This window comes from Hyperolius riggenbachi, chromosome 12 (assembly GCF_040937935.1).
Source record: "Hyperolius riggenbachi isolate aHypRig1 chromosome 12, aHypRig1.pri, whole genome shotgun sequence".
Taxonomy (NCBI): Eukaryota; Metazoa; Chordata; class Amphibia; order Anura; family Hyperoliidae; genus Hyperolius; species Hyperolius riggenbachi.
In genome coordinates, this window is record NC_090657.1 from 67316229 (window position 1) to 67460407 (window position 144179).

Here is a 144179-nt window from a genome sequence, read left to right on the forward strand (position 1 = left end):
GGGAGCACTCGGGCTTTCGAAGACAGGCCGCTCCATACTACGCACGCACGAGTGCGTCATAGAGGGCGCTCGCGCATGCGTAGTATGGAGCGGCCCGTCTTCGGGAGCCCGAGTGCTCCCGAAGGCTTCCGAAAGCTCCCTTCGGCTGCGGAAGTGGCAGTATTTGACCGAACTGGTCGAATACTGCTACGGGGGATCCTGCGTGGGACCGGGCACCGGGAGAGGAGAGGTAAGGCTCATTAGGACCGATCCTTCCCTCTCCTTAGGTGAGTATCTGACTTTTTGATCTTAAACTGGTAAACATTCACTTTAAGGGTTTATCTTAAAGAAAATATGAAAATTATCTCCTAGGAGAAAACCCAGGAGAAAAAAAGTGAATTGCTTGAAATTTACCTAGTTTGTAGTACTTTTGCTTATTGCTGACAAGTTATTTTTCCGAGAAGATTAAAAATTATCAAATGGGAGAAAAGTTATTTGCATAAGGCCCCTTGTGTCTCTTATGCCTGGTACACACCATTCAATTTTCTTGTCAAATTGACGGGACATTTCCCATCATTCAATAATTTCCAGCATGTCCGATCTGCTTCTGATCGAGAAAAGGATTGATTTTGAGATGAGATTTGTACTGCACAAAATCAATCCCTTTCTTGATCAGAAGCAGGTTAAGTTAGACATGCTGGAAATTATTGAATGATGGGAAATTTACCGTCGATCTGACGAGAAAATTGCATGGTGCATACCCAGCCTTACATGAGGTCCTAAAGAATAATTTCATCCTGTTTGCCTTTTTATGCTTATAATGAACAACTTTACAAAGTTTTCCTAGCAGAATCAAAGGTTTCTACATGTCATGGTCCTGCTATCTAAAACTATTTTTTTCACAAGGTGAAAGTCATAAGGCAGTCAGCATTTCATACAAGCAGTCTCTTTTCACCCAGGAGGAACCCTTGAAATAATTGTTGGATCTCAGGGAACACCTGAAAAACCGCCCCATTCCATGCTCCTCCTCTATTACAGTAACCTGTGGTAATATTTCTTATTATAGTTCCCACAATTCTATTGCGCCCCTACAATAGGGCTATTTATTATACTGCCGCACTATCATACTGTTTTTACTTCTGCCCTCATTAAACTGATCCCCATTTATACCTTCTACAAACAGAGGAGCCAAGGAGGTATTTTTTCACACCGCCAACTGAGGCCAATCTCACCAGAGGGAGAACCGCTAGGAAACCCCTGCATTGTCCTCAAGGAACCCTGGGGTTCCAGGGAACCCTGGTTGAGAAACTCTGTCATAAAGAGTACAGGATCAAGTCAATTTGAGCTTATGGTCAGTTTTGTACATTCACAGTTGGCCATCAGCCCAGCAGGGGTGGCTTATGGAGGATCCTGGGAGCACCCTTTAAAGACCCAAGGTGGTCTTTACTAAAGATAATAGGACATAGAAGCATGTTCTCTGCATAATGACAAGTCTCTGTGTCCTCCTGGTGCCGTTGCCAGTCCCCCCTGGGCTCTGCTGTCCCCCTTGAAAAATAGCCTACTGTTTACCTGGCTTGTGTCAATCTGTGTGCTCCTCCACCTACCCCCGCATTGCTTCCCTCGCCTCCTCCATTGCATAGCTCCCTGCCTCTGTCAGCGTCCTCAAATCAGAAGCTAAGCTGCGACCCGGAATTACTTCCGGGTCCTATTATCTTTAGTGAAAACCACCTCAGGTTCTCTTTAAGACCAAGGGGGTTTCCACATGCCCTCTCCTCCCCAGGTGAAATTGGTATAGGGTTACCTTTTCTGCTTATCCCATCAGATGGTCAATGAGGCGCTAATATTTGAGGTTTATAGAGAGGAGACTAATGCATGCTTATTACAGTCTGATAAACTGACATCAATTGAGGGACATGCTACAAGAGAACATTTATTTAAAGGGAGTGTTAAGTAAAAATATAATATGGCTAGTTACCTGCATGGGGCTTCTTCCAGCCCCCATGATGTTCCCCTGATTCCTTGACAGTATTCGCCATTATTATTATTATTATTATTATTATTATTATTATTATTAGTAGCCATTGCTACTTTCCCCCAGTGTCCCCTACTGTATTGCTGGTTGACTCACCTAGTTGCTGGCAGCTGCACCAGCACACAGGAGCACGATGGGGGAGGCATGTGGCATGGAGCCATGCATGCAGCGTTCAGAGCTGGACAGTGGTGGAAAGGATTGGCGTAGAATAAAGGCGAGGGGCCAGGAGGACTTCAGGGGGCTGGAAGAAGCCCCAGGTCAGCAACTGTCCACTTTTTTATCATTTAAAGTTTCTTTTTTGTTTCTCATGGTCTGTGAGTCCTTCAGATTCCTTTTTGCACACTCCAGGAGGGTTTCCATGTGATTTTTACTAAGGAGTGGCTTCCGTCTTGCCACTCTACCATACAGGCCTGATTGGGGGATTGCTGCAGAGATGGTTGTCCTTCTGGAAGGTTCTCCTCTCTCCACAGAGGACCTCTGGAGCTCTGACCGAGTGTCCATCGGGTTCTTGGTCACCTCCCCCACTAAGGCCCCTCTCCTCTAATCACTCAGATTAGATGGATGGCCAGCTGTAGAAGAGTCCTGGTGGTTCTGAACGTCTTCCGCTTACTGATGATGGAGGCCATTGTGCTAATTTTCACGTCATTATGGGTGATTGCGTGTAGAATTCTGAGGGAAAAAATACTTGCCGGATGTACTGTACTTACCTCAGTAGAGGGATCTTCCAGAAGCTTCCCCTGCCTACCTGCTTCTTGCCATCCCCGAAGCTCAGGACGGCATTCCCGTATAAGAACGAGCAATGTGCAGGTGCAGGACGGCTCGTGCCTGCACAGTAGCATGGAGCTGACAGTTAGATTCAGTGGAGAAAGCAGAGCTTGTTTGGCTCCTCTGCACAGGCATGAGCCATTTGAGTCCAGGCAGCATAGCCATGCTCTGTCTACAAGGGCTTGTTGATGAGCTTTGAGGGGTCCTGGCACTGGAACAGCAAGGTGGAGAAAGATGGGAAAAAACCTCTGGAGCATCCCTCTGATTTGATAAGTACCCAGATAAACCACTTTGCTCCCTTCAGGCACATTTTAAAATTATCTTTAGGTTTCAATGCTTCCTGAATTTGAACTGAACAGAGACATTTTCAGTCATCACTATTCTTGAAGTGCACATTTGTATTATATTAGGTTTTCACAGATTGGCTCTGATAGGACTGTGCTTGATCGCTAGGGCAAGACTGAGGTTAACAAGCCCTATACATACACATCGTTCGGTTATAGCTGGGTGCTGTACGTTTCTATGGAAATAGAATGGGGGATGACATCATAGCATGCGATGAAGTGGCCTCCGGCGGGTAAGGTAAGGAGGAGAACTCATTCGGTGATGCTGCTTAGAGATCTGGATCTCTAGGCAACCTAGTAGGACACCTGTAACCCTAGAATGTCAGCTGAATACACAGACAGTGGGTGTCCGCAAATTTGGGTGCTGGTTGCAGCCGCTAGTAGAATATTGGCATTATTGCCGATATTCTACTATTGAGAGCCAGATGATGCTGATGCCTTCCTCTCACACTAACCCTTACCCCTACCTACTCCTAACACTAACCTATCCCAACATACGACTAACATTAACAAACACACCTTCAACTATCAGTGCCAATGTGGGGTTCAGCTACGTAATAGCAGAACCCAGTGCGGCCTATCAGTTATCCCCACCGATAACTGGGTTTGTGAGCCCTCCGTAATTATCTGATGTTTGGCTACATACTAGCCGAACTCCATGTACCGTTAAGCTCCTCTTCAATATTAGTCAAACTTTGGCGACTCCAGGACCCAAATTATACACTGGGCGGTGCTATGGTCGCAACTAACATTGCTGTCTAATTATCCAAAATTTGTATACAAAGCTTTAGTTTTACCCCCACCTTAGCCATAATTCCACTACATAAAATACTATTCCACCTTAATTTATTTGTAACCCCCCTCCTTTGTTCCTCAGCTACCTTACATATCCATAGTAAAAGCTTAAAGGACAACTATCATAAAAAATGTTAAATCTAAAATACAAATGTACTGTGTAAGAGGTCTATTTCCAGAGAAAAATGCAATAGAAATTATTTTTTTTCCTATGTTGCTGTCGCTTACAGTAAGTAGTGAAAAGCTGACAGTTTTTGGACGAGTCCATCTCATGGGGGATTCACTGGTACTTATTTACAATAACTGTTACTGAACTGCAGTTGCTCAATCCGACTGCCAAAATAATGTTCAAACAGGTAGGGAGGTTGTCCAGCATCTTTGTATAGATCTCTTCCAAGGAGTGCTTTTGTAAAAATAAAAGAGATACTGAGAATTCCCTTTGAGGAGATGGACTAGTCCAAATCTGTAATCAGATTAGATTTCTTACCAACTGCAACATAGGAAAAAAGTAATTCAATGTACATTCTATATGTATTTTATATTTTTTTGCAATTGTGGTCCTTTAAGCCACCTTGTAAATCCAACATCCCCCCTGAAGTGAGCTACCCGTCCATCATTGACCCATTTGGGGCACCTGGCTAATACCATCTCCCTTACCAGTATAGTCATGGGAATATAAGTAGAGCTCTGCTTTAACCAACAATCCTTCTGTAGAATGTACTCTAGCTTTTCTTACTTTTTTATTAATGACTGACCACTCCATCTAATTACAAAGGGTAAAGAGGGTAGGTTTATTTACAAATACATACATGTACAAGTTATGGCATAAGAAATATCAAGTGCTATCTAAGGGAATGAGGAAACCACAGGGGAGGCATTCTATCTACTCAAACTCATCATGCATACATGCCCGGGCCCTTTTCTCTCCATATCATCCTTGCAGAGATTGCAGAGTCCTTCCTCTGGATATATCTGGTGAAGAAGACCCCTCCTCCATGGCATACATCAAAGGGACTCCGAGCACCACTCCTGGGTATGCCTTTAAAGAGCCTCCGACCAATACTGCACAGTACTTAAAGATGCATACCTTTCTGTAGCTTGTGCTCTCCTCTTTCACTTGATGCCTGAATCTACACCAAATCTACACCAAAATTTCAATTTAAAAATCGCGGCTGCCATCTTGGCTATGTTATAACTTTTGGGTCACCCCTGTCTGCTCTGTTAGAGAAGTGCATCACTGAATGAAGCAGGAAGAGGAAGTGACACGCATGGCCATTGCAAGAGGCTTCTCCAGAGGGGTCATAGCACGACTTTGTTGGAAGTTGTCTGGCTTAAATGCATACCCATGAGAGGTGCTCGGAGTCCCTTTAAGTGTCTATGCACTTAGCAGTTGGAGGTGGATAGTAGCTGAGTAGTTCATCTGTGGTATGGCAAACCAGATTACCAGGTTCCTGTGACATCTCTAAACCTAGTGTGGTCATCGGCTCAATCACCAGTGGATGCCGGTTGAAGGGTGGTGCATTGTTCTCAGCTGGTAATTCAGTTACCTGTAGATCATCGATTACCTGAGAATTGCTTTGTTGTAACACAGAAATGTCCGTACTCGCTGATCCATGAAGGTACACCCGAAAATAATGCAGTTTATATTCAATAAGGCGTTTTAAACTCCAACACCTTCTGTGCAATTTTTCATGTCCATTCAAATAAAGTTTTCCAGTTTTGATCTTCACCAGAAGTGTACAGCACTGGAACCAATTTCTTTTTTTAGGTTGGACACGAAATAGCATAGTGCGGTTCACATTCAGTGAAAGATTGTCAGCATATTTTTCTGGGCAATTCAACTTGTTTTGTATTGTTCCCATTTCATGCATCCCACAATGATTTTTACCGGCAATATTGTGGCATGTGTGCAATTATATGCTACGAGCTGGCAGCCTGAGAGGGTGACGACAGGGTTCAGTGTTTGCTGGGAGAATATGGTACAGGGTGCAGTTGACCTCTGGAAACCATTCAGAAGTCCTGTGAAGGAAAATTTTCCTTTCAAGTGAATTAACATATGGCTTCCATTAAAATACCTTTATGATTTAAAGATATGTGAAAAACATGCATTTGGGAGTAATTTGCAGCACTATTTTCTGAAACGTATTTGTCTTTGTTTGTGTGTGTGGAAGGATTATTGATTTTCCATATCGAGCTCAGATCATTGTTGCTGTTTATACTTAAAGGACAACATATCCTGAAACAGAAGGACGTTGCAGGAATCACGTTAAGGCTATTTAAGCAAAGCGGAACATTAGCTAAAAGGGGAAAAAAATAGATGAACACATTGCAAAGAGAGAAGTTAAAAATAAAAGAGAGATTAAGAAATATTTGATATTTGCCATGTAATTTGTTTATATTGTTTGATCCACAATCAGCCTGCATGTAATCATCTTTACTACTGGCAGGCATTAAAAAACAAACAAAAAACAGCACCAACTGTCATTATCCATAACCACGCCTCCTAACATTGCGATAAAAGGTTCATTTTTTTAATATGTACAGAGGGAGATGCTGCTTACTCGGCAGTTGGAAACTGCTGCTATTTCCCATAATGCAACAAAGCTCACAAAAAGGAAACTGTCAGGACCATGCAGAGCCGGGACAAGGTCCTCCAGCACCCAAGGCATAGACACCAAAGTGCGCCCCTCCATCCCTCCACCCCAGCCGTCACACAGTGATTGCTATTAGACTAAGAGGCACCCCAGGGCCCCCAACACCTTAATCTCTAGTTATCTGGCTTGTAGTCACTTCCATGTACCTCCTTTTCTTATTTCTTTCTGCTTCAAACACAATTAGGAATGACAGCTGAATGAATTGTGCGCCCCCTCCTACACTTCACCCTGAGGCTGGAGCCTCTCCAGCCTATGCCTTGGCCCGGCCCTGGGACCATGGTCCTGACATCACACTGTGGGAGGGGTTTTACCACAATATCAGCAATATACAGAGCCCCCTGATGATCCGTTTGTGAAAAGGAAAAGATTTCTCATGTCAAAGGGGGTATCAGCTACTCATCGGGATGCCATACAAGCCCCCCTGATGATCTATTCGAGAAAAGGTAAAGATTTCTCATGGGGGTATCAGCTACTGATTGGGATGAAGTTCAATCCTTAGTTACAGTTACTCTTTAACCTTTACACTCAATGCCATCTCTTTCATATTTCATATACCTAATGTAATGTGAAATACATGCCAACAATACCAAAGTATATATATGGAAAATGCACCTTCTGCTGCAATGGCTCAGTTTTTAGACTCCAGTTGCTGTTTAACCCCACTTACAGGACCACTATCGTGAAAAAAGTAGCCAGTTAAAATCTGACAGAACCAACAGGTTTTGGGTTAGTCCATCTCCTCATGGGGGATTCTCATGGTTTTCTTTGTTTTAAACAGCATTGGACAGCATTAGAGACAACTGATCATGCCCACTAACAGCAAAAAAACCCACTAACCTATTTAATCAAATTAATGGAATCGATCGTTTTTTTTTCTTTTGGATCACATCATTCTGATTGGGTTTTCAGCCATTCGTCTGAATGACCGATCGCTTCCAGTCAATTATAGCAGCGATCGATGATCCGTGGGATTTTATCGTTTATGGCCAACTGGGGTAATGTGTATTCTATCAGGGCTCACTATTATGCTCTAGTTCCTACCTGGTGTAAAGTGAAAAACAAAAGTTGAATTTTAGGACGCAAGAGTATTCATCTCTAGCATCTCTAGCTATTTGTTAGGTTCTTTAAAAAGGAACACCAGGAAAAATGTTGTATCCATAAATGTACAACGATAGATGAAGATATTGTTGGACTTTTGCCCATTTTTTTGTCTGTGTTCCTGCAGAATCTAATAACTTACCTCCCAACTTTTTAAAATATAAAAGAGGGACACTTAAACCACACTCCTGTCACACCCCTAACCACACCCCCGGCACAACTCTAATCACGCATACCATAAATATTTCATAAGAAAAAATGTTTTATCATTCAAACCACAATGGTCCTTTCTGTTTCATAATAACATAACATTTGGAAATAAGAAATATATAAATAAAAAAATATTTTTTGTTTCAATAAGTCTTTATTGAGGTTTCTTAAACAGTAAAAGGAGAAACACACAAACAGGCAATTCAAGTCTAGCAGCTTACTTGTGCGTAGATGTACATATACATATCACATTGAGCTATCGTTGATCCAACTAGGATAGTAACATTAGGTAAAGTCAGTATGTCACAATGAGTTGCAGAGAAAATGCTAATTAATGGAATATGACTAAATAGACTGGTTCTTACTTATAGATAAATTTTACGCGTAGTGATTGTGCATACTTAGATAATGCAGTAACTACTACAGGCAGGAATATATATATATATATATATATATATATATATATATATATATATATATATATATATATAGATATATATATATATATAGATATATATATATATATATAGATATATATATAGATATATATATAGATATATAGATATATATAGCAGAGGCTAATAAGGGGAGGGGAGGGAGGGGGGATAGGAAAGCTAGTCTTCAAGAATAGTTGATTGAGGGAACAATAATGGCCAGTTTTGTACTTGTGGGGTGAAGAGGGATAGTTTTCCTTCTCTTGCATGGAAGCATTTTTCCGCATGCAAGTGGAAATCTGTTTTTGCCAGGATATTAGCAATTGGAGGGCAATCGGGAGAGAGCCAATGGGAAGTTAATGCTAACCTAGTGGTGATGAGCAAATGGGAGATTATAAACTTATCTTGTTTTGGGAGCATTTGCGAGTCTAGGTGGAGCAGGGCTAGGCCAGGTGTTAAATTACTCAAGAATGAGGGCAGTCGGTTTAAGATGCGTTCAATTTGTTTCCACAACGGGCGAATCTTAGGACAGAACCACATGATATGTGGAAGAGATCCTTCAAAACCACAGCCTCTCCAACAGAGAGGAGATGTGTTAGGTTGGAATTTTGATAACTTGGTTGGAGTATAAAACCATTGCCAACGTAGCTTAAGGTGATTGTCCCAATGGCTGGAGCAGTGCGAGATTTTCCTCATCTCTCTAGCAGCTCTATTCCAATCATCTTGAGAGGCGGTGATGTCTAAGGATCCGTTCCAAGAGGAAAGTTACCAATGTGAGTCAAGGCGTAGTGCTGAATTGATGTGTGAATATAGGTGGGATACTCTTATTTGTATGGGGTGTGAGCTATTTAGAGAAGTCACAATATCTCTGGGGAGGAGTTTCGGGCAGGGAGGATTTTTTGAAAGAAAATCTCTAATCTGAAGATATTTATAAAAATCCCTGCCAGGGATACGGTAGGACTGTTGCAGATCTGAAAAGGTCTTAATGATGTTTTTGTTGAATAGATCTTGGATATAGGCTATCCCTTGAGTTTCCCACGACGATAGGTTCAGGTCTGGAATTTTTAGAGGTAGAATAGAGATAGGGATTTTGAGGTGAGTAGTGGAGTCTTTTTGGTGGAAAATATCGCAGAATCTATGCCATTCTATGGCCATATTTCTACAGATGGGGTAATGACCTATGTCTCCTTTTTCCCGCGGGTTGAAGGAAGTTAGATAAGCCAGGAAGGGGTGACCTTGGAGGAAGGATCTTTCAATTTTTATACAGAGTTTATCGGGAGGTTGGCACCAGGCTGTTATAGCTTGTTCAACTATTGTTGCTCTATAATAAGAAGTTAGGGAAGGGAGGCCAAGACCACCGAATTTCTGATGTAGGGTTAAAATACTGTTAGAAAATCTTGGTCGTCGACTAGCCCAAATGAATTTGTTGATAATAGCTTGTAATCTGCGCAAAAAAGTTATAGGGACTGCAATAGGTAAATTTCTAAACAGGTATAGGAAATGCGGGAGGATAACCATTTTTAAGGCAGCCGTTCTCCCTATCCATGAAAATTCCTGTTTGGAAATTGTAAGAGGGGGGGGGGGGGAGTTTGGAAAGCCATGGCGCGTAATTAGCTTTAAAGAGTTGGGATATAGACGGGGTTAATTCTATTCCTAGGTAGCGTATGGAGCGGTCAGACCAGGAGAAAGATGAGAGAGACTGGAGTGGGGTAATTTGTGTAGGTGTTAGGTTTATGGGCATAATCACTGACTTAGATTCGTTTAATTTATAATATGATACGCGGGAGAATAATGCAAGTGTATCTTTGACTCTAGATAGGGACTTGGAGGGGTTGACTAATGTTAGTATAACATCGTCTGCGAATAGGCCGAGCTTAAATTGGTCTTTCCCTATTGTGACACCTGAGATAAGTGGATCTTCTCTAAATAATTGGGCGAGGTGTTCAAGGGACAGGATAAATATTAAAGGAGATAGGGGGCAGCCTTGTCTGGTTCCATTTGTGATGTTGAATGGTATGGATCTGAAACCATCGTTTGTAACTACTGCAGAGGGGTTGGAATATAATGCTAAAATTGTATTAAGTAAAAAGCCAGAGATGCCAAATCGCTGGAGAGTCTCTCTTAAATAGCACCATTTGACCCTGTCGAACGCCTTCTCTGCATCCAAAGAAAGGAAGAGAGAAGGCGTTCGACAGGTCCCAACACTGTGCAGAAGGCCCAGGATCCTTCTTGTCCCGTCGCTCGTGAGTCTTCCCTTTACAAAACCCACCTGGTCAGGGTTGATCAGTGAAGGTAAGGTGGGGGCCAGTCTATTGGCCAGTACTTTGGCGAGAAGTTTTAGGTCTGTGTTCAGAAGCGATATGGGCCTGTAGCTACTTGGGTTTAGGGGGTCTTTTCCTTGTTTATGGATAGTGGTAATTGTTGCCGATAAGAATTCAGGAGGTAAGGTGTTTAATGAAGATATTTCATTAAAGGTATTTGTTAGAGGGGTTACAAGGAGTTTTGAGAAGGTGAGGTAGTACTTATTAATAAATCCGTCCGGGCCAGGAGCGTTACTGGGTTTCAAGTGTTTTATAGCTGATAGGATTTCAGTGAAGTCAATGAAAGGTTCATTAATAAGTCAAGACTGTTCTGGCGATATAGAGGGTAGATTCAAGGTGTCAAGGAAGGCGCCAATCTCTTGGGGGGTAGGTTGGTGGGTGTCAGGGCAAAGGTATAGGTTATACAGTTTGCTATAATAATCTGCCATAGCGTTAGCTATCTCTCGGGGGTGGTGTTGGACAATATTTGACTGTGGGTGAGTTAATTGGGTGATTTTCTGTTTAATTCTCGCCCCTTTTATTTTTAAAACCATTTTTTTTGCTTGCTTTATTTGAGTCTGAATAGTATGAGTACCTAAGTTTTGAGAGCCATCTATCATAATTCTGAAATAGTAGGTTCCTAAGGTTATGCCTTAATGATTCAAGAAGCTTATGGGATTGGGGGTTGGAGGGAAGAGAAGGGTCCTTTTCCAGAGTAGAGATATTTAGCAGAAGGTCATCGAGGTGTTTCCTCCTTTGTTTACTATGGAAAGAGGAGATTTTTATACAGATTCCTCGAATATATGCCTTATGGGCTAGCCATTGGTTTAGTTTGGAAGTATCAGGGGCAGAATTGAGTTGGAAGTAGGTTTGAATTTCCTTTTGGGAAGCTAATTTGGGTGAAGTAAGGATTGAAGTATTTAATCTCCAGGGTCTGGCCGCTCCTATTTTAGATGATAGCTGCAGTGTAATGCTTACTGGAGCATGGTCGGACCAGGATCTGACACCTGTCTCGGCAGATCTCATATAGGGTAGTAGAAATTTGTCAGCTAAGATCAAGTCAATCCTTGACGATGAGGTATGTACTGAAGAAAAGTATGAGTAGCTTCTGCTAGTGGGGTTTAAAAAGCCCAAGTATCATACAGTTCAGCATTAAGCAGGGATCTTTTTAATGAGGGGCTGGGTGAGGATCTCTGAGAAGTGGTGTCAAGATCCTGGTCTACAATACAGTTAAAATCACCACACATGATTTTTATGCCCTGTAGCAGAGGGGAGATTTTTCGCATTAAGGAATTGAAAAATCTGACCTGTTTACTATTAGGAGCATAAACATTCACAATTGAGAAAACAGTGTTTGAGATTTTGCAGTTAAGGACAGCATATCTTCCATCTGGGTCATGGTGTGAAGAGATGAGTTCAAAGGATACAGAGTCCTTAATAGCTTTAAAGACCCCTCTTTTCTTTTTTTGACCGAAGGAGCTGTGGAATGTATGAGGGAATGCAGGGTGTCTCAGTTTCGGTGCAGAGTGGTCAGTGAGGTGGGACTCTATGATACAAATGATCTCTGCCTTTTCCTCTCTGGCCATTCTCCAGAGCAGATAGCGTTTTTTATCTGAGTTGAGACCCCGTACATTCAGGGAGAGGAGCTTAAGACTCATATTGATCGTAGAGTTTGCGGATCGAAACGCTGTCATAAACACAAACTGGGCATTCCACAGAATACAATACGATATTTCCCATAAAGGTTGAAGAGCGATCAAGGGTGGGAGGGGTGAGGGAGGGGGAGTGGGGGAACATGGTGAGAGCCTCTGGTGGAAGGTGAAAAGACAGAATATACATACTATTAAGAAACAGAGTAAGCTTTAAAACACAAAAACAGAACAATGCCTGGCTGGGACCCATCTTCAGTTGGGGAAGCCCAAGTGATGTGGTAAGGAGTGTAAACTCCATGCACGGAGGGGGGAGATAGGAGGACTAAGCTCCAAAAGTTCCGGTGAGCCAGAGAGACAAAGTCAATGTCCGAAGGTGTAAAACGGACTGTAGGCGAACAGATGACCCAGACTGGGTAAACAATGAGCATTACTTAGGGAGAGGTCAGGTAACGATAGCTGTAGTGACCTGATCTTCTGGGGGGCAGGAGGACCCTGGGAGCCATTCCATGCCAGGTGGGTTTTCTTGTGGCATTTGGGAGGGAGCATCTTTCTTCTCTGGGAGCGCAGGTATAGAGATATTCCACGTACGTAGTAGTGTGGAGCCCTCTTGCGGAGATTTAACAATAAAGATGGAGCCACTCCTCTGGATGATTAATTTGGTGGGGAAACCCCACTTGTACGGTATGTTGCAGTTGCGTAAAGCTGAGGTAACCGAGGCTAGGGCCCTTCTAGCTTGTAAAGTCATTTGAGACAAGTCCACAAATAGAGACAACGAGGAGTAGGGGTCGGGAAGCGGTTTCCCTCTTCTTGTTAAAGCCAGAAATGCCTCCTTAACATGGAAAAAGTGGATACGCGCTATTACGTCCCTGGGGATTTTCTCTGGGAGAAATTTTGGCTTCGGTAGTCTATGGGCGCGATCCACTACGAGTTCCTGAGGCGGGATCTCTGGGAGAGAGGTTTTAAGCATTGTTGTAACGTAGCGATACAGGTCCTCAGCAGAGATGGATTCTGGGATGCCCCTAATCTTTATATTGTTCTGTCTGTTCCTATCCTCAGAATCTATCATTTTCCCTTTGATCCATTTTACATCTTCTGCTAGTTCCATATGAGCGTCTACCAGCTCGTTGTGAGCCATAGAGATATCGGGGATTTTGTCTTCAATGCTTGAGACTCTGTCAGAGAGATCTGTGAGTGAGTTGAGAAACTACATTGAAAGTGATTTCATGTCAGCCTGTAGGGCTTCCCTGAAGGATGTCATAAAAGTCCTTATGAAAGGACTGGGAGACGGGTTGGTCTGATGCAGGGAAGTGACCTAAGGGATCATGCTGAGCAGGAGAGGAGGCTGTGTGCTCAGGGTCCCTTCTGGGTTTGGTTTTGGCAGGGCTGCAAGATGTGGGGGTGTTAGGGGCAGAAGATTCGCTGTCTGGAGCAGTGAGGGCTGCAAAGGAATTGAAGCAGGGCAGTGGTGTAGAGAGGGCTGAGTCCTACCTTGAGTTTGAGCAGCTGCGGATGAGGAGCGCATGGAGCCGGCGCCATTTTGGGAGGTCACAGGAGCGGTGAAGAACTCCGTCAGCTTGCGCGGCTGGGCGGCCCCCTTCTTCCGTTTGCCTGCCATGTCGGGATGCGGAGAGGTAGCGGAGGCTGTCTGTGCCTGAATCAGCTTTGGGTGAGTGCAGGGTGTCGCTTATGGCCGCTGTATTGTCTGGGTCTCTGAGGAGAGTGAGGATCACGCGTCCATTCTTCTCGGCGGCAAGCCACGCCCCAAATAAAAAAATATTAATATAAAGATAATATATATATATATATATATATATATATATATATATATATATATATATATATATATATATATATATATATGAAAGAGGTGAGGTGTTTTTAATTTCCTTTTTTCCCATTTAGTTGACTCTTGGGTTTTTGGATTAGTTCCCACTGGACTGCTTATAAAAACTGGCATTTTGCATGGTAGAGTAGGACTCACCAGATTGGGGACACTTTGGCGCAGTTGGTGAGCTTAAGCGCGTTAAAGCGTAACCAAGAGCCCCTGTCACTAGTTTCCTGTTGTGTGCTGCAGCCCTACTTGCCGAACACGCACGCACCTGCCGCTCGTGCACCCGCACACGTCCTCCCGCGCACATGCCTGCCCGGCTCAATGGCCCTGTCCTCAATTCCCAACGGCTGTCTGTTCTTCATATATTATATTACATATCGTATATAATAAGAGACAGGTGTCCCTGTGTACACCTGTCTCTGTGTCGCTGGGTCCGTGCGTTTTGCTACTGCGCATGTGCGCAGTAGCACATGCCCTCGTCGGGATGTAAGCTGACGAAGGCTGCAAGGCCGAAAGCTTGCTTATTCTTATTCATTTTTAGTTAGCCAATAAATGGTATCATCCTGATTTCAAACTTCTTGCTATATACAATATGTAATATAATATATAAAGAACTAGAAACTAACATCAGCCATCAAAATTCACTAATGTCACATTTACATCATCTGTCCAGCTCCACTGCTCACCAAGTCACATCTTCCAGAGAATGGTACTAGCAGCTATGAGCTAGGAATTGTGGGATATGTAGTCCTATGTCTAACAGGCAGTTGGTGAAAGAAGTAGTGGCAACCCCTCATAATATCTTTCCACCACATGGTCATTTAATTCGAACGGGCAACTAATGTGCACTGCAGCCAGGCCCAGTTCTAGTAACAATGGGGCCCCTGGGGGCCCACCTAAAAACCCTTACCTCCACCAGACCTGGCCCCCTCTCCTAAAGCAGCATTAGGGGCCCTTTATTGCCAATTCCCCTCCAGGTCCGCAAGCCGGCTGCCCCGCCCCTCCAGGTCACCCCCAAATGAATACAGGCACCAGAGAAGGTGGCTCACCCCCAGCTCCCCTCCCTCCCCCCCCCCCCCACCAGCATAAACTAATTGCATTCGGTAGAGTGTGTACAGTGGACCAGACGTTGCATCACACATTTACCTGAGATGCTTGTTCCCTCTCTGCAGCCGGCACTCCAGCCTGGACACTTTTTCTCATTCTATAATCCCCCCCGTGACAGCACGGCACGTCTTCCATCCTCGCAGGCATGTATGCACTGACGTGACGTAACATGCCCGCGTCATGGGGAAAGTGCCGCTGTGGCTGTCCAGGGAACCATGGTAACGGGTTGCATCATTGCGCTGGTTAAGGAGGCAGGACCAAGCAAGAAATGTATAGTCTATTTCCCCTGCCTGGTGCCTAGTACCCCGCCCATTCCCACCACTCGCTGCTACGCCTTAGCCAGCGGCAGCACCCTCAGCTGACCAATTTTACAGGAGTTATGGAGGTTACTAGGGGACCCCCTACAGGCTCTGGGGCAATTGCCTGTATTGCTGCGCCAGCCCTGTGTGTAGCCCAGGTGAAGGTAATGTGCATTTTTCCCCTATGGCTCAGTTCACATCAAACATATTTTAACTGAAAGCTTTTTTTATAATGCACTGCTATGGAACAACTAATCAGTTAAAACACAACGGTTTTTCCATACCTCCCAACTTTTTAAGAGGGACACATTAAGACACTCCCTTGCTACATCTCTAATCACACCCAGCCACATACCTAGCCACGCACATCACTAAAAATTCATAAGCAAAAGATATCACAAGTTTTTCTTAATATTAACATTTGAAATGAAGAAATAGATCAATTTAAAGGGTACAAATAAAGTTTGGAGTCAATTAAACACATTTTTAAGTATAAAAATACATATATTTACACAGATCTGTACATCAGTCTATAAAGAGGGACAAAAGGGGAAGAAAGAGGAAAAGAAAGATTTCCCAAAGAGAGACTGTCCCTCTGAAAAAATGGACAGTGGGGAGTTATGGTTTTTCTGTGTACAGTGTAAAAGAGTCCTGATGCTGGGTACACACTATGAGATTTTCTTTCCGATTTACTGTCAGATCGATTATTTCCAACATGTCCGATCTGCTTTCCAATCGATTTCTGAGCATTTTCCGATCGATTTCCGCTCACTTGAATAGGAAATTGATCGGAAAAAGCAGATGAGACATGTTGGAAATAATCGATCTGACAGTAAATCGGACAGAAAATCTCTTAATGTGTACCCAGCATTAGAGAATGATGATTTATCAGCATATCTGAAACTATTTGAAAGTGTCTACAGGCTTTATATTTTAACATTTGTGTTTGTTTGTTTTTTTTTACAAAAAAAAGTTTATTTCAAATTCTTAACAGATTAATGAACAACTTCATTAAACATGTAATGATAAAATATACTGTCAATGGTTCATAGAGCTGTTACAGCCAGGGAGGGGCTTTTGATTCCAGAAGGACTCGAATTCAGAATTCAAATGAAGTATAAGTACATCAGGTGTGACCACAGGCAATGGGGGTTAACCTACCCAGAAGTCTTCGGGACGTCTGCGTTCCATTACGCGTCATAGGTGTAATGAAAGCCGCTTTCCATGACTCACTACCTTGCTTCCTCCTTCCGGCACGAAAAAGGAAGTGTGATAGTGAGTCATGGAACGCGGCTTTCATTACGCCTATGACGCTTAATGGAGCACAGACGTCTTGGAAGACTTCTGGGTAAGTTAACTCCCGTTGCCTGTGGTCACACCTGAAGTAATTATACTTCATTTGAATTCCGAATTTGAGTTCTTCTGGACTCGAAAGCCCATCATCCTTGGTTACAGCATAACAGCTGAAAAATACAATACAGTGCAACTGAGAGTAAATGAGGAAATTCAGCAAAATGTACAGCCAAACAATATAAATCAGCAAAGTGCATCAGTTAGTTCAAACCGAGGGTGACACAGGACAAATACATACATACATATAGCAGTCAACAGTGGAATAGTGAAATACACCATGGCGCACTAGGAAAGGTAATTTGGCAACACATTTGCTAACTGCTTAGACTATGATCGGCCTACAGAGTACCCTGACACACCGCTAGTGTTATATAGAGTAATTAGCATTCTCACCATTTATCCCAAATTCTATATATTTTAACATTTGTAAAGATGAGCCTATTTAGAGGACGATTAATAATTTCTATGGGAGATTTTCTGTGAGACTGGAAGTCCCATTTTAGATGTCCATATAGTCCTCCAACTTTCAACCACACAGTGACTAAATATGGATAAGACTCCCTACCGCTTCTTATTTAACTTCGTTAGGGGTAGAGTTTGACCATTTAAGAAACCTTTTAAATCGGCAGTATTGTTTCAGGTTAGCCATCAGTAAAAGCAAGAAGTTTTCAATCAGGATAATTGTAATGCTGGGGGGCCATACTTTGACCACCCAGCACAACAAGACTAAGTAGCTGGATAATGGAAGAGGCTCCACAGATGGACACAGGAGTAATGAACAAGGGAGCGAGATTGCCCAGAGCAACTGCAGCTCTGGGTCGCCTATCAGGCTAGATGCTAAGTGATACAATACACAACAGACGTAGTTGGTAACAGGCTTGGGTCATACACGTTAATTCAGATGTCAGTCGTATTGGAAGGATTAGGCAGATTCGTAGTCGAGAGGCAGGCAAAGTTCGGTACACAATACAATATACAATATTACAAATAATACAATACTGACTGACTAGAGTACATACTGTATATATCGTGCTGATGCGCAATATATGAAATGTAGCTCTCAAATAACTCACTAGCTAAAGCACAAGTAATGACAATTAACAAGCCAGACAACAGACAGACAGACGGAATGCTCAGCCAATCTAGTCGCCGTTTCAGCGACGGCAACATTCACACTAAGATAGACAAGAGGTAGGATTGAAACGAATGGCAACCGCTGCTATAGTTCGTCCTCAAGAGCAAGGCTAGAAGGAATACTACTAGTCACCAACGTGGTGCTGGCAGAATCTAACTATTAGGATCAGAAGGACTTCACTGACCCCGCAGGTCAGCAAACATCCAGCAGACATGACAATACAGAGCAAGGCATTATACATTTACAATAACAACTTTCACAGCATAGACCCAACGACAACTCAGAGAGCTGAACGCTATGTTGGGCAGGGTCTGAAATCGGAGGCAGACTTTTATGCCGGCATCAGCCAATGGATGCAGGTATGCAAATTCCCACACAGCTGAATGGTAATCATTCAATCCTGAGCTGGCTTGATTACCATTTGCTAGCTGAAAGACTAACATAACAAGTGCATGCAGTACTATGCAACAACATGCACGCAGGAAATCCAGGGCTGTCTGGCTGCAGTTCAACTGCAGCAAACCATAGGAGTAATCCTGACAGCATCCTGAACTGCTCTGAACTACAGAGTGATTGCAAATGACAATAAGACTCACTGCGAATGCGCAACCAAATGCAAGCAGACAAGCCCAGTTGCAGCTCCACTGCAAGCGACAGAACATGCTATTGTCAGGAGAGATCCTGACAATAATAGATTTTAACCACTTGACAACTGAGGTTTTTTTTCCCCTTTAGGACCACAGCAATTTTCACCTGTCAGCGCTCCTCCCTTTCTTTCGCCAATAACTTAATCACTACTAATCACAACAAAATGATTTATATCTTGCTTTTTTGCCACCAATTAGGCTTTCTTTGGGAGGTACATTATTCTATAAATGATTTTATTGTAAATGCATTTTAATGGGAATAATAAGAAAAACAATAAAAAAAATCATTATTTCTCAGGTTTCGGCCATTATAGTTTTAAAATAAAATGTTCTACTGTGGATAAAACCCACACATTTTATTTGCCCATTTGTCCCGGTGATTGCAACGTTAAAAATATTTCCCTAGTACAATGAATCGTGCCAATATTTTATTTGGAAATAAAGGTGCATTTTTTCAGTTTTGCATCCATCACTAATTACAAGCCCATTAATTATAAAATAACAGTGATATACTCTCTTAACATACATATTAAAAAAGTTCAGTCCCTAAGGTAACTATTTATGTATTTTTTTTTAATTATCTTTTTTTTATGCAAAAACATTTATTTGGGTACTATGGTAGAGTGTGGGAGGAAAGGAGTTAATTTTAAATGTAAGTGTGGGTCTTAAAATAAATGTATGTAGGTGTAATTTTACTATTTGGCCACAAGAAATCCTTGCACATTATTTCCTATTAGCATACTAAGGCAACTTACACAGTGGGACGTTGCGTTTGTTGCGATGTTAAAGTCGCACAACATGCCCCTAACGCAGTGCATGTAGATTATGAAATTGGACGTTATTTTGCACTGCGTTATGTGTCTCTTAGAGCGCCGTTTTCGTTGCATACTGATGGAACGAAAATGGCGCATGCGTTACATTAAAAAAAAAAAAAAAACATTACTGAGCATGTGCAACACACATAACGCAGCAAATGTATTGCTAAACGCACAGCATGCAGCACTTTCTAAATATTGCTACACATTACACACAACACAACGTGTGCACTGTGAATGTCGCACAGACTTTGTATTGCTGTGCGTTAGTTTGCGTTATAAATTTTTATAACGTGCGACTTTAACGTCCCACTGTGAAAAAGGCCTAAAAGTATGCGAACAGGAACTAATGTGTGGACGTGTTACTTCCTAGTTACAATGAACACAGGCATCTCATTGATGCAGGCAATCATTGATATGGGGCCTGCATTCCCACTATTCATTAATCTCCCCTCTAAAGGGCAGCGATTAGTACCCATGTGGGAGAGAGCGGCAGACACGTACAGCAGAGGATGAGAATCTACCTCCCTGGGACTTCAGATGAAGTTTCCCAGGACTTAGCTATACTGCACTAGGTGCACTAAGTGGTTAATGGCAAACTTAACCCCTTCGCCCCCAAAGGGTTTTTACCCTAACTTATCAGAGCAATTTTTACCTGTCAGCGCTCCTCCCTTTTATTAATAACCTTATTACTTTATTACTGCTTATCACATCGAAATGATCTATACCTTGTTTATTTTGCCACCAATTAGGCTTTCTGTGGGTAGTACATTTTTTAAGAATTATTTTATTCTAAATGCATTTTAACGTTAAAAACAAGAAAAAAAAAACATTATTTCTCAGTTTTCGGCCAATATAGGTTTGAAATAAAACTTTCTTCTGTAGTTAAAACTCTCACATTTTATTTGTCCTGGTTATTAGTTACACCATTTAAATTATGTCCCTATCACAATGTATGGCGACAATATATTATTTGGAAATATAGGTTTAATTTTTCTGGGGGTTTTTTTAAGTACGGTCCATAATTGCAAGCCCTTATGTACTAAAATATCAGTAGTATACCTTCATAAAATACATTTTAAAAAAGAGTCCCTAAGGCAACTATTATATTATATGTATTTATTTTAACTTTTTTTTTTTTTTTTTTTTTACAAGTGTTTACGTGGGAGGGAGGGGGGCATTTGGAAGGGATTCATTTTAATAATTTTTATTAAATGTATTTATTGTGTGTGTGTAATTGAACTTTTCGCCACTAGATGGTGCTAGAAACGCCATGCTGATTTCCAGGAAATGTTCACTTTTTTTTTTTTACACTAACATTCTTTTACTACTTCCTGTCATTATGAATGGACATGGCCCCTGATCGGGGTAATTTCTATTCATTCCAAGCATTGCAATTGGTTGGGGGAACATTTGGTCTCCGTGACCCAACGGTAAGAGTGGCAGGGGGTGCGCATATGCATGGTGGGGGTGAGCGACACATTAAACCGCCCTGGAGCCATTCAGAGGCTCCAACAGGACGTTTTAATGCGGCGGTGTGTCGGGAGGTACCGTAGTTAAAAGAAGAAAATTAAGATTTTGGCTACCCCTTTGGATGTTGCATGTCTACAACTGTTCTAACATCTTGTCAGCATACAGGAATAGAGTTTGAAGATGATGTTTTCTTGTTAAAGAGGAACTTCAGCTTAACCACTTAATGACATGCTAAAGTATAAAAACGTTGCTAGAGCCTCTTAATGGTTTCAGGACGTTTTTATAAGTCAGACAGTGCTGCTGCCGCTGTGCGCATGCACATGCACGCGTGCACGTGCGTGCTCCCGCACATGCACGTGAAAATAGTGGGAAAAAATCAAAAAAAAAATACACCTTTATTTCTAAATACTATATTGTCACCATACTTTGCACTAGGGACATGATTAAAATCTTGTGATAACCAGAACAAATAGGAAGATAAAATGTGTGGGTTTTATGCACAGTAGCAGTGTTTATATTAAAACTATAGGGGATGAAATTGGAGAAATAGTGTATTTTTTTCATTTTTTCCTTATTTTTCCCTTTTAAAATGCATAGAAAATAAAGCAATTACTGAAAACAAATACCCCAAAAAGCGCAATTGGTGGTGAAAAAACAGGATATAGATCATTTCATTGTGATTAGTAGTGATTAAGCTATGGGCAAATGAAAGGGATGAGCACAGAAAGGTGAAAATTGCCATTGTCCGTTAGGGTAAAAACGCCTTTGGGGTGAAGTGGTTAAACAAACATACTGTCATTAATTTACATTAGTTATGTTAATAAAAATAGATAGGTAATATAATCTCTTACCCACCCCGTTTTAAAAGAACAGGCAAATGTTTGTGATTTCATGGGGGCAGTCATCTTTTTGGTTGAAAGGAGGTGACATGGAGAATGTGACAAAGTTCCAACTGTCCTGGGTCCTGATCACCCCTCCCAGCTGCGCATGCGAGGCAACGAGAACAACAACATCAGAACTCCTATCATGCTTTGCACAGCATCAGGGGAAAAATGCCCCAGGCAGATTTCTTTGATGGGGCGGAGCTTAGCTTCTGTGCAGCTAAAAATGAGGCTTGGGTAAGAAAAGCAAAGTGCTCATGCTGTGAAACTGTTAACCTGCTGGGCGGTCTGGACGAGCTCAGCTCGTCCAGTACCGCCGGAGCCTGCCGCTCAGGCCCTGCTGGGCCGATTTGGCTCAAATAAAAAGCAGCACACGCAGCCGGCACTTTGCCAGCCGCGTGTGCTACCTGATCGCCGCTGCAGCGCGGCGATCCGCCACATGCAGTGGCGAAAGAGGGTCCCCCCAGCCGCCTGAGCCCAGCGTAGCCGGAACAAAAAGTTCCGGCCAGCGCTAAGGGCTGGATCGGAGGCGGCTGACGTCAGGACGTCGGCTGATGTCCATGACGTCACTCAGCTCGTCGCCATTACGGCCTTCCGTGTTACTCCTGGGCGCCGGAGGCGATCAGAAGAACGCATCCGGAGCGCCCTCTAGTGGGCTTTTTATTAAAAAAAAAACCTCCCGCAGCCTCTCTGGCGATCTTAATAGAACGCCAGGGAGGTTAAAGAAACAACAAGCCTTTTCAGTGCTGCTGAGTAGATTTTTAGTCTGGAGGTTCACTTTAAGTTAGCCATTAAATGGTTTCATTTTGATTTAAAACTTCTGTTTTTAATGGTGAGTAACGATTAGACTAACAATTAATGGTGAGTATCCAATGTCCTACAAGTATCTGAAAAGCTGTGCAGACCTTAAGCTTCTCTTAGTTTTTTTTCAAGATGATTATAACCCACAATAGGAAGCCTCATTACAAAAAATCCAGAACACCTTATCATAAGGTTATCAGTGGTCGGTATCCTTGCATTATACACTCCTTTTTTTTCCTTTCTAATACCTTAATAAAGTTCACATTGTATAAACTTTCTACATGGGTATGGTCAAATCACCTCCCTTCCAACCCAGACAATTAAAAATATGTTGTTTTTCTAGAACTGATATCATTCTGAAAAGATTTTCCCAGTACTTTTTTTTTTTTCATTTCATACACATGGTAGCTTGTACACTTCCTTGTAGTTTGTGTTTAGAACAGGGGTATCAAACTCAAATACAAAGTGGGCCGAAACTAAACACTGTGTCCTAATCGTGGGCCAAACTCAATGTCTACTGGCCACATTCCTCCCATATAATGTTCCATGGTGTGTAATGGGCTCCTTCCAACCCCTATACAGTTCCCTGGTGTCTAGTGGTCCTCCTCCCTCCCCTATTTAGTTCCCTGATGTCTAGTGGTCCTCCATCCCCTATAGAGTTCCCTTGGTGTCTAGTGGCCCCCACGCTCCTCAATACAGTTTTCTAGTGTTTAGTTATTTCCTCCTACCTCTTCCGTATGACTTCCCTGGTGTTCTAGGGCTTCACCTCCAATATAGCTGCCTGGTGGTCTAAAGTGGGCCAAACATAATGCAAAGTGGGGAAACCACTTGGGGGCCAAATTTAATGGCTTTGAGGGCCAGAGTTTGACATGTATGGCTTAGAATGTTTAGTGAAAGGAAGAAGTGGTGAAAGGTGTATAAGCCATGGCAGGTGTCCAATGCTCTTTTACTGCAGTGGGCTATTACCATTGTTGTGACCCCAGTTGTGATCAGTTGTGGGGCCCTTTACTGCTCCCCAGTAAACAACACTATTGCATTATGTAAATGCTGGCTTATTATTGTTAATGCTTTCAACAACCTGTAATAGAAGAGTCTTTTGCGGTAATATATTGTATTATATTGTTTCTAAGAAATGACTTGTTTTGTTCTGCTAATAGTCTACTTAGAAGACAATTAGCTTTACTGGGGAAAAAATATGTATTCAATTTAAATGGCATTAATGTAGTAAACTTCAGTCAAAAGCAGTATTACAACATAAACCGCAGCAACTAGTTGACAGCAGTTCTGTTTGTCAAGATCTTCTCTTGGCACCAGCTAGATGTCCTCACAATGGTTCATTATTCCCCGTGGGCTGCAGAGTTCAGTTTCAGCAGTTTGGGTAGCCCATCTTGTACACACAGACAGAACGGAAGAGGTGACAGTGGCAAAAGGCACAAGGTTCACAGCATGGAGGAGCGGGGGGCTTACAGCTGGATTTGAGAGGCACGCAGTTTGGAGGTGGGGAGGCTCGAGGCTTCTTTTTTGGAATTACTTTTTTCTGCAAGACATGTGAAAATAATTATCAGTTCCAACAAACAAACAAAAAAAAACAAAGTTTTCATCTGGTGACTTTAGTTTAAATAAAACCTGTAACAAAAAAAAAACCTCCCCTGGGGGGTACTCACCTTGGGTGAGGGAAGCCTCCGGATCCTATTGAGGCTTCCCCCGTCCTCCTTGATCCCACAGTGGCGGCGATAAAGCTTCCCGAACAGCGGGGATGTAAATATTTACCTTCCTGGCTCCAGTATCGGCTCTCAGCTCGGAGATAGGCGGAAATAGCCAATCGCAGTCTCCTGCGCCTGCGCAGAAGAGCGGACCCGACAGAGATTGGCTATGTCCGCCTATCTCCATGCGAAGAGCCGCAACAGCACCCCCGCTGGAGCCAGGAAAGGTAAATAAATCAGCACTTATCAGGCTTGTTGAGGAAGGATTGCCGGACACTTCGGGGGAGCAAGCGCTAGATTGCCTGCAGCTACAGGGGAGTGGGGAGCCTCATTGGGACCCTGAGGCTTCCCCCTCCCAAGGCGAGTACCCCCGGGTAACTTTTTTTTGTTACAGGTACTCTTTAATATTTTACTTCTGTATTACATGCAGAATTATTATAATTTTGATTTATAGAGCGCCAACATATTCCATAGCGCTGTGCAATGTGCAAAGCAAACAACAATGGGGAGCATAGACACATCATTGTAGCGAGGATGGTGACTACCTGGATCAGAGTCAGGCACTTATCAAAAAATTTCTCGAAAAAGGCTACAGTGAGGAACGAATTGGTTTAGCTACATATGAGTTCCTGATCCACAAAGTTTTAGAATTTTCTAATTCAGAATCTGCCTGTGCTAATAATGACAGGAGACTGAATTTTTGCACTACGCAAGAGCATTTCCAGTCTTTTTGTCACTCCAGGCAAGAAACTCTGAGTGCCCCCTGTGCCCCACCCCCATACACACACACACTCAGCCGGTTACCCTCACACTTACCCCGTTACTCTCTCAGCCCATCACACTCACACTCAGACCGTCAAGATAACCGTATCACAAGCACACTCAGCCTGTCACTCTCTCTCTATTGCACTCACTCTTGAGCTGCCCTCATTCCAGTACACTGACCTGCGGGTGTACCCAGTCTCCGCTCCACAATGCACACCAGCTCAACCCCAGCAGGGAGGAGTCCAAACCAAGGAGGGTGGAACTACACCACACTGATTCCATGCGGCGGCTGAAGCTAACATCCTCATTGTTATCAGGGCTGAACTACACAATCCACTGACTGACAGAGGGAGGAGCCACAGTGCACACCCATACTGGGGAAGGAGCTTTATGACTGACTGACAGCAACGGAGATGTAGCACACTAGTGTCAGGGGAGGAGCCACACCATTGACTGACAGCAGCAGACAGGCAGCCCACAAGGGTCGAGGGAGGAGCTAACATTGTACACCAGCGTTATAGGAGAAGTCACAGTATATATATATATATATATATATATATATATATATATAGAGATATATATATATATATATATATATATATATATATATATATATATATATTGCATTTTATATATCTATACTGTGCAAATATGAATGCAATGTAAATACTCACTCCTGATAGAATTATGGAGATGTAGTTTTTATTCTACTTTATTACTGTAATCATTGAGAAAGTCAACTTTTTAGCCACAAGATGGCGCAATTTTTACTACTCTCCCCCCCCCCCCCATTCGTCTTTTTATCAATGGCCATGATAATCCTCAGCTATGAATCACTGTAGCGGGGAGGAGCCCCACTAAAGGGGAGGAGCCCCAAAACATAGTGACGTAGGGATTATTTTGCTGTAGTGTCCTGGTCCTGGAGAGGGAGTGGAAGGGGGAGTCCAAGACTCCATTCGGAGCTCTGTCTTGTTATAGCCGCTGCCCACAGCTTTCTTCCTGGACATCTTCTCTAGTAGAATGCGCTGCTCTAGTACTTCTAACAGGAGTTAAGTACATTATGTAATGTGTGTGATATTCTATATTAAACATATTATGCTGTCAAGGCGCATTTTTTTCTTGTTTATCTTTTAAAGGAGTTATAATGATACTAACAAATGTGGATAATAACAAATGTATATAACGCCACAATCCATTGATTAAGGAGAACTAATTTTCCCCATTTAGAGATTCCTTTGAAGATGAAATTTAACCAAGTATTGAACTTCATCTCAATCAGTAGCTGATACCCCCTTTCCCATGAGAAATCTTTACCTTTTCTCATATAGATTATCAGGGGGGGTATGTATGGTTGATATTGTGGTGAAACCCCTCCCACAGTGTGATGTCAGGGCCAAGATCCTGACAGAAAAAGGAAGAGGAGAGGAGCGCTCTCTGGTGCATTAACTTTTTTAATTATGCTTTCTCGCACAAAGACAATTAAAAACTTACAATGTTAAAAATAATTCAGAGCATATCACAATATAGTGTATCACCGTGTCCAAGATGTAAATTCACCAATCTGGCCTCCTCCACACTATGGCCAGTAGATGTGGTAATCCGAGGATCAAGTAGCGCCAGCGGGATGGGGTACACGGGAGTGTGGTCGGCAGCTGCCCTGCGCCTAGGACGTCATGACGCGTTTCGGCGTTCCACGCCTTCGTCAGATGACGTCATGGCGCAGGGAGGCGGAATTTAAGACTATTGCGTTGCTTAGCAACGTTCGGAGCGTTCCGCATAATAGGGTGGGAACAAGATCCGTGCGCTGGTTTGTATACGAACGCAAGGGCGCATATCTCGCGCTTAACTCGCGTCTGGGAGCGTGGATACAACGCAAAAGTCCAACTAGAGGCGGTGCGCTCCTCAACATAAGAGAGGTGGTGGGCGGAAATACACCAATGTGAGAACCGGGGACGTGGCTAGCAACAAGTGGCTTAGCAACATGTAAACAACCCCACACTCAGGTTGGCGCATGGAGAGGAGTGCGTATAAATACGCAATTGACTCAAATAAAAAACGTATTATGGATAAAAGTTATTGCGCTATTCGGAACATAGAACCATACATTTCAAACAGATATAGTAATACTTTTCAGGCTAAAACAATACATTTCAAACAAATATAGTAATACTTTTCAGGCTAAAAAGAATGCCCATATGTGGCCATTATAATAAAATGACGTCAAATAGTATCCCTGTGGGATGCTTGTGCTAATGGATGAATACATATAAATACTAAAAAGCACATATACATATATAAGGAGTTAGCACTTGGATATGTACAAATATATATATAAATATAAATATGTGAATAAATAAATAAAATAAAATAAATTAATGTACATGTGTTCATCCTCGTACAAGTGCACACAATGAGGAATATGTAGCCTCATGGAAACCCTGTTCGGACTTCATCAAAATGATATATGTGTGTATAGTAACACTCTTACACGTGAAATCAAAGTCAAAATTTGCATACACAGGAAACCTTATTGGTAACAATACACCTCCTATTTATCAAAGAGGTGGATTGGACTAATGTATACTAAATTCTACATCCGATGGAAATATAATGGAAAGCGGTCCCAGAGACCAAAAAAGTTATTGGTCTACAGCTGAACCAGTTTGACTCTGAAACTTGTAAAGAGAAAACTGGGAAAGAGAGGCCTAAATGAAGTAGTAGCGTACCCTTGATGGTTAAATATAGGTCGCCACTTCTAAACCTTCATTTAGTCCTACTGGGGTTAGGGAGTTTAATTTAAAAATCCAATATTATTATTATTTGTTAGATTTATATAGCGCCAACATATTACGCAGCGCTGTACAATAAATAGGCTTACAGACAATGATAACAGGGTTGACAGAACAATACAGGTAACGGACCATAGATACAACAATACAGGTAATAGCAATAAGATACACAACACAATGCAGATAATAGTACAATGCCAGATCATAAACTGGAATGGTAGTGGTAAAAAAATTACCAGTTCCGAATTCTGGGTAAAGTGCACACAGTCAAGTATGATACACAAGGGAAGAGGGCCCTGCCAAAGGCTTACAATCTAGAGGGAGGGGCTGGTGACACAAAAGGAGGGGGTGCATCAAGAAGTTATTGGCAGAAAGGATTAGGGTAGTGTCGAGTTGATGTAGGCCTCCTTGAAGAAGTGAGTTTTGAGTGCTTTTTTGAAGGTGTTGAAGGTGGGAGCGAGCCTGATGGGCAGCGGGAGAGAGTTCCACAGGATAGGGGCAGCTCTAGTGAAGTCCTGCAGTCTGGCATGGGAGTGCAAGATGCGTGGGGTGGTTAAGAGGAGGTCGTTGGAGGAGCGAAGTGGGCGGCCAGGTGTATATCTGCTGACCAGGTCAGAGATGTAGGTTGGGCAGGACTTGTGTAAGGATTTGTATGCCAAACATAGGATCTTGAAGTTGATTCTGAAGTGAATTGGAAGCCAATGAAGGGATTTGCGTAGGGGAGTTGTGGAGACAGAGCGGTGGGAGGAGTAGATGAGTCTGGCTGCTGCGTTCATGATGGATTTTAGGGGGGCGATGCGGTTTTGAGGAAGGCCTGACAAGAGGGAGTTGCAGTAGTCCAGGCGGGAGATGATGAGGGCATGGACAAGGAGTTTGGTAGTGTCTGGGGTCAGGAAAGGCCGGATCTTGGAGATGTTGCGATTCCCTTTCACATAGTCTCTTGAATCGTAGGCCTTTATTAGGATTTTTTTCAATGACCTCTATTCCCATTATCTTCTGACTATCTAAACAGTTTTACACACGATTCATCGATGACATTTTAGTTATCTGGGACGGCACCAAGGAAGAATTTAGTAATTTTGTAGAATATTGTAATACCAATAACTTTAATCTGTCATTCACTCATGTAATTGACGAGAAGAGTATAGTCTTCTTGGATCTCACTCTCATAACAGATGACGGAAACCAGCGGATATTGTCTAAGACACACTTTAAACCTACCGCCGGGAATTCGTATCTACATGTTTCCAGTTGCCATCATCCTAGATGGATACAAAACATACCGAAAAGCCAGTTTTGTCGCTTACGAAGGAATTGCTCCTTAAATAAAGATTATGAGGAGCAGAGTAAGACTCTGGCCAATAAATTTATACAGAAAGGGTACAAAGAGAAATATATCCTGACAGTGGCTGAAGAATTCGGGAACATCGAGAACATCAGAACCAATAACACCAATAAAATAAACAGTCAAGATCCCACACGGAACGATACTAGATCATACAACAAAACAGATAGAGGTCCTTCATTTGTTACCACCTACAATAAAAGTGCAAGAACAATCAGGGATATTCTGAAGAAAAACTGGCATATTGTATTACAGGACCCCTGGCTTAAGAAAGAACTAGCTGATAAACCAGAAGTCATCTTCAAGAGGGCACGATCCATCAAAAATAGACTTGCTCCAAGCAATATAGGCAATCGTAAGCATGTTGAGGCCCCAGCATCTTTTTTTCCACAACTTAAAGGCAACTTTAAATGCAGCAAGAAACTTTGTGGTTGTTGTACATTCATCCAACACCTTGCATCACACATTATTGACAGCAAGAGAGAAATAATTCAAGTAAGAGATTTCATTAACTGTGGCTCCTCATTTGTGGTGTATGTCCTAACCTGTGGGTGTCCCCACAAATATTATGTTGGCAGGACGACCAGACCCCTTCGACAAAGACTAGGGGAACACAAAAGGAAGATCCAAGATGGATGTACAAAACACGCGGTCCCCAGACACTTCGTGGAAATTCATGGTGGACAGACAGATAGTCTGAAGATAATGGGAATAGAGGTCATTGAAAAAAATCCTAATAAAGGCCTACGATTCAAGAGACTATGTGAAAGGGAATCGCAACATCTCCAAGATCCGGCCTTTCCTGACCCCAGACACTACCAAACTCCTTGTCCATGCCCTCATCATCTCCCGCCTGGACTACTGCAACTCCCTCTTGTCAGGCCTTCCTCAAAACCGCATCGCCCCCCTAAAATCCATCATGAACGCAGCAGCCAGACTCATCTACTCCTCCCACCGCTCTGTCTCCACAACTCCCCTACGCAAATCCCTTCATTGGCTTCCAATTCACTTCAGAATCAACTTCAAGATCCTATGTTTGGCATACAAATCCTTACACAAGTCCTGCCCAACCTACATCTCTGACCTGGTCAGCAGATATACACCTGGCCGCCCACTTCGCTCCTCCAACGACCTCCTCTTAACCACCCCACGCATCTTGCACTCCCATGCCAGACTGCAGGACTTCACTAGAGCTGCCCCTATCCTGTGGAACTCTCTCCCGCTGCCCATCAGGCTCGCTCCCACCTTCAACACCTTCAAAAAAGCACTCAAAACTCACTTCTTCAAGGAGGCCTACATCAACTCGACACTACCCTAATCCTTTCTGCCAATAACTTCTTGATGCACCCCCTCCTTTTGTGTCACCAGCCCCTCCCTCTAGATTGTAAGCCTTTGGCAGGGCCCTCTTCCCTTGTGTATCATACTTGACTGTGTGCACTTTACCCAGAATTCGGAACTGGTAATTTTTTTACCACTACCATTCCAGTTTATGATCTGGCATTGTACTATTATCTGCATTGTGTTGTGTATCTTATTGCTATTACCTGTATTGTTGTATCTATGGTCCGTTACCTGTATTGTTCTGTCAACCCTGTTATCATTGTCTGTAAGCCTATTTATTGTACAGCGCTGCGTAATATGTTGGCGCTATATAAATCTAACAAATAATAATAATATTGGATTTTTAAATTAAACTCCCTAACCCCAGTAGGACTAAATGAAGGTTTAGAAGTGGCGACCTATATTTAACCATCAAGGGTACGCTACTACTTCATTTAGGCCTCTCTTTCCCAGTTTTCTCTTTACAAGTTTCAGAGTCAAACTGGTTCAGCTGTAGACCAATAACTTTTTTGGTCTCTGGGACCGCTTTCCATTATATTTCCATCGGATGTAGAATTTAGTATACATTAGTCCAATCCACCTCTTTGATAAATAGGAGGTGTATTGTTACCAATAAGGTTTCCTGTGTATGCAAATTTTGACTTTGATTTCACGTGTAAGAGTGTTACTATACACACATATATCATTTTGATGAAGTCCGAACAGGGTTTCCATGAGGCTACATATTCCTCATTGTGTGCACTTGTACGAGGATGAACACATGTACATTAATTTATTTTATTTTATTTATTTATTCACATATTTATATTTATATATATATTTGTACATATCCAAGTGCTAACTCCTTATATATGTATATGTGCTTTTTAGTATTTATATGTATTCATCCATTAGCACAAGCATCCCACAGGGATACTATTTGACGTCATTTTATTATAATGGCCACATATGGGCATTCTTTTTAGCCTGAAAAGTATTACTATATTTGTTTGAAATGTATTGTTTTAGCCTGAAAAGTATTACTATATCTGTTTGAAATGTATGGTTCTATGTTCCGAATAGCGCAATAACTTTTATCCATAATAAGTTTTTTATTTGAGTCAATTGCGTATTTATACGCACTCCTCTCCATGCGCCAACCTGAGTGTGGGGTTGTTTACATGTTGCTAAGCCACTTGTTGCTAGCCACGTCCCCGGTTCTCACATTGGTGTATTTCCGCCCACCACCTCTCTTATGTTGAGGAGCGCACCGCCTCTAGTTGGACTTTTGCGTTGTATCCACGCTCCCAGACGCGAGTTAAGCGCGAGATATGCGCCCTTGCGTTCGCATACAAACGAGCGCACGGATCTTGTTCCCACCCTATTATGCGGAACGCTCCGAACGTTGCTAAGCAACGCAATAGTCTTAAATTCCGCCTCCCTGCGCCATGACGTCATCTGACGAAGGCGTGGAACGCCGAAACGCATCATGACGTCCTAGGCGCAGGGCAGCTGCCGACCACACTCCCGTGTACCCCATCCCGCTGGCGCTACTTGATCCTCGGATTACCACATCTACTGGCCATAGTGTGGAGGAGGCCAGATTGGTGAATTTACATCTTGGACACGGTGATACACTATATTGTGATATGCTCTGAATTATTTTTAACATTGTAAGTTTTTAATTGTCTTTGTGCGAGAAAGCATAATTAAAAAAGTTAATGCACCAGAGAGCGCTCCTCTCCTCTTCCTTTTTCTGTCAGGATCTTGGCCCTGACATCACACTGTGGGAGGGGTTTCACCACAATATCAACCATACATACCCCCCCTGATAATCTATATGAGAAAAGGTAAAGATTTCTCATGGGAAAGGGGGTATCAGCTACTGATTGAGATGAAGTTCAATACTTGGTTAAATTTCATCTTCAAAGGAATCTCTAAATGGGGAAAATTAGTTCTCCTTAATCAATGGATTGTGGCGTTATATACATTTGTTACTATCCACATTTGTTAGTATCATTATAACTCCTTTAAAAGATAAACAAGAAAAAAATGCGCCTTGACAGCATAATATGTTTAATATAGAATATCACACACATTACATAATGTACTTAACTCCTGTTAGAAGTACTAGAGCAGCGCATTCTACTAGAGAAGATGTCCAGGAAGAAAGCTGTGGGCAGCGGCTATAACAAGACAGAGCTCCGAATGGAGCCTTGGACTCCCCCTTCCACTCCCTCTCCAGGACCAGGACACTACAGCAAAATAATCCCTACGTCACTACGTTTTGGGGCTCCTCCCCTTTAGTGGGGCTCCTCCCCGCTACAGTGATTCATAGCTGAGGATTATCATGGCCATTGATAAAAAGACGAATGGGGGGGGGGGGGGGGGGGAGAGTAGTAAAAATTGCGCCATCTTGTGGCTAAAAAGTTGACTTTCTCAATGATTACAGTAATAAAGTAGAATAAAAACTACATCTCCATAATTCTATCAGGAGTGAGTATTTACATTGCATTCATATTTGCACAGTATAGATATATAAAATGCAATATATATATATATATATATATATATATATATATATATATATATATATATATATATATATATATATATACTGTGACTTCTCCTATAACGCTGGTGTACAATGTTAGCTCCTCCCTCGACCCTTGTGGGCTGCCTGTCTGCTGCTGTCAGTCAATGGTGTGGCTCCTCCCCTGACACTAGTGTGCTACATCTCCGGTGCTGTCAGTCAGTCATAAAGCTCCTCCCCCAGTATGGGTGTGCACTGTGGCTCCTCCCTCTGTCAGTCAGTGGATTGTGTAGTTCAGCCCTGATAACAATGAGGATGTTAGCTTCAGCCGCCGCATGGAATCAGTGTGGTGTAGTTCCACCCTTCTTGGTTTGGACTCCTCCCTGCTGGGGTTGAGCTGGTGTGCATTGTGGAGCGGAGACTGGGTACACCCGCAGGTCAGTGTACTGGAATGAGGGCAGCTCAAGAGTGAGTGCAATAGAGAGAGAGTGACAGGCTGAGTGTGCTTGTGATACGGTTATCTTGACGGTCTGAGCGTGAGTGTGATGGGCTGAGAGAGTAACGGGGTAAGTGTGAGGGTAACCGGCTGAGTGTGTGTGTATGGGGGTGGGGCACAGGGGGCACTCAGAGTTTCTTGCCTGGAGTGACAAAAAGACTGGAAATGCTCTTGCGTAGTGCAAAAATTCAGTCTCCTGTCATTATTAGCACAGGCAGATTCTGAATTAGAAAATTCTAAAACTTTGTGGATCAGGAACTCATATGTAGCTAAACCAATTCGTTCCTCACTGTAGCCTCTAGTTGGACTTTTGCGTTGTATCCACGCTCCCAGACGCGAGTTAAGCGCGAGATATGCGCCCTTGCGTTCGCATACAAACAAGCGCACGGATCTTGTTCCCACCCTATTATGCGGAACGCTCCGAACGTTGCTAAGCAACGCAATAGTCTTAAATTCCGCCTCCCTGCGCCATGACGTCATCTGACGAAGGCGTGGAACGCCGAAACGCGTCATGACGTCCTATGCGCAGGGCAGCTGCCGACCACACTCCCGTGTACCCCATCCCGCTGGCGCTACTTGATCCTCGGATTACCACATCTACTGGCCATAGTGTGGAGGAGGCCAGATTGGTGAATTTACATCTTGGACACGGTGATACACTATATTGTGATATGCTCTGAATTATTTTTAACATTGTAAGTTTTTAATTGTCTTTGTGCGAGAAAGCATAATTAAAAAAGTTAATGCACCAGAGAGCGCTCCTCTCCTCTTCCTTTTTCTGTTTTACCAGCACACTTACTCTTATCCCAGAGTAAATCAGGAGCAGCACTCATTAGTGGCTTAACGACCTTATGTGGATATACCTACTGATTGAGCGCAGTGGAACACGCTTTGAATTGTTTTCTCCAAGATCCTGACAGTTTGCTGTCTGTGAGCCTCGTTGCATTGTGGGAAATAATAAGCAATTTTATTCATTATATCCTTTTCACTACAATTCCTTTTTAGCCTCCCTGGCATTTTCATTATTTCCAGATTTAGGATCTAAAAGCTGTGCAATTTTTTCACAAGCTTTTAGACCCTAAAAACAAGATAAAAAAGCATACCACATAAAGATCTGCAGCAGCTCTCGCACGGGATTACCACTCTGAGCTGCGGATTTCTGTCCCGAGCCTGAGTCGGGATTACCGCAAAGAAGGTTAAGCTTATCCAGCTAATAGTTACACTGTAAAGTATTGTTTTCACTGCCATACACAGCCAGAACTCTTTAGGAACCTTTCCCCTTGAATTGAAGGGGAAAAATTACAAAAAATTGTAAAATACATGTGTACATATACTTATAAGAAGTACACTCCTCCCGGAGTAAAATGCTCCATAAATTACTTTTTACTCACATTGGCCTCAATTCATAAAGCATTTGGTAATGCAGAAAACAGAAGAGTTTACCGAGCACTTAAGAAAATGTCAATTCATGTTACCACATGAAAAGCTGAAATTACCAAGCAGTGAGGTAAATTACCGACTTGTGCAGTAAATACCTCAACATATGTCAGCAAATGTCAATTTTTAAAGATTAGAACATGTGATAAAGCCTAGAAACATGTGCGGTGAGTACCAGCAGCTCTGGTGTGTCAGTGCGGAGACTGTGCCTCAAAGCCTATGACTCACAGAAGCTGAGAGGGATTACCTATGACTAATGTGAGCTGAGAGCCAATAGCTCTCCTGCAAGTCCCTGCTGATAGGATGCAACACCTTCTCGGGAGGGTCAAGCGTCTCTACCCCCCCAGGTAGCGGAGGAGAGAGAGCAGGAACAAAAGAGGTTTCCCCAGCAGCCCTTCAGACATTTAACCCTTTAGGTTCCTGTTTGAAGATGCGGAGGAGCAAGTGGGGAAATCCCCTAAGCACGGCATGTTTAATGTTTCTTGGAAGTTTATCTAAACTGTGGCAATAAAGTAAAATGTTAAGAAAGACTAATCGACAGATTCAGAGGAAGCAGAGACAGTATATCCTATCAATATGGCCAACATGTTGGAAATTATCTATCTGGCAGGTAAGTCTAATGCTGGGAATACACGGTACGTTTTGCGCGTTCGATTTGGCGCACGATCTATTAGCCATTTGATTTTCTGCTCGATTCTCTTATCTTTCCCTCGTTTTTCTTATCTTTTTTCCATTCACTTCTATGAGAAATCGAGCAGAAAATAATCGAGCGGAACATCGGACATGTCGGAATTTTATCATCGAAGGCATCTATCGGAACGATTCTTAGCAAAAAATGTACCGTGTATTCCCAGCATTACAGAAAATATTCCAGAAAATTGTATGGTGTGTACTAGGCATTAGGTCCCCATCCTAACCTCTAACCCCTAACCATATTTTATGGAGAACGAGTATTCTAAGTAAATTGGGAGCAATTACTTATTTTCCTATGTTGCTGTCACTTACTGTAGGCAGTAAAAGTCTGACACATTTCAGACTACTCCATTTTCTCAGTTGGAATTCTCAGTATTTCCTTTATTCTTTACGAATATGATGGCAAATATCTATACGAACAGCCTCCCTAATCACTTGCACACTATTTAGCCGGTTAGGCTGAGCAACTGCCATTCGGCAAGGCTTGGTTCACACATAAAAAGGTGTCCTGTCAGTTTTTGACAGTTGGCATCAGCTTTGGATGTGTTTCTATGGCTGTGTTCACGCATACAGTAAAAGGTGTACATTTCTGGTCCAGAAAACTAGAAAAACTGAGGCTAAACTGACATGACAGGACTGGACTGGAAATGTACAGATTTTTGTGTGAACCCACCCTAAGTGCTTTTGAAAATCCCAAATATCCCCCATGATGAGAGGGACTAGTCCAAAACCTGTCAGATTTGTACAATATATTATAAATTACAGCAATGTAGGAACAAAGTAATTTATAGTGCATTTTACTCGGCAACAAATGTACATTTTATACTGATGCGTTTTAAATTTTAAATATTTTCATAATAGTAGTCCTTTAATATTATTGCGATTTACTTTTTATTTTTCCAATGCTAGCTTTGGAAGTGTAAGCTATTTTATTTTATTTTTGGCACTGTTGAGAATTAACAGTAAAACCTACCATCTGACACACCACGTGATGGAGGCGATTCAATTGTCTGAACGTGAATAAAGGGTCATATCCATCCCTCCTTGGGCTTTTCTGATTTCAATAATATTTTATTACTGAGACAGCGCCCTAGGTAGGCAGAAAAGGAAAGAACAATCCTACATGAGAGGAAAAAGTATATAAAACAAAAGTCACTAGATAATAAAGAGCTAAGTTTCTTCACCAGTCCCCACAGTTACTGTCAAAAGCAGGATTTCCATTCTAACATATAGTCTATAGCGCCACCGCTAACTCTTGTTTCCGAAACAAAACACAGGAAGAAAGATGAACTTAATGTTCCAAGATGAGAGAACCAGAATCACCTAACAGGAGAGAGAATGTTTTCAGAACCTCATTGGACTTTTCATTTGAACAACATCCGTAAGAACACCCTTGGGGATACTTACCTCAGGAGGGGGAAGCCTCTTGATCCTAATGAGCAGGGGCATAGCAATAGCCATAGCAATCATAGCAGTTGCTATGGGGCCCTGGAGCATAGGGGGCCCAAGTGGGTACTTATTGTATTCACCATTCATTTTTTTTGTGTTTCTCCACCATGTGACTTTGTCTCAGTGCCCATAAACTATGAGCAGTTTTAATTGCTCAATTAAATCATATTCATAGAGTAGGGGAAGGTGGCATTGCTTAAGAGTACCTACATCCGAGGGCCCCATTAAAGTTTTGCTATGGGGCCCCATGATCTCTTGCTACGCCACTGTTAATGGGGCTTCCCCCTTCCTCCTCTGCCCTGGCGATCCAGTTCTGGAAACCCCCGAACATCAAAGAGGTAAATATTTACCTACCACGATCCAGCCCAGGCACAGTAGCGCCTTTCCGATCAGGCTCAGGTGGAAATAGCCAAGCCCGATTGCCGGCGCAGTAGAGCAGACCTGAGCAGGCTTGGCTATTTCTGCCTGAGCACATTGGAAAGCTGCTTCTGCGCCTGCACTGGAGTTGGGGAAGGTAAATATTGCAGGTGCTACTGCGCCTGCACCACTGCCGTGATCCTTGTGAGCTGTGGTTTACTGTGGTTTTGGGGTCTTCCAGTGCTAGATTGCCGGGATGTAAAACAGCGGGGGAAGCCTCATTATGATCCAGAGGTTTCCCCCTCCTGAGGTATGTATACCCCAGGAAGGGGGAACCTCTTTGATGTTCTTACAGTGTCTCTTTAAGTACCTCTATGGAGGAGCATTTTGCATCCCCACATTGCACATACTGTTAATGGCTGGTTGAACCCCTGTGTACTTGCTTTCTCTGGAAATTGGCCCCTAGCCACTAAAATGCATTAGAAGTCCACTTAGAATGTGAAGAACCTTATTCAGCTGCTGAGGATTCTGGGAATTCTTTACCTGCAGGACTACATGCTGCGGCAACTTTAAGATCCATGATACTTATGTGCTGAGAAGATATACTACATGTGCTGAATTGAAACTGACCATATATAGGGATGGGTGGACTTGCCAGTCTCAGTGGAAAAAATAAAGGTTCGAAGGAAAGATGCCAAATAATGCAGAAAAAAATTGACGTCAAGGCAGATTTAGGGTGATTTTAAAATGTTGTTTGTTTTTGTACCAAAAGAGAGACCAGTACAAATTAAGGGTACCATGGATAGGAAATGATAAGGATTTTAAGTTTTTTTAGGGATGCGGTGAGCTTGACATTACTTAGGAGAGGAAAGCTCTTAGGCTAGGTTTACGATGAATGCACCGGTTTCCAGATGGATGTTTTTCCAATCCTGTGTAATGCCAATGCATCTGTTGCTGCGCACAACACATGCATTTTCAGGGTGCAGCAGATCAATTCCAGATCAATTGGCATGCAGAAAGGCATGGAATCTGCATGACAATAGAAGGGTCCAGTATGGAACAATCTGCATTCAAACTGTTTTTGGAAGCTAACATCCTCCATTATGTTAATTTTGGTGCATCCGTTTTGAATGCAAATGATGAACCCTGCCTATAATTGGGCTCGGCACATCTATGCTGCTAGTCATTCAGATGCAGCCTGTCTTGGGAAGCTCTGCCACCTCTCCCTGCTGTATGGCAATGGATCCGCTGGCACAGTGCAGCCATGCTAAACCAGCCCTTAGCAACTAAACTGGATTTATTTGTTCTCAGAAAGGGCATTAAAGAGAACCCGAGGCAGTTAATGGGGAGGCAGATGGGACACAGAGGCATGTTCTCTGCTTCCTGACATGCCTCTGTGTCCCCCTGCTGCCGCACTCTTCCCCCCCCCCCACCACCACCACCACACTATACCCCCTGAGATTAGCGACATTATTTGTTGCTATCTTATCTCTAAGGTAAACATATGGGAGAGGGATTCCCTTTTTAATGCCAGGTGTGTTGCTGCAGGGTTTCCAGAGCTGCCATTAGGCAGCTCTCTCTCCCTGGCCACACCCCCTAGCGCTCCTCTGCCTCAATGCGTGCTGAATGAGAGAATCCATCTCACCTTCCAGTGTCGAAAGTGGGCCAGTGCGGTGGGGAGCGGCCGTTTTTACAGCTACCTGATCCTCTCAGCCTAAGTTTTTTTTTTAAATCTATGAGTCCACCTTGAGCACTCTCTAAGGCAGGCATGTCAAACCAGTCCTACGAGGGCCGAGATCCTCACACATTTTTGATACAGCTCAAATTAATTGATGGGTCTGAATCAGGAAAGGTGTGGTCCATCAGGTAGAACACATTACTTTCTTTCTCAGTCCATCCTAAACACTCGCATGGATCTGGCCCTCCAGGCCTGGAGTTCGACACATGTGCTCTAAGGCAAGGCAAGGTGGTGATATTTGTTTCCTTTAAAGCTATACCAGTTGCCTGGCTATCCTGCTGATACTCTGCCTGTAATATTTTAAGCCATAGCCCCTGAACAAGCATGCAGCACATCAGGTCTTTCTGACAGTATTGTCAGGTCTGGTGTTATTCAGTCACTGCTGCAGACAAATAGATCAGCAGGGTTGCCAGGCAACTGGTATTGTTTAAAATGAACCTTAAGTGTAAAAAATAAATTGAGTTTTACTCACCTGGGGCTTACCTCAGCCCCCTGCAGCTGATCGGTGCCCACGACCAGTCGCTCTGATGCTCCGGGTCCCGCTGGCGGCCACTTCCAGTTTCGCCATCAGGACCCGTCAGGCTGGGAAGGCGGCCGTTTCTACGCGTTCCCAGCCAAAATAGAACTCCTATGCGGCCATATGGCCGCATAGGGGTGCTATTTTGGCTGGGAACGCGTAGTATCAGCCGCGTTCCCCAGCCTGACGGGTCCTGACGGCGAAACCGGAAGTGGCCGCCAGCGGGACCCGGAGCATCAGAGCGACTCGTCATGGGCACCGATCAGCTGCAGGGGGCTGAGGTAAGCCCCAGGTGAGTAAAACTCAATTTATTTTTTACACTTAAGGTTCACTTTAAAAGAAAACAAATATGACATCCTCAGTATTCTTCTCATTTCAGTTGTCCTTTAATTAAAGTGGACCTGAACTCTTGCACAGGACAGAAGGAAAACCTAGAAATGCAACATATAAGTATTTATTGATTTATCTATTTATTGTATTTATGAAGCGCCGACATATTACGCAGCGTTGGACATCAGTTAAAGTTACAGACAATATTTAGGGGTGACATACGGCAATAAGTCAATACAGGAATACATGTCGAGTTCACTCAAATGCATAGCATGGGTGCACAGTAATGGAGGTGCGTGGACACGCAAGGAGGAGGACCCTGCCGAAGGATTACAAGAGGTAGGGACACGAAAGGTAGGGGACCAGAGTTCAGCTGTGGGTTTAGAGCACCAGTGAGGGGTGGTAGGCTAGAGTGAAAAGGTGAGTTTTGAGGGCCTTCTTGAAGATGTTGAAGAAGGGGGCTGCCCTTATGGGTGGAAGTAGGAGGTTCCATAGCGTTGGAGCAACTCTTGAGAAGTCCTGGAGGCATGCATAGGACTGGGTGATGTGGGGGGCGGTCAGGCAAAGTTTATTGGAGGAGCGGAGTGAGTGGCTAGGTGTGTACCTGTGGGTAAGATTGGAAATGTAGGTTGGGCAGATTTTGTGGACAGATTTGTAGGTCAGACACGGTATCTTGAATCTGATTCCAGACTGGATAGGAAGCTAGTGGAGGGATTCACAGAGGGGAGCCGCTGTGGTGGAGCGCTGGAAGGAGTGGATAATTCTGGCTTCCACATTTGTGATGGACTGCAACGGGCAATTCGGGTCATAGGGAGACCAGACAGAACGGCATTGCAGTAGTCAAGGCGGGAAATTATGAGGGCATGGATGAGGAGTTTGGTGGTGGCAGAGGTCAGGAAAGGGTGGATCTTGCAGATGTTGCAGAGGTGGAAGTTGTGGGACTTTGTGAGGTTTTGGATGTGGGGAGTGAAGTAGAGTGAGGAGCCCAGAGTGACTCCCAGACAGCGGACTTGAGAGGTAGGGTGAATGGTAGTGTGGTTAACAGTGACATTCACATCTGGGAGGTCCAGGGATGGCCGGGGTGGGAAGATCATAAATTCAGTTTTGTCCAGATTTAGTTTCAGGAACCTAGTGGACTTACAGGAGGAGACCTTGTCCATGGTAGTGGTGGATAGGTCAGGCGTGTGGAGGTAGATCTGGGTGTCATCTGCATGCAGATGATAGTTAAAACCCATGGAGGAGATAACCTTGCCAATGGAGGATGTGTATAGGGAGAACAGTAGGGGGCCAAGGACCGAGCCTTGGGGGACTCCCAACGAGAGGTAGTTGGAGGTGGATGAGGACTCATTGAAGGAGGTTGTGAAGAAGCGGTTGGAGAGGTAGGATGAGAGTCAGACAAGGGCGAGGTTATAAATGCCCATGGACTGGAGGATTAGGGGATGGACCACTGTGTCAAAAGCTGCTGAATGGTCAGGGAAGAGGAGAATGGAGTATTTGCCTTCAGCTTTAGCTAAGGCGATGTCATTAACCACTTTGGTGACAGCTGTTTTGGTTGAGTGAGTTTAGCCTTTTAATGTAGAGAGTTTAGCCTGTTTAACCCCCCCTCATTTGTGTCTAATCACAAGTTGTAATTTGATCCCTGTGTCACATGACTGCCCTGACAGAGATGGCAGATAAGCTCATTTTAAAGCACAGGATATTAACAATAAGTCTGCTTCCATGAATCAGGAAGAAGACACACTGCAGATATATTGCTGGATCTGTATCAGCTGTAAAAAATAAATGCTTTTCTGTTTAAGGGTTATTTTGCTGTTGCATATCTTTTAGAGCAGAGAGGATGTTCTGATTTCAGGTCCACTTTAAGCAATGTTTTCTCAGCTTATCTATTGCTGAGATGAATGAAGATTTTTGAGATGGATTGGGTTATACAGCCTCTGCTGCAGTGGCTCTAAGGGACTTGAAGTGAATTACCAAAAAAATTCTATCACATGAATTCTGTCCATCTCTGTGGCAACATTTTTTTGCTTTCCTTTCAGTAGGTAATTGTTGGTGTGCAGTAAGGCCTCCTTCAAAAACTCTGTGTGTTGCTTTATGCCAGGTTCACACTACACATGTTGGCGTGTGCATTTCTGCAACGTGCATAATGTGCAATAAGCAAGAACACCATAAGTACATAGACAGCCTTGTCTGATGTTCTCATTATTGCGATGCGCAGCTGTGCAGTGACAGTGCACTGCTGCGCGCATTTTGGGCAGAACGTACTTGCTATAATTTGAAGACCCTAATCAATTGCAAAATGATGTGTGCATTTTCAGGGCATTATCCAGAGAACTGCAAAAAAAAACACAATATGATGCTCAACCACCATGCAATTCATAAAGATACCGCAAAAGCAGGAGCAACCTGGCTCAAAACAGGCATGTAGACAGAAAATAAATCACCAGGGCTCAAAACTGTAAAGCAATGTGGTAACTTTATTAGCCTTACAAAAGGCAGACCTCTCCATGGGAAACGTGATACAAACCCCCCTAAAAACATGAATCAGGGTCGCCCCTGGACCACCAGCCATAAATGCCCCTAAACATCAGACAGATGTAGTACATGGCAGGCAGTACATGTTTGTCTGCCCAATGCCTTGACAAAGGGGACCTTAACAGCCCCAAAGCAATCAGATGTATATCATGTGTGTGATGGGACAATTAAAGTCATTTGAGTTCCAGCAAGTCTGGGTGTGGATCCCTTATTTGGACTTCAGCCGTTTAAGTTGATTTAACTTATCCTGTCAGCTGGTGGCAGTATCCTCTTCACTGAGGGGAGGGTATATCCGATGTGATGCAGCCACTCCGGCTAATGTTCAGACCTGCGTGGCAGGTGTATTCCAGGACGTCCCTGGTTCTGCCTCCTCCACGTCTACATGTTTCGCCCAATCACTGGGCTTTCTCAAGGCAAATACAGAGAGTTGACTCATAGGCTGGAGGAGGGGCTCTTCTGGTGATGCAGCATGTAACACAACCTATCACCACAGCGTGTGTGGCAGCCAATCAGAGCTGGAGATGTCATCTTTGACACACATCTACTAAGTAAATCTCTGTGAGCGCATTCTGGGTATCGTAGTTTAACCACTTGAGCCTATCTAGATGAGTATTCTCGTCCAGATAGGTGCCACTCAAGGCTAACTGGAGGAGTATTCTCGTCCAGCGTTTAACTACTTAAGGACCGCAATGATTGAAATCTATGCCCTGTTTTGGTGGGCTGGCGCGGCATAGATTTCATTCACTGCCTGCAGCGAGCATCCGCCGTTTCCATCGCTCCCTGCCGATCGCGCCGCTCAAACCCGATGTCTCTCACCCCAGCTGACTGGCTCTGCCTGTCTCTATGACAGCAGAGCCATGTGAGTCAGTCAGGATCCGATTTCAATGGCTCCTGGCCGAGTCTATGAATGTAAGCCGCTCCCATTGGCTTACATTGATAGACATGGTCAGGAGTAGAGATGTGAGCGAACAGTTCACCCGCGAATCTCTATGTGGCCGTACTACTTCGGGGTCGCTATGACCCGTAGTACGGCTGCGCTGGGCCGGCGGTGCGTGTCTTTGATCGCGCGCCTGTTCCCGGGCACTCTCTGCACATGAGCGTGACATCACTAATTACATCACGCACATGCGCAGAAAGTGTCAAGCAACAGGCACGCGATCAAGTACACGCACCACCGGCCCAGCGCAGCCGTACTACTACGGGTCATAGTGACCCGGAAGTAGTACAGGGTGAGGGGTTCGCCAACATCTCTAGTCAGGAGCCAATGAAAACGGCTCCTGACCGGCTCACATGACTCTGCCGTCATAGAGACAGCAGAGTAGATGTTCCTGGCGAGCCAGGATGGTCCTGGCAAGCTGCGATGACGGCGGGTATGCACGGCGATTCGTCGGGATTCCGTCGTTCTTGTACCAGCAGTCTCTGAGCCTTAAGGGGACAGAGACCACTGGTACTTAAGTGGATAAGCACCGACGCACGAACGCATGTGCGCATGACCGCCATTCCGAGTGCCTTAGGGACTGACCTTTTTTTGTAATATATATGTCATGAGGGTATATTACTGTTATTTTAGTACATAAGGGCTTGCGATTGATAGGACACAAAAAAAAAACAAAGCAGAAAAAATACACCTTTATTTTTACATAATATATTGACACAATACATTGTACTAGGAACATAATTTTAATCTTGTGATAGCTGGGACCAATGGGAAAATACAATGGTTGGGTTTTATTTATAGTAGCATTGCTTATTTTAAAACTATAGGGGATGGAATTGGATAAATAGTGTATTTTTTCTTTTTTGTATTTGCCTATAAAATGCATAGACAATGAAATAATTACTGAAAACAAGTATTGCCCACAAAAAGCTTAAGTTGATATAGATCATTTAAGTGTGATTAGTAACTATAAACTTATTGGTGAATGAATGGGAGGAAAATTGCTTCTGTCCTGAAGGTGAAAAATGCGGGCTGAAGTGGTTAAGGTGATGACTCGCACTTGACAACACTGCTATTCAATTGCCTTTCATGTCATTAACCTCCCTGGCGGTATTGACGGATAGACACGTCAATACAAAACATGCTATGATATGGCATGAAGAGAAAATTGGAGGCACTGAGCTTGCAAAAGATATACCTTTAATCCACGGTGGAAGGACACATCAGGATGTACAGTGGGGGTGAGGGAGGCCTGACAGCTGTTTCACTTTAGAACAAAGCTTCCTCAGAGGCCAAGAAAGGTATATCTTTTGCAAGCTCAGTGCCTCCAATTTTCTCTTCATGCCATATCACAGTGCTTTGTTCTGAGGTGCACGTGCATGTTATGAATACAAAATCCGGTGAAGCGGACCTGTGCCTTGCTGTTGATGTCTAGTGCCAGTCTTTTCCTCTCATTGTTGTGCAAAACATGCTATGAACAGTATTGAGTGCATACACATCAATACTCTCCTGCACTGTATAATAGACCCTTGACCCTTGCTTGACAAATTTTGGCAAGTTACAGGAAAAAAAGGTGAAAATTAACTGGATCACTATTTTTTTTTGGGGGGGGGGGGGGGGAGAGGAGATGTATAGATATATGCCAGTGGCATAGGTATATGCCAAAGACATATACCTATGCCACTGGCATCTTTAAAGGCATCATCAATGCAGACAACTGGTTCATTTTTATATTTTATATATTCTGTACATATAGGTAAGTTCTATATTTTTATATTGATATACTCATAACGTACAAATATCAAACAGGTTCCAAGAGACTCAGAAAGCAGTCCACAAACTGTCCAGAGACAGTGGGCTTGACACGGATGGGGCACCCAAATATCAACATAGTGCTTCATTCAGAACATTGTCCCTGAATAGATCAAAAGCATACAGTTTTGGCAAGCACTGTCAGAGGTGTAACAATAGAACCTGCAAGGGACGCAGCCACAGGGAGTCTTACTCGGATGATTTTTGAACCGAATCCATAGCCTTTGTAAAAATTAGACTAAGGAGTCGAGGAGTCGGAGCAATTTTGAGTACCTGGAGTCGGAGTCGGTGGTTTCATAAACTGAGGAGTCAGAGTCTGAAGATTTTTGTACCGACTCCACAGCCCTGCTGTGTACTTTAGTGATGCTTGAGAAGTCTGGGCATGGAGTGAAAAAGCTTTCTGCTCTCTGCACAATTTTTCTAATGACTGCATCTGCTCAGCCACTGATAACAAACCACAGACAGTTTCGTAGACAAAGATTTATAGACAGCCCCTATACATTGTGCAGCAGGCTGTTGTGTACAGCGCTGCTCTACCCCCAACCTATCCCTCCCCAAGTTCTCTGTACTGTAGTGATGCTGTAGAAGTCTGCAAAGCCAGTTCTGCTCCATCAGAGATGGACAGAGTAAGTGTAATAAGCTGAGGCTGGGAGCAAACTCGTCTGTCGGTTTTCGGTATGCATTTTCTGCACACCATGTGTGTCTGTATGTGTGAACACATTTCATCACAGAAGCTAATGTAATTGATAAAGTGTGTGCAGTGCTGCACTGCTGTTAGTTTTTATCTGCATGGGGAACATTGGTTCTCAGTTTACCTGTGCAGAAAGCGAGAGGGGGAGGGGGCCCCATCCAAAGAGCTTAAGGTTTTACAGTTCTCAACATAATAGTCCACTACATTACCTTCTGCAGGAGAAGTTTCTCCCAATTTCCCTCCACATCATTTTTTTCCCTTTAAAACTAAGTCCCAAGGGGCTATTCTTGTGGCATTCACTGAAATGTTGCACAATAGGGCTGCTTTCTTCCTTGTTTTCAATATCCTTTATGTGTTCCTTTATACGCTCTTTCAATTCCCGTTTTGTTTTTCCCACATAAAGTTTGTTACATGGACATTTAAGTTGGTATACCACATGGTGGGTTGCACAGTTTATAAATGATTTAATAGTGAGTTGTTTAGATCCAGCACTATTATTGGACACATCTGTTCTTTCCAAATAGTTATATATTGGAATAGATTAGCATCTGAAGGCTGCGGTGGAAGTGTATACCTTTGAAAATAGTGCAAACTGCACATTAATGACATGAAAGGCGATTGAATAGCGCTCTTGTCAAGTGCAGGTCATCACTTTAAACTATGATACCCAGAATGCTCTTATAGGGATTTGCTTAGGAGAGGTGTGTCAAAGATGACGTCTTCAGCTCTGATTGGCCGCCACATTGTGATAGGCCATTGTGATAGGCTGTGTTACATTCTGCACCACTAGAAGAGCCCTTCCTCCCACCTATAATTCAACTCTCTATTGGCCTTGAGAAAGCCCAGTTAGTGAGCGAAACGTGTACGCTGGGAGGAGGCAGAACCACGGACATCCCGAAAAACACCTGCCATGCGGGTCTTAGCGTTAGTTAGATTGCAATAGTGAGGAAGATACCACTGCCAGCAGGCAGGATAAATTGAGTCACCTTATACAGCCTTATTTATTATTTACATAGTATCTAAGTTAATTAACATAGTAGTTGTCACAGGAGCCCTGGTGGTCGGAACGCAAATTGCCTTCCAATCGGTTTCAGCACACAGACCATGCAAACTGTGGTCGCAATCGGTGCACGGAAATCGACGGAATTTGGGCAGCAGCCCGACTAGAAGGGAGCCTGTGAGGTTAAGGTAATTACAACTTACACACTATTTCAGGGTATAACTGCCACCACCTCTGTTACCATGGGACAGAGGAGCCCACTGACTGTCTGAGCCTAGATCTACAAATAAAAACGGTTAAACACACTCTAATCTGTCTAGCTAGAATCAGTACAAGAGTAGCGTCTCTTCAGAGACCTGAGTTCAGTTTCTGTGTATGGGTGTATAGCAGGTGTAGCGGACAGTAAACGACTTTGATAAAGTCTTTATTTACGTGCAATATAAATGATTAATATATACAGAAAATCGTTAAAATCAACAATTATAGAAACATTAATAGCCAGTATGAAATAAAAAGGGAGAAAATACTTAGGGTTTGTGGAAATATGTCCGTTCCCGGAAAATCATAAAGTTCTTGGTTTCCTTGCTGGGGAAATATGAGCACATGGAAAATGTCATTTGTTTCAGTCCAGGAAAATGGCTGCCAGCCACATGGTCCTCTGGCTGGCTCAATCAGGTGGTGGTACACAGGGGAGGACTGAGGTCCGCCTGCCGGCCATGTGCTTTTGATGAAGCTGGTTCGGGGGTGTGGCAATGCCCGCCCCCTCTGAATTACCCAACAATGACAGTTCATTCCCTCTGAGAGATTTTAGGTTTAAACTCATAAAATGCCGTAACTCATGAACGATACATGTCATATTTAGGTGGATAACAGATTCATACTTGTCGGAAAATACAGATTAATATGATATCAGACGTGACATGGATAGCTTCTCAGGTTCCTGAGAAGATTTATACCGCATTAACTGGACGAGATATTGCCATGAATTTTATATCCGCACGTTGGGCAGACTTTAACGAATAAGACTATATGAATTTCATAGCTGTGTGATATACGGTTTTTCGTATACCGACAGGAAATCATACCACACATACTTTCAGATCTGCCCTTCATCGGTGCCATGAAGTCTGTGCGAAAGCAGGTTTTGAATAGCCTCCTGCTGTGAGTAGCTTCCTTGCTCTCCCTGTATGAAAAGGGCTCATCAAATGGTGAGCAATTGACATCTGCCTGAGGTAATTAAAAATAAACATTCTCTGGGACACAGGCCTGGCCCAAGCTAATTAACAAATCAAAAGACATCCTGCACCTAAGTACTGCTAGCTCTCTGCTGAGCAAAGAGGGAGCCCAGATTGACTGCAGATGCTCCTACACAACTAATCTATCTTTGCAATAGAGGCTAGAGATGGTTGGCACCAGGTGCTGGCTGACCTTAGACTCAAAGCGTTCGCTCCTTTTTCTTAGAGCTGTGCTCACAATTGCTTGATCAGGTGTGTAGAAAAGAAGAAAAGATGGAGCACCAGCTCTGCTTTTAAGGTTTATTGCGTACACTATGGCAATACAGGCATACCAGTTTAAGGAGTAGGTGTGGATACCGGCCTAACAGCCGTTTCGCAGCTCCCGCTGCTTTCTCAAAGCCAACAGAGGTATCAATGATTGATACCTCTGTTGCCTTTGAGAAAGCAGCGGGAGCTGCGAAACGGCTGTTAGGCCGGTATCCACACCTACTCCTTAAACTGGTATGCCTGTATTGCCATAGTGTACGCAATAAACCTTAAAAGCAGAGCTGGTGCTCCATCTTTTCTTCTTTTCTGCACACAACTAATCTAGATTCTAGCAAGTCAATGGCAATCGGTGCAATAAACCGATTGCGATTGCGTTCTCGTTTCTCACGGCTGTTCCTTGCCACCTCCCCCTCCGGATGCTGTGTAGGGGGGTGTCACCAAGACATCCTCCATAGCAGCCATTGGTGCTGTTGGGTCTAGTTCCCCCTGACACCAGGACAGCCCATTGGCGTTTTGGTGTCGGCTGCCTGCTTTGTGTCAGCTAACCGGGCTGACGGGTCTCGAGCTGCCAGTATGGCTGGAAAACCCATTGGAGCCTGCGGCTCGGTTCACCTGGACAGGTCGCTTTCCGCTACCCTCAGGTTTGACCTGACATGGACCGTTCGGGACAGGGCGTTTGTGCCACTGCATTCGGATGTGGTGTCGGCCAGGACTGCTGACAATGGGCAGTAGGTTGGGTAGGTCAATAGCCAGCCCCCGCAGGGTTTCCCTGCTAAGTGGCTGTGGACCTAAGGGAACCCCGCGGGAATCCCTGGACCTTCCCAGCTTCTGACAGACGGCACATGCTTTGCAGTATTTGGCGACATCCCTGTTCATCCTGGTCCAATAAAACTGTTTCCGAATACAGGCAAGTGTCTTGCGGACACCGGTGTGCCCTATCAGAGGATTAGCATGTGCGGATTCCAGCACATGTCCCCTGAACGCACTCGGGACCACAAGCCATTTGGTATTCGCATGTGGTTTACCTGTAGGGAGCTGTACAGACTCACTGTACAGTCTCTCCCCTTCCCAGTACACCTTGAAAGCGGCCCCGTCTGCGAGGGACTCAGAGGCTTACTACCTGAGTGCCTCTAGGCTTGGGTCACTTTGTAGTGCTGTTGTGAGTACAGCGCTGTCAGTTTCAACCAGCTGGCCCATGACACATGAAGTCAGCGGCTGAAAGGTCTCTTCGCTGGGGTCAGTACTGAACGAGGAGTTCAGTGCTGAGCCCACAATTCGGGCAACACCCTGGGTGACTGCTAGTACAGGCACATCATTGTCATTACAATAATCAACATTCTTCACATCATTGACACATGCATTAATGACATTGACAGGTATAGACACATTTTCATTACAGACAGTTTGTACATTAAACTCAGGTACCGTTACATCATCACGACAGACAGTTTGTGCATCTAACTCAGGTGCCTTTGAAGCAGGCACTATTGAACCTGGTACCATTGAACTGGGCACATTCAACCCACCTCCCGCTGGTGCCCCCCCAAGTGTATAAAGTACCTGTTGGTGGGTGGAGAGTCCGTCTCCTTCTGTGAGCGACAAGGCGGTTGTGGCAGGTTCGTAATAGGACACAAGCTTGCCCAACTCAGTCCCCAGCAACACAGGGACTGGGAGATCCTTCACAACCCCAACAACCCTTTCTTGAACCCCCACCCCCCAGTCGATCTTCACTCTTGCTTGGGCTATGTGTAAAAGGGTGCCCTCTACTCCCGTAAGGGCAAGGGATTGGCTGGAGCTGAAGCTCTCCTCTGGCACAAGGTGTGAGTGAACTAACGTGATGTCAGCTCCGGTGTCTCAAAATCCGTCGACAACCTTGTCGTTCACTCTAACAGGCTGCTGCTGGTCGGTTCAGTCACGGATTTCCTTTCCGCGGGCAAACAGAACAAAATCTGATGATCCAGGCTGTGGTTCGCTGGCTGGTTGCCTCTGCTGTGGGTGAGGTACAGGTGGTACAGGTGATACAGATGATCCAGGTGCTGGTGGTGTCTGCCTCCGCACCGGACAGTCGAATTTAATGTGTCCGGGCTGGCAGCAGTAGTGACAGGTGACCCCCTCAGGTGCTGCAGGCCTGGGCGCGGCATCTGCGCTGGGTGGCCTCTATGGCTGACGGCTCACAGGGGCAGGAGAGTCTGCCAGAGTATTGGGCTGACCTCCTCCCCAGCTGGATGGTGCAGTTCTGCGTGTGTCAGGCACCCGGGTAGTTGCAAAAGTTTCAGCATGGTCACAGCGACAATTGCTGACGCAGGCTTGCGCTCCAGCACAAACTGTCGTACATCAGCAGGGCAAATTAGGACTATCAAGTCCTCCAGGACATCATAAGACCCTTTGGTGAGGCCTAGAGTCCACTGGCGGAGTGTGGTGAGCAAGCTGCTGACCACATCTCGGTAAGAATAAGAAGGCTTTTTCTGCCAGGACCTGAACTTTTTACGATAGGCTTCTGGCGTCAGCTGGTATTTGGTAATGATAGCGTCTTTTATAGCGGCATAATCATTATCTCTCTCCGCAGGTAACCCTGCGAAAGCATCAAGCGCTTTGTAGCGCAGTAAAGGTGTCAGATGTCTTGCCCACTGGTCTTGGGACAGACGACACTGACGGCATGCTTTTTCAAAAGATCGCAAAAACAAGTCAATGTCAGTGTCTTTCTCAATATTAGCAAATTTAAATTTTGCACTTACGGGTGATGCAGTTCCTTCAGCAGGGAGGCTGGGCGGCGAACTCCGGCTGGCCTGTTGCACTTTTGCCATGTTTAGCTCATGCTGTCATTGGAGCTCCCGTTCCTCTCGCTCTCGGCGCTCTGTCCGCGCCTCATGGGCTTCTGCAGATTGGCGTTCCCGCTCCTCACGGGCTTCTGCAGATTGGCGTTCCCGCTCCTCACGGGCTTCCATGTACTGCAGGTACTTTTCCAGGTCAGTGTCCATCAGCTTTCGTAATGCCAGCTGCATTACCGGGTCAGCACAAACGGACAGTCCAGTACTGGCCGGTTCCGGGCGAGTACTTTCAGGAACTCTGAGATTGGGGTCCACACTGACAGTCTCTGGTGTAACTGTTGCAACAGGGCCCGCAGGATGCTCAACCTCTGTACGCTCAGAATCTTCAGTCTCTGGTTCCCCTTGACTTGGGTCAGATGGGCTGGTATCCACTTCAGCGGACACACCCGGCTCCTGCAGTTGCTGGGTATCCCATTGGAACAAGTCCGTTACCAGGTCCTGGTGTTTCTTGCGGCCGACGTCAATGCCTCTCGCTTGGCAAAGAGTTTGCAGGTCCGCCAGGCACATGTTCTTGTAGTTCCCGGACATTTCCACGCCAAATAAAATAAAATATTTGGGGAGGGGTACTGGCTACACAGTCTCTCTGTATATATAAAAAATATATTGCATTCCAGCTACACCAACAAATGAGTTTGTTTCTTGATAGCGCTACTTTCAGCACAACACAGATCCCAACCACTGCCAAACACTGTCACTGGAGCCCTGGTGGTTGGAAAGCAAATTGCCTTCCAATCGGTTTCAGCACACAGACCATGCAAACTGTGGTCGCAATCGGTGCACGGAAATCGACGGAATTTGAGCAGCAGCCCGACTAGAAGGAAGTCTGTGAGGTTACGGTAATTACAACTTACACACTATTTCAGGGTATAACTGCCACCACCTCTGTTACCATGGGACAGAGGAGCCCACTGACTGTCTGAGCCTAGATCTACAAATAAAAAACGGTTAAACACTGTAAGGAATAGCGGAGACGCCGCCGCAGCAGTGAACGGCATGGCGGCGGTCTCCGCGTCTCAGCCGGCGGATTCCGCCGCGCTGTTACATGATGGAGGTTTGCCTGGTCCTTCAGTCGCACATAGACTGAGGGCTACGCGCACGCGCGCCAGGCGACAGGACCTTTATGCGCAGAGAAGGGGAGTCAGCTGATTGGCCAGTCAGCTGACTCCAACAGTGCTCCTGATGTGTGGCTGAGTGACTGGGGCGGAGCTATGGACGATCCCAAGTATATATAGGACCTGCCTGTCATTGGCTCCTCGTCTGCTGTTGCATATGCTACCTGTGAGCACTCAGACCTTAGTTAGATCCCAAAGTGTGCCTAGAACCAGCAGGAGCTGGGGATCCACACTTAGTCAGTCCTGTTGATAGCTAAAGTACTAATTGAATTGTATTATTTGTTATGACCTTCTGCTAGTCTTGACTATTCTTCTGCTTACTGATTCTGTGCTTCTGCCTATCTGATCCTGTTGCCGACTCAGCCTGCAGGCTACTCTGATTTAGCCTTCTGTCTTTGTACTGCATCTGTCCGTGTGTTGCCAAATCTGCCTGTCTGACCCTTCTACCCTCACCAGTGAGCCTAGTCCCTGGTGAGGGATTTTCTGTACAGCTTAATCACCTGCTCCTCAGGTGACCAGTAGCTGCAGTACAGTCTGAATCACCTGCTCCTCAGGTGACCAGTAGCTGCAGTACAGTCTGAATCACCTGCTCCTCAGGTGACCAGTAGCTGCAGTACAGTCTGAATCACCTGCTCCTCAGGTGATCAGTAGCTACAGTACATTCTTAGTCTTCTGCTCCTCAGGTGACTAGGAGCTGCAGTATAGTGTTAATCACCTTCTCCTCAGGTGATCACCAGCTGCAGTGCAGTCTGAATCACCCGCTCCTCGGGTGATCATTATACGTTGAATTACTGTTGCACCAAACACCTATCTTTACATCATTGTCCTGTGTCTCGCTATACTTGCATTATTGGTGATTCTGCAGATCACGACATAATTAGGTATAGCATCTGTATTTTTGGTGATACTGCAGATCACCAATAATCAGAAAATCTGTTCTTGCTCACACCAATCGTTACAAACACACTCTATTCAGTCTAGCTAGAATCAGTACAAGAGTAGCGTCTCTTCAGAGACCTGAGTTCAGTTTCTGTGTATGGCTGTATAGCAGGTGTAGCGGACAGTAAACGACTTTGATAAAGTCTTTATTTACGTGCAATATAAATAATTGATATATACAGAAAATCGTTAAAATCAACAATTATAGAAACATTAATAGCCAGTATGAAATAAAAAGGGAGAAAATACTTAGGGTTTGTGGAAATATGTCCGTTCCCGGAAAATCATAAAGTTCCTGGTTTCCTTGCTGGGGAAATATGAGCATATGGAAAATGTCCTTTGTTTCAGTCCAGGAAAATGGCTGTCAGCCGCATGGTCCTCTGGCTGGCTCAATCAGGTGGTGGTACACAGGGGAGGACTGAGGTCCGCCTGCCGGCCATGTGCTTTTGATGATGCTGGTTCGGGGGTGTGGCAATGCCCGCCCCCTCTGAATTATCCACCAATGACAGTTCATTCCCTCTGAGAGATTTTAGGTTTAAACTTATAAAATGCCGTAACTCATGAACGATACATGTCACATTTAGGTAGATAACAGATTCATACTTGTCGGAAAATACAGATTAATTTGATATCAGACGTGACATGGGTAGCTTCTCAGGTTCCTGGGAAGATTCATACCGCAAAAACTGGACGAGATATTGCCATGAATTTTATATCCGCACGTTGGGCAGACTTTAACGAATAAGACCATATGAATTTCATAGCTGTGCGATATACGGTTTTTCGTATACCGACAGGAAATAATACCACACATGCTTTCAGATCTGCCCTTCATCTGTGCCATGAAGTCTGTGCGAAAGCAGGTTTTGAATAGCCTCCTGTTGTGAGTAGCTTCCTTGCTCTCCCTGTATGAAAAGGGCTCACCAGATGGTGGGCAATTGGCATCTGCCTGAGGTAATTAAAAATAAACATTCTCTGGGACACACAGGCCTGGCCCAAGCTAATTAACAAATCAAAAGACATCCTGCACCTAAGTACTGCCAGCTCTCTGCTGAGCAAAGAGGGAGCCTAGATTGACTGCAGATGCTCCTGCACAACCAATCTAGATTCTAGCACGTCAATGGCAATCGGTGCAATAAACCGATTGCGATTGCGTTCTCGTTTCTCATGGCTGTTCCGTGACAGTAGTGGCCACACTACTGGAGTATCCCGGTAGCGATACATCACTATCGTGTGTTTTTTGTAAGCAGCGGCCACTGCTTAGTTACACATGCTCCGCTGCCACTAGAGTGTGTAGCATTGAAATACAAATCACTACAAATTATTAGTGCGAGCAACAAGAGGTTGCTCGTGCTATTTTTCATTGATGAATCAACCCCTTTGTAAGATACTGGATGTAGAGAGAAGGCTCCAGACACCATTGAGCCTTCTTGGTCCTCAGTCCATCCTGTCATTCCACCGCTGTCCCCCGTTGAAGTTAATCAATGTGCTAGGTTGAATACATCTTTGACACTCCCCATGCAGCATTTGGAAGTACTCGTGTCCCTGAGTACTAACAAAGATGAGCACATCCTTATTGTGTGCTAGAGTCTGGGCTTGTGCATGGGCCATATGGATGCACCCATCTTTGGAAACGCTCAGGGAAATAAGTAGCAATCAGGAGTACTGCAGACACAGCTGTTCGTGTAATTTCAATGGGGGACAATGCTGGAACGATGTGACGGACTGAGAACTGGAAAGGCACTATGGTAGATAGAGCCTTTCCTCTACCTAGGTATGTATTTAACCTGAAATGTGTTTCATCACTTCAAGTTTGCTTTAAATGAGATCTCTGAACCTTTGACTACTTTATTCTGGTTGCTTTATAGTATGTTTTGAAATATTGCTGAAAACAGCATTTCTGTGCAGCATGCAGGGCTGGATTTACGATAAGGCACTGTAGGCACGTGCCTGCAGGCGCCTGATGATGGAAAGGTGGCTCACTCTCCAATCCCTTTGCAGAGTCCTGATAAGATTGAAAAGGAGAGGTTACTCACCCTGCTCTCGGCATTCTATTGACTGAGAACTACTTTCAGTCAAGGGTACCTCTAGCTACTTAATACTGAGGCTACGTCTGGCTACCTAATAGGAAGGGGCACCTGTGATGGGCAAGGGAAGGAAGTAAGAGAAGTGACAGCTGGGACAGCCAGCACAGTTGTGATGCAGTTTGGTGGGGGGTTTTAGGTTCATGGAGGGCAAAGTCTAAGGTGCCAGGACATCTGTGCCTATTGGCTCCTGTGAGGTAAATCCAGGCCTGGCATCATGGAATTTAAATTGCACTTTTCAAAGCTTTTTCAAAGACCCTTGTGTAACAAAAATAAAACTTCTACCAGGTATTATATTTTGTTTAAAGATAGCGCTATTGTGAAGTATCATTTTTTAAAGAGTATCTGCAGTGAAAATAACGTAATGAGAAAAAAATGCTTAATTTTTACAATAATTATTTATAAATGATTAAGTCAGTGTTTGCCGATTGTAATATCTTTCCTCTCCCTAATTAAACTCAAGGAAAACGAGCAAGCAAAGTTATCATTATACAGTTTCAATAACCTATATAGGTATCAATAGTAGGGGGAAGAGGTCGTCGACCTCAAAACTAACATCCAAACAAAAAAGAGAAAAAGCACCCCCTCCTTTATAATCTAGTAATGTTAGGCATTCAAACAGGTATAACTCAAAACACCAGGAATCATGAGAAAATCTTTATTAATGCCAACTAATGAGTTTAAAACCAATTAAAAACAAACAGCCAGACCTGGTACATATGTCCTATATTGTCAATAATCAATTGAGTCTAATGAGAAGTATCAATGGTATAGCTCCTTCTGGTTGCTCCTGTGATAAATGTAACAGAGTCCTATTGATTTATAAATATTAGTAGTAAGGACTACTGTTTCACAGCTGGCTATCCCAGGAGGAACTAACAAACGGTCCCTTGGCAGCTTCGGCGGAACTAGTGGGACAGCGCAGGTAGCGCTGTACAGCCTTTCCTGGTCTTACTACCTTATCTACTTGGTGAGTCTTTTGATCTTCTGCGATCCTCCTCCCTGCTCATTCCTGCACCTTAGGTCTACCTCTACTGGCCATTGTGGCCATCTTCCTGCACTAATATTCACTTTATTTCAGCTCTTGTTTTTTTACCTGCTAGAGTTTATTGTTGTAGTTTGTACGTTTATATACACATGATGTAGTGTCTTTTGCAGTGTCTTTTACATTTATTCAATTGATTAGTGGTTCATGCACAGTTGTCACTTTATTCTATTAGGGAGTTCTCAAATTTTTACTCAGCCTTTTCAAGCACTAGCACCTTATTCCTCAGCAGGAGGGATGTGAAAGCAGTAGTTATTCATATGTTTGTTAGTTCCTCCTGGGATAGCCAGCTGTGAAACAGTAGTCCTTACTACTAATATTTATAAATCAATAGGACTCTGTTACATTTATCACAGGAGCAACCAGAAGGAGCTATACCATTGATACTTCTCATTAGACTCAATTGATTATTGACAATATAGGACATATGTACCAGGTCTGGCTGTTTGTTTTTAATTGGTTTTAAACTCATTAGTTGGCATTAATAAAGATTTTCTCATGATTCCTGGTGTTTTGAGTTATACCTGTTTAAATGCCTAACATTACTAGATTATAAAGGAGGGGGTGCTTTTTCTCTTTTTTGTTTGGATCTTTCCTCTCCCTGATTTACATTCTGAAATGTATCACATGGCGACATTTTTACTGCTGGCAGGTGATGTCTGTGGAAGGAGATGCTGCTTTAGTTGGAAACAGCTGTTATTTCCCACAATGCAACAAGGCTCCCACAGTAGGATGTCAGTACCTAGGTGCAGACGTCACACTGTGGGTGGGGTTTCACCTTAATATTAGATGATCTATTCAAGAAAAGGTAAAGATTTCTTGTGGGAAAGGGAGTTTCGATTAATGATTGAGATGAAGTGCAATCCTTGGTTAAAGTTCCTCTTTAAATGTTATTTCTATTGAATCCTCAATCCAACCCCAACTGAATAGGATTCCTCTTTAACATGACTGATTAAAATAGTTACCTTAGCTGGTGTGTTTCTTTCAGCATCGGTTCTGCTCACCCTCCGAGAGGACTTTCTTAGATCTACAAGACACAACATTGGAGGAAGCGGTCAATAGCACTCCCCTATTCTACTGGGCCCGTCAGCCACATCCGTCATATTTTCTACTCACCAATTATGGAGATGGGTGGGAGAAAGTCCGGCAGTTGGGCAATACTTGCAGCGTCGGTTTTATCATATCTTTCTTCTGGAATTATATGATATGAGTGGACCAACAATACAACACTCACGAGAAGGAAGAGAAGGGATATTCCATTCATGTCTGGAAGGAGGAAAAGGGCATTGTGGGATATTAATCAGGAGTGTCTGAGACAAAGTATCGGTAGGTTTTAAGAAATCTGTGCAGGACTGTTTCAGACATCTTAAGAAATCACAAAATAGTGCAGATTCCTTCTTAAAGTGGATCCGAGGTGAACTTTTACTCATTGCATACTTGTGTTCCTTTCCTATCATTTATAGGGCATTCCTTTTTTGTTTTTGTTTTAATACTCAAATTCTCTATAAACTAAATAAACCACGTCCACAGGTTTTAAGAGAGCCTTGGCAGTAGCAAGGGCTCATGGGAGCTCAGTCTGGGCAGGGGGAGGAGGAGGTGTTACTAGCCATTGATTTCAGAGGCAGAGGGGAGGAGGGGGGATTAGGTTTTTTTCACAGTCTGAGTGCTGATGGTGCAGATAAGCCTGCATCTGTGTAATGTTTACAAACAACATGGCTACTGTCAAATCTGTTTGCAGCTAGATTTTTGCTGTGTTAACTATCTAAACTTTAGATAAGATATATAGACAAGTTACTTGTTATAGTTCGTTTTTCATCTCGGACCCGCTTTAAAGAGACACTGAAGCGGAAAACAAAAAAATATGATATAATGAAATGGTTGTGTAGTACGATAATTACTAGAACATTATTAGCAAAAAAAAAATTCTCATATTTTTATTTTCAGTTATATAGTGTTGTTATAACATTGCGTCGTTCTCTAATATTTGCAGTTTACACACTACTCAACACTCTAAATGATTTTACAGAGCAGCCAACTGAATTTTTGAACTGTCCTCAGCTGAAGAAAAAACAATACCGTGACTGACAGTTGAGATAACAAGCTTCAAAAGACAGAGCTCTCTGCGACTTTGAAAGTCATGGAGCATAATGGCTTTTTTTACATAGATAGCAACTGGAGTTTCTTAACCCTTCCTTTACTGGAAACAAAATTAGACTTATGTCTCTGCTCCTAATGTTTTATTTCTTAGGTGTACTACACATACAAATCATTACATCATAATTTTTTCTTCGCGTCAGTGTCTCTTTAACCACTTTGCTACCTTCAGTGAAAGCAGCTCTCCGTACCGGAGCATTTTTTTGACTTTGGGAGTGTTACATTTCTACAGCTTATAATTCTTCTCTACTTTTTCCAAAATAGACAATCTTGGTATTGTTTTTTCCAGAATGGATAGGGCTTAATTCTAATGTTAAATATTGAATCCCACACATTACAACAAGACAATAAATCCATAAAAACAACACAAAATATTGAAAAAAACAAAACGTTTTTTCACTTGGACACTACAAAAATATCTTAAAAGGGGAGTTAAAATGTATTTTTTTCCTGAACTATTTTTTCAATGTCTCTTGAGTGTAGAGACACCAAATTTGTGTATTTATTTCCAATTTGTTATTATTTGATGTCACAGGAAAAAATGTATGTATTTGGGTTTCGGAAGACTAAAAATGTAAAGCACTTTTTTTTAGCACCATGCTTCATTTATAGCAGGGCTGAAGGTATAAAATCATTGAATATCCCCCAAAATGACCCCATCTAGAAAATTAGACATGAACAAGGGGTATAATTAGGGATTTGACCGTCTGGTCTTTTCTCTATTGTGATTGGAAAAATTAGGTAAAATTTAAAAATTCTTTTTTTTCTTCAAACATGCTACTTTGAAAGCACATAATACGTAGAGATGGCCTGAACGGTTCGCCGGCGAAAGGTTCTCGGCGAACTTCGGTGAACCGCAAAATTTTCCGGAAGTTAGATTCGCCCCCATAGTGCATCATTAGGGTCAACTTTGACCCTCTACATCACTGTCAACAGACACATTGTAGCCAATCAGCCTACACTCCCTCCTGGAACCCCCCCCCCCCCCCTTATAAAAGGCAGTCAGCGTCAGGCATTGGACTCACTCGTGTGCCTGCAGTAATTAGAGAAGCAAGAGCTGCTTTGCAGAGACCTATAGGAAAATCTTAGTTAGGCTCTTGTAGGCTTGTTAGCTTGCTCCTTGCTGATTCTTATTGCTAAAAAAGCACCCCTCAACAGCTCTTTTGAGAGCTAATCTTGTTCTTGTGATCTTTTTTTGTGTGTGTGTGTGTGTGTCCCACAGGCACTTGTGTTGCATAGACAGCCTTAGTAATTCCTACTGTGTGTGCCACTGCCAGGCCCAGCACATTTAGTGACTACCCGTGTGTGTGTGACAGGTGCACATTGTGATACCCATCACTGCATATATCTACCTGTTGTTCACAGTGCACCCACCTACCTATGTGAGCGTACGCAGTGTCACTGTGCCTGTCCGGTACCTGTCTGTGTGTGACAGGTGCACATTGTAATACCCATCACTGCATATACCTACCTGTTGTTCACTTCCGTGCACCCACCTACCTACATGAGCGCACACAGTGTCACTGTGCCTGTCCAGTATCTGTCTGTGTGTGACAGGTGCACATTTGTAACACCCATCACTGCATATACCTACCTGTTGTTCACTTCAGTGCACCCACCTACCTACGTGAGAGCATGCAGTGTGATATATACTACCACCAGTCACTGTACCTGTTCACAGTACATGTGTGTGCTGGATGCACATTTCTAATACCCATCACTGCATATACCTACCTGTTGTGTTCAGTGCACCCACCTACCTATGCGAGCGCACGCAGTGTGATATTTAATACCACCAGTCACTGTACCTGTTCACGGTACGTGTGTGTGACAGGTGCACATTTGTAATACCCATCACTGCATATACCTACCAGTTGTTCAGTGCACCCACCTACCTACGTGAGTGCAGCAGCGTGATATTTAATACCACCAGTCACTGTACCTGTTCACGGTACGTAGATCATTTTTTCCTCAACAATAATTTTTATTGATAGAAAACTTCAGCAGTACAAATGAAACAATGTATAACAGTTTCAATGACATAAGAAAAGCAATACAGATGATAACAATTATCAGCTGAATTAAAAAAGGAACACAAAATAAAAAAAATAAAAAAAAGGGAAACATTTTTTAAAGAGGGGTAACCAACCATTGCACAATACTCAGTTTCAACGAGATCTCGCTCCATAGATGAGTAGGCAAATAAGTAAAGTAATGATGCACCCATAGCAGGTGTATGGCCCTATCCCCGGTGAGAGGCTGACCACATGACCCATGGGTCCCAAATTCCTGAGAATTTGTCTGGCTTCTCTCTTAAGGATGATAGAATTTCCTCATACACATACACAGTATGCAATCAATTGATAATGGCCGATCTAGGTGGGGGTAAGGATTTCCAAGAGCCCGCAATCAGATCTTTACTAATCAGATTAATATGCCCTAGTAGTTTATTTTGATATCTGGTTAAAGAGATCACGGCTTGTGGAAAAGTGCAACCCAAGGGTCAGGGTCTAATCTCACGTCTAGAATATCTGAAGCTAACTTAAAGCTATTTTTCCAAAAGTCCTGGACCAATGGGTATGTAGATCATTTTGTTGTGATTAGTAGTGATTAAGTTATTGGTGAAAGAATGGGAGGAGCGCTGACAGGTGAAAATTGCTCTGGTCTTAAAAGGGTAAAAACCCCTCAGTGGTCAAGTGGTTAAACATGCTTTAACTAGGGATGGCCCTGATTAGGAGAACTCATGGCGAAGCATGTGATCAGTTTGAACAGCTGATAAATTTGTAAAGTCATGATTTGCTGTGACGACTTCCTGGTTTAACACATGATCAGGTCCAGCAAATCAGAACCTTACAAATCTATCAGCTGATCAAACTGATCACATGCTTCTCCATGAGTTCTCCTAAGCAGGGCCATCCCTAGATTTAACACATTTTTGCTAAAGGATGTTATGCAATATCACGAAAACGATCATTCGTCTACATTCGTCTGCAAAAAATTGACGCAAAAGCTGTACCCTTTACTCTTCTCCTTCTGCACCATTTTTATTGCCACTTGTTATTACAAGTGCCCATTTGTTATTTTATCTTCTTCCCCTGATTCTCTACTCTAAAAGATTAGCCACAACAAGATAACCATTGTGGAAAAAAATCCTCATTAGAATCTATGGAAATCGTAACAAAAAGATAAGTTTTAACTTAGTTTTACTTTGCAGGGAGCACTGAAAGGGTTAAGAATCAGCATTTACTGTGTTTAATGGATGTGGGGAGCTGCCTAGACAGAGCTCCTGTGGTCTATTCACAGCTGCAGATAAGAACTAATTAGACACTTTGATCTCGCAAAACATTCAGCAACTGTATTCCTTCAGCAACTGTATGTTACATAAAGACTTTAACCTCTTCACCTCGAAGGGTTTTTCCTCTTAAAAAACTAGAGCAATTTTCACCCATCAGCGCTCCTTCCATTCATTCACCTATAACTTTATTACTACTTATCACAAGGAAACAATCTATATCTTGTTTTTTTTGCCACTGATTAGGCTTTCTTTGGGGGGTACTTTTTGCTAAGAATTATTTTATTCTAACTCAGTTTTAATGGGAATAATAAGAAAAAAATTGAAAAAATTCATTATTTCTCAGTTTTCGGCCATTATAGTTTCAAAATAAAACATGCTACTATAATTAAAACCCACACATTTTATTTGCCCATTTGTATCGGTTATTGTAACATTTTAAAATTTTCCCTAGTACAATGTATGATGCCAATATTTTATTTGGAAATAAAGGTGCATTTTTTTCAGTTTTGCGTCTATCCCTAATTACAAGCCCATCATTTATAAAGTAAATGTAGTATACAGTTTTTGTATACATATTAAAAAAGTTTAGTCCCTAAGGTAACTATTCATGTATATTTTTTTTATTTGTTTAATTTATTTTAAATAAAAAAAAACAAAAAATAATAAAAAAAAATAGTAACTTTAGGGGAGTGTGGGAGGTCAAGGGTTAATTAAAAAAAAAAGGTAACTAGGGATGATTAACTGACAAAAAAGGGATGTAATATTACAATTTGGCCACAAGATGTCCTCAGTGGTGACTTCAGCTCCGTACTATTAGTACGGAAACAGAAGCACTACGTGGACGGGATTTATGAATGGCAGAGCCGTCTGAATAGACAGCTGCAGCCATTCACAGGGGAACTTAGATCAATGAATGTGATTTGTTTTCCCATTCATTGATCTAGTGGCTGTCAGACAGACTGATAATGCTGTTTCTGAACGATTCACTAAGCGGATCATTCAGAAACAGCCTTATCAGTCTGCAGACAGATTGTACACACGCACTACTGTCGGCAGAACACCCGCCCATCGGGTCGTCGCTCTCTATAGTAGTGCGTGTGTACGCACCTTAAAGAAAAGTATTTTGCTATTGTTCAAAAAGCTGATAAGACTGATTAGAAGTCAATCCAACAGTATTTAGCCTCAATCTGTGGGCAAAAGACATGGTTTCCACCAGGAACAGAATTCTCTTTATTTAGTATGCACTTGAAACAAAAAGAAAAACCGAGAGCCCAATATAGTGCAGTAAAGTCTAACAATTGTTGGCGAAATAATTAACAGATGTGGATATACTCACAAACACGGGTTACCACATAGGCAACCACTTGAACTGCAGGTGGGGAGTATTAGAACCTGACCCCACTCAGGTTTAAGAAGTCGCTCTCTGTAGATAGAAAGAAGGGGACAGTCCCCTCCACCCAAGGTGGACTATATACTGTGCAAATTTGGACAGAGGCGCCAGGCAGGTTAAAATGATCTAAAAACAACTAAAAAGGAGGAGTACAGGTGGACTTACCTCCTGAAATGATGGACAATCAAGATTGTTCAAATCGCAAATAACAATTTATTTTGGCACTCCGCAACGCGTTTCGCAGGTATAACCCGCTTCATCAGGCAAGGAGTGCAAGCTAAAAATCAAGCATACAAACCATAAACAATATACAATAAACAAAACACGACCCTAAGAGCTTGCCATCATAATACAAAAAGCAAAAATGACATGTCTGTCACAGAAGGGGCGATCTGCTGTGACAGGAGACGTGTAAATACCAAGGGCCTGATTTACCAAAGGACAATAAGCCCCTTTGCATGTCTAATTGTTTGTTGGCTCCTCCAAACAACCGCGAGAGCTATCGCGGGTGCCCGGACGCAATGCGCCACCCCGGACACGCAAAGCCCATAGACCCATATTGGGCCCCGCGCATCCAAGAAGATGCACCCCGCGCAAACGCAGCGCGCGCAAATGTATGCGCGTGCAAAAAACGCTTAGCGCGAAAAAATCGCGCCAAGCGTTAGCAAATCAGGCCCCATGTGTAATGAGGAATGCGACCAAAGTAGTACAAGAATCTATCATGAAACAGCACATAAATAACTTTTCATTCAATTGTCAGCATAAGTTATTATATATATCACAGCGTAAGTTATTATATAGTGACAATACCCGTGTGTCCATAGTGGTGTAATAACTATCTACATAGCCGCAAAAGTATCATCTATAAAAGTGAAGTATAGCTCTTTGAATAAATAGGGAATTCCATCTTACCTCAAAAAGGTCCAATAGTGGCAATGCGCCTCTGTAACTCGCGCTGCTGCTGTCTGCTGTTTATAAAGGTGTCTATGTGCCTAAATTAAAGGTAGGATGTCAGGTGAGTACAGCGTGACATCACATCCCCCACACTGGGCTTATACGGGAAGTGATGCTGGGAAGCATGGGCGAGGTGGCGTCGGCCATGTTGATTGTGGGCAATTTTGCCAATAGCTGTAAATATGTATAAAATGTGGTGTTTTTGCCACACTATGCATCTCAACAATATTTCCATGCCTATGCGACCACATTTTATACATATTTACAGCTATTGGCAAAATTGCCCACAATCAACATTAGTGTTGGGCGAACATCTAGATGTTCGGGTTCGGGCCGAACAGGCCGAACATGGCCGCGATGTTCGGGTGTTCGACCCGAACTCCGAACATAATGGAAGTCAATGGGGACCCGAACTTTTGTGGTTTGTAAAGCCTCCTTACATGCTACATACCCCAAATTTGCAGGGTATGTGCACCTTGGGAGTGGGTACAAGAGGAAAAAAAAATTAGCAAAAAGAGCTTATAGTTTTTGAGAAAATCGATTTTAAAGTTTCAAAGGGAAAACTGTCTTTTAAATGCGGGAAATGTCTGTTTTCTTTGCACAGGTAACATGTTTTTTGTCGGCATGCAGTCATAAATGTAATACATATAAGAGGTTCCAGGAAAAGGGACCGGTAACGCTAACCCAGCAGCAGCACACGTGATGGAACAGGAGGAGGGTGGCGCAGGAGGAGAAGAAGGCCACGCTTTGTGAGACACAACAACCCCGGCCTTGCATGAGGGCAAGAAGCGTGCGGATAGCAGGCTTTGTACCGCCATGCAGTCATAAATGTAATAAAGATAAGTGGTTCAATAAACAGGGACCACGCGGCAACGCTAACCCAGCAGCAGCAGACGTGATGGAACAGGAGGAGGCGCAGGAGGAGAAGGCCACGCTTTGTGAGACACAACAACCCAGGCCTTGCATGAGGGCAAGAAGCGTGCGGATAGCATGCTTTGTACCGCCATGCAGTCATAAATGTAATAAAGATAAGTGGTTCAATAAACAGGGACCACGCGGCAACGCTAACCCAGCAGCAGCAGACGTGATGGAACAGGAGCAGGCGCAGGAGGAGAAGGCCACGCTTTGTGAGACACAACAACCCAGGCCTTGCATGAGGGCAAGAAGCGTGCGGATAGCAGGCTTTGTACCGCCATGCAGTCATAAATGTAATAAAGATAAGTGGTTCAATAAACAGGGACCACGCGGCAACGCTAACCCAGCAGCAGCAGACGTGATGGAACAGGAGCAGGCGCAGGAGGAGAAGGCCACGCTTTGTGAGACACAACAACCCAGGCCTTGCATGAGGGCAAGAAGCGTGCGGATAGCAGGCTTTGTACCGCCATGCAGTCATAAATGTAATAAAGATAAGTGGTTCAATAAACAGGGACCACGCGGCAACGCTAACCCAGCAGCAGCAGACGTGATGGAACAGGAGCAGGCGCAGGAGGAGAAGGCCACGCTTTGTGAGACACAACAACCCAGGCCTTGCATGAGGGCAAGAAGCGTGCGGATAGCAGGCTTTGTACCGCCATGCAGTCATAAATGTAATAAAGATAAGTGGTTCAATAAACAGGGACCACGCGGCAACGCTAACCCAGCAGCAGCAGACGTGATGGAACAGGAGCAGGCGCAGGAGGAGAAGGCCACGCTTTGTGAGACACAACAACCCAGGCCTTGCATGTGGACAAAAAGCGTGCGGATATAGCAGCAATGCTTTTTGCCGCCATGCAGTCATAAATGTAATACAGATGAGAGGTTCAATAAACAGGGCCCGGAAACGCAACACCATCCCAGATGTTCATTGGTCATGTTACTTGGTTGGGGTCCTGGAGTGTTGCGTAGTCATTTCCAATCCAGGATTGATTCATTTTAATTTGAGTCAGACGGTCTGCATTTTCTGTAGAGAGGCGGATACGCCGATCTGTGACGATGCCTCCGGCAGCACTGAAACAGCGTTCCGACATAACGCTGGCTGCCGGGCAAGCCAGCACCTCTATTGCGTACATTGCCAGTTCGTGCCAGGTGTCTAGCTTCGATACCCAATAGTTGAAGGGTGCAGATGGATGGTTCGACACAGCTACGCCATCTGACATGTAGTCCTTGACCATCTTCTCCAGGCGATCGGTGTTGGAGGTGGATCTGCACGCTTGCTGTTCAGTGGGCTGCGGCTGCATGGGTGTCAGAAAATTTTCCCACTCCAAGGACACTGCCGATACCATTCCCTTTTGGGTACTAGCTGCGGCTTGCGTTGTTTGCTGCCCTCCTGGTCGTCCTGGGTTTGCGGAAGTCAGTCTGTCTGCGTACAACTGGCTAGAGGAGGGGGAGGATGTCAATCTCCTCTCTAAAGTCTCCACAAGGGCCTGCTGGTATTCTTCCATTTTGACCTGTCTGACTCTTTCTTCAAGCAGTTTTGGAACATTGTGTTTGTACCGTGGATCCAGAAGGGTATAAACCCAGTAATTGGTGTTGTCCAGAATGCGCACAATGCGTGGGTCACGTTCAATGCAGTCTAGCATGAATTGAGCCATGTGTGCCAGAGTCCTACCAGAATCCTCATCATCCTCTTGTGAGCGTTGTGATAGTTGTTGTGATGCATCATAGTCGTCACCTTCCTCCTGGTCTGCTTCTGCTGACCATTCGCGTTGAATTGTGGAAGTCCAACGTGCACCGCTCTGGCCCTCGTCAGTGGTGGCATGAAATTCCTGCTCCAACTCCAGCTGTTCCTCCTCCTCTTCTTCGTCATAGCTGCTGGGGCCAGCGTTCCCTGAGGCGGATGGCCTGATGTTGGTACCATCACGCTGATCGTTTTCTCCTTCAGATTCCCCCAGTTGCATCATGACAGCTGTTTCCTTGATTTTTAACATCGACCTCTTCAGTAAACACAGCAGTGGTATGGTAATGCTGACTGAAGAGTTGTCACTGCTCACAAGCAACGTGGATTGCTCAAAATTTTGGAGGACTTGGCAGAGGTCCAACATGTTGGCCCAATCGGATCCACAGAAGCTTGGCAGCTGGCCGGATGCGCCTCGGTACTGCGCCGTCATGTACTGGACCACTGCACTCTTCTGCTCGCAAAAGCGGGCTAGCATGTGCAGCGTAGAATTCCAGCGCGTAGGGACATCACACAGCAAGCGATGGTGGGGGAGATTGAAGCGCTCCTGCATCTTGGCGAGTGCCCCCGAAGCAGTACTGGAATTTCTACAATGTTTGGACACTCGACGCACCTTCAACAGCAGATCGGGCACGCCTGGGTATGTCCTCAGGAACCGCTGAACTACTAGGTTCATCACGTGCGCCAGGCAAGGGATGTGTGTCAGCTTAGCCAACCTTAAAGCGCGAATGAGATTACTCCCATTATCACACACAACCATGCCCGGTTTCAGGTCCAGCGGTGCCAGCCACAAATCCGTCTGTTCCTTTATTCCCCTCCAAATTTCCTCCCCTGTGTGCTGCTTATCCCCAAGGCAGATTAGCTTCAGCAACGCTTGCTGACGCATGCCAACAGCTGTGCTGCACTGCTTCCACGATCCTACTGCTGCTGGGTTAGCGTTTCCGGATGAGGTACAGCTTTGAGATGCGTTGGAGGAGAAGGAGTCAGAGAGGTAGGTGCTGCTGTTATCCAGTGGGAGGGACGGCGGTGCAGCTGTTTGTGGCGTGGGCAACACCCGTGCCGTAGCAGGTGAGGAATCGCTGCCAGGCTCCACAAGGTTCACCCAGTGCGCGGTAAGGGAGATGTATCGACCCTGGCCGAACGCACTCGTCCAGGTGTCAGTGGTGAGGTGAACCTTGCAGGCAACGGCATTCTTCAAGCTTCGGGTTATTTTGCTGACCACGTGCTCATGCAACTCAGGCACTGCAGAGCGTGCAAAGTGGTAGCGGCTGGGAACCACGTAACGTGGGATGGCCACTGACATCATGCCCTTGAAGCTGTTTGTCTCCACCAATCGATATGGCAGCATTTCGCAGGCCAGAAGCTTGGCTATGCTGGCTGTTACTGCCACGGCCCGGGGGTCATTTGCTGGCAATTTCCTCTTGCGCTCAAACATCTCCGACACAGACAACTGAACCGTAGCGCTGCACACGGAAGGGCTGTTGGTTGTTGTGTTTGATGAACACTGGGAGACCTCAAGAGCACTACTCCGGAAAGTGACAGTGTCAGCGTCGTCTGATGTTTGTGAATGTTGTGAACCACGCAATGGCTGGGCTACTGCTGCTGCTGAGGCGGGTCTGGTGAACCCAAGGGAGGCAGTGTTGTTTCTGGTACCCTGTCCTGACGCGTTTGCCCAAAGAGTGGGATGTTTGGATAGCATGTGACGGCTCATGCTGGTGGTGGAGAGGTTGTTAATATTTTTCCCCCTGCTCAGGCGGGTCTTGCACACCTTGCAAATCGCCATGGTAACATCCTCAGTGCAGTCTTCAAAGAAAGCCCAGACTTTGGAGCACCTGCCTCCTTGCTGGCGATTTCTGTTTGCTCCTCTTTTGCCTCTCACTTGAACTTCCACGCTTGTGGTGCCTGAAATTGCGCGCCGCCTACCTTGTGGCACAAGGCGAACTCGTGCAGCAGTGTGTTCTTCAACAGACTCATCTGTGCTGCTGCTACGACGGCGATGTTCTCGTTCACAAACAAAATCTGGGTCTCTGTCCACATTGTCCATACCCTCCTCTTCCATCTCCTCAAACTCGTCATATGTCATTGTGGGCCACCGCCGTGGAGTAGAGCTCCCCACAACAACCTCTGCGCAGCACACTCCAACGTCGTCTTCCAGATCTTGTCGGCCGACCTCCTGCAATTGCAACCCCTCCTGCCCAAATTGCTCTGGGATTTGGGTTTCCGAGTCCTCTTCGGACTCGCCTCGTATTTCAGTGCGCGGTGCATTTCCCACAGTTAACGGTTGTGAATCCAGGCACAACATTTCTGGCTGTTCCTCCATTGACCTTTGAAAGGTGGAAGTTTGTTGGGCTGGGAATAGCTCCTGCGAATACCCCATTGTGTCCTGAGGTAATTCATCGGACTGGTTATCTGGCAGTTGTGTGCGTGGTGTCGCTGCCGGTTGTGTCAGCTTTGTGCCCACTGGCTCCTTGTAACTGGCTGAGGACTCGGACCTCGTGCGTGATGTGCTGGTGCTGCTTAACCCACTGCTGGACGCTTGAGAGGTCATCCAAGTAATTATCTGGTCCTGTTCTTTTGGATTTGTGAGGGTTGTTGTCCTGGACAACATGGGCGGTATTGAGTGGGTTTTCTTGGGTGCTCCCCTGTGGCCTGTACGTGAACCGTCAGGGGAAACACCTCTTCCCTTGCCCCTCCCTCTTTCACCGGATTTCTTCCTCATTTCACTTATCCTTACAGTACACGCTGACTGGCAGCAGTACAGTGGCAGTACAGAAATGCTATACAGTACCACTATTCCCAGCAGCGACACAGAGCACAATGCTATACAGTGACGGGTGAGCGGTGTACCACTATTCCCAGCAGACACAGAACAGTACACAGAATGCTATATAGTGTGGCTGAACGAGCGGTGTACCACTGTTCCCAGCAGACACAGAACAGTACACAGAATGCTATATAGTGTGGCTGAACGAGCGGTGTACTACTGTTCCCAGCAGACACAGAACAGTACACAGAATGCTATATAGTGTGGCTGAACGAGCGGTGTACTACTGTTCCCAGCAGACACAGAACAGTACACAGAATGCTATATAGTGTGGCTGAACGAGCGGTGTACTACTGTTCCCAGCAGACACAGAACAGTACACAGAATGCTATATAGTGTGGCTGAACGAGCGGTGTACTACTGTTCCCAGCAGACACAGAACAGTACACAGAATGCTATATAGTGTGGCTGAACGAGCGGTGTACTACTGTTCCCAGCAGACACAGAACAGTACACAGAATGCTATATAGTGTGGCTGAACGAGCGGTGTACTACTGTTCCCAGCAGACACAGAACAGTACACAGAATGCTATATAGTGTGGCTGAACGAGCGGTGTACTACTGTTCCCAGCAGACACAGAACAGTACACAGAATGCTATATAGTGTGGCTGAACGAGCGGTGTACTACTGTTCCCAGCAGACACAGAACAGTACACAGAATGCTATATAGTGTGGCTGAACGAGCGGTGTACTACTGTTCCCAGCAGACACAGAACAGTACACAGAATGCTATATAGTGTGGCTGAACGAGCGGTGTACTACTGTTCCCAGCAGACACAGAACAGTACACAGAATGCTATATAGTGTGGCTGAACGAGCGGTGTACTACTGTTCCCAGCAGACACAGAACAGTACACAGAATGCTATATAGTGTGGCTGAACGAGCGGTGTACTACTGTTCCCAGCAGACACAGAACAGTACACAGAATGCTATATAGTGTGGCTGAACGAGCGGTGTACTACTGTTCCCAGCAGACACAGAACAGTACACAGAATGCTATATAGTGTGGCTGAACGAGCGGTGTACTACTGTTCCCAGCAGACACAGAACAGTACACAGAATGCTATATAGTGTGGCTGAACGAGCGGTGTACTACTGTTCCCAGCAGACACAGAACAGTACACAGAATGCTATATAGTGTGGCTGAACGAGCGGTGTACTACTGTTCCCAGCAGACACAGAACAGTACACAGAATGCTATATAGTGTGGCTGAACGAGCGGTGTACTACTGTTCCCAGCAGACACAGAACAGTACACAGAATGCTATATAGTGTGGCTGAACGAGCGGTGTACTACTGTTCCCAGCAGACACAGAACAGTACACAGAATGCTATATAGTGTGGCTGAACGAGCGGTGTACTACTGTTCCCAGCAGACACAGAACAGTACACAGAATGCTATATAGTGTGGCTGAACGAGCGGTGTACTACTGTTCCCAGCAGACACAGAACAGTACACAGAATGCTATATAGTGTGGCTGAACGAGCGGTGTACTACTGTTCCCAGCAGCGACACACAATGACTGGGGGGGACCCTGGCTAGCGTGGCTGGAGCGCGAACTACCCTGCCTGCCTACCCAAAGCTAAACCCACAGACAAATGGCGGAGATATGACGTGGTTCGGGTATTTATTTACCCGAACCACGTGACAGTTCGGCCAATCAGAGCGCGTTCGGGTCCGAACCACGTGACCCGTTCGGCCAATCACAGCGCTAGCCGAACGTTCGGGGAACGTTCGGCCATGCGCTCTTAGTTCGGCCATATGGCCGAACGGTTTGGCCGAGCACCGTCAGGTGTTCGGCCGAACTCGAACATCACCCGAACAGGGTGATGTTCTGCAGAACCCGAACAGTGGCGAACACTGTTCGCCCAACACTAATCAACATGGCCGACGCCACCTCGCCCATGCTTCCCAGCATCACTTCCCGTATAAGCCCAGTGTGGGGGATGTGATGTCACGCTGTACTCACCTGACATCCTACCTTTAATTTAGGCACATAGACACCTTTATAAACAGCAGACAGCAGCAGCGCGAGTTACAGAGGCGCATTGCCACTATTGGACCTTTTTGAGGTAAGATGGAATTCCCTATTTATTCAAAGAGCTATACTTCACTTTTATAGATGATACTTTTGCGGCTATGTAGATAGTTATTACACCACTATGGACACACGGGTATTGTCACTATATAATAACTTACGCTGTGATATATATAATAACTTATGCTGACAATTGAATGAAAAGTTATTTATGTGCTGTTTCATGATAGATTCTTGTACTACTTTGGTCGCATTCCTCATTACACATGGGGCCTGATTTGCTAACGCTTGGCGCGATTTTTTCGCGCTAAGCGTTTTTTGCACGCGCATACATTTGCGCGCGCTGCGTTTGCGCGGGGTGCATCTTCTTGGATGCGCGGGGCCCAATATGGGTCTATGGGCTTTGCGTGTCCGGGGTGGCGCATTGCGTCCGGGCACCCGCGATAGCTCTCGCGGTTGTTTGGAGGAGCCAACAAACAATTAGACATGCAAAGGGGCTTATTGTCCTTTGGTAAATCAGGCCCTTGGTATTTACACGTCTCCTGTCACAGCAGATCGCCCCTTCTGTGACAGACATGTCATTTTTGCTTTTTGTATTATGATGGCAAGCTCTTAGGGTCGTGTTTTGTTTATTGTATATTGTTTATGGTTTGTATGCTTGATTTTTAGCTTGCACTCCTTGCCTGATGAAGCGGGTTATACCTGCGAAACGCGTTGCGGAGTGCCAAAATAAATTGTTATTTGCGATTTGAACAATCTTGATTGTCCATCATTTCAGGAGGTAAGTCCACCTGTACTCCTCCTTTTTAGTTGTTTTTAGATCATTTTAACCTGCCTGGCGCCTCTGTCCAAATTTGCACTTTATTTAGTATATACAATTCACTGAAATCAAAACGTGGACAGTACAATACATGTGTTAAGCCCCATACACACACTCAACAGCGGTCTTTTAGGCTCTCACAACTTTTCTTGTAAAACACCTAAAAAAAAATCTCTTGTTATTGTTCAAGCAGCTAATAAGACTGATAAGAAGTCAATCCAAATGTTGAATTGACTTCTTATCAATCTTCACAATCACTGTGAAAACTTATCTCTACACCTTAATAAGGCAAGCTTCTTTAGTAAATTAACACTGAAAATACCATTGATGTGTGGTGGTAAGATTTTTCTTGCCTTATTATCTCCAGTATAATCTTAGCGAATAAAGGCCACTGTCATCGGAGAATAAAGGTGGCCATACAATTCTAATTAAAAGAAAGAATAAGAAATGTGCACATAAATGAAAGCCATCCATTGGATAGTTAAAAGGAAAGCAACTTGGCAGGGAAAGAGTTAATGGAAAAATCCTGTGATGCACCTACTACCTGTGATGCACCTACTATATAAGACCACTGGATGGCAGCATAAGTGCTTTTGATACTGAAGAAAGCTGGCACTCAGCTGAAACGCGTTTATCAAATGTAGTTGTGTTGGGCCACTGTTGCTGGAGGAGGTGGTGAGTGAGTGAGTGATCATCTGGAGAATTGGAAAGGGAAGTCCGTGCTTTTTGCAGCATCCATGTGAGTGGAGAGGGGAGAGGCTGCTGCGTGTCCCCCTGACTACTTCCATACCATCTTTCTCCCGCAGGGAGACATCCCTGATGGGGCAGCAATCTGAGAAGCCATCCAAACTCGCCTGCTCCCCCGCAGCCTTAGCGGGGTAGAGCGCAGCGTGCGGTGACTCAACCACCTGGCCCGGAACCTGTGTCGTGTCACTACTGCATGCACCCAGGAGGGTGCTGGTAAGCTAAATTACAACTCTGTTGACTGATTATTATAACCCTGAAGCACATATTTGCACTGTGAACTGCTACCTGCCGCATATGCTTTGCATCCCTGTTTGTGCTGCATAATATTATACACAAGCCTGCTGCTGGAGCAGCTTGGACTTGCATATTAGGTTGGATGCATCCATCATCCTGAAGCATATATTTGCATTGTGAACTGCCATTTGCTGCTTATGCTTTGCAGCTTTGCTTGTGCTGGATAATACTATATACAAGATTCCTGCTGGAGCAGCTTGGACATGCATATTAGACTGGATGCACTTTGTGCTTGCCATTTATAGTGTTAACGCAGTAGATTTGCTGCATGTTGAACTTATCCTGCTTTTTGTTTACAGCACCAGCGTTTACAGCAACGGGAACTTTATTTGCAGGCCTGCTTTACAAAGTGCACTTAGGGTTAAGGCAGGGAGCGTTACCTGGAGTGGTTTCTCTTCTCTGCCAGGGTTATTATATGCAGTTGGTGATTAGGACATGTTTCCTGGGTCTTTTTAACTTATGGGGATTTGCACTTTAGGGACAAACACTGCGTGCCTTTTTTAAGATTATTAATAAAATTGGTTTATACTTTTGCAAAGATGGGTTTTTCTATTCCTTTTTAATACATTTGTTAAGCCCCATACACATAATCAACAGCAGTCTTTTAGGCTCTCACAACTTTTCTTGTAAAACACCTAAAAAAATCTCTTGTTATTGTTCAAGCAGCTAATAAGACTGATAAGAAGTCAATTCAAATGTTGAATTGACTTCTTATCAATCTTCACAATCACTGTGAAAACTTATCTCTACACCTTAATAAGGCAAGCTTCTTTAAGCTGGCCATACACTGGCCCGATTTCCCGCCGATCGACAGCAGATTCGATCACTGGGATCGAATCTGCTGTCAAATCGTTCACGCAACACGCTAATTTTCGATCTATTTCGGGCCGAAATAGATCGGTCCCGTCGATCTCGCCGTGCGGAAAATGATCATCGATCGCCGCGGGTAAGGAGCGCATCGCTAGCGGCGTACGACCGACGCAGGTATACATTACCTGAAGCTCGCTCCTGGCATCTTCTCCGCATCACCTCCCGGCTCCCGGCGGGCATCTTCTCCGCATCAGCTTCCGCATCCCGGCATCCAGCATAACTTCCTGTGTCACTGCAGTGACAGCGGAAGTAGAAATAGAGGGCGCTCTATTTGAACTTCCGCTGTCACTGGAGTGACAGAAAGTTATGCCGGATGCCGGGATGCGGAAGCAGATGCGGAGAAGATGCCCGCCGGGAGCCGATGCGGAGAAGATGCCCGGGACCAGGCTTCAGGTAATGTATGCCGGGGGGGGGGGGGGGGGACAGGCGGCAGCTCAGCAGATTGTGATCGGTTTCAGGCTGAAATCGATTTACAATCTGTTTGCAGTAAAGGCAGCCATACGATCCCTCTCTGTTCAGATTCAATCAGAGAGAGATCTATCTGTTGGTCGAATCTGATGGCAAATCGACTAGTGTATGGCTACCTTTAGTAAATTAACACTGAAAATACCATTGATGTGTGGTGGTAAGTTTTTTCTTGCCTTATTATCTCCAGTATAATCTTAGTGAATAAAGGCCACTGGCATCGGAGAATAAAGGTGGCCATACAATTATAGATTTGCAGCAGATTCGACCATCAGATAGATTTCTGTCAGATGCCTGTCAAGTCGAATCTGACAGGAATCTATCTGACGTGTGCCACACACTAGGAACAGATATCCAATAGATTTCAGAATGAAATCTATTGGAAATCGATCTAAATGCATTATTGGACCATTAGATCCAATGCAACTCTATGGGACATGGATCTGCTGCCAGCAGCAGATCGACCTAGATTTTCCATCAAATCGATCGAAATCGTAAGCAAATCGAGCGATAGATTTGATTTCCGATTCCATAGAATCGATCGATCAGTAGCTGAAATCGACCAGTGTGTCGGGCATACCGCTCTCTGGCCCCAGGAGTCCCCCATAATGAGATTGTCTCAAATGCCTGTAAACCCTTTAGCTAGCACTAGGCTAGCTAGTTAAGGTGTCGGGCACCCCCGGATCCCCCACGATCCCCCCGTTTATACATTACCCCCCCCTGGATCCAGCGATCACGCAGCCTCCCTGCACAGCTGCGGTATCTCTATGGGGAGGATCGGGTTTGCGCATGACGTCATGTGCGATCCTCCCCATAGTGAAGACCGGAGCTGTGCGGGGAGGCTGCACCAATCGCTGGATCCAGGCTGGGTAAAGTATACACCGAGGGAGCGGCGGGGATCAGGGGGTGCCGGACAGCTTTACTAGCTAGCCTAGTGCTAGCTAAAGGGTTTACAGTCATTTGAGACAATTATTTTATTATCTGGGAAGGCTTATCCGGCGTAACGCTCAGGAGGCTAAGGCTCTTACTGAGGCCGGTTTCACGCTGCACATTGGCGGTGCCATGGCTGCACCTCCAAAAACAGCCGCACAGTAATGCACCACAGGAGCCACACAGTAATGTAAGTGGACGCATGTTAGATAGGGCACTTCCGGTGCAGCGTACCGCAACGCGGGGAGTGTCACCTTCCCCATAGACTGTCATTAGGCTGTGGTAGGGTGCAGTAAATCTATTTGCCTCAGTTTAAAAGGGCCCTGAAGTAACCCCAGGTGCTCTGCCCCTACATATACAATCTGAATTGTAATGTGAATCACAATCGGTGCGAACAACTGGTTGTGATTGCGTTGTTTCTCGGTTCATCCATAGCAATCTCCATTGCCACGGTTACATGTACAATGTTATATTTATTTGCTTTTAAATTGCTTTTTTAATGTGTATGGGGTGAAAATCAGAGGCATAACAATAGCCATCATGGGGGCCCAGAATTGTGTCTACTTTGCGGATGTAAGTCCACCACTACCTCCTCTTTTAAATGGTTTTAATACATTTTTTCCCTGGTGCTTCTATGGCAGCATACTATGGGTTGTGGCCCCGCCCCTATAGTATGCTGCCATGGAAATGCGCCAGGAAAGGAAAATTTCCTATAGGTAAGTATTAATTTTCCTGTATACTTGCACTGGCACCTCTGTTCCAATTTACAGTTCATATTATAGTCCACCCCTGGTGGAGGGGTGCAACAACCTTTTTTTCCTGTCTACAGAGAGTGACTTCTTAACCACCCTGGCGTTCTGATTAAATCGCCAGGGTGGCTGCGGGAGGGTTTTTTTTAAATAAAAAAAAAACTATTTCATGCAGCCAACTGAAAGTTGGCTGCATGAAAGCCCACTAGAGGGCGCTCCGGAGGCGATCTTCCGATCGCCTCCGGCGCCCAGAATAAACAAGGAAGGCCGTGTTTTGCTTATATCGTCGCCATAGCGACGAGCGGAGTGACGTCATCGACGTCAGCCGACGTCGTGACGTCAGCCGCCTCCGATCCAGCCCTTAGCGCTGGCCGGAACTTTTTGTTCCGGCTGCACAGGGCTCAGGCGGCTAGGGGGGCCCTCTTTCGCCGCTGCTCGCGGCGAATCGCCGCAGAGCGGCGGCGATCAGGCAGCACACGCGGCTGGCAAAGTGCCGGCTGCGTGTGCTGCTTTTTATTTCATCAAAATCGGCCCAGCAGGGCCTGAGCGGCAGCCGCTGGCGGTGTTGGACGAGCTGAGCTCGTCCAGACCGCTCAGCTGGTTAACCTAAGTGAGGTCAGATCTAATCTCCCCACCACCTGCCTATATAGAGGTTGCCTGGTATCCCTTGTTTGTGAGTATAATTCATTCATCGTTCTTACTCAACACCTGCAACCTAATGTACTACACCATTGTGGGCTCACGTTTTCCTTTTTTGTGCCCCCCTTTTTTGTGTCTTTCTATTGTCACCTAATTACATCTGTACGTGAATGTATCCTAAATAGACACAATAATAACATATACAGTAGTAGAATGTAATACTGTTTTTTATGTTATTTAATCTGGTTTCAGCATCAGAAATGCTCCTATATGTATATATTGCTGTATATAAGTATGTAGCCCTGCCCTCCCAGTGATGCTTATCCTAGGCTATGATGTCACTTTCTACCCCAGAGGACTCTGGAAAACCAGGTATTGTTTCTACTCACTTAACAACAAATAAGTATTCAACAATGATGCAACTTGCCAGCAGTAAATACTGTATGTCGCAATCTTTGATCCTTTTAAGACTGTAAATCAGTGTGAAGAATGATTTTACAATGAGGAAACATTGACTAAATAATTTATAAATTAACCACTCTGCGAGCACCTAATGCAGGATTGCGGCCACAGAGTGGCTCCCCAGGACCCCCTAACGTGGAATTGTGTCATCTCGAGATGCGCGAGATTAGCAGGGAACAAGCGCTTGCTCAAGCACCGTTCCCTGCAGGGGAACACAGGAGGCCGCAGTGATCAGCCTGCCAGCCCACAATCACGGCTGGCAGGCTGTTGATTTCAGTTACAGGGAGAAGATTAATGTAAACAGCGCTGCGGATCTCCCGTAGCGCTGTATAGGTGACAGCTTTGTCACTTAACTGTCCCTCAGGTGCGCTCACAATCTAATCCCTGCCACAGACCTTTGCCATGTAGGCATAGCGATCTGTTCCAATAGATTACTGAGAGCCGAGGTTGAACAGGTTCAGGTTTGATACAAATAATAAATCTATAAATACAAAGAGGGAGATGGACAGACAGACAAGAACATGTAGGTATAGTCTTATTATTTAACTTTTAAATAACGTGTTATTTGTTAAACAATCTGTATTTTCTTAACTTTTGTTTCATTACCGTACCAAAAGGCATAGAAATAATGCAAAATTGGTTTACATTTGAAATTTCAAGAATTTATCTAAAATTCTTTTTAAACAGAAATATTCATCAAAGGGAAATTCCATTACCTACAAGACAAACTTATAAGGGTTAATGGAATTTTTTTTTTTTTTTTTAACTCCAGTGCTTTGTGTCAATGTGCATAAAAAACCACAGTCATTACACTCAGCATAATTCACTTGCTTTCTTTAAACAGAAGGTATTTGCGATAATTGAGCTTTAAGTGTGCAACTGCGGTTTCCAGTAATGCATCATTACTGAAAATGCAAATTATCTATTTTCTCTCTGGCTAGGGACAATTTAGGGGTTAGGGGGAGGGGGGATTCAAGTAAATAGACCTTTTTTTTAATTTAAAAAAAGGATAATTTTCAATAATTAAAAAAAAACCTAAAGATTGCAGGAGTGATCAGAGACCACCAAAAGGAAGCCCTGTTCGTGACAAGAAAAGGAGGTAAGATTAATTTGACTGCTAAGTTGTATGGCCGTGCAATAAATGTAATTGTTGTGCAGTGCAGAATTGTAAAAAAATGGCCTGGTCACTAGGGGGGTGTAAACCTGTGGTCCTCAAGTGGCTAAACCAAACAACGCATTGCTCTATAGTAGAAGGGCTTTTTGATCTCTTTTAGTCCCCTATACTCTCCTTGTGGTCTTGGATCACTCCGAGCTGCTTTGTTACTGTGTACGGCTGGGCATGCACAGGTAATATCCGAGCATGCCCAGTAGAAATATGCTGCTTTTGCTTCATTGCTGAGCCCCTCATTGTATTGGGTTTGAAGTGGTCTTTGTCTCAGTATCTAATTTTTGGGGATGGGATTTTTAGTGCTGATGTCAGAATTAGAGATGGTCAATGAGATGCAAATAATTTTGAGTTGATGTAGGATTTGCAAATTTTATATGCAAATTTGTGCAGCTTGAAAATGGACCAATCGGATTTTACCTCAGCAGGATTTGGTTCATTTTCAAGCTGCAAACATTTGCATACAAAATTTGCATAATGCTGCATCAACTAAAAATTATAAATATCATGGGCTAACTGAAATATTCCATTCATATAAACACGAGGGCTGATTTTTTTTGTCTTTGTATGTCTAATACCAAAACATCTATTTGTGCTTTGTAATGCTTACTCCTCCCACATTGTCTAATGTGAAGCCCATTTTTGTACCGAAACATCCTTTTTTGTTCGCTGCTATTGTTCAATATATGCAATATGCAACCCTAAAACCATTCATAATAGATCATATTATTTATTTTATTTATAATATAAGTTGAGTCTGCTGTCAGGGTGGCTCAAGATTGCTGCAGTAAAATCTACTTGGTGTCAGAAACTGGCATTCATATAATGTCAAGAGATTTTACTATAGACCATCCTGAAGGGTTTAAAGGGAACCTAAACTGAGAAGGATATGGATTTTTCTTTTTAAAATAATACCAGTTGCCTGAATCGCCTGCTGATCCTGTGTCTCTAATACTTTTAGCCACAGCCCCTGAACAAGCATGCAGATCAGGTGCTCTGACTGAAGTCAGACTGGATTAGCTGCATGCTTGTTTCAGGGTGTGATTCAGCCACTATTGCAGCCACAGAGATCAGCTGGACTGCCAGGCAACTGGTATTGTTTAACAGGAAACATCCATATCACTCTCAGTTAAGGTTCCCTTTAAGAGCTGTCAGATTTTGAAAAAAAGCATTTCTCATCTTTTTTTTTTTTGTACCCAAAGCATAATAGTTTTTATCTTTGTTTTTGCTATTGCATGAATGGATTATAAAGAGAACAACATGTCCTTTTTTTCCCCTGAAACAAGACAGCGTTATTGGAAATCTTACGCTTTGTTCATTGATATTAGTTTCTGACACGTCATAATTTTTTATAGCAGCAATCCCGCTGTGTTTCTTTGTGAGTGGACAGTGAGAGCGCTGCTGTGAAAATCTACATCTTATCAGAAATGATTGTCCGGGCACGAGATGCAGTATTCCAGTAGTGCAATACTGAAGTGATTAATGTTGTTAACGATCCTTTCTTTGAAGCAGGATTCTGTTATCTGTTTCCCCAAAAATTATTACACTTTTTTACTCTACAAATGTGTGTTAATGTAAACATTACTGTCAGTTTTCTTGTCACGTTCTTATTTACACTCTATAAATGATTTGCAAATGTTAACTAAAGGCTGGAATGCAGTCCGCTGTGCTTTGCCGGCCCTCTCTGCTTACGAGCTTTTCAGGATTACTGAGAGCCGAGGTTGAACAGGTTCAGGTTTGATACAAATAATAAATCTATAAATACAAAGAGGGAGATGGACAGACAGACAAGAACATGTAGGTATAGTCTTATTATTTAACTTTTAAATAACGTGTTATTTGTTAAAACAATGTGTATTTTCTTAACTTTTGTTTCATTACCTCACCAAAAGGCATAGAAATAATGCAAAATTGGTTTACATTTGAAATTTCAAGAATTTATCTAAAATATTTTTTAAACAGAAATATGCATCAAAGGGTAATTCAATTACCTACAAGACAAACTTATAAGGGTTAATGGAAATTGTTTTTTTTTTAACTCCAGTGCTTTGTGTTAATTGTGCATAAAAAAAAACAGTCATTGCACTCAGCATAATTCACTTGCTTTCTTTAAACAGAAGGTATTTGTGATAATTGAGCTTTAAGTGTGCAACTGCGGTTTCCAGTAATGCATCATTACTGAAAAGGCAAATTATCTCTTTTATTCCTCTCAAGCCAGAATTGCATCCAGAACTGATGGTGTATAGGAAGCCACAGATGCTCACTTAAAGCTGAATTATCTCAAATACCTTTTGTTTTAAAAAAGGCAAATGACACTGATCACTGCTTTTTAGTAGGAGGGCCTTTTTGGTTTCTTTTAGTCCCCTATACTTTCCTAGTGGTTCTGAGCTGCTTGGGTATTCAGTCATTACACTGTGTCTCTAAAAGTAATTGCTGTAAAAGATTGTATGCGTTTCCTGCCAGTCAGTAGGTGCTGAATATGGGTGACATGGGCTCCTGAAACCAAAAAGCCCTCTTACTACAAAGCAACGATCAATGTAATTTGCCTTCTTAAAACAGAAGTTATTTGCGATAATTCAGCTTTAAGTGAGCAACTGCGCCTGGCTTTCATGGGCATTGAGAGATGATTTGCATATTTGGGAGTGATGCATCAAGGGAAACCACAGTTGCCCACTTACAGCTCAATTATCGCAAATACCTTCTATTTGAAGAAGGCAAATGAGCTACGCTGAGTGCACTGCAGCTAAAAAACAAAATTCCTGTCAACCCTTATTTGTTTGTCTTATAGGTAATGCAATTTCCCTTTACTGCATATTTCTATTTAAAAAGTCAACAACACTTTTTAGATGGATTCTTAAAATGTAAAATTTAAAACAATTTTGCATTATATCTATGGCTTTTGGGTAAGTTAATGAAAATCGCAACACATTATTTAAAAGTTGAATGATAAAACTATACCTACATGTTCTTGTCTGTCTGTCTGTCTATCTCTCTGTTTGTGTTTATGAATTGAAAATTTAAAATCAAACCTGAACCTGCTGAACTTTCTTGGCTCTCAGTAATCCCGAAAAGCTCGGAAACAGTGGGGGACGTGGAAGCTCAGACGACTACATTCCAGCCTTTAGTTAGCTTGTTCAGTGTTTAACAAATCCGCAGCCAATGCACAGATGTCCCGAAGCCAAAGCATAACTAACTCTCCAAAACTATTAGTTACGACGGCTCCGAGGATCATGGCTATAGTGATTCCTTTGTTAGTATAATATAGAAAACCTACATACACACACTCTCACTCACCAATATTTCTGCCATTCTAATATTACCCAGATGTAAATATTGTGTAGACATTTCATACATTAGTGATGTTGGTGCTGTATAAATATAATGATCAAAACAGACACAAAGATCGAGAACAGATAGCAAGATAGATAAAAATTAATGAAGATAAGACTATATAGACAGACAAATGAATAAGAAAAGATAGATAGATAGAATTAGATAGACAGGTAGATAGAATAACATAGATAGATAGAGAGATAGATAGATAGAATTAGATAGATATAGATAGATAGATAGATAGATAGATAGATAGATAGATAGATAGATAGATAGATAGAATACAACGAAATAAACAAATAATTGATCAAAATAAATAGATCAAGAACATATAAAAAGATAACTAAAATCAATCTAGATAGATGGATAGATATATATATACATATGCAATTTACTTTTTCTCCTGAGTTTTCTCCTAGGAGATCATTTTTCATTTTCTTTTTAAAATAACTTTTCAGCACTCTGCAATTGAAAAAGTACCAAAAAGTAGGCCAGAAAGTACTTTCAAAATTACAGTATTTTTTGAAATAGAGTATTTTCTTGCTTAAAAAGCATTTTATGAATAAAGTGTAAAAATATACTCTTAAAGGAAACTTAGGAGGAAAAGTGAATTGAGTAAGGGGCATTGGCCCTTACTCAATTCACTTTTTCTCCTAGGTTTTACTCTTAGGAGATTTTTAATTTTCAGTTTAAAATAACGTTTTTTTGTTTTTTTGCAGAGTAAAAAAGTACCACAAAGTGGGTGAAAAAAAGTACTCTTAACATTATTTTGATTATTATCTTACTTGCTGGTGGCTTAAAAGGCATTTTATTGATAAGGTGTTAAAAATACCACTTAATAAATAAATAAAGTACATTAATTCATTAAAAAAAATAATTAATTAAGAGAGAAAGAAAAGAACATTTAAAATATGCAGATTTAGAATGCATAGATAAAAACACTTAAGTAAAAAAAAATACATAAATAGATAGGTTGAATTAGAATTAATAAATTTTATAAGACAGATGGGACCAGATGCAATTCATTTTTTCACCTGAGTTTTCTCCTTGGTAATATTTTCACACCTTGTCATACAATTATTTTTAAACCACTAGCAAGCAAGGAAATGCTCAAAATAATTTTGATAGTACTTTTTAATTGTAAAATGCTAAAGAAGTTAATTTAAAGAGAATATGAAAATGATCTCCTAGAAGATAACTCAGGTGAAAAAATTAATTACATATGGGCCATGAACTTGTAGAAGAATAGGTGGATAGATGGATACATAGAATAAAAAAAAAGATAGTAAGAAAAAAAGAAAGTATTTAACCAGAATGGAAATAAAACGTATAACAGATCATGAAATAATGTATAAATAATTTGTTAAATATTAAAAATATTATGAAAAACTTTTGCCAAAATAATGTTAAAAGATTTTATTGCACAAACTCCAAATACATTTTTAATGCTAGCGTATATTTCTTCTAGCCCTTGAAAACTCGTTTTAAAACCCCTTACCTGTCTACATGGAGATGAGAGAAGATGCTGCAGTTTGTCCTGAGTCTGCATCCAGAACTGGATTTGTTTGTGACTTAAATAGAGGACTGCCGGGCATTGAGCCTTGTGTGGGATTTTTTTTTGTTATTAAGCAGTAGATCTCCTACAGAAAACAAGACGTCCTGTCATCACAACCTCCAATTTACAGGGTCCTCTATAGATTCATCCCATTGCGAAGCATTTTTGTCTTTTTGCCAGTGTGATGACTGCTTGGCGGTGATCACAGAAAAAAGTCAACCAAAGTACACAAGAAAATAAAGCAAGACGTGGTATAAATTCAAAGTAGTTTCTTGGCAAGAATTTGGCCCCGATTCAGGGTGTTTTGAAGCATGGTAATAGTTTATTACTCAAGGTTGGAACGAGAGATAAAGAAAGTGATCGGCTTGTCACAAGTAAACAGTTGCATATGCAAGTTCAGGAATTCTGAGAACGTTGAACACAGAGAATTACCCAAGTACGTATTACTTGGATATTACTTGTCATGTAGGTTTTACAACCTGAAATGTCAATTTAAACAGATTATGTTCAGATTTCATAGCTTTCTTTGCATCCAGATAAAAGACCAGAAGCAACTTTATCCAAGAGAAGTATACAGTGACCATTACTCAATTTACTTTTTCTCCTGAGTAAGCCACCAGCAAGCAAGAAAATACTTTTAAACAAAAGATGAAAAATTATCTCCTAGTGAAAAAAAATGGGAGAAAAAGTTAACTGAATAAGGACCAGTATGTGTGTTTGTGTGTGTGTGTGTGTGTGTGTGTGCGCACGCACGTGTGTGTGTGTGCGCGTGTGTGCGTGTGGGCTTGCGTGTTTCATGATGCTTTGGAAACACAATCTGCTCAAGTATTCAAAATCTGCTAGACCTCATATTACATAGAAGTGGTAATTGGCCAATCAAGACTGGATGTGTGTACCAGGCCTGTACTTATGTCTTTTTTAAGCTTCGCTTTCCACTGCACATTTCAATTGCAAACACACTGCAATTGTTTCCCATTTACACCAAAGTGTTTCAGCGACTATTTGTTAGTAAAAGGAAAATTTTAAAACAGATAAATTGCAAGAAAACTGTAAAGCGCCGTGTTCGGTAGGCAATTTTCCTGTGTTCCTATAGACTTTAACCACTCTAAGATAGTCTAACGGCAACCGGCGGCCGCAGAGAGGCTCCACCAGGACAGCCTAACCCCGATCGGCATCAAGTCCTGGGGGCGGAGATAAGCGGGGATCGCGCATGTGGATGAACGTGCATCCCCGCTGAGTTAAGGATTTCTGCTCCGTAAACTGCCTGCCCGCCATGATCAGAGCTGGCAGGCTATAAAAAAAAAACGGTCGCAAATGCTTGTAAAGCGCTGCGATCTAGTACAGCACTGTAGGGGGACAGCTCTGTCACTGATGCCTATTAGAGGCAATCACATTGATTGGCTCTCAGGGGGGAGGGAGGGAGGGTGGTCGGAAAAAAAAAGACATTTTTGACTTCCTGGGTCACGGCTTAGCTTCCGATTGGAGGAAGCCGACAGAGGTGGGGAGCCATGCAATGGAAGAGGTGGGGGAGACGATGCAGGGGGAGGCGGAGGTGCAGAGATTGACACATGCCAGGTAAACAGCAGGCTGGTGACAATCAGATTGTTACTAGCCTGGCGCTATTGTTCAGGGGGGACAGCAGAGCCCGAGGGGACTAGCAGCAGCATTAGAAGGACACAGAGGCATGTCATTGTGCAGAGCAAGCTATTCTTATGTGTTCTGGCTTACTGCAGCACGTTCTACTATCACCATCTCTGTAATAAATCAACTTATCTCTCTCTTGTCAGACTTGTCAGCCTGTGTCTAGAAGGCTGCCAAGTTCTTCAGTGTTGTGGTTCTGTGATGCATCTCCCCCCTCCAGGCCCCTCTCTGCACACTGTCTGTGTATTATTTAGATTAGGGCAGCTTCTCTCTTCTCTCTTATCTTTTACAAGCTGGATAAATCCTCCTTTGAGCTGGCTGGGCTTTCACATACTGAGAAATTACATACAGGCACAGCTGTCTGCACTCTGCAGGAAGAAACAGCCTGACACTTCAGTGGAAGATAGCTGCAGGGGGAAAGAAACACACAAATAATCTCTTGAGATTCAAAAGGAAGGGTGTATACAGCCTGCTTTTGTATGGATGTATTTTCTATGTGTGGACATACTGTACATCAACCTACTTCCTGTTTTGGTGGCCATTTTGTTTGTTTATAAACAAACTTTTTAAAACTGTTTTTAACCACTTTTAATGCGGCGGGGAGCGGCGAAATTGTGACAGAGGGTAATAGGAGATGTCCCCTAACGCACTGGTATGTTTACTTTTGTGCGATTTTAACAATACAGATTCTCTTTAACCACTATTCCTGGCCCTGGGGACACATTTGGTTATAACGAGGGGCAGCAATCCTGGGGATACATTTGTCTATCTATACTGCGTGGTGCCAAACACAGAGGACACATCGGGCTATACTGGGGGTGACTGATATTGGGGACACATCTGGCTATACAGGGGGGGGGCTGATACTCGGGACACATTTTGCTATCTATACTGGGGGACATAATACTGGTGACATGTTTTTATCTCCTGTGGCACTTTTTATTTTTCATTTTCCCCCTCTTTTTCCCATTAAAATGCATAGAAAACTTTTTTGGTCGGGACAAAATACCCGCCAATGAAAGTCTAGTTTGTCCTGAAAAAAATGATACCTAGATCATTTAGGTGTTGTGAGTAGGGATAAAGTTATGGCTGATTACATAGGGACATAGCTAAAATGTCAAAATTGCTCTGGTCCATAAGGGGAAAACAAAGTCTGGATGCGAAGTGGTTAAGTATCCCATGGTTGTCTTTTGTTTTTTTTGAAAATTCTTTTTTATAGATTTTTTAAGTTGAGCAAAAAGTTACAAACTGAACACATAAACTTAAACTAAACCACTTTCCAGCACATGCAGGTGAGGAGAAACATGAGAACATGTCACATAGATATGCAGTATATATTTGTGGGTATACAGAGTAAGAAATAAGGATGTCTGGTTCCATCCTACCACATCTATCTTACATTGTAGTACACTTCTTAGGGCCCGTTTCCACTATCGCGAATCCGCACAGCCAATACAAGTGGATGGGCCTGTTTCCACTTGTCAGTTTTGCTGTGCGTTTTTCTGTGCAGGATTTTTCTGCACGGCAGAGCCTTCAGAATTCGCTTGCGTGTGGAATGCAGGCGAATCGCACGCAATGTATTTAATAGGGAAATTGCATGCGTTTTCCCCATACGTTTTTTGCTGCGAATTCGCATGCGATTTCGCATAGGTACCCATGTTAATTTACACAGGCAGTGACATGGTTAAAATCGCATTACCCTAACCTATGCGAAATGGCGGCAAAAAACGCGTGCGGAATCGCACCCGCATGCGATTTCACCTGCGGTGAATCGCCGGCGATTCCGCAACGCAATGGTGGAAACGGGCCCTAAGTATTTCATATTACGTCATATGGTTTTGGAGTTACACCTTTAGGGTTATGAATTTGAAGCAAGAGTTATCAAGTAGAATATGAAATAGTCAAGTGTGGTTCACCATCAGCCTGGACAGAAGTCCGTTATTACTACTTAAGATATTATGTTGTATTCTTATTTGAGATCCATGGGCCCCATACCTTCTTAAATTTTGATGCGCACCCCTTGGCAATACATACTGCTTTGTATAAGTGCAAGGAGTTATTAATTAGCTTTTTCCAATGTTGGATAGTTGGGGGGCCAGGTTGCTTCCAATGTAATAGTATAGCCTTTCTATAATAGTATAAGAGTAGACCAATTAGAGATCTCTGCACTCTTGTTGGAGCCAGTGTGTGTACGTTACCTAAGAATACAGTACATTGGCCAAGGTGAAATATGAGTCTTTGCGACAACCGTTGTCTTTTGTATTTAACCACTTTGTCCTCCTTGACGTATAAAAACGTCAAGGAGGACAGGCGCGCTCCCGCGGCCGATCGCACGCGTGCACGCGCACTCCCGGCCGCGGATTCGGTAGCCCAGGAATCAATGTATCGGGCTATGGTGCCCGATCACTGATTCCTCTCCCCCGCTGAAAAAGCGACAGCTTCTCTCGGAAGCTACGCTTTTTCTGAAGCTATGTCCCTCTAAGCGTACATTGTACGCTTAGCGTGACGTCATGTAAACAAAATCAAGATTGCCATCTTGTGGCCAAAAAGTAAAACTACAAGTAAAAGTAAAAAAACATTACAATACACAAATATTTCCCCAAATAAAACACTATTTATATCCCACCCTCCCAAAAATGCCCACATAAAATGTTTAGTAAAAAAGCTAAAAAACATTACTATAAAAAAAAAACACATAAATATTTACCTAGGGGTCTAAACTCTTTAAATATCTATGTAAAGATGAAATATTTCTCTCTATTTTTTTTTATAAGCTTGTAAATAGTGATGGATGCAAAACGGAAAAAATGCTCTTTTATTTCCAAATAAAATATTGTCGCGATACATTGTGATAGGGACATAATTTAAATGGTGAAATAACCGTGACAAATGGGCAAATACAATACGTAGGTTTTAATTATGGAGGCATGTATTATTTTAAAACTATAATGGCCGAAAACTGACAAATAATGAATTTTTTCATTTTTTTTCTTATTCTTACTGTTAAAATGCATTTACAGTAAGGTAGCTCTTAGCAAAATGTACCCCCCAAAGAAAGCCTAATTGGTGGCGGAAAAAACAAGATATAGATCAGTTCATTGTGATAAGTAGTGATAAAGTTATAGGCTAATGAATTGGAGGTGAACATTGCTCGGATGCATAAAGTGAAAACGACTGAGAGCTTAAGTGGTTAACCACTTCCATACTAGCTGTCTCTGCCCCCTTAAAGACCAGAGATTGCTGGTATCGTAAAACACCGCTTCCCGACGAATCGTTGCACATACCCGCCACTCTTGCCAGTCACGACGTTGTTCCATCGCCGCAGGCTCCTCTCTCTGCTTTCACATAGTCAGGAGCCGCTTTCATTGGCTCCTGAGGCTGTCTATCAATGTGAGCTAATGTGATTGGCTCTCCATGATTGGCACTCCTGACCTGCTCACAGAGGTCTGCCGTCTTAGACACGGCAGAGCGAGCGAATTGCGGCGCGGAAAGAGCGGTGGTAACGGCACTGCGGCAGGGACGTGGAGTACCGAAGTAGTAGAATCTATGTCCAGTCAGAGCCGCAGCACCACCTGCTGGACGTAGATACTGTTTCGGTCTGGATGCAGTTCAACATTTACAAAGCAGGTTGAATGTTTTACTGTCTAATCAGTAGCTATCTATTAAGTGTCCCAGAGTGAAAATACATGAACTATTGATTGATCTTGTCCTATCTCTCCCCTGTCCTCAGAAGATGTATTTTAGCTTATCAGTGAGGTTTACTATATTCCCCACAAGGTACTAGGTACCGAAAAGGCAAAAGCTGTCACTTCCATGTCTAAAAATTAACTTTCAGGCAACACAATAAAGCAAGTAAAACAGCCTGGTTATTAATATGTTTTGCACTGTACATACACACGTTTATCTCATCATGTCACATGTTGCCTTGGGTACAATTTAAATTACAAAATAACTTGTAACTATGTTAAATCAAATAAATGGAAGTTAGACTTATTTAGGCTTATTTTGGCACAAGTACTCGCTATAATAATTGATATATTGCCACCATATTCTGTGGCACTGTACAAGGTAAAAAATGGCATCAGACAAAGGTAAGCAACAAAAATAAGAGAATGTAGGCTTTGTTGAGAAAAAAAACACAGGGACGCGCTAGTCACATCCCTGCAGTTTGGGGGCTGTGTGTGCGATCGTGTGGGCAGATGGCTGTGATCGCGCTGTTACCGGCAACGGGGGATTGGCTGCAGGGGACAAAAGTCCCCTGAGCCAATCCATACATGTCCATCTAGAATGAACACTCTTTTAGTTCAAAAACAGTGTTCATTCTTAAATAGAGCCGCTGCGCTTCCTCGTGCCGCTGATTTCCACCACTTACCACCGCCGATCGTTAGATTTATGAATGTTAACAAAGTTCCCATTCATTAATCTCCCCTCTAGGCCCCCCTGATCGCAGGCATCCATTGATGCCTGCGTCCCTTCCCTAGTTACAATGTTGCAACACATTACTTCCTATAGCATACTTATTGTACGCTAATAGGAAGTACTTAGCGAGGACATCTTGTGGCCAAATAGTAAAATGACACCTACTGACTATGGGGAATAAAAGGTTTTTAATATGTATTTCAAGAGGGCATATTATTATTAAATTATGGGATAAAAATGACAGATGGATGTAAAACTGAAAAAAATGCACCTTTATTTACAAATATATTGTCACTATACATTATAATAGGGTTATAACTTTAACATTGCAATAACCGGGACAAATGGCCAAATAAAATGTGTGGATTTTAATTACGGTAGCATGTATTATTTTCAAACTACAGGGTGGGCCATTTATATGGATACACCTTAATAAAACAGGAATGGTTGGTGATATTAACTTCCTGTTTGTGGCACATAAGTATATGTGAGGGGGAAAACTTTTCAAGTTGGGTGGTGACCATGGTGGCCATTTTGAAGGCGGCCATTTTGAATCTTTTTTTTTTCAATAGGAAGAGGGTCATGTGACACATCAAACGTATTGGGAATTTTACAAGAATAACAATGGGGTGCTTGGTTTTAACGTAACTTTATTCTTTTATGAGTTATTTACAAGTTTCTGACCACTTATAAAATGTGTTCAATGTGCTGCCCATTGTGTTGGATTATCAATGCAACCCTCTTCTCCCACTCTTCACACACTGATAGCAACACCGCAGGAGAAATGCTACCATAGGCTTCCAGACTCCAGTATCTGTAGTTTCAGGTACTGCACATCTCGTATCTTCACAGCATAGACCATTGCCTTCAGATGACCCCAAAGATAAAAGTCTAAGGGGGTCAGATTGGGAGACGTTGGGGGTCATTCAACTGGCCCACGATGACCAATCCACTTTCCGGTAAACTGTTCATATAGGAATGCTCGGATCTGACACCCATAATGTGGTGGTGCACCATCTTGCTGGAAAAACTCAGGGAACGTGCCAGCTTCAGTGCATAAAGTGGGAAACACATCATCATGTAGCCATTTCACATATCCTGTGGCCTTGAGGTTTCCATTGATGAAGAATGGCCCCACTATTTTTGTACCCCATATACCACACTATACCATCAGTTTTTTTGTTCCAACAGTCTTGGAGGGATCTATCCAATGTGAGTTAGTGTCAGACCAATAGCAGTGGTTTTATTTGTTAACTTCACCATTCACATAACACGCTCCTCACGTGTTAATCCCGGCGACATGTCAATGGCTGTAAACAAAGAGAAACTTGTAAATAACTCATGAAAGAATAAAGTTACATTAAACCCAAGCACATCATTGTTTTTCTTGTGAAATTCCCAATAAGTTTGGTGTGTCACATGACCCTCTTCCTATTGAAAAAAAAAGTTGGATTCAAAATGGCCAACTTCAAATGGCCGTCACGGTCACCACTCATCTTGAAAAGTTTTCCTCCTCACATATACCTATGTGCCACAAACAGGAAGTTAATATCACCAACCATTCCCATTTTATTAAGGTGTATCCATATAAATGGCCCACCCTGCATAATGGCTGAAAACTCAGAAATAATGAACTTTTTCCATTTTTCTTATTATTCCCATTTTAATGCATTTAGAATAAAATAATACCTAGCATAATGTACCACCCAAAAAAAAGCCTAATTGGTGGCGGAAAAAACAAGGTATAGATCACTTTGTTGTGGTAAGTAGTGATAAAGTTATTGGGGGATAAAAGGGAGGAGCGCTGAAATGTGAAAATTCCTCTTGTCCATAAGGTGAAAAATACCCGCGGGCTAAAGTGGTTAACTAAAACTGGAGGCGCCCGTAGATGAAAGAATGTATATGGATTTTTTTCCTTACGGCGCCCGGGACTGGCAGCTACTTCATTAGAAGGCACATTTACTGACCTGAGGAGGCGGCTTTCTGTCGTGAAACGTGTTGTCAAGTTCAAATACTAATAAAAACAATTTGAACTTTTTTCTGATCTACTATATTCCTTTCAAGCACCTATAAGGTAGGATACCAGTAAGGGTTTATTGTGGGATATTGCCTTATAGATCCATATACAGTCTTTCATCTACAGGCACCTCCAGTTTTATTTAAAAATAAGACTAAGCTAAGAAAATATTAAGCATTTACAAGAAATGGTAGGCTTAGGTTCTCACTTGCTGAAGTGAAGGTGGCAAGGTCACTATATGGTATGGTCTGTACTTCTCAGTGAAGCAGGTAATTATGGCCCTGAGCGAGCAAGTCATCACTCGCTCAGCGCTTGTATTCTCTGCTGAGGGGGCGCGGCTGGCTGGCACTGTGTAGTAAGTCATGTGGGTGGTCATGTGGAGCCGCCCACATGACGTATCGGACGGAGAGATAGATCGCACAGAGAGAGGGCGGACACGAGCGGGGCTGTAATCCTGCGCAGCTCCGGCTATGAGAGCTGCGCAGCAGATAATTTTTAAAGCGGCAATTCTCATAAGGCGACCCTGGGGAAGGTCGGGACCTGTAATCAAGACTGGATTAGGCTCATAAAGCACCTGATAATGACAGGGAAGGTGCTGTTCGTCTGCCCTGAGGTCTGCTTTTGCAATGAGGTAATTAACTTTTTTATGAATTTCGCCTCGTAAGTCCTTTAAGGGGCATTTTGGGCAAAAGTATTTTGAGTCCTTCCTCCTCTTGTATTTGGCACACACTCTGGATTTTCTCTGGGGTTTTTGTTTGATTCATTTGAGGGGATTATGGCAGGAAAATGTTCTCTTAACCGAATTGTGTTTTCCAAGTAAATTGGATCAATGTGTTATACGGATTGGTGACACAGAGGCGGCAATCAGAGTAAAAACATCCAAAAAACGTTTAAACATGGAGATAGCGTGGGCTCACCTCCAACAATCAAGACAATAATTATGTGGTTTCAACCAGCATTTCTTTATTTAGAAGTAAAAAACACACTATTATTTAGCACAAAATAATCTCATCTCAGCTCATCAGCATGGGTTTACTAAAGACAGGTCCTGTCTCACCAACATGCTCAGCTTTTATGAAAGTGCGAATGAAATTTTAGATCTTAGGAAAGCTATAGATGTAGTGTACTTGGACTTTGCAAAGGCTTTGACACTGTTCCCCAAAATAGTCTGGTACAGAAGCTGAGGATACAGGGACTAGGAAGAAATTGGCCTCAATTCTGGTAGGGTTATCAAACAAATTACCTATGTGAGGTAATTTACCTCATGAGGTAATGACATTTAGCAATTCTGGTAGATTTTAGTCATGTTTTACCTCATAAGGTAAATTATGAGGTAATTCATGAGGTAATTTGCATTAATTTTACTGAAAATAGCTATTCTCATGGAAATTAGGGGGCATGTCAGCCAGAGGCGGGACAAGGTCCTTCAGCACCCAAGGCTGAGACACCAAAGTGTGCCCCCCCATCCCTCCCAACCCAGCTGTCACACACTGATTGCTATTAGACTAATAGGTGCCCCAAGGCCCCCCATCCCCCCAACACCTTAATCTCTAGTTATCTGGCTTACAGTCACTGTCATGTATCCCCTTTTCTTATTTTTTTCTGCTTCAAACACAATTGGGAATGACAGCTGAATGAATTGTGCACCCCCTCCTACACTGCACCCTGAGGCTGGAGCCTCTCCAGCCTCTGCCTCGGCCCGGCCCTGATGTCAGCACATAAATTACCCATCCGTTTAAGACCTGCCTGTACCTGGAGGTTAAGTCAATTTGTATGTATTTTGCAGTTTTTATTGGAGTCCCTATTGCTGTTTTTGTGTCGTTCCTATTCAGGCTGTGTAATAGAAAAGAATAGTAGAAATAAAACTCCAAATATTTACTGGAATTTTTTTTATAAGGGATGCCTATAAATACACTTTTCATAGGTTGCTACATAATCAAATACACCTCCCCCCCCCCCCCTCAAAAAAAACATCTTACAAAGACTATCCTAGCTTATGGAAGACAATGAAAGACTACTATTATTTTATTTACTGTATGCTTACCGCTGAAATACCTCATGTTTTACTTTACTTTGGGCGCCTCCTACCCTCTCCCATTTTCACTTCACCCCAAGCCAGGGGTTACCACCTTGGAAGGTGGACTGTTTTAAGGAGCAGCGACCATCTATACCCGGACACAAGGCAGAGTGGGGACGGTACTTCCCTACATGCGTATTGGAGTGGTTGCCTTTTGCAACCCACCTTTGTGAGTATATTTGACGCATACATTGCTTTTATTAACTCACCCATCTTACTATACTGCACCAGATTGGGCTCCCGGTTTCCTCTCGTCCTTCTTCTACCCTCCCTACCTCATGTTTTACCTCACTTTATGCATTTACCTCATGTTTTACCTCATGTTTGGAAATGGAGAAAAAACTTTTAGAATTGCTAAAAAAAAAGGAAAATATCTCATGAGGTATTTTACCTACAAAAAAATATTTACCTTACATAGCTACCAGAATTGAAGCCAATGTGTATATGTGGATAGAGAACTGGTTAAGGGATAAAAGACAAAGAGTGGTGGTAACTGGTAAACAGAACTTACTCAAAATGGGAAACTGTTAGCAGTGGGGTACCACAGGGGTCAGTACTTGATCCTATTCTTTTCAATGTATTTATTCATGATCTAATAGATGGAATGCAGAGTAATGAAGCCATCTTTGCAGATGATACAAAATTGTGCAGAATTATCAACACTAAGACTGATAGTGACATATTACAACAGGACCTTAACATATGGGCAGGCATGTGGCAGATGAAATGTAATGTTGATAAACATAAAGTCATCCACCTTGGTAGATCATCATATAAAATAAATGGCATACAGCTGGAAACATCTGACTAGGAGAATGACTTAGGAGGAATACTGGTTGATAACAAGTTAGGTAATCGTATACAATGCCAAGCAGCAGTAGCTAAAGCAAGTACAATTCTGGGATGCATAAAAAGGGAAATAATATCTCGAGATGCTAGTATATTACTCCCTCTGTATAAATCACTGGTGAGGCCGCATCTGGAGTATGAAATACAGTTTTTGGCGCCACACTATAGAAAGGACATTGGCCTTCTGGAACGGGACAGGAACAGGAAACTAAATTAATCAGAGGGATCTCACTTACCAAGAAAGGTTGGACAAACTGGGCTTATTTAGCTTGGAAAAATGCGACTGAGAGGTGACCTGATTACCATGGATAAATGCATCAGCGGGCAATACATAAGCTTGGCAGATTAGCTTTTTGTCCCTAGGGTTGTATGACCAACAAGGGGATATGATTTGAGTGTGGAGAAAAAAAGTTTTTGCCAACTATTTAGAAAGGGGTCCTTCACAGTGAGAGTGGTTAAAATCTGGAACATCTTACCCCATGAAGTAGTTATGGCAAACGCTATATTTGCACTTGGGCTTGGATGCTTTCCTTGCATTGAAGAGTATTCACAGCTATACTTTTTAGGTAATTCCTGGAAGAGTTGATCCAGGGATTTATCTGACTGCCATCTGGAGTTGGGAAGGAATTTTTCACTTTTAAGGCTAATTGGTCCAGGCCTTGTAAGGTTTTTTTTTTTTGCCTTCCCCTGGATCAACTGGGATACTGTACAGTGGCTTGCAAAAGTCTTCGGCCCCCTTGAAGTTTTCCACATTTTGTCACATTACTGCCACAAACATGAATCTATTTTATTGAAATTCCACATGAAAGACCAACACAAAGTGGTGTACACGTGAGAAGTGGAACGAAAATCATACATGATTTCAAACATTTTTTACAAATATATAACTGCAAAGTGGGGTGTGCGTAATTATTCAGCCCCCTGAGTCAATACTTTGTACAACCACCTTTTGCTGCAATTACAGCTGCCAGTCTTTTAGGGTATGTCTCTACCAGCTTTGCACATATAGAGACTGAAATCCTTGCCCATTCTTCTTTGCGAAACAGCTCAAGCTCAGTCAGATTAGATGGACAGCGTTTGTGAACAGCAGTTTTCATATCTTGCCACAGATTCTCGATTGGATTTAGACCTGGACTTTGATTGGGCCATTCTAACACATGGATGTGTTTTGTTTTAAACCATTCCATTGTTGCCCTGGCTTTATGCTGGAAGGTGAACCTCCGTCCCAGTCTCAAGTCTTTTGCAGACTCCAAGAGGTTTTCTTCCAAGATTGCCCTGTATTTGGCTTCATCCATCTTCCCATCAACTCTGACCAGCTTCCCTGTCCCTGCTGAAGAGAAGCACCCCCAAAGCATGATGCTGTCACCACCATATTTGACAGTGGAGATGGTGTGTTCTGAGTGATGTGCAGTGTTAGTTTACCACCACACATAGTGTTTTGCATTTTGGCCAAAAAGTTGGTCTCATCTGACCAGAGCACCTTCTTCCACATGTTTGCTGTGTCCCCCACATGGCTTGTGGCAAACTGCAAACAGGATATCCTATGCTTTTCTGTTCACAATTACTTTCTTCTTGCCACTCTTCCATAAAGGCCAACTTTGTGCAGTGCACGACTAATAGTTGTCCTATGGACAGATTCCCCCACCTGAGCGGTAGATCTGTGCAGCTCATCCAGAGTCACCATGGGCCTCTTGACTGCATTTCTGATCAGCGCTCTCCTTGTTCGGCCTGTGAGTTTAGGTGGACGGCCTTATCTTGGCAGGTTTACAGTTGTGACATACATTTCTGAATGATCGGTTGAACAGTGCTCCGTGGGATGTTCAAGGCTTTGGAAATCTTTTTGTAGCCTAAGCCTGCTTTAAATTTCTCAATAACTTGATCCCTGACCTGTCTGGTGTGTTCTTTGGACTTCATAGTGTTGTTGCTCCCAAGATTCTCTTAGACAACCTCTGAGGCCGTCACAGAGCAGCTGTATTTGTACTGACATTAGATTACACACAGGTGTACTCTATTTAGTCATTAGCACTCATCAGGCAATGTCTATGGGCAACTGACTGCACTCAGACCAAAAGGCCGAATAAATACACACACCCCCCTACTTTGCAGTTATTGATTTGTAAAAAATGTTTGGAATCGTATGATTTTCGTTGCACTTCTCACGTGTACACCACTTTGTATTGGTCTTTCACGTGGAATTCCAATAAAATTGATTCATGTTTGTGGCAGTAATGTGACAAAATGTGGAAAACTTCAAGGGTGCCGAATACTTTTGCAAGCCACTGTATGTGCAGGTTCAGGATGATGTTTTATTTATTTATTTTTTATTTATTATTTTATTTTTATTTTTTCTGGTTGGACTTTGATGGACGAATGATTTTTTCCCCCCACTAAACTAACTATGTAACTAACTCCACAAGCAACGCGTTTCGTGGGCGTGCTTCCTCTTTTTTCAATCAATTTGTTGTACAGTTTAGTTGTAGCAGTAGAGTGTTGTATCATGTTAGCCATCAGTAGAAGCAAGACGTTTTATAAATAAGGGTACGCTTAAGTAATAATTGTCCAAATACAGGCGGTAGCCTTGGTGGAGAAGGGGAGTTATCAGCTCCACGACAATTTTCCAACTGGTATTAATGTGTTGTGGCCACTTAGCTGGCTGTAAAAAGCTGTATTTGCCTTTGCATATTCTGAAGGTGAACATGTACCCAGTGCCACTTTCGCATACCTTAAAAAAATGTAAACCCATACCTTGCTTGCTTGGGATGTACTGCTTCAGCCCGAGTCTCACATAAAATGGTACCAGGTATATACCTCTTAATGTTCCACTGAGGTAGGTCAATGAGGGCCTCAGTTTGAGAAATCTTGGGCAGGGTCATTTGTTGGTATACATTGGGAATTATCATTAAAATGTATGGATTTCAATAGAAATTCATACTGCTGCCTGCCCATTGTATTTGGAAAGAAGGGCGCATTATGCAAGATGTCTTTGAGCTAGTACATCTTTAATTCTGGCTTTTGATTTATGCCTATGTTTTTTTGTCATTTAAAAAGTGATCTGGTACCTCCTGCTTGCAAGGCACCGGTAGCCACACAAGCTGTCTTGCGCCTGGTTCTCCCTGACCACTGCTGTTAGCTATAGCTGAGTTTCCAACCAAGCCCCCTGCTATGGCCTATGACTGCCCCTCAGTGGACTCAGGATCCCTCCTCATTCTGCGGACTCTGAACTGCCAGAATATGACTCAGAGTCGGTCGCAAGAAGCCATTCGCTTCCTGAATCGTCCCCGCTGCTGCTCTACTGGGGGATGGCGCATACTTTCTTCGCAGAAAAAAGCATCCTTGCTATACTACACAAAGATAAGTAGATCCAAAAGTAAGAAGAAAGATAGAAAGAGATAGATATATATTTTTTTGAGTGACAGGTTTTTTTTTGTGCAGTATAATGAAAAGAATAGAAGAAAATGTATACTGTATTTTTTGGACTATAAAGGTGGCCACACACCATACAATTTTTTAAATATCTGTTGAATTTAAGAATTGCAATCAATTTTTCTGACTGATTGTAACAAATTAAAAAATATGACCAATATACCACACACCTATGTTCAATTTTTCCCCAATTATGATAAAAATGATTGGAAACTCTGAGAAAATTGCTAGGGTGTGTATATTAATAAACATACAATCCAACACACACCATACAATCTTTAGAGAAATTGAACAGAAATATCTGGCATTCCGGATCGATTTAAATCGAAAAAAACGGGAATTCCGATCGGATTTTTCAGTCGAATGAAAAAAAAGCTTTTGATTTTTTCGAGAGATACGATCGTATTCATCGAATTGCTGTAAAATCGGATCATTTTATTGTATCGTGTGTGGCCACCTTAAGGCTCACTTTTTCTCCCCTAAAAATGGGGAAAAATGTCTTATAGTCTAAATGCAGGGAGTTCCTGACTTGTGAACGCCTGCCAACATGAACCTCCAACGCACTGTAATTTCAGAGACTCCCTGTACTGAGCCCATGCAGAGGAGGACAAAGGGGGACAAAGGGAGGAAACAGGGGGGCATAAAGGGGCATAGAGGAGAGGACACAAGGAAGTCAGAGGCAGACACAAGAGGGACAGAGGAAGACACAGGGAGACACAAGAGGTACAAGGGGGCAAGAGGTACATAGGGAGCATAATCCATAAGATGCCTCTTCACCATGGATGCATCAGGCTCAGTATATATATTTTTTCCCCTGGTTTTCGTGCTCATTTTGTGTGTGTGTGTGTGTGTGTGTGTGTGTATATATATATATATATATATATATATATATATATATATATATATATATATATATATATATATATATATATATATATATATATATATATTTGGTCACCATATAGCCCTCAACCAGTAAAACCGTAGAGACGTCTGACTCCACAAACGGCTCAACCTGACTCTTCATCAAGGGTGCTTGTTTAGCGCTCAGCTCTTATTGGTCAATTTGCGGTTCACTGCTTCCCCTAACTCCATGCATGCCAATCATGGGCCACTCTTAACAAGCCCCTGCATGATGCAGGAGGGATAAAGAAAGACACAGCAGGGACAGAGAATGGCACAAAGAAGGATCCAGGGGGACAGAAGAGGACACGGGAGACAGAGGAGGACACATCGGGACACAAAATGTACAGGCGGGGATAAAAGAGGTACATAATAATTGGGGGAAAAGGTCTATAAGATGTCCCTGCACCATGGATGCACTGCACCATGGACGCACCAGGTTTAGTATATTTCCCCCCCCCCTTTTTTTTGTCCTCTAAACCTAGGTGCGTCTTATCGTCAGGATCGTCTTATAGTCTGAAGTATATGGTAGAAAGATATATAAAATAAGGCAAGGTAGATGGGAAAAATACCAAAAAGTAGTGGAAGTGGGGATCAGAAAATTTCCAAGAGCTAATTGGCTAAGGAGAGGGAGGATAAGGGAGCTAGGTATGGGATTAACCTCTCGAGGACCGCAGTGTTAAACCCCCCTAAAGACCAGGCCATTTTTTACTAAATTGGCCACTGCAGCTTTAAGGCCAAGCTGTAGGGCCGCACAACACAGCACACAAGTGGTCCAGTCCTTTTCTCCCCACCAACAAAGCCCCCCCCCCCCCCCCCGTATTTATTTATTTTTTTAATAAATATTTATGTGATTTCTTTTTTATTAAATTTGCTTATTTTTTTTAATCTTTTTTTTTTACAAAAGCCCTCCCTCCCCCCAGCTGGCCAATCACGGCGATCGGCTGTTATAGGCTTCCCCATGGCTGCATTCCTTTCAGGGGCGATGTTGCGCCCCATGCCCTAAATCCCTAATCCCTCTTTCTTGTATTCAGCACTTTTACCAGTATTCCCAAACACCTGCTCTTAGCTCGGGCACTGAACTCCCAAAATTCCCTTTTCAGAGGGCATCAGGAGTTTGGACCATTTTTCAAATTTTCACCTCTAGATTTCCAAGCGTTCCACTGAATTGTTCAATGCAATACCATGCCGTAAGTTCAAAGTGGGCCATCAGTGCCTGTCTTTCCTGCTCTGACATATGTTTATGAATGAATGGCCTCCAGATTTTGAAGCATTCTTGTGTTCTCTTTTCTTTGGCTTGATATGTGTTCAATTTCTCTCTGTCAAACAAAATGAGTTCTTGCATGAGGAGAAGAACTATATTAGGGGGTCTGTCTGGAAGCCAGCAGATAAATCTGCATTTTCAAGCCACGGCTAAGATAATGTGATACAAGGCGGATGGTTTTTGCTTGAGATCTAATTCACCTTTCTCCTGATAATGAAACAACTACAAATCTTTTGTTTTTCTGCACAGATATACAGTATTGCACAGTCTATTGGCCAATCGTGTGGTTTTGTCCCAGGTGGTCTACGTAGGGACATTCCCATATGCCATGTAGGAGCATGGGCGTAGCAATCACCGCTGCAACCCCTGCCATCGCAAGGGGGCCCAGAGGCTTTTGGGGCCCCTCCTCCTCCCTCTTCCCAACCACAAGTCTGGCCAATTAACAAAAAAAACTCCCCTTTCACTCACAAAAAACGTCCCCACCACCTCCTCCTAACATGCAAAGTAGCGAGTAGTGGTAGCGTGTGTAATTTAATCAGAATCATTTATTTTGCCAATTACAAATGGGAGGTTGCACCTAGAATTGGTTTTGACTCATACAGGTTCAGGAAGGATGGGGAATAATGTCTGAAAGCCAAGAGCCAAGGCTGCCATACTACGGCGCCACCAGTTGCACTTGGCAATCATCTGTCATCCCAGTGGCGTAGCTAAGGAGCTGTGGGCCCCGATGCAAGTTTTACAATGGGGCCCCCCAAGCACTCTATACATAACAATTGAAACAGCGCACCAAAACCTGCCAATGGCAACTACAGTGTCAGAGGTGCAAGAAGGGAATGGGGAACAGTCTGTTAATGATTACCACTATTCAAAGTATCTATAGAAGTGATTATTATGAGCACAGGACCAATAGAGAGCTAGTACTGTAGTAGAGGGAGGGCCCTGCGGGGCCCCTCTGGTCCTAGGGTCCAGATGCAGTCGCAACCTCTGCAACCCCTATTGCTACGCCCCTGTGTCATCCCTAAGGAGACATGGGGAGAAGAGGACAGAGGGAGGTGAAGGTTCAGCAGTGATCACCCAGTTTTTCATGAAAGAAACCTGCAGTGATGGCTGACGCTGCTGAGGATCCTGATTGCTGACATCTGGTATCTTGCGTTTATCAAATCAGTAGCAAAACACGACATGTTTCGGGGAAATGGTGCAGTGAGTCTATGCATAGTACTGCTGTTATGCCTGTGTATTAACTAGGTTTTACCTGATGTTTGCTTACACTTATGATGCTTAGGTGTTTATTTCTTTTGGGTAGACACCTATGTGTAGTGCCCAACAAGATGGACCTAACCCTGAAGGGTTAATTTGGACTTGGACTTACCCTGAGGGGTTAATATGTATGCTGGTCATGTGACCAAGGAGGAGGAGCTTTCAATTGAGTGTGGTGCACTACTGTTGTTCATAAGTTTACTGTGTTAGTTGTGGTTGCATGTACACCTGAGGAAGGGGATTTCCCCGAAACATGTCGTGTTTTGTTACTGATTTGATAAACGCAAGTTTATACGCCATTTGAATTCCTCCTTCATTCAATATAGTATATTTCCATTGTGAAGTGGTGACTCACAGAGGGATTGTGCACCGGCAAACCAGGTGTCATACCTGATGTAGGAGCCCAGCTCAGCAACCCCCTTGCTGTCGTGACATCTGGTATCTGGCAGGGCTGGCCAAGGTGTTCCAGTTCAATAGGTGTCTTAGTGTTAATTTCTGTGGAGGGTCCCGACTCCTGGGCTGCATTCAGCAGGGCTGGTCAAGATAATTTGGCTGTCACAGAAGCATCCTGCTGTGGTGGCATCATAGAGGGGCATCATGGGGGAAGCAGAGGTGTCCCTGCTTCCTGCTTCCAGACGCCGCTTCACAGCAGAACACTCTCTGCTGCCATTCGCTGGCTCCTGATAACAAGACCCTCATGACATTTGGGGAGCAAGGGGCCCCATGCTATCATTTTTTGGAGGGGGACCCTATTAAGTCTAGTTACGCCCCTGTGTAAAAGACTGGCATTTAGCAGCCTACATTTCGGGCAGTGCGGTTTATAGCATTGTGGTGGGTTTTTGTATTTTATATCAAATGCATACTTTGCTTTGTGTATGAAGAGGTGTGCTGTTCTGCATTTTTCGTAGCATGTAAGGGCTCTGAACTCTCCATGTCCCTGAATGATTTTGACTCCCATAATATTATCCTGGAATTCTTTTCCCCAGGCTCTTGTTACCAGGTGTCGAGTTTTTCAATATCTGGAGACTGCAATCCTTGATATAATTCAGAAAGGGGTTTGGACACACGACCTGGTGCTACATAGTGGTCAAATGTAGTAGGCATCATTATAATCGCTATATTTCTTACATTAGAGGATGCAAATGAACGCAGTCATAGATAAGCAAGTTTATCCCCTATTGCCACTCCATAGTTCAAACGCATTTCCTAAAAGGTCAGCCATCTATGTTCTGATAGATCTAGCATATTGTCCAAAGCCTTAATGCCAAGTATATCCCATCTGGAGAACTGCGTTTGCTGGCAACTCAGTGGACACTGCAGGTTGCCCCATATGGGCGTGACACCATACACGGTAACAACAAAGAAGTGTTCCTGCACAACTGCACAGAAATAGTGTGTTGGGGCCACGAAAAATCAAGTATTGCAAAAGGAAGGAATATGGCTCTTGAAATAGCACTACACGTTACACTACACTGGGTACATAAATGGCAGATGAAATTCATTGTAGAGAAATGTAAAGTCATGCATTTTGGTCGCACCAATGGTCTAGCACCATACAAAATAAACAGGATACAGATGGGGACATCAAACTTGGAGAAGGACGTGGGAGTACTCATCGACAACAAGTTAAATAATCATATTCAATGCCAAGCCGCTGCAGCTAAAGCTAATACAATTTTGGGATGCATTAAAAGGGAAATAAAATGTATTATTTTTTAGTAGCATTGTGGGCAAAAAGCTGTACTTTAATAGTTGTCCTTTAGAGTAAACCAGAGACTTCATTAAATAAAGATTTGATACTTACCTGGGGCTTCCTCCCGCCCCATAAAACCGTGAGATCCCACGCCGTCCGCCCGTGGTCTGCCGTTCAGCCACGATCAGCCACGGTAACTGTCTCAGTCGCGTCAGTCCGGGTTTACTGCGCATGTGCGGGAGTTGCACGCATGCGCAGAAGACCCAGACTGGCCCCGACTGATCCTGTTACCGGGGATGATTGAGGCTGAACGGCAGACCACGGGAGGACGGCGTGGGATCTCATGGTTTTATGGGGCGGGAGGAAACCCCAGGTAAGTATCAAATCTTTAGTTAATGAGGTCTCTGGTACACTTTAAGGTGGGTAAGTACCCAAGACCTTTTGCCTGGGGACTGTAATCCCTTGACATTCCATGAAACTATCTGCATACAACAATTAAAAGCTGTACCAGGACAGACATGGAGGTGAACAGGAATCCGCCATCACAGACCAGGAACCCAGCATTTTCGATTAGAAACCCTAAACAATGCAGAGAGACCCCCTCCCCTATCCAATAACCCAAACCAAAAGCATGAACAATATATTTTTCATCAAATTCAACACTGAGGCCAGTTTCACATTAGCAACCAGCGTTTTAATTGTGCTACTCTTTGTAGATACTTGCAGTAATGAGGCTAAAAGGGAACCTGAAGCGAGAAGTATGTGGAGGCTGCCATATTAATTTCCTCTTCAACAATACTAGTTGCCCGGCAGTCCTGCTGATCTATTTGGCTGCAGTGCTGTCTGAAAAACACCAGAAACAAGCATGCAGCTAATCTTGACAATAATGTTAGAAAGATCTGACAATATTGTCAGAAACACCTGATTTACTGCATGCTTGTTCGGGGTCTATGGCTAAAAATATTAGAGGATCAGCAGGATAGCCAGGCAATCCGTATTTCTTAAAAGGAATTAAATATGGCAGGCCCCATATACCTCTCGCTTCAGGTATTTGGTATTTTTTTTAAGTAATTCTTGGCAGGAGATCAATCTTAAGTGAGGTTCTCTAGAGCTCACTTGTGGAAGAAATACGCATTTCAAGCAAATGTATTGAAAAAAACGTGCTTCCACGCATGCCCATCGCAATGCAAACGCAAAAAAGTTTAAAATATCTGTGGCACCATTGACTTATATGACTTTCAGTCAATGCACATGTTGACCCATAACACACTGATGCCCTCACATCAAATGCGACTTTCGGCACATCGCATCAGGTATGAAATGTCCCGTAGACTTTCATTGCTTTAGCGGTACCCTATTTTAAAAATGCGTAATGCAACTTAAACGCTCTAGTGTGAAAGGGGCCTGAAACGCTGTGTGGTGACTCCACTACTTCCCAACTGGCCTAATAATGTAGGATTTCCACACACAAGCTTCCAAGCTTCCAGGCCACCACAATTCCATAACGAAGCAGCACTGATCATTAGGCTCAATAAGTAACACATATTAAGTCAAAGTAATCAGAGACTTTCTAAAATAAAGATAACCAGAACAGCTCAAAATAGGCATAGATTCGGACCAGTAGCACCATACTAACCCAACTCCAGTAGTCAGCAATGTTCAGGTATCCACTCTGGGGCTACCAACTCCATGCCTGGCCCCCTGTAGCCTATACAAATGCTATTGTGCTTTTTGCGGGTCGCAGAAAGTGTACATTTTGCTGTGTTCGTTGGTAATCCTCAAGATTGCTGGTCTGGATAGACTAGGGCAAATTTGATTTTACGACTGTGAAGTGTATTACAGATTGATGTGAAGGCCCATTTGCGCCAGGAGACCTCAGCCAAGAAATCGTTGAAGAGTCTGATCTGTGCGCTGTGACACATTAGGTCCTGCTGTCGTGCTTGATAAGCTGTCATAATTTTGACTTTATCAGCATAGTCTAAATAGCTGCCATAATAATGCTTGCTTATCCCTTGGTTGATCCACTCTGTGCGCTCTTTCTACTTTTAGGATTCCTTCGGTGCCCAAGGCATTCGGTATTTCTGTTGCACACAGGGCCCATAGTAGCTGAGCTGTGGTAACATCTTCTGGTTCTCCCACAATGCGCAGGTTATTCCACCGTGACCGGTTTTCTAAGTCCCCCAGTTTGTCCTTGTGTTCAGCATTCTCAACTGAAGTGAGAGGGATATGGAGGCTGCCATATTTGTTTCCTTATAAGTAATACCAGTTGCCTGGCTATCCTGCTGCTCCTCTGCCTCTAATATGTTTAACCATAGACCCTGAACATGAACAAGTGTATGCAGATCAGGTGTTCCTGACATTACTGTCAGATTTGACAAGATTAGCTGCATGCTTGTTTCTGGTGTTCAGACAATACTACAGCCAAATAGACCAGCAGGGCTGCCAGGCATCTGGTATTGTTTTAAAGGAAATAAATATGGCAGTCTCCATATTTTTCTCACTACAGTTGTCCTTTAAGTAGGTCTTGTATAAATGCATTAGACCTCCTCACATTAATTAATATGATGTTCATCTTCAGCTATTTTCTTTCCCTGTTTTGTCTGCTCTTGCTGTATTTGCTTTATAGCTCTGGAGACTGCAGTTTCTACAGAAGTTTTTATCTCCAGGGTGAGAGCCTTTTTTACTTTACTGGCCAGCTTCTTATAATCAATCTTAATACTGGACATCTGGATCATCACTCTCACAGTCAGAGGTCTCTGGGGTCTGCTTGTGCCTCTTTTATCTCCTGGTGTCTGCTGTCCATCCCGCTTCCCTGATGCCCCGCTATCTTATGGCCCATACTCACGGGCTACAATTGTCGCCGCAACACGCGGGGCGCGCGTGTTGCGGCGACAGGTCGCCCGTGAGTATGAGGCGCTGCACGGGCGCGCACCCCGAACCGTCACTCGTCACTGCTGTCGCCAGGCGATTGGCGCGGTCAATCGCCTGTCGACAGTTGCCACCACAACTCCGCCGCAACTATTGCTAGTCCGCGTGGATATGCGGACTAGCGACAGCAACAAGTAGGGAATACCTTGAGCTTCCGGCGGGGGGAGGAACAACAGCGACAGCTTCCGCCGCATCAGTTGCCAGGTCCCTCCGCCGTGTGTATGCGGAGGGACCTGGCGACGAGCTGTCACCGGCCTGTCGCGCACACGCTCCCGTGTGCTAGCAACAGGCCACAAATGTAGCCCGTGAGTATGGGCCATTAGATTCCTGTGTCAGGTCTCCCTGCAGCTACTGTGTCCTGTAGTGAGCATGGAAATTATCTCTCCATTCACCTCAAGCGTGTCAGCATTGATCCTCTGTGTAATTGGGGTTAATCAGGCTACTTTGTGCAGGTTTTTATTTGCTGTTTGTGGCTGGCCTGCTGCTCATCTAAACTGTGCTCACCTCTCCCCCTGCGGCCATGCGGGTGCCGGAACCGAAAGTCGCTATGTACATTCTTTAGAGGGAGGCTTAGATTGGCTCAGGAAACACATGTTCCCATTTATCAATCACCCATGAGTAAGTCCCACCTTAAACGAGCGTCAAGAGCACAGGCGCGCCAGTACATCCTGTTTGAGCGAGTGCAGCACAAACTAGACACGTATATATGTCCAGTTTGTGTTAACTGGTAAAAGTGTACCATGAGGCAGCCCAAATAAAAAAAGTTGTATACTTACGTAGGCAGAGGAATGCCTCTGGTTAGTCCAGAAGCTATCCGTGTCCTCCTCACCCCCACCGTTGCCACATGCTCAGAACATATCTGATAAGAGATTGTTATTATGCGCGCACACTCTTTTACAGTAAGTTAAAAGCCATTCATCCACAAGCGGCTTGATGCACAGGTGCAGTACGCCTGCGCTCTTGCATGAAGAGGAGCGCAGCTGCAAACTTCCAAAGGGCAGTGGTGGTCTAGAGGAGGATGTGGGAAACCTCTAGAGAATCCAGAGGCTTCTCTCTTCTTCTTGTTTTTAGCCACCTAGCATTCTCATGAAAGGAAACCTGTAGGGAAAAAAGTGCCCAAGATGGGTACTTGCCATAATAGAGAGAAGCCACTTGATAATCCGTAGGCTTCCCCTGTGCCACTCCTCCTCGCAGTTCCTCCACTGTGCCCTCCGCAAAACTGCTTGTCAAACCTTGTCAACAGTTTCAGCCTTCTGCTCATAGTGTCCATATCTTATCTGAAATGGGAAGTTTCTGTTATTTGCATGTTCAAATTGACCCACAATCCTGCTGCCACTGCATAGTTCCTGCAGTTAGGCAAAGGCACCCAGACCACGTCCAAACCAGAGCACTGTGGGAGATCAGATGATGTTCTTGCTCACTTGACAAAGAGGGGTACAAAAATGATTCATCAAGTCAGCAGTAAACACGCCAACACCACTGACAAATTTAAGACTGAAAATTAGGGTGGATTAAGATTTTACACGGGCAAACATTGGCTAAATAATTTATAAATTATTATTGTAAACATTTTAATTTTCATTCACCGTTACCATACATATAGTAAGGTTCTTCTTTAAGAGGAAGCTGCTTTGTTAATACCGTAATACAAATTTTCAAAATGTGCCCAGCATGGCATACCTTGAAGTGACCTAACCACAAATGACAATGGGACCCCTGCTTCAAGAAGTTATTACATTTCCTTCTGTGACAAATTCTTTTCTGGAGACTTTCTATCTCCCCATTATAGTCTTGCAGATTCAATAGCAGCCAGGATGCCCCCCCTCGACATGTCCTTCAGTCCTCACATAATTATCGCTGCATTTCCTGTGCCCACATCTGACTGGACAGATTGTAAAAAACAAGATGGACTAACTGAGAACAGATGTTATTCATCTCAACTACAAAGAAAAGAGAAAGTGAGTGAGACCACAAGGTTTAAAGGATAAGAGCAAAAAGCTCTTTTACCAGGGACCCAACAGAGCCAGAAATGAAGCTAGTAACCTTGCTGTGTGCTTTTTAATCTGATTCAATAAAGGCGGATTTATACTTTGCTACGGACATCGGACTTGATTCACTAAAGCGTGATGACTGCTATCACAGCAGTTATCACGCGATCTTCACTTGCCTCTGTACAAAAGTAGAGCTACATACACATTATGGTAAAAAACAAAAAACAAAAAAAGGACGGGAAGAGAAAACGGGAGCCCAATATGGTGTAGTATATTGAGTAATGGTGATGGTTCACAGGGTAATTCTATGATGTTATACTCACAAAATTGGGTTGCGAACCAAGCAACCACTTCGTGTGCATACGGGGAAGTACCGTCCCCGCTCGGTCTTGTCCAAATCTGGTCGCAGCTCCTTCAAAAAATCCACTTGCCAAAGTGGTAACCTCTAGCTTGGGGTGAGACGTCAGAACAGAATGAGGTAGGAGGCGCCCGTGGTATGTTTGTATTATGATTCAAAATTGTAGAAGGATAGCCATACGAGTGGCGGATAGGAATACTGAAAGTTTATAGTAATAAAATAAATACATAAATAAATAAGGTAACGGATGGTCCTACCTTATGAAAGTAGTCACTCCGCTACAAGGTATAAAAAAGTAACAAACTTTATTGGGCACTTTTGATTGACAACGCGTTTCGCGGAATAGCAACCGCTTCCTCAGGTCGAGTACCGTGCCTTGTAGCAATTGAAGGTAATCCTAGGCGCCTTATTTATTTATGTATTTATTTTATTACTATAAACTTTCAGTATTCCTATCCGCCACTCGTATGGCTATCCTTCTACAATTTTGAATCATAATACAAACATACCACGGGCGCCTCCTACCTCATTCTGTTCCTACATACACATTATATTGCCCCAAAAAATGATTTTAATTCATTGTATTTATAACAGTGAGAGAGTTGCACAATATAAAGAATTTCCAAAAGCTGGACCAAACGATCATAAAGCAAAAAATCCAGAGGGTCCGCACACTCAGTAAGCGGTAGCTTGCTTTATTCACAAGACACACCTGATGTCTATTCCAGTCACCTACCAACGACCGTTTCGGGGCCATGGAGGACCTCATTTGTCAAGGTAAATAACAGAATGCTGAATTCTGGACATCAGGTGTGTCTTGTGAAAAAAGGTACCCATACACTACATCGATTTCCTGTCGATATACAGCAGATTCGATCACTGTAATTGAATCTGCTGTGATATCGATAATGCAATGTTGAGTGATCGATTTTCATTCAAAATCGATCGATTCAGTCGATTTGTCCCAGCGGAAAATTTTACTCAATCGCGGGCATTTTGGGTGCGTGTCGTTAGCGGCGATCGATTCGGCGACGACCGACGCAGCATGGCGGCAGCAATACATTACCTGTCCACTGACGCGAGTCCCCAGTCCGTGCTGACACTTTCTCCGGCTGGCCTGACTCCTCATTTCTTCCTGTCTCCTCCTGTGACAAGCCGAAGTTCAAACAGTAGAGCTCCCTCTACTGTTTGTACTTCCGCTCGTCACAGGACGGGACAGGAAGTGAAGAGGAGACAGGCCAGCTGGAGAAAGTTTCAGCACGGATCGGGGACTCGCATCGGTGGACAGGTAATGTATCACTGCTGGCCAGGGGAGCACATGGGGGATAGTGAGCAGGCGGCAGCTCCACAGATTGTGAATCGATTTCAAGCTGAAATTGATGCAAAATCTGTGTGCAGTAATGGGCAGCCAATAGATTCCTCTGTGATCAGATTCCATCAGAGAGGGATCTATCTGTTGCTTGATCTGGTGGCAATCGACCAGTGTATGGCTGCCTTAACGCTTACTGAGTGAAAACATATTATGTAGCGCTGAACAATAGATTAAAAGAGATTATAGAGATGGCCTTTAAGTCTTAGAGAACGCATAGATCAAATCGAAGTCAGTCTGCAGGAAGGGTACCCGATGAAGGAGGTGCATGATCAGGTTGGATACACTAGGTGGGAGGTCCCTGTAAGATATTTACAATCTAAAAGGAGAGGGTAGGGACACACTGGGTATGGGTTTCATAATACGTTGTTGCCTTACGTGTATTTTGTGGGAAACACTGCCGCATTATGCGTATTTTGTAGGGACATTGTATTTTGAGGGAACATTGCCGCATTACATGTATTTTGTGGGAAACACTTCCGCATTACGTGTATTTTGTGGCAAAAATTGCAACATTACATGTATTTTGTGGGAAACGCTTTCACAATATGTGTATTTTGTTGGGTAACGCTGCCACATTATGTGTATTTTGTGGAAGGAACTCTGCAGAATGATGTGTTTTTTGCTGTCTGAGGGGGTTTGCCTGCTGTCCCTGGGCCTGTGTTGTTCAGTGCCAAAGAATACTGGCTGCTGCCATTTGCTGTTTCTGGGTGGGGGGAACATTGTCTAATTATCATTAGGATCACTTTGCCTTACTGTGTTATGGGAGATAACTCAGGCCCTTTGCTGTTACATTATAGTTAGCTCCACCCACATTATGTACTGTTATGTAAAGGCCTGATGAAGGGTTATCAACCTGAAATGGACTATTGCCGTTGCCTGAAATGTACTGTTTCATCAAACAAAGCATATTGTGTATACTATCTGTCAAAATGGAATGATCTTTAGTGTCTCTTTAAGAAGTTGCTCTCTGTAGTTGCTGGAAGCAGAGGTAGCACCCCGCCACCATGGGTGGACTGAAGAAAATGTAAAACAATGGGTAAAACAGAGGCACCAACGAGGATAAAATATACTAAAACCAAGAAAGAGGTAGTGGTGGACATATCTCCCAACCAAAGACACAAATGGTCTGGCCTATTCGAAGAAAAAGAAAAAAAAACCAACCAATCTTTATTAGCGTACACTCCACTTTGTAATGTATTTTGAACAATAGAGATTATACACAGCGATTCCCATTTTTGCCTGAAGAAGCCGGTTTAACCTGCGAAATGCATTGCAAAGTGGAGTGTACGCCAATAAAGATTGTGTTTTTTTTAAACAGACCATTAGTGTCTTCTGTTGGGAGGTAAGTATACAACTATCTCCCTTGTTAAATTTGTCTGCGACAGAAACTTGGTTCTTCCTAATAATTAACACAACTTGCGGACCACTTTTGTTTAATAGATAATGAGGCTGTTCCTCAGAATTAACACTAGGCAACCTTGCTGATAGTTTAAAGGATTTCTATGGCGTCTGGAATTATTTTGGGTCTGTTAGCGACCTGCTGTATATCAGGTTGTTTGGAGCTTTTAGTGATATCTGAAGGCCATATGGTTCTAATGGAGAAACTACTGTTAATGTGCTACTTTGTAGTCCTCTTACACAGCCATCAGAACTATGTTTTATATATGTCAAGCCTCCTCAGATATGTGAAGAACCAACGTGCTTTGATCAATTCATCTTGCACTGTAAAGTTTAATTGTGTCCTATGGCCAAAGTAATAGAATGTACGGAATGTTTCTTGAGGGCCCATTTAAAGAGAGTGGAGGCCTGAGAAATTTGAAACATGGACCATCATTATTATCTTTTTTTTATGAGTCGGAAAAGGTTTATATGTTTATGGGACATACTCGCACCTGTGCAACTTTCATACACAGAACATATTTGATAAGCCCTTGATGAATATATTTGGAGGGTCCCAGCACTGATTGGTGGGGTGGGGCCTGGGAAGATGGGAATGGTCTCGGGACTATCCAAGGGCTTCTACCATCTCCTTGCAGCTGTCCTGTGCTGGTGCTATCAATCTTTACTGCGAATGCGCACAGCACTCTTGGTGACGGGAGCACAATGAAGGACATGCGTGGCTGGGGTAGTGCAGGAGCAGTGGCCATCAACTCCCCCAGTTGCTCGGCTGAAAGAGGGGCGCTGCGGAGGACTGAAGTATCGCAGAGTGACAGAATGTGCACAGGGCGGCTGCAGGGGGCTGATAAAAGCCCCAGGTAAGTTAAACTGTTTTGTTTTTTTTGCTTTAGGTTAACTTTAACACTTTTTTTTTTTTTTTTGCTACAGGTATACTGTATGCGCTTTTCCATGTTTTATGGATCTTTTGTAATCCGCAAAACGCAGGGATTCTGCAACACCATGTAATTTGGAACGTTACCATAATTTTTTTTCCATTGCAATTCCATTTGCATTTTTTGAACAATTCTGTTTAAAAAAAAAAAATAACATTAAAATCACATAGCACCGTGATTGGCATGCAAATTATTGCAATCTATCCTATTAACACAAGCGTAAATGTTCAAAAATGCAGCAGGATAAATGTTTTTGCTTTGGCCTAAATTGGATTGTACAAATGTAGACATGTAACATGTCTCCATGTGACATGTAACATTGTTATACCAGCAGTCACTGCATACCTTTCACTGAACCTGTGTGACTGCACATTGTTATACCAGCAGTCACTGCGTACCTTTCACTGCACCTGTGTGACTGCACATTGTTATATCCGCAGTCACTGCATACCCTTCACTGCACCTGTGTGACTGCACATTGTTATACCAGCAGTCACTGCATACCTTTTCACTGCACCTGTGTGACTGCACATTGTTATACCAGCAGTCACTGCATACCTTTTCACTGCACCTGTGTGACTGCACATTGTTATACCAGCAGTCACTGCATACCTTTTCACTGCACCTGTGTGACTGCACATTGTTATACCAGCAGTCACTGCATACCTTTTACTGCACCTGTGTGACTGCACATTGTTATACCAGTCACTGCATACCTTTCATTTTATTCCCCCCCCCCCCCCCCATATGGACAAAACAAGTGGCAGAGCCAGAGGCAGGCCACCCGGCAGGACTGTGTGAAGTTGTGCTGACGTGATTTCGTGCCGCCCTGGAACAAAGTACAGTGTTCAGAAGGCACGTGCCATCAACTCCCAACATTGTCAGGACGTAGTTGAATATTTAACACAGAACACCTCATCTTCCGCAGCCACCAGCGCTACTACTAGTGCCACATCTGCTCCATTTGACACTTCGCAGGAGTTATTTGGTGGGGAATTAACTGATTCACAACCATTATTGTTACAACAAGATGAAGGCGCTAAGCAAGTTACACCACCTCATATGTCTGAGTTAGGCGTCACTATGGACGTAAGGTGTGAGGATGATGAAGTACCTGCTGTTGGTGCAGTTTTTGAGGTGTCTGATACAATCGAAGCAGTGGAGGATGATTATGATGATGATTGTGATGATACTGCCATGGATGTCAAGTGGGTTCCCAATAGAGGAGATGAACAGGAAGACAGTTCAGATGTGGAGTCAGAGAGGAGTAGGAGGAGACGAGTTGCTGAAAGAAGCAGGGGAAGCGCATTGTCAGAAACAGCTCGTGGCAGTGTCCGGCGGCATGGTGGGCTTGAAAACCGCCATCGCCTACACTCTCGCCATGGTGCGCACCTGTCCAGCACGTCCATCACTACTCAAACAGTTGTTTGCGGTGCGTTACACAGTCAGTTTGGTCTGTTAGTGTGAAGCAGTACACTAATTACACTACCTGATTGATGTATACACACGCAAGATGTTTTAAAGCACTTTATGCCTCCAATTTGGCAATGCAATGTGATTTCTGCCCTTAAAACCCTGCTCTGTGTCCAATCCGTAATTTTCCTCAGGACTTTTGGCATGTATCCCACTCCGTCATGCCCTCCTCCAGGTGTAAGATCCCTTGAAACATCTTTTCCATCACTTTTGTGGCCAGAAACAGTGTTTTAAGTTTTCGAAGTTCGTTTGCCGATTGAAGTCTATTGCGGTTTGCATGGTTCGCGCGAACGTGAACTTTTGCTGAAGTTCGCGGTTCTCGAACCTAAAATTTGAGGTTCGAGCCATCTCTACTCGTGAACACAGCGGGACCCGTGATCACGAGCTGGATTCGAATGCAATCACGGGTGCATTCGAAACTGGCATCCGTGATTGTGGCTGACCACAGATGCCGAATTAGACCCAGTGATCATTAAAATCCGCTTGTGATCATGCGTAGCCATGATCAAGAGCTCGTGATGACCACCCCTATTAGGCACCACCAAGAGGTTGGGGTTTGGCATTGGTAGTGGAGGGTACTGTGTGAGAGTAGGGTTAGGTTTAGCTATAGTAAAATATCAGTAAGAATTACCAATATTTAAAAAAAAAAAAGAATAACACTTTAAATAGAAGAGAATCTGTAAATTCTCCGATATTCTACTATCGGCGCTGTTCCTGCATCTGATTTTCCATGGTGCCTGAAATTCACGTACGCAATTTTTCTAATTGTGTAGGAGCTGTTGATAGAAAGCATGTACGGTTGGTTACGCCTCCATGTTCTGGAAGTAAACGTTTTAATTATAAAAAGTTTTTTCCATTATTTTACTAGCAGTAGCTAATGCGGTTTACTGTTTTACAAACATTAATACAAGAAGTACATTTGGTAGGATGCTGCAAAACTAGGATTGCCATCTCCTAAACCATGGCCAGGCACAGAAAGACCTTTTATGTTCATTGGAGATGAAGCATTTGCCTTATCAGAACACATGATGAGACCTTTCTTGCAGTGGAGTTTAACTGTAGAAAGTTGAATCTATAATCATAGATTAAGTTGTGCTAGAAGTGTTGTCTAATGCACATCTGGGATGTTAGCCAACAAGTGGAGAATACTACATTGTGCAATTCAAACGAAAACGGAGAATGCTGTGAACGTTGTGAAAGCTGCTTATGTGTTACTCAACTTCGTCAGAAAAGGTGTAAACACATTGGATCCATTACCAAATACGTTGCCAAGAATTTCTTCTTAAGTGACCAGGGAAAACATGGATTCAATTATTTTGAGTGAAGAACTTTGCAGTTACCTCAAATCACCTGCTGGATTGGTTCCTTGGCAAAATTTATATATATGAGAATTGTTAACCTCCCTGGCATTCTGGACGAGCTGAGCTCGTCCAGAGACGCCGGAGGTCACCGCTCAGGCCCCGCTGGGCCGATTTGAATAATTGTTTTTTTAAACACGCAGCAAGCACTTTGCTTGCTGCGTATCCTACCCGATGGCCGTCGCTTGCTGCCGATCCGCCGCTACCCGCCGCGATACAGGCCCCCCCCGAGACCCCGTGCGCTGCCTGGCCAATCAGTGCCAGGCAGCGCTGAGGCGTGGATCGGGACTCCCTGTGACGTCACAACGTTGATGACGTCACGACGGGGACGGGGGAAGCCCTCAAGGAAATCCCGTTCAGAACGGGATTTCCGGACTAGTCTTTGCACCGGCGGCGATCGGAGGGGTGGGAGGGATGCCGCAGGGAGGGGGGAATCATGTAGCTAGCGCTAGGCTAGCTACATGATAAAAAAATGTGCAAAAAACGTTTCCACGGGAATCAGAACGCCAGGCAGGTTAAAGGGACCCTGAGCAGAGATGAATAAAGGAAATCTGGACTTACCCGGGGCTTCCTCCAGCCCCCCATAGCCCACGAGGTCCCTCGGTGCCCTCTGGGTCCCGTCCATGGTCCCAATGGTGTCTCCGTAAACCTGGCGACTTCAGCTGAAGTTGCGCATGCGCGGCCCATCCAGGAACCCGTTGTGTCATCACGCCCGTTGCCCGTAAGGATCCTGCACAGGCGCGGTTCAGTCTTTCGAGTATTGTGCATCAGCAGGACCCTTACGGAAACGCGCGTGATGACGCATCGGATGCCTGGACAGCTGGGTGCCTGGATGTCCCATGCGCAACTTTGGCTGAAGTCGGGCACCTACCAGAGCTGCCATGGGGACCATGGAGGGGACACAGAGGATACCGAGGGAGGTAGTCCCGGGTAAGTCTAGATTTCATTTTTTCACCTCTGCTCAGTGTCCCTTAAAGTGGACCTAAACTCTTGCACAGAAGACTAGGAAAACAGAAATCCACCATATAGAGAACAGGCAATCTAATGCCTGGTACAACCTGACAAGTTTGTGATTATTTTTATGATCAATTTTGCATACAAGTGATTGGAAAATTGATCATAAAAACAATTGGAAATCAGATCAAACTTGTTAGAAATTATCAGTATAAGCCATCTAACGGGAAATTGCATGGTGTGTAAAAGGCATAATTATCTCTTTTTCAGCAATTGAAATGAGCCAGTATAATTTGAACTGTTGACTCCTCTGAGTGAATCTGTAAACACAGAAGGTTAAAGAGGAACTTCAGCCTAAACAAACATACTGTCATTAAGTTACATTAGTTATGTTAATTAAAATAGATAGGCAATATAATCTCTTACCCACCCTGTTTTAAAAGAACAGGTAAATGTTTGATTTCATAAGGGCAGCCATCTTTTTGGTTGAAAGGAGGTGACAAGGAGCATGAGACACAGTTCCAACTGACCTGTGTGCTGATCACCCCTCCCAGTTGCTAGGCAACGTGAATAACAACATAGGAAATCCCATCATGCTTTGCACAGCATCAGGGAAAAAAAAGCCCGGGCAGTTTTCTTTGAAGGGTGGAGCTTAGCTAAAAATGCAGCTAAAAATGATGCTTTGGTAAGAAAAACAAAGTTTTGATGCTGTGAAACTGTTAAAGAAACACCAACCTGTGAGGAATAGCGGAACCGCCGCCGCGCGGGGCAGCATGGCGGCGGTCTCCGCTTCCCAGCCGGCGCAGAGCAGGGGGGACACCGCCGCCGCTGGCGATATGGCGGCGGGACCCACAATCCACTCGGCGGACTTCGGTGCGCGTTCGTGCGCTGACCTGGGACCTGGCCTCTCTGGCGTTCAGAGGCAGAGGGTCGAGGCGACAGGACTCTTATCTCCTACGAAGGAGGGTCAGCTGACTCTCCAGTCAGCTGACCTCAGGAGGCCTCCGGATTGGCTGGGCTTCTGGGCGGACTGGCTTAGTTACTCTCAGCATAAAAGGAGGTGGATGTCAGTTGCTCATTGTCTGCTGTCGTGAATACACAGTGTTATCGCTCAGACCTTAGCCCAGTTTCCCACGTGTTGTCACCAAGGACGTCACACCTTAGATTAGGATTGTGTTTTGTATATTTACCTGTGTTTTGACTTTTGCTTGCCCTGACTTCTCTTTACTCTTATCGCTTTTGTACTTCTGCCTATCTGATTCAAGTTGCCGACCCTGTCTGTTTAAACGACTCTGAATCAGCCTTTTGTTTCTTTACTGTTGCCGCCTTCTCTGTTGCCAAACCTTTGCTCATCTGACTTTTCTCCCTTCAGTGGAACGTCTCCCACTGTAGGGCTATCTCTGAGGCTTGCCTCTCCGAGACGCCTGCCCTAGCAGACGATTACTGCCAGAGGCCGAGATTCCTCTCTTTGCCTGGACAGAGGATCTCACACACGAGGTTCCCATTCAGAGGTAACCACACCTCTGAGGAATCACCGTGTGGTGGATATTTCCACGATCTTGTGATATTATTGCTGTTGTTATTGTTTATTCACTGTGTTAGGTGTTCGGAGGTTAGTCGCACTTGTATTATTGGTGATTCTGCAGATCATCAATAATCGGGTGACATCTGTATTGTTGGCGATACTGCAGATCACCAATAATCAGATTCTCTCTGTGTGCTGACACCGATCCTTACACAACTCTTTTCAGTTCTGCTGAGTAGATTTTTAGTCCGGAGGTTCACTTTAACTGTTTCTGTGCTCTCAGGATAACAGGAAGTTAATACACAATGCACAAGCTGTAACAAGTAAATGTTTATTCTTTTAAAGGTTATCATGCTGTTACTTATCTTTTAGCAGCAGAGCTCCACGAGTCTGTCAGGATCCTATTTCATTGGCTCCTGACCCTGTGATCACTGTGAGTCAATGTGATTGGCTAACAGTGATCGTATGGTCAGGAGCCAATGCAATCGGCTCCTAACGGCTCACAGAGCTGTGCTGTCAAAGCCACAGCAGAGAGAGAAAGTGGAGGTCAGGACAAGATTAGGACCAGCCCTGTTTCTAGGAGCGGGCGAGGCAGGTGTCTGCCCGGGGCTCAATGACAGAAGGGGGGGGGGTGCGGTGAAGGAGGGGAGAGCAGCTGCACATTGAAACTCTACTCCATGAACCATAACGTGCCACCAGGCAGCTCTGTCTCCAGCGCCGCTCACTACTTCATGAATGATTTACAGAAGTAGTGAGCGGCATAATACCCTAGGGAGGGAACCTATACCTGGCTAACCTATACTGGGGCACCTATGGCTGGCTAACCTATACTTGCGCACCTATAGCTGGCTAACTTATACTGGGGCACCTATACTTGGTTAATATATATTGGGGCACCTATAGCTGACTAACCTATATTGGGGCCCCTATAGCTGGCTAACTTACCCTGGTGCCACTTACACCTGGCTACCTATACTGGGGCACTTATAGCTGGCTAACCTATATTGGGGCACCTATAGCTGGCTAACCTATACTGGGGCACCTATATCTAACAACCTATACTGGGGCACCTATAACTGGCTACCTATGCTGGGAGCACCTATACCTGGCTAACTTATACTGGGGCACCTATAGATGGCTAGCCTATACTGGGGTACCTATAGCTGGTTAACCTATACTGGGGCAGCTATACCTGGCTTACCTATACTGCGGCACCTATACATGGCTGACCTATACTGGGGCACCTATAGCTGGCTAGCCTATGCTGGGGCACCTATACCTGGCTAACCTATACAGGGGCACCTATACCTGGCTAACCTATAATGGACACCTACACCTGGCTAACCTTTACTGGGGTACCTGTAGCTGGCTACCTATACTGGGGGCACTTATACCTGGCTTACCTATACTGGGCACATATAGCTATCTAACTTTTACTGGAGCACCTATACCCAGCTAGGCTAACCTACTGTATACTTGGGCACCTATACTTGAGCACCTATAGCTGGCTAACCTTTATTGGGGCACCAATAGCTGGTTAACTTATACTGGGGCACCGATAACTGGCTAACCTATTCTGGGGCCCCCTTTACCTGGCTAACCTATTCTGGGGCCCCCTTTACCTGGCTAACCTATACTGGGACACTTATAGCTGGCTTACCTATACTGGGGCACCTATACCTGGCTTACCTATACTGCGGCACCTATACATGGCTAACCTATACTGGGGCACCTATAGCTGGCTATCCTATGCAGTTGCAGTTGGCTGATGGTGTAATGGTTAAGGGCTCTGCCTCTGACACAGGAGACCAGGGTTCGAATCTCGGCTCTGCCTGTTCAGTAAGCCAGCACTAATTCAGTAGGAGACCTTTGGCAAGTCTCCCTTACACTGCTACTGCCAATAGAGCGCGCCCTAGTGGCTGCTGCTCTGCTCTGGCGCTTTGAGTCCGCAAGGAGAAAAGCGCAATATAAATGTTATTTGTCTTGTCTATGCTGGGGCACCTATACCTGGCTAACCTGTACTGGGGGCACCTATACCTGACTACCTATACTGGGGCACCTATACCTGGCTAACCTTTACTGGAGCACCTATTCATGGATAATATATATTGGGGCACCTATACCTGGCTACCTACACTGGGGCACCGATACCTGGATACCTATACTGGGTACACCTATACCTGGATACTTTTATCTGGGGCACCTATACCTGGATACCTATACTGGGGGGCTAAATACTGCATCAAACATAATGTGCTTGAGCCTTTACGGAATCTTTACACACTTGCTCTGGGAGCAATTTATCCTAGAAACTGCCCTGGTTACGGCAGACAGAGTTCAAGTATAATGAAAGGCAAGCTGGGTTACAGCAGATATTGAGCAGGATAAGGCACATGCACAGCACCCTCAGAGCTGAGGTAATGACAGCAGTGTCTGGTTGATCTGCCCACACATGCATTAGTGAGGGAAATATGCAATACGCATTGGCTTAAAGGGAGCCCTACCACATTATAAAAAGAGGTGACCACCGGTCAGCATGGACCCAGGATGCTGTGAGACAGCTGAGCTGTGACAGTAGCACAGGAGTGACAACCGAGTCGGTGCTTTGCCACGGGACAGACACAGTCCTTAATATAACTGTTAATCATGGGGCTCACAGCCGTAGGCACTTGGAAAGCTTTGTTCTATTTAGTAAAGTTACATTCTGTCTTTTATTTGCTGGGGAATGTTTCACTATTCTCTAGACTTAAATATAGTAGTTTTCAATACAAAAACACAGCAGGAGGAAAATAAGCTAAATAAGATTGTATTTCACTGTAACGGGTCATAAATACTTTCTTTTAACCCTGGACCGAGGCATATTTTTTGGCCTTTCCACTAGCTTGTTAAAAAAGCTGGGGGGGGGGGGGGGCAATGAATAATGACTCTGGCTGTAATTGCGCATAGGAGGCTTTGCTACAAATCCAACACTGTGTTATGCTAAAATGGCATCGTAAAAATATGAATACTTTTTATCTGGCTGATGCAGGGCTCTTTCTAGCCTTTTTATCGCTCCAGGCAAGAAGTCCTGCGTCACCCCCCACCTTTAAACAAAAAAACACACACACTGGAGAATATAACCCATGTGGCATATAGGGTGTATGCATAATACAGAGAGTCCCTGAGATACAAGCAACCTTCCATTCCTGTAGCATTTCATTGCACACCCTCTTCCTGCACTCCCCCAGCCCAGTGTGTATATGCAGAGTATAGTGCAGCAGAAGCTGTGCTCTCACCTCTCCGCTAGAGTCCAGTGCTGTGCTTCTGCCTGTCGGCTTACCACTCCACCTAGTGCCCAGTATCTCCTACCGCATGTAGCATGATTACACGAGACATGAAGGGAGTGAGGTGCCAGAACTAGAAGGAGCAGGAAACAGACAGGATGGTTGCACAGGCACAGCACTCTGCCAGGGAGGTGAGAACACAGCTTCTGCTGCACTATACTTTGCCTTTATACACTGGACTGGGAGGAGCGCAGGAGGGGAAGGAGGACAGATAGTGGCACAAGAGGACAGAGGGAGGTACAAAGGGGGACAGAAGTAGGCTTAGTGGGAAAGAGGGATGCACAGGGTGGCAGAGGTAGCAAAAGGGGACAGAAAGAGGCACAGGGGACAGAGGGAGAAACAGGGTCCAAAAGGAAGCACAAAGAGGGACAGAAGGAAGCACAAAGAGGGACAGAAGAAGGCACAGTTGACAAAAGAAGACACAAAGGGGAACAAAAGGAGGCACGGGGGGGGGGCTGAAAGAGGCACATTAGGAGACAGAAGGAATCACAAAGTGGGGCAGAAGGAGACACAGGGGGAATGAAGGAGGCACAAGGGGGGACAAAAGCAAAAACTACCTGGGACTGAAGGGGGCACATTGGGGACAAAAGGAGTAACAAAGGGGGACAGCGGGAGGCACAGAGGGACGCACTGGAGGACAGAGGTGGCACGGGGGACTGAAGTCATAGAATGCCCAAACATAGGTACTGATAACAGTAACATCACTAACACATCTTGAAGGACTACTGAAGCAAGAGGGATATGGAGGCTGCCATATTTCTTTCTTTTTAAACAATTCCAGTTGCCTGGCAGTGCTGCTGATCTTTTAATTGTGTCTGAACAAGCATGCAACAAATCCAGTCAGACTTCAGCTAAGAAATAGAACATTAGTAGCAAAGAACATAGTCTCATATTGTTTCCAGTACAGGAAGAGTTAAGAAACTTCAATTCTTATCTATGCAAAAGAGCTTCTTTGAGCTCTTTGACCCAACTTGGGTCGGAGACAGTCCTATTTTCTGAAGCATATACATAAAAAAAACTGTCTGATCCTTCTGCCTACTGTATAATACTTTTAGCCACAGCCCCTCAACAAGCATGCAGATCAGGTGCTCTGACTGAAGTCAGACTGGATTAGCTGCATACTTCTTTCAGGTTTGTGATTCAGCCACTACTGCAGCCAAAGAGACAAGCAGGACTGACAAGCAACTGGTATTGTTTAAAAGGAATCAATCATATTCCTCTCATTTAAGGTTCCCTTTAAAACCCACATATTTTATTTGCTAATTTGCCCTGGTTATTACAGCGTTTAAATTATGTCCCTGATTCAATGTAACGTCACAATATTTTATTTTTGGAAAAAAAATTGTATTTTTTTCCAGTTTTGCATCAGTCACTAATTAAAAGCCCTTATTTGCAAAAATAACAGTAATATACCCTCATGACATACATATGTATTAAAAAAAGTTGAGCCTCTAAGGTAACTGTTTATGTATTTTTTTCTAATTGTCACTTTTTTTTTTACTATTTGGCCACTAGAGGTCCTCCTACTGTATTCCTCCTGTGTAGTGTGAACAGTACACAGGAAGTAATGCGTGTTTGCTTTACTTTTACTTTTGGCAATGACCACGGGCATCTCATTGATGCTGGTGATCATTGATCACAGGCAGTTTGACCGCTGAATGGGAATGGTGTCCCATTCACTGATCAGTGCACTAATGGACGGCGATGAGAACGCGCGCGGGAGCATGCATGACTATGCATGGTGGGCGATCCTGGCGAGGTACATATATCTACATCCCTGGGATTTTAGATGAAGTCTAATATACTGCCTTAAGTCTAAGATATACTGCCCCTAGGATGGTAACTAGTTAAACTAGCGAGCCATGTATATGCTTGCTAAGCTTATTTTCCCACTAGAATTGCTGTTTACTATAATGGTTCAATGAAAAACATTGTATGAAGCCCTTCTTCTCACAATTATTTCCATCTGGATTAGCAGGAATCACCAAGATTGTTGTTTCTGTAAATTTTATTTTTCTGTTACTTAAAACTGACGTCTTTGGAGGAAAGGCCTTTTTCTTATCACCCCATCTTCTCTCTAATCTTTTTCCTCTACGGCTTTCATCCACCACTATTGTTTTTAAATCATGTCAGATATTAGCAACACCGTTTGGTATGTGAAGGGTCTTAAATCTAATAACGAGCTATCTCAAATTCTTTGGAACCTTAAAAAAATCAAGAACTGGCATTTCTCTTTTACAACTCAATTGAACTTGAAAGAATTGAAGTTTCTTAACCTATCTTTGATCAAATGGGCACAAAGCAGGTGCAGCAATCCTTCCTTATCAACAAAACACTTTAAAACCAGATGAAGAATTTAGCAAGAACAATGCTGATGGATATTGGTCTTCAATTCATCTTTTACTTAACTGCTTCCCGACCGCCTAACTCAGATTGGTGTTGGCTGCGCGGCTCTCTTGTTCCTCTGCAATGCATATATGCGTCATCTCGCGAGGAACAAGATTTGGAGCTCCCGTCAGTCCGCGCAGCACATCCCACCCATCAGCCTGCCAGCCAACGCTTGGCTCTGGCAGGCTGTTTTTCTTTATTAATTGTTAGTGAAAGCATTTATATACCGCTGACATCTTACGTAGCGCTGTACAGAGTATATTGTCTTGTCACCAACTGTCCCTCGGAGGGTCTCGCAATTTTTTTTTTTTCTCGAACTCAGCTTGGCTTAACCTTGCCCATGCCAGACCATAATTCAGGCTTCATTGAAAGACTCCATATGTCCGGCTAATGATTGCATCATAGTTCGAAAATTGATCTATTTTTATTATCGTCAAGTAAACCAATTTAATATCGTAAAATACTTTTCTAGGGCTTAGTATGCTGTAAACCTCAAAACAAAACTACCTAAGTTACCCTCCCACTTATCCCCCCCCTCCCCTCTCGATCATTCACACCCGTTTTAGACTAAACATACAAACCAGATTCAAAAACCAATTTGCCATTCATCCCTTGTCCTTCCTCCCTGCCCCCCCTCATTCAATCCACACCCTACTCATTTACCTATTAGCTAGGTCAACCCCTCCGTTTTCTGTTGAGTCCTTCTCCCTCCATATCAGGTCCATCCAAAATTCTTTTAATCCTTTTATCTTATTTGGTTCCCTTGTATTCTCTGACCCCTCCACTAAGACCTCCTCCCAAAAAGAGCACATCCCAGACAGCCATGTTTTCAGATCTAATGGATTCTTGTCCTTCCATTGCTTTGCCAAAATATTTCGTGCTACCAGGCTCCCAATTTCTCTAAGATCCCTCAATTGGATATTCTCTTCGGTTTCTACCACTCCAAATACTGCTTCTAGGCATCCTATATGTATACTTTTTTGCGTATATTTACTCCAAAAGTCCTCTAATATTTGCCAGGATAGGTGCACCGGGGGGCATGCCCACCACATATGGATCTGGTCCCCTCCCCCCTGATCACACCTCCAACAGCGGTCTACACCATCCACGGAAAATTTAGCTAGTCTTGTCGGGGTAAGGTGCCATCTGGATAGAATTTTATATTGAGAGAGTTGACATCTACGATTCGGATATTTCCAAATAATCTGATAGATCTTATGCCATAATTATTTTCCCCAATTACTTCTTATATCCCTTTCCCATTTTTTTTTTTGCCATATAAGGGTTTCTCCGGCTTTCCCCCTCTGATAAATTTATATATCCGTGATAATAATTTTGCCGGTCTTTCCCTAAAATAAATATATTTTTCTACCATATTTATATTTGTTCTTATACCTAACCTTTTCTTATCCAACACTCTCAAATAACTATTAATTTGCAACATACCCCATGGACAAATTTGCAACATACCCCATGGACAGATATTATTCTCTCTTCTCAGGGAGCCAATGATTCTCAATTCATGATTGCCTATTAAATCCAAAATCCGAGTCTCCTTGTCCAGTCTGTTAGAAACAAACCAGCCTCCTTGGGTACCTGGAGGAAATTCCTCATTATCTCTTAGTGTGACCAGAGGGGAGGTACCAGCCTTCCTGTCCCAATCCACCACAAAATCGTACAAAGTCTTAAGTGTTGGGGCAATAAGTGGATGTGAGGCCCGGTTTTTTATAGCCCGAATGTTTCCCGGCATCCAAGTAAATATATGTTCAAGATCTACTTCCCCTTCTTCCGTCATTACCCACAATTTCTCTTCAGAACCTACCCTCCAATCGATCACCCTTGATAAGTGGATACTTTTATAATAGGTCTCAATATCATCCGTTCCTCCCTGTTCTCTCTCCCTCATCAGCTGGGCATATTTAATTTTACGTTTCCCATTAGCCCAAATAAATTTTTGAAAGATATTGTTCACATCTATAAACCAATAATGTGGTATGGCTACCGGGAGACATTGGAGTACAAATAAAATTTTGGGGAGGATCAGCATCTTGATAATATCCATCCTTCCTAGGGCATTAAAACAGGGGCGGTCAGCTCCCCTTAATATCTTTTTACAGTTCTTAACTAAGTTGGGAAAATTATCTGAAAAAAGCATATTTGGATTACTACTCAGCAAGATCCCTAGATATCTGACAGAATCTTCACACCATCCTAGTTGGTTTGATTTTTGAATTGCTACTCGTGTCTCATTTGAACATCCTATATTTAGAATCTTAGTCTTCCCATTATTAATTTTAAAATTTGAATGGATGCTAAATTCTTCCAATAATTCCCAGGTTTTCTTCAATGAACTTATTGGTTTTGTTAGGGTCAATAATATATCATCTGCATAGGCTAATAGTTTGAGTCTGGGGATCATTCTGAATTAAACTGATAATCAGTTCTACACAGAGATTGAAGAGGGCCGGAGACAGAGGGCACCCCTGACGTACCCCATTCTGTAATCTAAAGCTTCTTGCTATGCAGCCATTCAGCTTTACACTTGATGATTGATTCTCATAAAGTTTCTTAATTCTATTAATAAATGTTTCTGTAAGCCCATATTTCTGTAAGGTTTTAAACATAAATTCTCTAGAGATTCTATCAAATGCCTTTTCGGCGTCTATTGTTACTACTATCGCTTCTTCCTTTTTTTTCTTACAATCATGAATAAAGCTGATTTCTTCTAAAGCCGCTTTGTTGTTTACTTATCATGTGTTCCATAACAGTCTCCAATCTTGAAGCCAAGATTCTCGAATAGATCTTTACATCTGTATTAATCAGAGATATTGGCCTATATTGTTTACAGTTTTCCAAATTTTCCCCTTCTTTTGGGATTACAGAAATAAAAGCCCTATTAGTTTCTTTAGAGAAAGTTATAGGAAACATATCTTGATTTACAAGGCTGCAGAATAACGGAGCCAGCTCCTCCGCTGCATATTCATAAAATTCCCCAGGGAATCCGTCCGGACCCGGACTCTTCCCCTTTTTCAGTTTCCGTACTGTTTCTTTAAATTCTTACTCCGATATTGGGGCATTTAACGTTGCCTTCATCTCCTCTCCAATCTCCGGCAGTTTCACTTTTATCAAATATTCCCCGGAGTTTTGATCTACAGTACTACTTAAAGAGGAACTGTAAGGAGGAATAAATATTCCTTAAAAAGCAGTATAAGACAGTGATTTAAGTATATAGATGAGAAGGATTGACTAATAAATCTCGTAACCCTGTCAGCAAGGTGCTGTAAAAATGCCATAGGCAGCATGGGAGGATCCCTGTTTACTACTGGCAGGAGTAGCAAGTTTTTTTTTCTTCATCCCAGCAGTTGAAAACACGCCCACAGTGAAGGTTGTTACACCCTCCTTCCCCAACCTTTTTTTTTTCCTAACTGACATAATTTGCAGAAGCCCAGGAAGTATAATATGCACATGTGTAAACAGAAGCAGACAGGGAATGAGCTGGAGATGCTGATTAGTGTATTGTAATATAGCTGAATAGCAGAGGCGTTTCAAACCATTGGCATTACAGCATAAGGGCCACTAGCTGCGTTTTTGCCAGAAACGCAAAACGCATGCGTTTGCTGATTCTGAAGTGCAGCTTGTTTAAAATAAGAATCTTGGGTGGCCTTTTCCACTGCTGCGTTCCGGTTTTTACAAAACGCAAACCCATGTCTGTGCGATTATGATGCGTTTTGTGTTTCAATGTAAAGTATAGGAATGCATGAAAAACGCATAGAAATGTGTTTTGCGTTATGTATTGATTTAACCACCAGTATCTATTTTCAAGACAACACTTGCGATTTGCCAATCAGAAAAACGGAGACTGCAAACGCATAAAAAACGCACAAAACGAACATCAAAATTGGGGAAACGCAAATGCATTTGCAGTTGCGTTTTGCAGTGGAAAAGGGCCCTGAAGCACAGAGCTGTCTACAAAAGGCACTGTAAATTTTCTGGCAGTCCAGGAAAAAAAAGTTTCTTTTCCATGTCTTGAGAGACTGAAAACTAAAGCTAGCCATACATCAGGCAATGATGGGCAGATTCGACCAAGAGACAAATCTCTCTCTAATCGAATCTGATTAGAGAGAGATCTGTCAGCTGCTCATACATCACAGTCCGATTCCCGATCAATTTCAGCATGAAATCTCCTGGAAATCGTCAGAGCCCGGCGCTGTTCCTCTGTGTATAAATGTATGTACATGTATGTGTATTTATACATTACCTGTCCTGTATCTGTCTTCTACCGCTCCTCCCTATAAATGCCGGCCAGCGTAACGTTGCACACGCACGCCAGCGAGATATGTGCCGGCAGCAAGTATGGGAAGTGTAGCAGCGGATTCAGAAGAGGGCGGTCACTGGGACACAGGACAGGTAATGTGTAAATACACATACACACATAGCGCCAGGAGTTTCGTCACTCACCCCGATATCGCTTGCCTTTTACCGCCATGCACCCGACCAACCACGATAGCCAATTTGCAGCATTTCCGATTGACTCATGTGCCCAAATATCAGCCTGAAATTGGTTGCGTTGTCAATCAGGCATGCACTTGGCGGCGTGATTTTAATCTGATTTGATTATAAGCTTTCTCCCCCCTGCACAATTGTGCTAATGACTGCATCTGCTCGTCCACTGATAAGAAATACAAAGATTTGTAGACAGTCCCTATTCAGTATTCTGCAGGGTCTTGAGTACAGCACCCTGCCTCCAGCCTTTTCACCCCAAATCTCCAAGAGCTTTGTACTGTAGTGATGCTGGAGCAGTCTGCAGAGCCAGCCATCAGAGTAGGACAGATTGGCCCATTCACACTGGGGATCACAAAATGCTGGCAATTAGCGTTAGCGTTTTGCGGCTGTGATTTTTTTTTTGCAGCAAACGCATATTTTTGACTACATTTTCATGATTTTTGAGCGATTGGGATTACACAAGCACTTTAATCTGCAGAAACCGCCTACGAATCGCCCCAGTGTGAATTGGCCCTGAAGAGCACACTCATCTGACATCATCTGCAGCACTGTACAGAGTACATATTCATGTCGCTGACTGTCCTCAGAGGAGCTCACAATCTAATCCTACCATAGTCATAGTGTAATGTCCTACCATATTATTATTATGTGTTTATATAGCACTGACATCTTCTGCAGCACATTACAGGGTACATAGTCATGTCACTGACTGTCCTCAGAGGAGCTCACAGTCTAATCCTACCATAGTCATAGTCTAATGTCCTACCATATTATTATTATTATTATGTATTTATATGGCACTGACATCTTCTGCAGCACATTACAGAGTACATAGTCATGTCACTGACTGTCCTCAGGAGCTCACAGTCTAATCCTACCATAGTCCTAGTCTAATGTCCTACCATATTATTATGTGTTTATATACAGTTACAACTGAATGTGCAAAGTAATGTCCATGTTTCCCTATGGCTCAAGTGGTGTGATATTACAGTTTAACAGTGTGCTGACCAGGAAGCTGTTAAGGGGTAATGGCCATTTTTAAAATGGAGGATGGAGAATTTAATTGATCACAGTGGACAAATGGGACGCAGGAGAGGAGAAAGAGATTGAGGAGTATACAGGAGGTAAGTATGATCTGTGTATGGTTATTTTTACTTTTTATTTTCAAGTCAGGTTCTCTTTAAAGGAGTCATCAAGGGATATGAGGAAAATAAGTGCCACTTACCCGGGGCTTCGTCCAGGCTGACCAGGACGAAGGCTGACCAGGAGGTCAGCCTGTACTGCACCTGCGTGAGCGTCGCTATCACTGCCACGTGGACCGGAGCGTACTGCGCAGGCGTAGTAGTTCTGCGCCTCTGCAGTATGCTCCGGTCCACGTGGCGGTGATTGACAGCACCCCTCACGCAGGTGCAGTACCTCCTGGTCGGCCTGACGTCATCGCCGGGGACCGGAAAGCTTCACAAGCGACCGGCTCATCGCAGAGCTGCACCAAGGGACATGCTGGGAGCTTGTGGCTGGACGAAGCCCCGGGTAAGTAGCACTTATTTTCCTTCAATTCCCTTGAGGACTCCTTTAAGGCATAAATAAGGGACAGCTGGAGAGGTCTGACTTCTAGCTCTGCACTTTTACTACTTTCTAAGCAAAGCACAGGAGACACAGCAGTGTAAAGCATGCTGGAAGCCTGTCACTGAGTCTGCACTGCTCTCTGCTTTGTTTCTGAACTCAAAGTAAAAAAAGTTCAGGCTAAGAAGTCAGACCTCTCTCCCCCTCCCCCAGATGCATCAGACAGGCAGCGTTTTCACACTGTATACATTTCATCAGATGCTGGAGATTACCTGTCATGCCTGTGGGAGAGAAACAGCGAGGAGGACAGTGGATGAGTGAGCAGGCTGCTAGATGCACGCTGCTCACTCTCCTGAAAGCTGCTGGCACTGAACGAGATTTGGGGGCGTGGCCGGCTCACTCTGCTGCCTGTCTCTTGTTGAAGGAGACTTTTTTTTTTTCCCCAAACACTAGGAGAGAGATTGTGACGTTTCTAAACGTCACTACCCAGAAGGCACTGAGAGTAGGCTAATTATTATACATCCGCGGAGGCAGCTAGTGTGGTGGGCGTGGCTTACTGGTCAAAGCTACAGAAACTAAGTAAATTTATATTATTTTACTAGGAGATACTTGTTTTTCCCCTATAAAGTGGGCATGATGTACACACTGGTGCTGAGTACAATAGGAGTTTACAGTTCCTCTTTAAGTTATACAATTTTTCATAATAATTAGTAAACACTGCCCCTACTTCTTCAGGTCTAATCTTTATCTCTCCATTCTCATCTCTAATTTTTTCAATGTTGTTGTTCCTCTTTATTCCACTTTTAAGGTAATTTGCCATAAACCTACCAGATCTATTAATATTTTTTTTAAATAGGATTTTTCTTTTCCTAATTTCCTCTTCACATTTTTTATTCAGAACTAAATTTAATTCTGATTTTATTGTATTTAATCTAATAGTATTATCTATAGATGGGTTATGTTTAACTGCGTTATCTGCTTCCACCAACTTATATAATAAGGTATTTGTCTTCCGTTCTTTCTCTCTCTTTAGGGCGCATTTCATTGCGATCAGCTTCCCCCTTAACACGCATTTCATTGTATCCCATAGGGTAATTGGTGAAATATCTGGATTTCTATTTATTGTAATAAATTCAGTTATACTTAGTAACAGCTCTTTTTTTGTTGCCTCATCTTCCAGTAAGCTAGTATCTAACCTCCAGATAGTATTCTGTTGATATGCAGTTCTTATTTTTATTGTTAGCCATACTGGAGCATGATCAGAATAGGTTATCCTTCCGATCTCCACATTAGTTACTTCGGATATTTTTCTTTGGGAAACAAAAAAATAGTCTATCCTGGAGGCTGTTTTGTGTCTGTTAGAATAGAATGTATACTCCCTTTCATTCAAGTTATACAATCTCCATACATCTATTAGTTCCATTATCCTCAGCCTATCCTTCAGCAGTACTAAGTCTGTGTCGGGAGTCTGGCTAATTCCTCTAGACGTGTCTTGGGGGGGGGGCTGATCGCAACATTAAAATCGCCGCCAATAACAATAGTGCCAACTGCTACCTGTTTACCTTTATCGAGGAATCCTATAATATATTTGACCTGTTTTTTATTAGGTGCGTATAAATTGGCGAGTGTAAATTCTACGCCATTAACACTTCACAGAACAATTAGCTCCCTTGCTTCATCATCTTTTATTATTCTATTAATGGTAACTATGTAACTATTGCATTTAAAGGGGGCTTAGATGCTTTCCTTGCGTTGAATGACATCCATGGCTACAATTACTAGGTAATGCCAATGATGTTGATCCAGGGATTTTATCTGATTGCCATCTGGAGTCGGGAAGGAATTTTTACCTTGTAAGGGTTTTTTCGCCTTCCTCTGGATCAACAGGGATATGTGAGGGAGCAGGCTGGAGTTGTACTTTGTACTGGTTGAACTCGATGGACGTATGTCTTTTTTCAACCAAAGTAACTATGTAACTATGTAACTATGTAACTATGTAACTGCTAATTTAGAGCTAAAAATTATAGCTACTCCCCCAGCTTTCTTTTGGGAGTTTGCATTAATGATCCATCTATTATATCTTCTGTCAAATGCCTTGGGTATCTTGCCGGTTTTAAAATGTGTTTCTTGTATGAAACCTATATCTATCTTATTTCTAACAAATTCCTCTATTATTCTTCCTCTTTTGCAGCCCGAATTAGCTCCTTTTACATTAACCGATTCAAATTTAATAACATTCATTTTATTAGAGAAAACATATGCTTAAAAACTAAGAGGGGAAGAATCTGGAAATAAAATTCATAGGGTGACTCACAAGGAGGCCTGGCTAATATCCACTCTATCACATTCACTATCAACCATAACCACACATCTCCATTTTGATCCATTTCTGAAGAGAGACACACGTAGGTGTCTACTTCAAGAGTTGTTGAATAACTCCTTCCCCAGAAGCCTTCCCTGGCACTCCCAATGGGGTACCAAGTAAAGGCCCTGATTCCGGTAACCCTGCCCCACCCTCCGTCCAATCTCTATATAATAAATGTCGAGGGGCTAAACTGCTACAGTAAGGTCAGAGCTAAATGGTAAAGGGAGTAGAGCACCACATAGGGGTTCCTTCAAGGCCTATATTTTTTCCCATTCTACAATCTCCTTTTTCGGTAAGCCCAGGGTCTCAGTGAAGGTGGCTAACGGGTCCCCATCTCTCAAAATTGCTGTTTTATTGTCGATAGTAGCTGTCAATGAGAGTGGGAAACCCCACCGGTATGTACCCCCCCCCGCTGTTTAATCTCCGCTAGAAGAGGTTTGAGCAGTCTCCTTCTATCTATCGTCCTTTTAGAAAGGTCCTGAAAAATTTCAATGTTAGAGTCTCTGTATTTAATAGTGCCCAGGTTTCTTGCTTTCTTTATGATCTTTTCTTTGATCTGGTATAAGAGTAATTTACAAAGAACGTCAGTTCCTTTTCCTCCTCCTCCATCCGCTACTCCCCTGTTCTTACCCACTCTGTGCACTCTTTCAATAGTTATTTCTTCTGGGGCTTCATTGCCCAGGATTTGTTTAAAAAGTTCTGTTACTGCCTTTAATAACTCCTCATTCTTTATTTGGGGTGACAGACCTCTTATTTTAATATTATTACGTTTGTTCCTGTTCTCTAGGTTGTCCAGCTTGCTGTTAATCTCATGCATTTGTCCCCTATATACCTTAAAGTAAACCGAGCACCTTTTTTTCACTCAGGACATTTCTATAGCACATGAAAAATGTATGCCGACTATCTGTTTCATTATTAAAATAAACTTTAATTTTACCTTGTATTTTACATTCAAAGTTGTTAAATTGGCCTGTTTGAGCAGACCTGCCGACCGTCCCCATCCGCAGAAAGTTCAGTAACCTCTAATTGTTTTATTGCGCTAATTACCAAGAGGTAAACCATGCCTTTCATCAGCAAAGAGGGTGAATAATTAGGAGTGTGTTTTCAAAGCCATGCTTTGAAAACACACTCCTAATTATTCACCCTCTTTGCTGATGAAAGGCATGGTTTACCTCTTGGTAATTAGCGCAATAAAACAATTAGAGGTTACTGAACTTTCTGCGGATGGGGACGGTCGGCAGGTCTGCTCAAACAGGCCAATTTAACAACTTTGAATGTAAAATACAAGGTAAAATTAAAGTTTATTTTAATAATGAAACAGATAGTCGGCATACATTTTTCATGTGCTATAGAAATGTCCTGAGTGAAAAAAAGGTGCTCGGTTCACTTTAAGAGATTCAGTACATGTCTGCGTGACTGTGGAAATTCCTTCCAGCCTATCCTCGATCCTCTTCACATCTTTTGTCATCTGTATTATCTGATCTCTGATAGGTTGGATCTCACAGGCAACTGCCTCCTTAATACTATTTTGAACTGTCGTTACCATTGTTTGCTCTATTTTCTTTGCGAATTCCTCCAGTAATCCCAGCATTTTTTTTTCCATATTGTTAGCTAGAATGTCTGTCTCATTGGTTAACACGCCCTCAATTGGATCTTGTAGGTTAGCCTGTGAATTACTTTTTTTTGGGGTAGCTTCACCTGTTCTTAGATCTTTTTGTGAGGAACTGTTACACAGTGCATCAATTCTCTTTATGTGTGTGGCTATATCTTTAGGAGTAAAGGCTGCCTGTGGTGCTAAAATTGGGGGGTCTTTCTTTGGTGTGCTGAGCATATTAGTGAGGGTGCTGTTCTCAGCTGGAGCACCCAAAATATCTTTCCCGTTTATATTTGTTGTAAATCCAAAGTCAGTTAGACCTTTATTTTTATTGGGCTGTACGGTCCTTCCTCTATTTCTTGTGCCTGTGGCCATGTATTTTCCCCTGCGCTTTCCTTTCAATCCTCCCTATTTCTGTCCGATATTAATCAGAGAAGATATATTAGCTTCAACAGAAAGGGAAACCAGCATTGAGCAGACAACAGGCTTCACTCACCCTTAACTCCCACGGTGGCGGTGAAGCAGCGTTCCGCTTCACCGCTTTTCGCACTTACTTGTGGTCGGGCTGGGCCGCAATAAGCAGATAATCCGATCATGTTATCAGTTCGTGGGATAACCAGCTATGACAGAACCTAATAAAAAAAAAAAAAACACTGGAGGGCTACAGGGCCGTGTGCACAGTGGGGGGGGGGAGGGGGGATGGAGGTGGGAGGTCAAAGTAGCTAGAAATAGCAATAGCAATCCGGCAAAATCCAGACGTATATTCAGACCCCCAAATTCAGCAGCTTCGCCTGGCAGGTCGTCCTATTATGTTAACATAACAACAGACAAAGCAGCAAAGTCGATTATGTGTTGAGCAGGCATCTAAGCATCTAAGCATCTAAGCACCACCTCTATTTCAGACTATTTCAGACCTTTAAATCCACCACTTCACATCTTCACCTGGCAGGCTATTTTATATGCTTATATGCTTTGTACTTTCAGCCAAGTTTAGCTATAATCTATATCTTCAGCACTCAACAGAAGTAGCCGCAAAATAGCTTGTATGGCTTGTATATTTAGGCAGGCAACAAAGTAGTCAAAACAGCCAACTAATGCAGCCAAATGCAGCCAAATGAACTTTTCTGTACGCTGCTCACTACAAAATATATGCTAATATGCTAATAGGAGGCCTTTATGCTAATAGCTATGGGCTGCTGGCTGGGCAGGGATGGGGATCATATGGCATATTCCGTGCATCGGTGTATCTAACCTGATCTTCATGGTACGTACATGCACATGCACATGCATCAGTCACCTGACCTCTCTCCTAGCTTGTCACAGCCATTTCCCGCCTCTGTCCGCGGAAGGACCCGCTGTTCCCCGCCGTCTTCCGCCGCTGTCTTCCACTACTCGGCGATCCAACTGACCACCCGGAAACCACAATCCTCTTTCTTCTCTCCCCCTGAACTATCAGGGGATCTCATGGGTCCCTGGTACCTGGATGTCGGAGTGGAGTGGAGTGAATGCCGGGGAAGATGCGCCAGATACACGCGCCGGGAACACGGATAGCCAGGAGGCCGGCAACCCCTTCAGCCACGCTCACACACTGCTGCACGCAGCTACTCCAACTGCTCAGCACATTCCAACTGCGACTCGAGATGACGGTAGGTGGGCGGTACCGGACATCAGGTGTCGGATCACTCCATCACTATGGAGTCTCGCAATCTAATCCCTTCCATAGTCCTATGTCTATGTATGTGTTGTGTAGTGTATGTATCTTAGTATAGGGCCAATTTGGGGGGGAAGGGGTAGGGAATAAAAAAATATTTTTTTTATAAAAATGTCAGCTTTTTTTCATTAATTTAATAAAAATTAAAAATAGCAACAGCAATCAAATACTACCAAAATAAAGCTCTATTTGTGTGAAGAAAAGGAGGTAAAATTAAATTCATTTGGGTGCTAAGCTACGACCGAGCAATAAACCGTTAGGCCTCTTTCACAGTAGGACGTTGTGTTTTGATGCGACGCAAATTACAACGCAACGCTCCAATGCAAGGCAACTTAATGCCCCCTTATGGTCGCATACAGTAGAACATACAGGCAATGGAAAGTAAGCATCCAAGTCATTACTGAGCATGTGCAAACAGTATAATGCAGCTAATAGCGTGTATAACGCACTGCATGCAGTACTTTCACTTATCGTGCAGCGTTAGACACCAACGTAACGTGTGCACTGTGAACAGGGCATTGATTTTTCATTGCAGTGAGTTATTCTGCGTAAAAATGTTGTTTTAACGTGCGATTTTAACTTTGCACTATGAAAGATGCCCAAAAGTTGTGAAGTGCTGAACTATAATAAATGGCTTGGTCACTAGGGGGTATAAACCTTTGTGTCTCAAGAGGTTAAGGATGAACTTTTCCGAAAGAAACTAGTGCAATGAGGGGGGGGGGGGGGGGGGTTAATACATTGCAAAGTGAGAAGTTAAAAAAAAAATAGAAGATAGATCAAGAAATGATTGGTATTCACAGTGTAATTTATTCATGTTATTTGATTCACCATGAGCCTGCAGGTCATCATCTTTGCTACTGGAAGACAAGAAAAAAAAACGGAGAACATCAACTGCTATTATCTATAAACACACTCACTAACAATGTGATAGGCTACAAGGTTATTTCTTGGCAGTTAGAAACAGCTGTTATTTCCCACAATGCAACAAGATCCACAAACAGGGAACTTTCATGGCCATGGCCGTGACATCACACTGTGGGAGGGGTTTCACCACAATATCAGCCATACAGACATCCCCAATGATTTATTCAAGATAAGTTAAAGGTTCCTCATGGAAAAGAGGGTATCGGCTACTGATTAGGATGAAATTCAATCCTGGGTTAAAGTTTCTCTTTAACATTGACTGGAAAACATGAAACATCTATGATCTGAATACTAACAGTTGAAAGTTTGATCAAGATCATCTGAAAGATGTCATCAGACACTTTTTCAGCTGGTGATTTCCATAATATATCACTCATCAAGATGATGAACATCTTCAGCCACTAAAATTCTCTTCTCAGCCTTCCCTTCAACTCCTACAGTACTTTAAAACTCATCGTACTCTCAGCAAACCTAATCCAGTTTGTCAAATCTGATACTTTTATAGATATTTTGAGACTATTCCAACCCCTTAAAGTGAACCAGAGACTAAGCACCCTCCTGTATTTTACCATATATATCAGTGGGAACATCAGAGAAAACACCTACCCTGCTCTCTGCTTCATCCTTCACTGCTCAGCCTGCTTGTTATCAGCCCTGATAAAATTCCTCACTGAGTATTCAGTCTGGCTTTGCTCAGGAATCATGCGTGCATGTTTGTGCTATGCATGTTACAGGGCCAGAGTTAGGACACATACGACACTGGGATACCCCTACTCGCTGTATGTGACTACGCAAGAGACTTTATTCTTGTAACGAAGATCCCAGCTTTTAACTTAGCTGTAGGGACAGCATTGATTGCTGCATGGTTTTTGTGAATAGATTTGCATGAGGATTTGCATGAGTATACGGAAGTTCATTTTGATATTTTGCTCTTTTGCTTGCCACACCCTTCCATTAAATCTGTAAGTGTTTAAATGTCCTATCTCGAGGTGAGGAGCCTGGATTTTGTGTTTTTTAAATTGTATTTGATCCTTTGTGGCTAGGATTTTATCTAGTGCTCTGACTCCTCCCCTATTGGTGATCCTAACACACACAGCTTGCTGGTGTGTTTGCATGGTACATATGTAGGTACTAGAAGCTCCATTGCAGGATTAGTTAGATGCACTATCTGTCCCATCGAGGACGTTAAGGATATGTGCTCCTACAGTATGCGTGCATGTTTGTGCTATGCATGTTACAGGGCCAGAGTTAGGACATATATGACACTGGGCTACCTCTATGCGGTGTATGTGACTATGCAAGAGACTTTATTCTTGTAATGAAGATCCCACTCGCTCCAGCGCGCACTCCCGCACACGTACTCATCGTCGCCCGTTAGTAAACAGATTAGTGAATGGGAACACCGTTCCCATTCACCGATCTAGGTGCCTGTGATCAATGACCAATGGCATCAATGAGATGCCATGGTCATTGATAAAATGAAAGTAACGTATGCACACATTACTTCTTTTTAGCATACTAACAGTGCACACAGGAAAAATTACTGGCTAAATAGTAAAATTACACTTACATACATTTATTTTAATAAAACTTCATACATTACCATAAAAATGTGCCTCTTAACCCCCCCCCCCCCCCATCACCACCCTGCCATAGCTACCCAAATAAAAAAAATTGCGTATATTTAAAAAAATACATAAAAAATACATAATTAGTTACCTTAGTGACTGAACTTTTTTAATATGCATGTTATAAGGGTATATTACTATTATTTTCGCAAATTATGGGCTTTATTTCCAAATCAAATATTGTCACCATACATTGTATTAGGGAAAATGTGTGGCTTTTATCCACAGTAGCACATTTTTATTTTAAAACTATAATGGCCAAAAACTGAGAAATAATTTTTTCCATTCTTTTTTTCTTATTATTCCCATTAAAATGCATTTAGAAAAAAATAATTTGTAGCCCAACGTACCACTCAAAGAAAGCCTAATTGGTGGCAACCCCCCCAAGATATAGATAATTTTATTGTGATAAGTAGTGATAAAGTTATTGGAGGATGAAAGGTAGGATGTAACGAATGGTGTCAGCAAGAACAGATTTTCTGATTATTGGTAATCTGCAGTATCACCAATAATACAGATACTATACCTAATTATGTGGTGATCTGCAGAATCACCAATAATGCGAGTATAGCGAGACACAGGACAGCCAGATGTAAAGATAGGTGTTTGGTGCAACAGTAATACAGATAGAGATACCAACTCCCCCAGAGGAGCTGGTAGAAGGGGGTATCTCTGAGGAACACAGTAATCAGTACTCCAGCAGGCTGGAGACACAGAGCAATAGTGATAGTTTCACCCGAGGAGCGGGTGATGCACAGTGAGACAATGTAGAGTGATCACTCAAGGAGCGAGTGATTCAGACTGTACTGCAGCAGGTGATTCCCTGAGGGGCTGGGAATCCTGACAGTGCTGCATTAGCTAGTCACCTGAGGAGCAGGTGATTAAGACTGTACTGCAGCTATCAACCTGAGGAGCAGGTGATTAAGACTGTACTACAGCTATCAACCTGAGGAGCAGGTGATTCAGACTATACTGCAGCTATCTACCTGAGGAGCAGGTGATTCAGACTATACTGCAGCTATCTACCTGAGGAGCAGGTGATAACTAAACTGAGAGTCCCTCACCAGGACTAAGCTCCCTGGTGAGGGCAGAAGAGTCAGACAAGCAGGTTTGGCAACACACGGACAGATACGGTACAGAGACAGGAAGCAAAATCAGAGTAGTAGTTCAGGCAGAGTCGGCAACTTATATCAGATAGGCAAAGGTACCGAATCAGAGAGCAGAAGAATAGTCAAACTAGCAGAAGGTCATAACAAATAATACAATTCAATTAGTACTTTAAGCTATCAACAGAATCTGGCTAAGTGTGAATCCCCAGCTCCAGCTGGTTCTAGCACACTTTGGGATCTGACTAGGTCTGAGTGCTAACACATAGCATATGCAACAGCAGACGCGGAACAAGTGACAGTCAGGTCCTATATATACTAAACGCGCTCTATAGCGCCGCCCCCGTCACTCAGCCAATACAGAGCATAGCTGGAGTCAGCTGACCGAGTGATCAGCTGACTCCCCTTCTAGATGCATAAAGGTCCTTTCGCGCGGCGCACGCGCGCGCGTAGCCCTTAGTCTATGAGCAATAGAAGGACCAGGCAAAGCACCAGCATGTAACTGTGCGGCGGAAACCGCTGGCTGTGACGTGGAGATAGCCGCCATGCCGCTTGCTGTTGAAATGTTGGAAAACACCCTCAGTGGCAAACTGGTTAAATGTGTAAGGAGAAATCATTGTAGCGTTGTGAAGTGTGGCCTCAACTGCTCATGAGTGATCTCCACATGGCACTCCCCACTGCTCTGGTAATAAAGCATGCTGTGTGTCGTAATGTACCTATAAAAATAAAGCAAAACACATACAAACTGCAACAGTAGTAAACCAAACAAGCATTACTCATTCGATGAAATAAAAACACACACAACTTACTTGAATAATAACAAATGTTTTATTGTAAATAGCAACATAAGAACATATGTTACAATAATAAAATATCAAACATAAGGCACAGGCCTAATACAAATCAGGCTCCTTGTAGGGTTCAGATAGAGGGCTGAATAGCATAATGACGTGCTCAAGACTCTTGAAGATTTTCTGCAATATACTCTATGACTAGCAATGGGCTGAATATCAAATTTGGGGTTCGTGAATTTCGAATCCGAATCTCCGCAAAAATTTGAGAATCTGGCGAATCTCCATAGACTTCAGTGGGCAGGAGAATTTTAAAACCTACAAAGACTGTTTCTGGCCACAAAAGTGATGAAAAAGTTGTTTCAAGGGGCCTAACACTTGGACTGTGGCATGCTGGGTGGGGGAAATCTATGCCAAAAGTCCCACCAATAATTACATAGTTGACACAGAGTCATGTTTTAATCGCTAAGGGCAGAAATCCCATTACATTCCTAACTTGGTGGATTACAGTGCTTTAAACATCCGTCGTGTGTACATGTCGATCAGGTAGTGTAAGGGTTACGCCCGCTGCACACTGACAGATGAAATGCCGTATTTAACGCACCGCAGCCCGCAAATAACCGCAAAGACCTTTAGTGATTACATCAGGTGAGCATATCTTTGCTTTTACTAGTTGACACCTCCAGGACATAAATGTTAGTCCTCTCGGCGGCAGTCTTTGTGTAGTGGTGTGTAGTGGCCGTCGTGCTTGTGCGCACAATTATAGGATTGCAGGCAATCGTAGCTTTCCAGCCCATATGGTCAGGCTGAGGTAGTTCAATGACAGTTAACTGACCAAAACCAGAACCAAAACACTGGTTCAGTACTGAGGCCTTATACAGGGGGCAGTAGTGGATACTAGATGCCAGTAGTGGTGTGAAGGTGGGTTATGGTTGGTGCACTACTAGGACCAGCAGACCTGTCTCCTACAGCACTGTGGTTTTACACAGGGGCCAGTGGATACTAGATGCCAGTAGTGGTATGAAGATGTTTTATGGTCGGTGCACTACTAGGACCAGCAGAGCAGACCTGTCTTCTACAGCACTGAGGTTTTACACAGAGGCCAGTGGATACTAGATGCCAGTAGTGGTGTTAAGGTGGGTTATGGTTGGTGCACTACTAGGACCAGCAGACCTGTTTCCAACAGCTAACTTGTACACTGGCCACAGAAGAGCAATACAATAGCAAGAAAAACAACCTGGGTGGTCCAGGTAGGAGTGATAGCTGATTGGCTGCCATGTGCCTGCTGACTGTGAAGTAAGGGGTCAAAGTTTAGCTCAATGATATATAGGGGGCCGGTCAAATCCACCAAGTATTCACATGAGGAGGCAAATACAAATAAGTGATATTCACCTGGCGAATTCTTCTGCCCATCTCTTCTGACAACAAGGCCATCAGTTGTGTAAGTCCAAAATGAAGTAACGTATATACTCGAATACAAGTCGACCTCGTGTATAAGTCGACTCCAATATTCAACCCTCTTAAGCTGGAATTTTTTTATTGACTCAAGTATAAGTCTACCCAGCAAAGTTAATGGTTGCACTTGGGGCCCAGGAGGGGTTAATGACTGCATTGCATACAGTATTGCAGCCATTAACCCCTCCGGTCCCTTAAAGGGACACTGTAGGGGGGTCAAGGGAAAATGAGTTGAAGTTACCTGAGCCTTCTAATGGTCCCCCGCAGACATCCTGTGCCTGCACAGCCACTCCCCAATGCTCCGGCCCCGCCTCTGGTTCACTTGTGGAATTTCAGACTTTAAAGTCTGAAAACCACTGCGCCTGCGTTGCCGTGTCCTCACTCCCGCTGATGGCACCAGGAGCGTACTGCGCAGGCCCAGTATGGTCTGTGCTTGCACCGTGCGCTCCTGGTGACATCAGGGGAAGCGAGGGCACGGCAACACAGGCGCAGTGGTTTTCAGACTTTAAAGTCTGAAATTCCACAAGTGAACCAGAGGCGGGGCCGGAGCATTGGTGAGTGGCTGCGCGGGCACAGGATGCCTGCGGGTGACCATTAGAAGCCCCAGGTAACTTCAACTCATTTTCCCCCGACCCCCCCACAGTATCCCTTTAAGTGCAGCCAATACCTCCTCCAGGCCCCCAAGTGCAGTAATGATTCACTCCCCTTCCTGCAGCCCATTATTTCCCTTCTGCCACTTTCCTTGTTAATTGTTGTGGGCAGGACTTTCAGACCTCTGTTTTCTTGGCATTTCCTTTATCAAGAAAGTGTCACTTACCACTGGGTACATTGCTGCAAATGGGAATGTCACTATTAGTATACACATTGCTCAGTGTTGCCCATGACTCGTGTATAAGCCGACCCCTATACTTTTATGACGTGAATCAGACCTAAATTTCTAGACTTATAGTCGAGTATATACAGTAGATCTGGGTGTGGGTGTAAAACAAAGAAAAAATGTACAAAGCAGGAATTTTACATTTAACTTAGAAAGTAGAGTGGACTTGAACTCTTGCACAGGACAGAAGGAAAACATAGTGAAATCCACCCTGTATGTATTTAGAGAGTTTAGCCTGTCTAACCTGCCTAATTTTCCCTCATTTATGACTAAATACAAATGTAATTTATCTTTCAGCTGTGTCAGCTCAAGAACCTTGGCAGCCTTGGCAGCACAGCTAATTTTTACACACAGTACGTTAACCCTCTGCCTGCTTTCATGAAAGCAGAAAGTACACTCACTGAAGATTAATTGCAGGATTTGTATAAGCTGTAAAAAAACTTAGAAAGTTATTTAACTTAGAAAATTAACCTCCCTGGTGGTGTGATTCCTTCTTGATTTTAGGGTCTAAAAGTGGTACAATTTTTTCATGTGCTTTTAGACCCTAAAATCAAGAAAAAAAAAAATCAGACCATGAGAGAGCCTGGAGCAGCCCCTCCACTTACTCACCTCTCTGGGATCCAGCGCTGCAGTTCTCCCTCCATCCTCTGGGTGGTGCTGTAACCCTATAGTGAGATTGCAGGCTGTTATCATGACGACAGTCGGCGATTTCAACAGGGGGATATAAAGCCTCCGTGGACAGGAAGAGGAATGGCCACCAGCGTCTGGATCGTCCGGGAGGTGATTGAAATCGTCCGCTGTGCGCAATGCTCTGCATGCATCTCCTGGCGGCTACCCAGAGTGAGGCTCAGGGTTACCGCTCTGAGCTGCGGTTTTCCACCCGGAGTGCTGTGCACAATGCTCTGCGTGCACCTCCCGGCGGCTACCCAGAGTGAGGCTCAGGGTTACCGCTCTAAGCTGTGGTTTTCCACCCGGAGTGCTGTGCACAATGCTCTGCATGCACCTCCCGGCGGCTACCCAGAGTGAGGCTCAGGGTTACCGCTCTGAGCTGCGGTTTTCCACCCGGAGTGTAGATCGTGGTTACCGCTAAGGAAGTTAAACTTGTAATCCAGCACTGCACTCACCAAAAGCTGTGTGTTGTGTTTATACTTTACTTGGCCTGTTCTCCATGTGCAGTCACTTATTTCCTTCTGTTAATAATCATGTGCAATATACAAAATCAGACTTCATTGTTGAAGTATAAACATGGCAGGTTGAGAAAGCAAGGCAAGGTGTTGAGCATTAAGTAAAATATATGAAACGTATATATGATGTTTACTATGAAGTAAATGGAGGAATACAACTGATGCCACTTGTCAAATGGAATTTTATTAATAATTAAAATTAAGCAAATGACCTATGGTAGCTACTTCAAAGATAACTGCAAAGGACATAGTACAATATTTTATGTTTCCGTAAACACTGGGTCAGTACATTTTAATATTCACTAACATATACTGTATATATACAGTGGGATGCGAAAGTTTGGGCAACCTTGTTAATTTTCATGATTTTCCTGTATAAATCGTTGGTTGTTATGATAAAAAAAAATGTTAGTTAAATATATCATACAGGAGACACACCCAGTGATATTTGAGAAGTGAAATGAAGTTTATTGGATTTACAGAAAGTGTGCAATAATTGTTTAAATAAAATTAGGCAGGTACATAAATTTGGTCACTGTTGTCATTTTATTGATTCCAAAACCTTTAGAACTAATTATTGGAACTCAAATTGGCTTGGTAAGCTCAGTGACCCCTGACCTACATACACAGGTGAATCCAATTATGAGAAAGAGTATTTAAGGGGGTCAATTGTAAGTTTCCCTCCGCCTTTAATTTTCTCTGAAGAGCAGCAACATGGGGGTCTCAAAACAACTCTCAAATGACCTGAAGACAAAGATTGTTCACCATCATAGTTTAGGGGAACGATGCAGAAAGCTGTCTCAGAGATTTCAGCTGTCTGTTTCCACAGTTAGGAAAATATTGAGGAAATGGAAGACCACAAGCTCAGTTTAAGTTAAAGCTTGAACTGGCAGACCAAGAAAAATCTCGGACAGACAGAAGCAACGAATGGTGAGAACAGTCAGAGTCAACCCACAGACCAGCAGAAAAGACCTACAACATCATCTTGCCGCAGATGGAGTCACTGTGCAACGTTCAACCATTTGGCGCACTTTAC

The 144179-nt window shown here is 43.5% G+C and overlaps 1 protein-coding gene across 1 annotated transcript; it reads right to left on the reverse strand.

The window, feature by feature from the left end:
- Positions 1–21578: 21578 nt before the first annotated feature.
- On the reverse strand, positions 21579–83927 carry LOC137542586 (agouti-signaling protein-like). Its single transcript, XM_068264616.1, has 4 exons — positions 83843–83927; positions 57676–57825; positions 57525–57586; positions 21579–24142 (listed from the first exon to the last, which is right to left on the reverse strand). Exons 2-4 carry the CDS (start codon positions 57821–57823, stop codon positions 23972–23974), a joined length of 381 nt encoding a protein of 126 aa, XP_068120717.1. The 5' UTR covers positions 57824–57825; positions 83843–83927; the 3' UTR covers positions 21579–23971.
- Between the last annotated feature and the right edge of the window lie 60252 nt (positions 83928–144179).

Coding starts and splice junctions, on each gene's coding strand:
- LOC137542586 (XM_068264616.1), bottom strand. CDS start 57,823: ATGAATGGAATATCCCTTCTCTTCCTTCTCGTGAGTGTTGTATTGTTG. Junction 57,587..57,675: donor CCCACCCATCTCCATAATTG/GTGAGTAGAAAA, acceptor TGTGTCTTGTAG/ATCTAAGAAAGTCCTCTCGG. Junction 24,143..57,524: donor AAAGAAACACACCAGCTAAG/GTAACTATTTTA, acceptor CATGTCTTGCAG/AAAAAAGTAATTCCAAAAAA.